At 37.0% G+C, this 144,179-nt stretch overlaps 4 protein-coding genes across 6 annotated transcripts; 2 read left to right on the top strand and 2 right to left on the bottom strand.

The window, feature by feature from the left end:
- Nucleotides 1-626: 626 nt before the first annotated feature.
- LOC129922986 (uncharacterized) lies at nucleotides 627-9,605 on the bottom strand. The gene is made up of 5 exons (XM_056011547.1): nucleotides 9,422-9,605; nucleotides 6,575-6,833; nucleotides 4,850-4,915; nucleotides 3,317-3,355; nucleotides 627-1,042 (listed from the first exon to the last, which is right to left on the bottom strand). Exons 1-5 carry the CDS (start codon nucleotides 9,539-9,541, stop codon nucleotides 990-992), a joined length of 537 nt encoding a protein of 178 aa, XP_055867522.1. The 5' UTR covers nucleotides 9,542-9,605; the 3' UTR covers nucleotides 627-989.
- A 196-nt stretch (nucleotides 9,606-9,801) lies between these two features.
- Nucleotides 9,802-34,605, bottom strand: LOC106055137 (uncharacterized). The gene is made up of 12 exons (XM_056009668.1): nucleotides 34,509-34,605; nucleotides 32,203-32,313; nucleotides 31,187-31,380; nucleotides 29,443-29,695; nucleotides 27,465-27,518; nucleotides 24,652-24,887; nucleotides 22,834-23,065; nucleotides 21,456-21,506; nucleotides 15,414-15,604; nucleotides 12,892-13,132; nucleotides 10,195-10,251; nucleotides 9,802-9,830 (listed from the first exon to the last, which is right to left on the bottom strand). Exons 2-12 carry the CDS (start codon nucleotides 32,270-32,272, stop codon nucleotides 9,802-9,804), a joined length of 1,608 nt encoding a protein of 535 aa, XP_055865643.1. The 5' UTR covers nucleotides 32,273-32,313; nucleotides 34,509-34,605.
- A 2,399-nt stretch (nucleotides 34,606-37,004) lies between these two features.
- LOC106055148 (uncharacterized) lies at nucleotides 37,005-117,598 on the top strand. Of its 2 annotated transcripts, XM_056011057.1 has the most exons (27): nucleotides 37,005-37,146; nucleotides 39,845-39,901; nucleotides 41,403-41,596; nucleotides 43,980-44,247; nucleotides 45,551-45,607; nucleotides 46,221-46,435; nucleotides 48,508-48,739; nucleotides 51,768-51,821; nucleotides 53,034-53,224; nucleotides 56,100-56,346; nucleotides 58,960-59,016; nucleotides 60,407-60,597; nucleotides 62,562-62,817; nucleotides 67,152-67,205; nucleotides 72,165-72,203; nucleotides 83,193-83,249; nucleotides 84,101-84,315; nucleotides 89,438-89,669; nucleotides 94,819-94,872; nucleotides 96,959-97,149; nucleotides 99,937-100,183; nucleotides 104,524-104,580; nucleotides 106,094-106,284; nucleotides 108,216-108,471; nucleotides 113,229-113,282; nucleotides 115,418-115,456; nucleotides 117,462-117,598. In XM_056011057.1, the coding sequence occupies exons 2-27, from the start codon at nucleotides 39,853-39,855 to the stop codon at nucleotides 117,524-117,526; spliced, it is 3,762 nt and encodes a 1,253-aa protein (XP_055867032.1). In that variant the 5' UTR covers nucleotides 37,005-37,146; nucleotides 39,845-39,852; the 3' UTR covers nucleotides 117,527-117,598. The 2 variants fall into 2 exon arrangements, with proteins under 2 accessions (XP_055867032.1, XP_055867033.1); XM_056011058.1 differs by lacking the exon at nucleotides 39,845-39,901 and having other exon boundaries at nucleotides 37,008-37,146.
- A 4,591-nt stretch (nucleotides 117,599-122,189) lies between these two features.
- Nucleotides 122,190-142,526, top strand: LOC106069527 (ultra-long-chain fatty acid omega-hydroxylase-like). 2 transcript variants are annotated; one of them, XM_056010811.1, is made up of 13 exons: nucleotides 122,190-122,343; nucleotides 126,772-126,975; nucleotides 129,070-129,214; nucleotides 130,441-130,613; nucleotides 131,346-131,470; nucleotides 133,241-133,303; nucleotides 134,181-134,304; nucleotides 135,502-135,646; nucleotides 136,111-136,240; nucleotides 138,209-138,404; nucleotides 138,916-138,998; nucleotides 139,771-139,836; nucleotides 142,007-142,526. In XM_056010811.1, the coding sequence occupies exons 2-13, from the start codon at nucleotides 126,814-126,816 to the stop codon at nucleotides 142,101-142,103; spliced, it is 1,509 nt and encodes a 502-aa protein (XP_055866786.1). In that variant the 5' UTR covers nucleotides 122,190-122,343; nucleotides 126,772-126,813; the 3' UTR covers nucleotides 142,104-142,526. The 2 variants fall into 2 exon arrangements, with proteins under 2 accessions (XP_055866786.1, XP_055866787.1); XM_056010812.1 differs by lacking the exon at nucleotides 122,190-122,343 and adding an exon at nucleotides 125,792-125,944.
- Nucleotides 142,527-144,179: the final 1,653 nt, after the last annotated feature.

The following is a 144,179-nucleotide window of genomic DNA, read 5'->3' on the forward strand; positions in this document are numbered from 1 at the left end:
ACATCGAGCCAGTTGTCTATAGTAAGAACTACCCGCTACACTCTGCCGAAATAAACAACAAATAGTTTAAAAAAATATATGGTACAGACAGAAATAAACGTTTAGCGTAATACATGGGCGAAGAGCGAACACAAGACGTTCGTAATGGACCTCATTCACCAATCGTAAACAGACAACATTTAGTCACGTGATTCTATATATCTTCTATACAAATGGACCTCATTCACCAATCGTAAACAAACAACATTTAGTCACGTGATCTTATTGATAAGACAACGAAAAAAAACTGTCACGTGACAACCATCATGAATTAAACATGAGATTGTAAATTATATTGAAGATATAGAGCAACGCGTGCTAAATGTTGTTTGTTTACGATTGGTGAATGCATGAGGTCCATTATGGAATCCATAGTGGCTGTCACGTGATACGTATTTTTCATTGTTTTATCAATATTACGACGTGGTTAAAATGTGTTTATTTACAATTGGTGAATGAGGTCCATTCAACTCCTCTTGATAGCATGATTAAATGAGCCAATAGGTAGTCCAAAACACTCACTCTCCTTCCACACCATAAATCATAGTAGGAACAGTACATAGACATATATGTATTTTTTGTTGGAAGTAAACAACAATGGATGCACTAACGAAGTGGTGAAAAACTGGATTCTTTAATTGTCTACATCCTTTTCAATGTGCTAACTAAACATTTCTTTCATATCAAGCAAAGTTGGGTAGATGCATTGATATTAAAAAAAATAATTTTAAAAATTATATTTACAAACATAATATCAAGGTAAATTGACATTTTAAAGAATATAAAATATGACCAATCAGAGAACACTTTCCTTTATAGTTCTTGGAGTTCTTTAGGCAGTAGGCTAATTTCTTTGGATAATGATATGCATTTCTGGAAGTCGTCAGAAGAGTCTTTCGGGAGAATGCTCTTGAAAATGTAATTCCTCTTGCCTGGATCTGGCTTGTGTCTCACAAGACTCCTGCTATTGTCACAAGTAATGTGCACGTCTGAAGTAGCAGACCTGAGAAAGAGATCGTTTGATTGTATCTAAGGAAATTTCAATGTTGCTTGAAGTATGGACTTCGATCAAATTGAAAACGTTTTTTTTTTAGATGGAAATATTTTAACGTAGGAAATGAAACAAACTTAAACGATAAAAATAATAATATTCTTCCTCTCTTTCCGTCTTTTATTTTTCTCTCTTTCTCTCTCTCTCTCTGCCTCCAGTCGCCTCATTATGCCTCTCTATTTCTCCTTTTAATCTCCCCTCCCCCTCACTCTCTATCTTGTTCTTTCTAGCGCTATATATAAAGGAAAAAAATATCAGCTAACAAGTAAATATGTCTGTCTGAAATCTGGATAGATGGATAATAATAATTAAATAATAACAAAAATAATAACATTCTCGTTGCCTGGCAGAGGGCGGTACTGCTGCAGACCTGCCACATCACCAGTAAATTCCTCAGTGGATACTGATACTACACTGAATTTTGTTTCTCTTTAACGAAACTCAACCTTGGAAGCGCACCAAACTGTCTGGCAGTAATCTCATCACTGCAATAAACAGCTGGGCCGTACCAGTGCTCCTTTACACGTTCGGTGTGATCAAATGGACTGACACCGACCTACATGACATTGACAGACTCACTAGAAAATTACTAACCAAGTTTCGATGCCTAAACCCCAAGTCCTCCACCATAAGGTTATACCTGCCCAGGATGGATGGGGGTCGTGGATTGCAGAACATCTTCAAATTGTGTAAGATGCAAGTTTTAAAAATACGATCAAAACTGCTCGCCTCCAGCAACAAATTAGTTTCCTTCCTACGGAAATACGACTCCGATGCAACCCCTCTGAACCTACACAATGCTGATGTCAATGTCGGTTTGGGCGACGTAGGGCATGAGATTCGCCAATGGGAAGAAAAAACACTCCACGGAAAATTTCCGGCTTCATTACATGGGGACAACATGGACAAGGCTGCTTTCTTAACATGGCTCAAAGCAGGTCATCTCTACCCTGAAACAGAAGGCTTTGTTACAGCAATACAGGACAGAGTAATCAGGACAAAAAATTACGAGTAGCATATCCTGAAATGTTGTCGACAAATGCCGAAAATGTGGAAATGTGGGCGAGTCGATTGAACACATTATGGCAGGATGTCCAGCCCTATCAGAATCAGCCTACCTAGGTCGCCATAACCAAGTTGCAAAGTTAATACACCAACACCTGGCTTTGACGTACAAATTGATCGGTAAGGACACTCCCCCTTATTATAAATACTCCCCGCAAGAGGTTCTCGAGTCTACTGAACATCTGCTATACTGGGATAGGCCTATTCTGACCGACAAAACGGTAGATTTCAATCGCCCGGATCTGCTGTTCATCGATAAAAAAAGAAAAAAAACGCTACCATTATCGATATCGCCGTACCACTGTCTCATAATTTAAGAAAAACTGAGATAGAAAAACAAAGAAAATATGGGAACCTAGGCTTGGAGATTAAGCGTCTATGGAAATTGTCCAAAATAACAATATACCCCATTGTTATATCAACCGAGGGGATAATTACAACTGACCTCACAGACACCTTCAAGGCCCTTAACATTCCTAGGAACATCTTCGTTGCCTGTCAGAGGGCGGTACTGCTGCAGACCTGCCACATCACCAGAAAATTCCTCAGTGGAAACTGTTAAAGGGACTACGATGAATTTTGTTTCTCTTTAGCGAAACTCGACCCTGGCAGCGCCAGAGAATGAATACTCGTTCATTTCTAACATAATAATAATAATGATAATTTAATTTATTAAGCGCTGTTAAAAACGTAATGTAATCCGAAGGCGTTATAACATAACAGATAGACAGATAGATAGATCGACAGACAGACAGATAGATAGATATATAGATAGTTAGATAGATAGATAGATAGATAGATAGATAGATAGATAGATAGATAGATAGATAGATAGATACATACATACATACATACATACATACATACATACATACATACATACATACATACATACATACATACATACATACATTCATACATAGATACTAAGATAGATACATAGACATAACAAAGTAGAAATCTATCAATGATCCTAAAACAATAATACTATATTAGATAGACCAATATTAAAATAAAGACAGTAAAATAAACTTCTCAAAGTCAAAAAGTATACATGACAACTGTCTTATCAATTTGAAACAATCAGTAGCTAGACCCTACTTGAAGACAGCTTGATGACATACAACTTTCTTACTGACATCTCTAAGACACACAGCCTACCTAATGGTAATCTCTGGTGTGGAGACACTAGGGTAGCACCTATGTGAAAGAGATTAAAGTGAATGAAAGTTAAAAGCGACGCGTCACAGAGGTATGAAAGAAATTGCTTACAACACAAGACACTGTAGTGACTGTTCCTCATTGTTTGTTTATTGTGTTTCTCTCTACAGAGTTTGTGTTTCTATTCCACAGTAAATCTTCTGATCATATGTCTAAAAACGTGTAAATGTGGAAACCCCCCCCCCACCCCACACCATTTTGTGTGTGTGTGTGTGTGTGTGTTTCCATGGTGAATGTGGGAAGAGATTAGCGATCAGATAATGGATAAAGATGGAGAGAGAGAGAAAGAGAGAAGAAAAGAGAGAACGGAAAGAGGTGGGGAGCGGAGGCGTAGCTAGGGTGGGGGGGGGGAAGGGGCAGGTGCATATTGCGCACCCCGGGATCCAAATGATGGCAAATTCCTAGCTACTCCACTGTTGGGGAGAGAGAGAGAGAGAGAGAGAGAGAGAGGGGGGGGGGAAAGGAGATATCGGAAAGAGTCCATGGTCAGGATCAAGTTAGGTCCTCTTCCTTTCAAGCGAGAATACTTTTAGCGAGTTTTAGGAAATTCGACCATTCTGATGCATGTCAAGTAGAGTCGCGCTAATGGGAAGTAAGGAAATGCCTGTAAAAAAATGATTGGAGTCGATCTTTTACAGACGCTCTCCCGAAACCATTATAGGCCTACACGGTCCTACTAACAGGACGAAAAGATTTTTTTTTCTTGAAGTATTTATATTAAAAAAATAAATATTTTTTTTACTTGATTTATATTGAAACATGGATTTATAAGAGTTTGTCTCCCTTGAAAAAAAAATTGCTTAAAGGTGGATGCCGTAACAGAGGTGCCCCCCCCCCCCCCCCGGAAGAACTATAGCGATCAACTTAGGCGCCGTTTTGTCCTCACTGGTTTAAAAAGGAAAGTAGCTAGGCGCCATTATGTCCTCACTGACGTAACTCTTTCTCTCCTATTTGACGATTCCATCGTTGATTTGACCCCATTAAATTTTTTTTTTTTGCCTTTTTATAAACATTAATTTGTGTCATATAAACAGAGCATGCACTCCACCTTCACTTCTATACCAAACAAAATAGTTTCTGATGACAAAGTTCTAGAAGTTTAATTATAAAAGAGAAGTGAACTACACATGAACAAAATGAATAATTCCGCAGGATCAAGGAAAAAAATTACGGAGAGAAAGAGTTAAAGTATCGCAGAAGACGAAAAGAAAACTTAAATAGAAAACAAGCGGACAACGGCTTTGTCTGCACTAGATGCGACAAAATTAGTAGGTCACAAATAGGTTTGCGTAGTCACCTGAAACACTGCACTCATCCTTAATCTTCGGAAATAATTAAGATATGTTCGATGTCGAGAAGGGGAAATAACTCTTATAGTATTGAGCTATATGGCTGTAAATGTGGAGGTCTTTCACCTACAGCTAGTTATTTCAAAAAAGTGTTTTATGTACTATCGCTATAATGTGGTCCTACCTGATTTAGATTGATATCTAATCAAATTGCGAGGGTTGCTACTTCTTCGACATTTCTCCACTGATTCTGAAATGAATATTTGAATAACAGCAATGGGACATTGCAATGTATAGGCATTGGGTCAATATCAAGATGGGTACCTGAGAACTCCGGACTTTCAACACGATGTCCCGGCATGGAACAAGACCAATCGTCATTCATAGCAGGCCTGACCACTGGCCTGTGACGTGGCAACGAGCTGTGGGTCTCCACGGACCACACGTTGAAACTTCACAGGTCAGTGTCCAGGTCTACTATGACCATTGGTCTCGTTTGGAATCCTTCACGCTGTCCTGTAATTCACCCCCCCCCCACCTCCCGCACCGTTCTGAGTGTGCTTTGGGCTGCGAGGCAATAATTAGGTTTAAGTTTAATAAGAGTTTGTGGATTTTACATACCTACATGTGAATCACAGGTATAGCACAACGTTTCACAGCATGAAGACAGATTGTGCGTGCTGATACGAATCTCAATGAGAGCGAAAGAAACGAAGCTGCCTTAGTCAAGAGAAAAAGAAAGCGCCCTATCAGTTAGTCCTAAAACAGATGCATTCCCATGCACAAACTGTGGCGAACTTAGCCGCTCCAGAATCGGCTTGATTAATCATACAAGATCCTGCCAGTGGCTGCCAGACTCAAGAAGAAACTAAAACCAGAGACACTTTTGGACAAATACATTGTCTTCTATTTCCGGAAATGGTAATGGATATAAGCATTCCATTACCTATAAAATGCTTCCAAATGGCATGCATCTCAAATAGCCTCTGACAATCAGTCCAACTTCTAGCTTTCAAGTGTGGCTCAGACATTGAGTCCGGCGGAACTGTTTTTACTAACAGAAGAAGGGGCGACGGCGAGTAAATGGCGCCTAACACAGTAAGCATCGAGCAGTTTGGGCAGTTTGCAGCACTTAGCGCTACACCCTGAAAGAGCCTGTGACGCCGCTGACCCCAAAACGTGCACGTGCCGCTTCTTTGGATACATCCGCTGTTTGGAGAGGGGGGAGACTGATGTGTGGGCGACATCAAGCTCCGACAGCAGCTAATGCCCAGACATGCATCTCATTTCAATTATAGGATCCAATATAATTTAGCGACTGACGGAAGCAACACATTTATATATATAAGAGAAATGGAGAGAGAGCGCGTATGAGGACGATGAAAGAGCGAGAAGAAAAAGGGAAGAGAGGGAGAAAAAGAGAGGAGAGAGAGAAGAGAGGAGAAAAGGAGAAAGAAAAAAGAGAGACGGGGAGGGGAAAATGAATGAAGAGATAACAGGAGGAGAGTAAATATACAAAGAGAAGAACATTAGCAAAGAAAGAAAAGAGTTATTATTATTATTATAGCTTTTATATAGCGCTACTTTCATGCTTATAGCATGCTCAGAGCGCTATGGTCCAATCTCATTTGTGGACCGGTGGGGTTGAGGGGGTATCTAGGAGTTGGTTTTCCGTGCTGCCTTTAGGCGCTCAGTAAACACAACTCTGCCCGAGTCGGGTGTCGAACCTCGAGCCCCCTTCTAGGTAGCCAAGACAAACCAAGTTCAAGCGCACTTAGCCTCTCGACCACGAGAGAGACAGAGAGAAAGATAGCAAAGAAAGGAAGAATGGAGATTTAAAAACAAAAGAGAGACAGATGGAGATAAGATACGAAAGAGAAGCAAAGCAGACGATTTCACAAGCTATTACGGTATATGAGGCCTTTGACTTTCCAGGGCGAGCTCCATACTGGCTTTGACCCTATTAGTTTTTCACTCTGTTCAGCGTCGTACCAGACAATGTGGTAGAGATTAAACATATCCATGGCATCCACAGGTTTGGTCATGTTGACATGAACGCTCCTATAATAGCCAACTTTGGTCACCACACAGTCACAATATGTATTCTCGGCATAGTCAATGAGTCTACACACTTTGAGGTTCGACCCTTCCACGCGCAATCTGCACAACTAGAAGTAAGAGAGAAGCATTTTGGGAAAATGGGATTTAGGCAAGGAAATGAGATTTAGGCAAGGAAATGGTATTTAGGCAAGGAAATAATATATGATGACATATTACATGCCAATACAAGACATGAGTACACTATGCCAAACAAATTCTGATGTCTATATGTCTTATCAATTTGTACTTAGTTATTAAGAAGTTGCGCGATAGACTAAACAATGTCAAACAAATTCTGGTAACGGAAAAAAAATCTGTGACAACATTAAACTATGAATTTAGAATTTATTACATTCGTTTTGTTTTGATCGTGTCCCAAACTGAGTAACAAGTCTATTTTACAAGTCTCTATATTTAACAAGTAATTGTCCGTTCTCTGGCGCCACACCTGTTATGTGTAAAAAAAAAAAAAAACTCATTGAATTATCAAATAAAGCTCGTTTTTAATTACAAAGCTTCTATCAACGCACTCTGTCTGTTTATCTGTCTGTCTGAGTTACAATTCTATTTTACAATTGTTTATATTTAATGAGTAATTGTCCATTCTCTGGCGTCATAAATGTTATGTGTGATAAAAAAAGGCTCATTGAATTATCAAATACAGCTTGTTTTTAATTGCAAAGCTTCTTTCAACTCACTCTGTCTGTTTATCTGTCTGTCTGAGTAACAAGTCTATTTTACTAGTGTCTATATTTAATGAGTAATTGTCCATTCTCTGGCATCATAAATGTTATGTGTGATAAAAAAAGGCTCATTGAATTATCAAATACAGCTTGTTTTTAATTGCAAAGCTTCTTTCAACTCACTCTGTATGTTTATATGTCTGTCTGAGTAACAAGTCTATTTTACTAGTGTCTATATTTAATGAGTAATTGTCCATTCTCTGGCGTCACACCTGTTATGTGTGATAAAAAAAGGCTCATTGAATTATCAAATACAGCTTGTTTTTAATTGCAAAGCTTCTTTCAACTCACTCTGTCTGTTTATCTGTCTATTTATTCCACACCCAATTTCGGATCAAGTTGAAACTCTAAACAATTACCTATTTATCTAACAAAACATGAACCAATTATTTAATTATTTCTTGGTGATTAATTGAGTTGTTTGGTATAGAATAAGGGAAAGAACTTCTAAATTATTGAGAGATATAGCTTCAAGTGAGCAGTTCATTCCCTTACATAAACAATTTTTATTTTTTTTAAAGAATTTTTTTTTATTTACCTTGTTTTTATCTGCGTTTTTCACTTGGAGGAATATTACGCAGTACACGTCAGAAGAACGCCTTTTTTTTCGTACTTGGAATTTAGAAAAAACATGTCACACTCAGGGCCGGGTGTAGACTTCATAAAGCCCAAAGCTATTTGAAATAAGGGGCCCCAATGTGTTTTTTTTTACTACAAAGTTTACGCAAGTCATTTCAAGTTAACACATGTACCGGAAGCTCAAAATTGGAACCAGTGAAATCTGCCCATGTGGAGTATCACCAGAGAATGCCGACCACGTCCTCCAAAACTGCTCTCTCTACCAAGAGGCCCGTATAAGACATTGGCCCCAAATCACCCCGATAGAAAGAAAACTATATGGAGAGCTCCCTGATTTGGAAACCACTGCGCAGTTCATCTCATGTATTGGTCTAGTCATCTGAACACTCCAAGATAACAATGAGAACGAGGAAGAAAGAAGAAGAAAGAATTTCAAGTGGATTATTTACGCCTAGTTTAGTTATCTACCAGCCAGTTTGGCGCTACAAGTCAAGATGTATTTATGTGTAAGTAAATACAGTCACATGGTAGGTTACGTTTTCATCTTTTGCATATTGTGTATCTATCTGCTAAGTTCAAACAACGAATAGATGTCTATATGTCTTATCAATTTGTACTTAGTTATTAAGAAGTTGCGCGATAGACTAAACAATGTCAAGGCCGCTATATTGAATGTCACTATTGGCAACTAAAAGCTGCACAAAAGTTTTATTGAAGCGCTTAGAAAATTTCATTCTGCAGTGCTAAAAAGAACAAACAAATATTATGAAAGTAAAAAACAAGGTTACAAAGAAAGTTTGTGTGGAAACACAAACTCAAAATCGGCCCCCGAAGTGGTCCACCCAGGCAGGTAAAAAGGTAGAATATTTTCAGAAAGAATATCAGAAATTCTATCAAAGACAAATGACAGAGAAGAATGGAGAAAGAAGGTTGACAGATCCTGTGTGGTGCCCCAGCGGTCCAGCAGACCAAAGGATAGTTGAAAGTGAATGTGAAGTTAGATGTGAACCTGGCCTAACTGATGTCTTATAATGAATATCTAATTGATCTAATTGCTTTGTAAAGGGTCAACCTCATATTCAAGTGTAATGCTAGTGTCATTGGCCTTAGAGCGAGTGGCCTTGCTTTTCTTTCTCTGGCGCTTTTCTTCTGCGCTGTTCTCTTGTCCTCTGCAATTTGTGCGTCAGTTTTCACAGCATGACGCCATGATGCTCTGTCATGTGCATCCGTCTTCCAGTTGGCAGGGTCAATGCTGAAGGCTTTCAGAGAAGCTTTGACGGTGTCCCTGAAGTGATAAACTACACTTTTTTTTAAGCTAACGACAATGGACTTACTGTTTTTTCTGAACTGTTCCGATCGACCTTCACAACAGTGATTACTTTATACAGAAACCAGTCAAACTGACGAAGGATAAGCTTGGCCCTCATAAAGATGTAGTCAACAAGTTCTACCATACCGAACTCACAATACACAGATCTCTCTTTATCGGGCTCAAAAACGATCTCTGGAAAAGCCTCGTCTGGTAGTTTGGAAGAAAATGGATAAGCACAATTTAAGACTCTAGTGTCACACAGAGGAGGGGGGCAGCCGAAGCGAAGGGGGGTCAAGTTATAATAAATAACAAAACTCTATACAAAACATTGCTCGTTTGTTATATGTACGTTTTATATTCTTAACTGATTAAGAAGCAAATATATATTACATTTATCACTCGCTACTTCGATACTGATTTCTCGAGGCACCCTACATTGTTGATTGTTCACAAATTTAAAATTGAGGAATTATGGCACGAAACTTGCCCGCACGTAGGCAGAAGGTGGGGAGTGCCCACACATACTTCGATGGTACTAGGGAAGAAGGAGCCCTTATAAAGAATTACCCTAGCACATGGAATATGTCTTTTTCTTTGTGTCTCTTTTGAGTATTTTTTACGCTAAGTATTTTTTTATTATGAATTGTGGTTCAGTGTTTTATGTATTATTACAAAGCTTACATCAACTCTGTCTGTCTGTTTGGTAAAAAGTTTGTGCACGTTATTTCTCCCACACACAATCTCGGTTCATGATGAAATAGAATAGAATAGAACTTAAAATAAAACAGTTCTTACCTAGTGGCCTCTGCTTGGTCCTCTTTACAGTTGTTGACATACACTCATTCAGACTTTCTAAGGATGTTATTGAAGATAAGGTTAGTAATGAAGTATACAGGAAGATTAAAAAAGAATGAGCCAAAATCATTATCTTATCTTATCTTATCTTATAAAGACGTTACTTCAAAAACGAAGATGATTACGTACTACGCGTCATGCATCTAGTCATGCATGTTAACCAATGACTTAAATTCTGCCAAGTCATTGGTTTTCCTGGCTAGCTCAGGCAACCCATTCCATGCTCTAATAGCACTAGGGAAGAAGGAGTATTTGTATAAATTTGTCCTAGAATATGAAACGAGGAATGTGCCTTTATCTTTTTGTCTTTCTGAGTATTTTATTAGATATTGTTTTTGTATTTGAAGATTATGGTTCAGTGTTTTATGTATAATTGCTACTTTACTTTTAAGTCTTCTATCCTGAAGGCTTTCTAAATTTAGTAATTTTACTAAAGGTCTTACTCTAGTCAAATGTCAATATTCGTTTGTCACACGAAACTCACTGCTCTATTTTGTGTCTGCTTCATTGCGCTATATTTCAAAATTGGACACAAATGTTGTATAAAACTTCAAGTTTTTATTTCATGCTTTACAAGTGCTCAATGTGACAAGGGGCGGGTGGTAGTAAGGGTGTTCTTTCGCCCCCCCCTCCCCATTTGTGTACGTAATTTATTTTTCTTAATATATATATTTACTAATTATTAAAATTTTAAACCGATTTTTATATTACGTCTCCCTCCACACTTCTGGTGAGGTAAGGTGGGCGAATGGATCTACCGCCCCGCCCCCCCCCCCCGATCCCGGGTTTTGAAGCCAAGCGCTTTACCGCTCGGCCACCGCGCCTCTTAAATGTGTTAGGTTAGTATTGCACTTGTAAAAGTTGAAACCACGACGTCTAGAGGACCCCCTTTTAAAAAGAATATTATAATTTTTTGAATAGTTTGATACAAGCATTACCAACATTCATGCGGCCTTTTCGGTGACCCTACCGGCCCAATCCGGACGTTTGCCCGAATTCCCATATAGCCAGTCCGCACATGGGTAGCGTTGTACGGTAAAGCTTAGTATAAAACTGTCTGGCTTTCACGTACTAGTGCATTTGACCTAACACTCAAATAAAATCTTTGATTAATTCTGGTTAAAAACATAAAAACACCGAAACACGTAAACAACCGAAGTGCACGTTTAAAGACATCTTCCATCATGAGTGGTTAAGCTCTTGGCTTCCGAACCTGAGGTCCTGGGTTCGAATCTTCGTGAAGTCTAGGATTTTTGAATTTCGGGAATTTTTAAGGCGCCCCTAAGTCAACCCAACTCTAGTGTTACCTGACTTTAGTTGGAGAAAGTTAAGGCGGTTGGTCGTTGTGCTGACCACATGACACCCTGCTCGTTAAGCTTTGGCCATGGAAAAAAAGATGAACTTAACATTATCTCTCCTATAGATCGCAAGGTCTGAAACTTTTAACTTTAATTCACGGGCAGATGTTTGGATATCTAAGATTGCTAAAAAAAAACAACTACAAAAAACTCTGTCCTAAAGATCAATTGATTTTATTACAAAGCTTATATAAACTCTGTCTGTCTGTCTGGTAAATAATCTTGTAAACGTTATTTCCCCACTTCCCTTTCTTGGATCAAGCTGAAACTCTGAACAATTATTCATTGTCGGAGACAACCCATCAATTATTTAAAAAGATTAGCCAATTAGCTAATTAAGTAGTCGTAATTAATTCTGTTATATATTGAAAATGTGTTACGGCGGCGGTTGGCGACCCGTGACAATAAACCCGCACAGTCGAACCCCGAAAAGCAAGCAGAGAATTAGGTCGTTCTTGACAGATGTTTAAATAACAAGATTTCTACTAAATGTTACAAATTATTTTGTGTTACAAAAACGAAAGCGCTGAGAAATTAGACCCTATCACCTATCCCTTAAAGACTTAGTCTGTTGAACCGTTGGGGCAATACACGTGATCTGTTGACCGTCCTTCTCCATTCCTCTCTACCTTTGCCTTGGATAGAATCTCTTTCAACGACAGGCCCTTCCATTCTTTTATGTTGTTTTCCCATCGTTTTCTCTGTCTGCTTCTTCTTTTTTCCTGGTACTGTTCCCCGAAGGAAGGTCTTTAGGAGCTAATAGGACCTTGTGATATGGCCATAAAGTTTTAGTTTGCGTTTTTTCTTGAGTAGTTAGCAGGCCATCGTGGGGACCAATGGCCGTTGTAGAAGCCTGTTTCTCATCTCTTCTTTTGCGATGCAAAGTCTTTGTTTGTGATACCTAGGATCTCCCTGTAGCATCTCACTTTCATTTCTAGGATCCTCCGTTCTAGTTCTTCAGTCAGCGCTCCATGATTCGCAAGCATACATAAATGTGGCCATGACAGTCTGCTGAGAGCTATGCCTTTGACTTTCCAGATTGTTCTGAATTTTGCAAGCGCTGATGTGGACAGTACAAATTAGAACAAATAAGTATAAAATAAATACTTCTTTTATAAACTCTTCGTTTTCTATAATGTCTAGTAAATGAGCTTCTAATACCATGTACTTTAAACCCTCAAATGTCAATAACAGTCTTCTTATAACGAGCATTAGATTTTTACCAGACAGACAGAATGACAGACAGGTAAACAGTCGACTTGTTTGTGTTATTACTTACTGTAAATGTCGTCTTTGATGAAGAATTTCTTGGTCTCTATTTTTTTGTAGATGCCCTGAGCACCGAGTACGGGTAGGTTGTAGAAAAATGAGTAAGGAATATACCAGAATAGGCGTGGGACTGTTGTCCGAAAAATAAAGACTACGTGGCCCTCATTATAAATGATAAACGCTTCGCAAGAGTACATCCCTGGGCTATTGCTTTCATATGTCTCCTTTGAAGTGAACTTAATAAGGCAATCCTGCAACATAGGGCAAAATGGTTAACATTCAATAATACCGATTGGCAAATCATAAACAACATCAGCAAAAAACAGTCAAGAAAAAAAAAGTTTGTGTTCTCACACAAACTCAGAGGCGGCCTCTGTATGTCTCGAAATGAAAATCGAGTTGTTATGTAAATATTTGTCAGTTTCTTTTTTTTTTTTCAATATTTGTGTAGAAGTTAAGTACTATGCCTACATGTCTGTATAAGCTGTCCGGAACTACAAACCAACAGAACTATTTAAAAAAAAAGTTTTTACGCAGACGGTGTGTCCAAATGAAAGGTGCCGATACATTTTGAAATCAGTGTCGTCATAGGTTCTTCCCGGGTGTAGCGCTGTGTGCTGCATGCAAGCTGCCTAAGGGGTCATAGGCTGTGACAACCAAAGCGTTTCTCATGCACGTGTTAGTGTGCAGAGACTAAATTAGTGGGTCGTTGGCTGTTTAACTGAAGGATAAAAAAACCGACACACACACACACAAAGAAGGAGGCGGGCTTATACAGTTCAAGGGTCAAAATAGAAGTTGTGGGAGGTGGGGGATGGGAGAATATAGCAATGCGGCTTACCGTTGAAGGATGGTAGGTAGGGGGTAGCCGTTTGTGCGATCAGGAGACACCTGTGACACAACCAGCACGCTGCGAGGAGTCAACTAAGTTCAAGGAACGAAGAATGGACCTACAGAAAAGTGCGGATATGAGCACCACGTGAATATCACCAATGTTATGGACACGTGATAATTTCAATCGTTTTCTAGAAGACCTTAATGGACGCCATATCAAAAACACCACGTGAATATCACCAGTGATTGGGTAATGTAATAATTTCAACCGTTTTCGAGAAGGCCCTTGTGGACCCTATATCAAGAACACCACTTGAATATCACCAGTGATTGGGTAATGTAATAATTTCAACCGTTTTCGAGAAGGCCCTTGTGGACCCTATATAAAGAGAGTGTGAGTCTAGACGATTCGGTCCTGTACAGTTCAACACAGCAAGACAGTCCAGTACAGTGAGTCAAGAGACGAGAAAGTGAGACAGTAGCGTTATAGTACAGCAGTACGACTTGCTACATTGAAGTGCTTATACAGTTATTTCGTATTGCCTATTGCACAGGATTGGCTGTTGACTTATAGGGAAAGAAGGAATCACGCAATTTGGAGCCCAAGTTGTCAAGTTGTTGAGTTGGTTGTGCCTTGTTTGCAGAGACGACGGCTTTGCCTGCGTAAGGTTTGGGAAAATATGCAGGTCACAACTGGGTTTGCTTAGTCATGTGAAACACAGCACTCATGGGAATCGATTGAAGGCATTGCCATTATATAGATAGATGTCTAGATAGGTACATAAAAAGATAGATAAATAGATAGAAAGATAGATAGATATTTAGAAAGATATTTAAATAGATTGATAGATAGATTGATAGATAGATTGATAGATAGATAGTATAGATAGATAGATAGATAGATAGATAGATAGATACATACATAGATAGATAGATAGATAGAAAGACAGACAAATAGACGGATAGACGGAAAGAATATATATATATATATATATATATATATATATATATATATATATATATATATATATAATATGATAATAATAATAATAATAATAATACACCAAACAAAAAACATTATAACTATAAGAAACCAAAGTGTACATTCACACCAGACTCACTCATAATTTACATGTGACAAAGTTTATACCAGATTGTTCTTATTTAATGATTTGATTGCCAGGGGAACAAAAGAGTGTTTTTGTCTGTTTGTCTTTGCTATCGATGTCTTGTATCTCTTTTATGATGGTAAAATCACAAAATCCTGACACAAAGGTTGATTCTTTATTTCGAGGATCTTGTTAGCTTTTTTTATAGATGTTTGTATATATATATATATATATATATATATATATATATATATATATATATATATATATATATATATATATATATATATATATATATATATATAAAGATGGATAGATAGATAGATAGATGTATAAATAGATATTTTGATAGATGTATAAATAGATAGATACACAGATAGATAGATAGATAGATAGATAGATAGATAGATAGATAGATAGATAGATAGATAGATAGATAAATACATGGACAGTTAAATAAATAGATATTTAGATAGATGGATAAATAGATAGATACACAGTTAGATAGATAGATAAATAAATACATAGACGGTTAAATAGATAGATAGATAGATAAACAGCTATATATCTAATAAAATGAACAAATTACTATTCTAGTTGGTATGTATTGCCAATGACGTTGAAAACCAAACTGTTTCTCAACCAACCAGGACGTATACGCCCCTATATTGACATACGCTCTCAGGGTGATTATATCCTTGAATTCTACAATGCCGTAGTCACATAAGTTCTCTGGGGATTGGTACTGTCGTATTCTTATTTTCCTTATTTTTTCTTTGTCTGTAGAAAAGAGAAAAAACTGTCAATGATTATTTACAAACTGATTCCGATGTCTACGCAGTGGCGTCACTAGGGCGAGTGCCACCCGGTGCTGTCAGCTCACCGTATCACCGCCACCCCCCTTCCCGGCTTAAAAAAAAACAAAATTTATCGTTGGTTGATGCTTTTGATTAAACATAATAAATTGAATTCACTGCAGTCATTGATTGTTGGACAACTATAAAATGATTGCCGGTTTTATTTTAAAAGTTATTTGTTTATGACAATTTATAAATATATACTTGAATTAAAATGCAAGATTATGGAAATTACAAACAGTTTAACTACATCAACAATGTGCTCTTTATTAGACCTTAAACAGGATATTATCGAGAGTGATACATGCGCTACAGTTATGTCTGTGACTACGTCTAAAAAACTTCCAACCTTCTCGATACAATCTAGTTATAAACTGAACATCTGGATCTTACAAGGACTAATCCAATGCTCTTCCTGCGCTTACAAGGAATAATATAATGCTCTTCCTGCGCTTACAAGGACTAATCCAATGCTCCTCCTGCGCTTACAAGGACTAATCTAATGCTCTTCCTGCGCTTACAAGGACTAATCTAATGCTCTTCCTGCGCTTACAAGGACTAATCTAATGCTCTTCCTGCGCTTACAAGGACTAATCCAATGCTCTTCCTGCGCTTACAAGGACTAATCTAATGCTCTTCCTGCGCTTACAAGGACTAATCCAATGCTCTTCCTGCGCTTACAAGGAATAATATAATGCTCTTCCTGCGCTTACAAGGACTAATCCAATGCTCCTCCTGCGCTTACAAGGACTAATCTAATGCTCTTCCTGCGCTTACAAGGACTAATCTAATGCTCTTCCTGCGCTTACAAGGACTAATCTAATGCTCTTCCTGCGCTTACAAGGACTAATCTAATGCTCTTCCTGCGCTTACAAGGACTAATCTAATGCTCTTCCTGCGCTTACAAGGACTAATCTAATGCTCTTCCTGCGCTTACAAGGACTAATCTAATGCTCTTCCTGCGCTTACAAGGACTAATCCAATGCTCTTGCAAATAAAGTTTCCTTTTCTGGATTTCAAACTTTCAAAGCCAATACCCTCTACTATTTCGCCCTCTATAAACCTAACTGCTGACTATCAATGCCGTGTTTGTTCCTTTGTTAATCTGAAATAGTAACATAATTAACTTCAACTTTTAAAAAAGCATCTTTCAGACGACGTCGATGACGATAGTAAGAAACTCAGATGGTAGGAAATGAAGGCTTAGATTGGTAATACTGTCTAGTTTTTTTTAATTACACCAAACAAAAAACATTATAACTATAAGAAACCAAAGTGTACATTTACACCAGACTCACTCATAATTTACATGTGACAAAGTTTATACCAGATTGTTCTTATTTAATGATTTGATTGCCAGGGGAACAAAAGAGTGTTTGTGTCTGTTTGTCTTTGCTATCGGTGTCTTGTATCTCTTTTGTGATGGTAAAATCACAAAATCCTGACACAAAGGGTGATTCTTTTATTTCGAGGATCTTGTTAGCTTTTTTATAGATGTTTGTCTCAAACAACTGCCCAAATGGGGTTTGTTTTTTTGCCAATGATTTTGCCAGCAGCATTTAGGATTCTATTAAGTTTATTTTTATTTTTAATGCTCAGATTGCCATACCAGGCAGTGATATTGAAACTTAAAATATTGCAGATGTGAGCGTGATAAAACATAGCCAAGGCCTTTTCGCTAACATTAAACGAGGACAGTTTTCTTAGTAGTCGTAATCTTTGCTGCCCTTTTTTGCTGATATAATCAGTATTTGCAGCAAAATTTAGTTTATTGTCTAGGATAGTACCAAGGTATTTAAAGGTTTGCACAATTTCAATAGTCTCTCCAGCTACAGAAACAATATCATTTTCCTTCTTGTCCCTACGAAAATCGATTATCATTTCTTTGGTTTTTTTTACATTTAATAATAAAAAATTATCTTTACAGTATTCCTCAATGTGTTCTAATTCTTTGAAATATTCATTTACGTCTGAGCTCTCTGAGAGCAGGGCAAGAAGAGCCGCATCATCAGCGAATTTTGTGAAGGAGCAACAAGAACTATCGGATTGAAAATCATTGGTGTACAAAATGAACCACAATGGCGATGTTATAGCCCCCTGGGGCGCCCCTGTGTTAACTATGCGTTCATTAGATATAACATTGTTTACCCTAACCCTCTGAGCTCTCTGGGTCAAAAATTCATTAGCCCATAGTATTATGTATAAACTAATCTGCAACGCTTTCATCTTTTCAATGAGTAAATGAAGTTGCATAGTGTTAAAAGCTGATGAGAAATCCATAAAGAGCAATCTTACATAAGTGTTCGGTAAGTCCAGATGTTTGTAGACACAGTTTAAAATATTTAGGATGGCATCGTCTACACCAGTGATTCCCAAAGTGGTCTATATAGACCCCCAGGGGTCTACGAAGACTTCCAAGGGGTCTACGAAAGTTTAAAAGGGATTTGGGGGTCTATGAGATGTGCACAGGGGTCTACGATAAAGAATCTCAAATCAGCATGTCGTGACTTGAATTTTGACAATTGGAATCTTTTCATACACACATTTATGATTTGTACCTTAGGAAATCCTTAAAATTTTTATCATGCTGATTGAATGAAAAATTGTTTTATTTAATTTAATAACTAGATTTAAATAGTGTAGTTTTGTCTAGTTATAACTTGAACCAAAATAAATGTAGACTGTACAGCGTTACGTATTTGAAATTGAACTTCATTACTTCCTAATCAAACAAGGGGGTGTTAATGGGCCATTTTTTTATGATGCTATGAAATTAATTAAGCTGGAGGATCATTTGAGATGAAGCCACCCTGATAAAAAGATAAAGGTTTGCAAAACTTTCAAACACTCAAAGATTAAGTTCATAAAACACCCACCAAATCTCTCTTTGACCTGACATTGAGAAGATGATGATTAGTGAACGTTTTACTATATCTCTTTACTTATAGAGAAATACTGAAAACCTCACACGATTGGTAAATTATTTATTTTAACAGCCGTTGAAGAAATTGTAAAAACTCTTACACAAACTTATATCATTAAAAGAATTTCATGTTTGGGTTTTGTGGCCGGTTTCTTGTTTTGGGCTTCTTGATGAAGAGTGCAATTTTGAAGACATGGTTGGCATTCTCTGGTGACACTCCAAAAGGGCAAAAGTCAATGGTCCCAATTTTGAGCTTCTGGAACATATGTTTTTTCATTATGATGTGAACGGTTCTGATGTGAAAAATTATAGGTGGTCCTATCGGAATAGTTTATAAAATGTGTCATCGAATGAGACGTGTCCATTTCTCGTTTGTACAATTGACTATTAGTTTCCTTATTTCTTTCGGATAGAGTGCGATGTTGAAGTGTGTATTTGTTTTCTCACATTTGGCAAGTGTGTCAGCCTTCTATTTCCTTCTATTTCAAAATTGGAGAACAGCATTCTTGCTGTTGTTGTTGAGCTTTACAATGTGACACAATATGTTTTGTACAAAATCTTTTGGATGTTCCTTCAGATTATGTGGATAATTACACCCTAGCCCAAACCTCCCGACTGGAGATGCGAGCAGGCAAGGTGACTACCGAACGTCATTTCAGGCATCATGAGGTGTTTTATTCAGTAGGAATCAGAGTTTGTCAAGCTTTGAAGGACTATTTTTATATCGGCCATGAAAAAAAAAACTGTTTGGTGAACTTCGCTGATTCTCTAACATGGTAGCTGTTAGCTCCAGTGCTCCTATTTCTTCTCTGTGGTTGTCATAGAGCTCATTAGTTACAATGAACTTAATTTTTAAATTGTTTTTTCTCCATTGGGCCATTAAATGAGTATTCCAGCTCCGTTTGTGGTGGATTTCTGAGAACCATCCATGCAAACTCTGACCCATTGGTTGTTAGGGCAATGGATTTATAGAAGAGCTCAATAAATTCTTGAGCTCTGTTGGAATATAGTATAGTCAAATATTTCTTTCTTCTTATGTACGTCTTTGCAAACAACAAATTTCTGCAAACAACATAGTTCTGCAAACAACATATTTCTGAAAACAACATATTTCTGAAAACAACATATTTCTGAAAACAACATATTTCTCTATACAGCTGGCTGAGTCAACCATGTCTGGTAATGATGTATTATTTCTATTCAAATTATTATGGCTCAAGAAATCCATGAAAAACTGCTCCAAGTGAAAACTTTACTGTGATACTTAAGGCACATTAATATTTAATGTTTTACAGAACTACTTCATAAAACAGCAAATCCCTATATGAAAAATTATCTCCGTAGCAACGGATGGTGAGCTTGCAAACCTTTAAAAACAAAAAGTTTCCAATGTGTTTAGTGATTGTATGCTATACGTATTAACTGTTCTATAATGGGTTTTAATTTGTGTCAGGATTTTGTGATTTTACCATCCAAAAGAGATACAAGACACCGATAGCAAAGACAAACAGACACAAACACTCTTTTGTTCCCCTGGCAATCAAATCATTAAATAAGAACAATCTGGTATAAACTTTGTCACATGTAAATTATGAGTGAGTCTGGTATGAATGTACACTTTGGTTTCTTATAGTTATAATGTTTTTTGTTTGGTGTAATGCACAAATTGTAAGACAAATTTCCTTACGGATAATAAAGATTATTATTATTATTATTTTAAAAAAAAGTTCAACTTAAAATGTAGTTTTAAATTATGTGTAATTTGAAATTGATGAATTTTCAAAAATTCAATATAACTTAAGCAGGGGGTCTACGGAAAACCAGAAAACATGGCAAGGGGTCTACGAGACAAAAAAGTTTGGGAACCACTGGTCTACACCTTTACCCTTTTGGTAAGCAAATTGTAAAGGGTCTAACTTATTACAAAGATCATTCAGAAGAAACATTTTAACCAATTTTTCTAAACATTTAGACACAATGGAAGTAAGTGAAACAGGTCTATAGTCATTCATTTCCTTCATTCCTTTTGATAAGGAAAAAGAAATTGATGCACCTCTTGCACGGTCACCACTTTAATAGCTAACATATTAGTTTCAATAAACTCTTGTGTATCACTGTCTTTCCAACTCATGTGCCCAAATGTAAGTTAAGCAAAGATTGGTGACATTAAAGACATCTGGCAATAGTTATTGAGATGTATAACTGTTGGCTTTATTTTCAGAGGAAAAAATATTGCCATAGTACCAACAAATCTAACATCAAGTCATTTTCAAGAATGTTGACCACATAGACTTGAGTGAATGGTCTACACATCCAATCAAAATAACTGGTATGATGGTTCACACTATTGCTTGCACTCTTCCAGGTGCTAAAATTTCATTGTCCTATCCCTGAGGTCGGCACACATCATAAAGTCAAGCTCTTCATGTTCTAGGCATTTTAACTCTTTCTCTCCTGACGATACCAATGTTGATTTGACCCCATTAAATGAAATAAATTTTTGGTTTTACAAACTTTAGTTTGTGTTGTATAAAAAAAAAAAGCATGAACTACAATCAGCTTATTTATAATTCAGATATCTGACATTCTTGTTGTAGTAACCAAAGTGATAATACAAATCTTGTAATATATGTATTTATACTTTTCCCCCCAAAATAAATTCATTTAGGCTTTAGCACTCCGCCGACTTCTCACTCGGTATTATGTCTATCCTTACGCGGCGCTCTATTTGTAATTCGGCTGCAAATAGCCGAAAATATCATCACGCATTGGGGACAAACGAACTGATGTAGTGCGTCTGTCTGGCACAGGTTTCTAAAGTGTCAACAAAGCTTGTTCTCAGAGTACTTACCAACTCCAGCAGTTAAATTATTTCCTTCTCTCTCGCACTCTTCTTTGTTACCTGAAAACAGACTTGGACAAATGACGATGAATGAGAAAGTGTTTTCCTACATAATATTGATAATAATAATAATAAGAAGAAGATAATTAGGACAAAAAATTACGAGAAACATATCCTAAAACTCAATATTGTTGACAAATGCCGAAAATGTGGAAATGTGGGTGAGTCGATTGAAAACATAATGGCAGGATGTTCAGCCCTATCGGAATCTGCCTATCTAGGTCGCTATAACCAAGTTGCAAAGCTAATACATCACCATATTACAAATACTCACTACAAGAGGTTCTCGAGTCTACGGATCATCTACTGTACTGGGATAGGCCAATTTTGACTGACAAAACGGTAGATTTTAATCGCCCTGATTTGCTGCTCATCGATAAAAAAGAAAAGGCCTCTACCATTATTGACATCGCCGTATCACTATCTCACAATTTAAGAAAAACTAAGCTGGAAAAACAACGAAAATATGGGAACCTAGGCTTGGAGATTAAGCCTTTATGGAAGTTATCTAAAATAACAATATACCCCATTGTTATCTCAAGGGGATAATAATAACTGACCTCACAGATACCTTCTAGGCCCTTGGCATTCCTAGGAACATTCTAGTCAGAGGGCGGTAATGCTGCAGACCTGCCACGTCACCAGAAAATTCCTCGTTGGAAACTGATAATGGGACTACGATGAATTTTGTTTCCCGAAACTCGACCCTGGCTGCGCCAGAGAATGAATACTCATTCTTTTCTAACATAATAATAATAAAGCTTGTCCGAAGTCCGAAGATTAATGAGGAATTAATGAAAAATGTAGTATTATCCCTGGCAGCACAACCCCAGCTTTGACCTACTTATTTAGTCACAGCCAGGGCAAGCATATCCATTGTCCGCCGGTGGTCGATTAAGATTTTCTTTTCGCGTCTGTCCTCGGCAGCGGATTTTCTTCTGGTCTCTAATGTATAGCCTTTGTGAGTGACCTCCAGCTGTCTCGTTCTGAAGCCTCATGCAACCAGGTGTTCTCTTATATGTAAGCTAAGTTGGCGCATAAGCTGGTCTTTAACTCTTTCTCTCCTAACAGACGATACCAACGTTGATTCCACCAGAATGTGGTAAAAAATTACGGAGAGAAAGAGTTAAAACGTTTCCGTGGAGCACCTCTGTTACGAAAATTCCCCCCGGGTCCCCACTTAAAGGGGGCCCCCAATTGAGTGTTTTTATATTAAATATAAAATATTAGGCAAACTACAGTGGCCCCATAAGAGGTCAAGCTCCCGGCCTCTAAATGATGGCCAATTCCTAGTTACGCCCCTGATTATGGGCAGAAATGGACTTACGGTATATAGTTTCTTCAATGTAATACTTTGGGCTGTACATCCTCTCCACCTTGCCCCCATCGCTGCTCGCCCAGAAGAAAGTGACAGGCCATAACTGATAATACATATTCACTGTCATTGCCATGGATACCATCATCCCGCCCATGGCGTTCCTCACGGAGCAGGTGCAGCAATCAGAAGGGTTCCATTCATAACGCGCATTTGTAACAGTTTTAAACTTCATAGTGCAGAGCTAGGGGAAAAAACAAACAAACAAACAAAAAAACCCGTTAAAAATACTTTGTAAAAAAGACACTACCCCCTTTATACAATTTATAGAGCGATTTTTTTTTAAATTTAAAAAACAATGCAACATTTTCCCCCCCCCCCATTTTCCCCCCCCCCCCCCCCGAGAAAGACTCCTGGTTAAACGCGTTTATAGATCTACTACCCTTTATAATAAAATGTTTGTAAAATGTTTTACTTATTTCGGATGTTCCTTCAGAGTTGAAGATAATTACTTCCTAGTCCAAACCTCCCGCAGGACGACGGGGGATGGGAGCGGGCAGGGCAGGTGCCTAACCCGGCACCATCGATAAGTCCGAACGACAGTCCAGCGCGCAAAACCGCACGACCAGGCAGCCCTAATACTCCTTTCGATCTAGACGTAGTGAACGAGGCGCATAATTTTCCTGACCATTAATTTATGAAACTATGGAGTCAATAAAGCCTTACATTCGCTAATTCACGAACGCGATAGTCCTTTCAAACCCGATGCTGGATCTAAACCTAGACCACTCTAGACTTATTTATTTAGCTAAGCTGAAATTTCTTTTTTTTTTTTTTTTGTTGAAAAAGTATAAGGGTCACTGTGGCCAACGAGCTAGACATTCTTTTCCCAGCGATATATATCAACTGTTACATTTCCAAAGAAAATTCGTTAGAGCCGTATCTTTTGAGATCCGTATACATGTTCCCTGCTCCACACTCCAGGTTCCACGAAGTTCTGACTTGAATAGAGGAATTGAAAACCCAGCAGACATTTCGATTTGTTTTGAAAAAAAAAATCTTCAGAAGTAAAATATTTCATATTTTTTAACGTAGAAGTCAATGGGAATAGCGTACTTTTTTTTTTCAAAGCTTATAATAACTCTCTGTCTGTCTCAAAAACAAATTGTACACGTTATTTCTCCCGCACTCAAGCTCGGATTAAGCTGAAACTTAGCACAATAATTTCTTTTACAAGACAATTCAAGAATCAATTAAAAAAAAAATACCAATCAGCTAATTAACTATTGGTAATTATTTATTTTGTTTGGTATCAACAAGATGAAGTAATTTTACTTAACAGATGAGGTGATCTATGTTGAATTAGCCCACTTTATACATTGTTGGTCGCCGCTTTAAAGTTTGAAGCTAACTCTAAAACATTATATTTTCATAAACGATTCTCTGGCAGAGTGGCTAGTGTAATAGCTTAAGGAAGGTGAGGAGGCTTTAGCCTTCGAGTTCGAATTTAGGTCATTCACTTTTTTTTTAAAAATGCATTTAAAAAGCGATCACCCAGATACCCCCTTCTCTCTCTCCTACCACTTACCAACTGGTCCAGACAACTGATAGGATCATAGCGCATTAAGAAAGCTAAAATCATGAAATTGCGCTAAACAAAAACAATTGGTAAAAAAAATATTTGTAATCGCGCAGATTTTATTATTGTTAGCAAGACCTACTACAAATTGAAATAGATGACTGATCAAAACCAATCGATAAAACTACGGTTAATATAACCTTTGCTTTTTAAAAAGTATCTTTTATTTACGTTTCTCTTGTTAGACCTGCCTCATCCATTGCAGTTAAGTTGAAATCGTAGTATATGTTGCTCCTGACAAAGCCCAGAGTCTTGTTGATACGCCAACTATTGGAGGCATTCACAAAAACCCGGACGAACAGTTCCCCCTCTTTGTCTAGCAAGCCAAATTTGCACCTGCGTTCTGAAGGATGTATTGTCTCATACGGCTGTAAAATTAATATTGGCGGGGGCTGTATTATTAAATTTGGCGGCAGACGTTTCAAATCTGAAAGAGAAAGAAAGAAAAATCTGGGTAAATTGGTCATGGGCGTTTGTTCCCAAATCGACTTGTACGAAATTTCCATTCAAAAGACACTACACTAACTTTGACATATCAAAAGACTACAAATAAATTTAGATGCTTTTTTTTTAGCCAGTAATTTTCTAACTAGCTCCATATGTGGTCTACGCGACGCACAATTTCCATTTGAGATTTTCGTAAATGAAGCTCTGGTGCATCCCGTCGTGGTCGAGAGGCTAAGTGCGCTTGGCTTTTCTTCGCTACCTAGAAGGGGGCTCGAGGTTCGAAACCCGACTCGGGCAGACTTGTGTTTACTGAGCGCCTAAAGGCAGCAACCAGCTCCTAGATACACCCCCCACCCCACACACACACACTGGTCCACAAATGAGATTGGACCAAAGCGCTCTGAGCATGCTATGAGCATGAAAGTAGCGCTATATGAAAGCTATAAATATATCCCGTATACAGAATACTTAGTGTTAGTTTATCAACTGTTTGAGTCATATAAAATGTGTGTATATGCTCATACAGTTTCTGCGTTTTATGGTTAGTGTTATCGTGAGGACCAATTACCATTGTGGTCCTGTTTTGATTTGCGCTGCGGTCTCTGTAAGTAATAACTAGACTCCTTCAAAGACACCTTCACTACTAGGATCTTCCTCTCTAGCGCTGCGAATATAGATCCACGAGAACTCTCTCTCGCTTCCTTTTTCACTAAACTCTTTCATTTTGGTTGTAAGTCGTTTTGTTCAAAATAGAAGGGGTTTTCGACAGTCGTTAAGCCTCTCACATTGTGGCAGCGGCGTAGCTATGGTGGGGGGGGGGGGGGAGGGAGGGTCCCCACTTGAGAGGGGGGCCCCCCAAAAGAGTGTCCGAAATTTGTTTTTACATTCAATATTACGCCGTTATCTCATGTCATGATGTCAAATGTCAAAATGCTGGTGTCCCTTAAGGAGTGAATCCCTCCCGGGCCCTCAAATCCCTAACTACGTCACTGCATTGTGGTATATTAAAAACTTGTGTGGCGGCTCGCGTTTTTCTTTAAATTATACCTCTATTCAACTCGTATCTTCATGGAACCTGGACACGGATCTCGACAACGGCTCTAACGATTTTCCTAGAAATTTAACAGTTGATGTATATCGCTGAGACAAAAATTACTAACTTGTTGGCCACTCTGGGAAAAACTCTAGTTAGACGGCTTAAATGAAATTCCAATGAAATTTAACAGTTGATATATATCGCTGAGACAAGAATTACCAAGTCGTTGGCCACACGGGGAAAACTCTGGTTTGACCGTCATTTTTTTTCAATGTAAATAAATAAATAAATTTAAATTTTGCTAAGGAACGAGGAAATCTTTATCTTAAACGGAATCTATGTCTTCTGGTATTTATTAATTTATTGCGCATCGTCTTCTAAATGCATGTCATTGGAGTATTATAAGGTTTAGTAGATCTATACATTCGCTTAACCAGCTTTCTTTCTCGGTGGGAAAGGGTAAATATAGTAAAGTTTCCTTTTCAGACCTTGTGGTCTACAGGGCAGACGATGTAAAGGTCATCTGTTTCTACGGCCTACGGTTAATGAGGGTGTCATGTGGCCAGCACAACTTTTTAACCAGGTATCCATTAAAACTGGGTGGATTCAGAGACGCCCAAGGATCCTAAAGTAAGAAAAATATCCAGTCTTCACCAAGATTCGAACCCGGACCCCCGGTTTCGGAAGCCAAGCGCTTTACCGCTCAGCCTCCTGGTGTTGCATTGTTCTTTAATAAAAATTGTAGATTAGTTATTACGAGGAAAACAATCTCGCTGTAAGTTGTATAAAGTGTGTAAATAATGTTTGATCAACTAGATCGATGGCATAGAGCTGGCTGAATAAATCACTGCCAACTGCACTATTTTAAAGACTTTTATTGTAGATCAATGACTGAAGTTTCAATTATAAGAAGAAGGAAAAGAAAAAGGGTTTAATTTTTTCCTCTTCGGCACAATTTAGGCTACGATGAATTTTGTTTCTCTTTAGCGAAACTCGACCCTGGCAGCGCCAGAGAATGACTACTCGTTCATTTCTAACATAATAATAATAATAATAGCTTTTATATAGCGCTACTTTCATGCTTTTAGCTCAGAGCGCTCTCGTCTAATCTTATTTGTGGACCAGTGGGGGGAGGGTGGTATCTGGGAGAAGGTTTTCCGTGCTGCTTGTAGGTCTCCGTAAACACAACTGTCGAACCTCGAGCTCCCTTCATAGGTAGCCAAGACAAGCTAAGTTTAAGTGTACGTAGCCTCTCGACCACGCTTCCCACTAGAGGTCAAGTGCTACGAGTTACACAACTGGGGTATTAAAAATAAGGTCCACTCACATTTCAAATAGTACAAATTTTAATCATCTAATAAAATCATGTTGTATATATATATATTTATAAGTATTTTGCCCGATCTCAACTCAAATTTCAGCAGTCAACCCAAACTCCCGCATAAAGCCCAATACTTTCCCCAGGATCAATATTAAAATATTGCCCTCTAATATCCTGATGTGGTAGATTGATGATATTACCTTCAACGCGTCTGACTATACGTCTGTGATCTGATCGGCAATACGTCACATTATCTGAAACAAATACGTAATCTATTTATAGGTCATAGAAAACGTGTTTAAATGAAATTTGAGTGTTTTAGTGACCCAACACAAAGATTGCATTTCATGAGCTAAAGCAGTGTTTCCCAAACTGTGTTCCGCGGAATCCTAGTGTTTGAGGCCTGGATATGTGTTCTACATAATACTGAAATAATTAACTAGTAGGCCACCACGTGAATTAAACTCTCTAAAAAAAATAAGCAAAAAGTGTTCCGCTAAATACTCAAAATGTGCGACGTGTTCCGTTAAGAAAAAAGTTTGGGAACCACTGAGCTAAAGCAACAAAGAATGAACTATTTGTTTACAAGTTGTTTCGTAATTAAGACTAAAAGACTAAGACTAACACTTCTTTATTGATCCTTATGATTCGGTGGTTCGCGGTCTCTAAATATGTAGGCCTAATAATACAGTATTATATAATTAAATAGGTGCGCGGTGGCTGAGTGGTAAGCACTTGGCTTCCAAACCCGGGGTCCTGCGTTCAAATCTCGGTGATGACTGGGATTTTTGAACTCCTAGATTTTTTAAGGGCGCCCCTGAGTCCACCCAACTCTAATGGGCACCTGACTTTAGTTGGGGAAAGTAAATGCGGTCGGTCGTTGTGCTGGCCACACGACACCGTGCTCGCTAACCGTTGGCCAAACAAACAGATGACCTTAACGTCATCCTGCCCTATAGATCGCAAGGTCTGAAAGGGGAACTTTATTTTTTGTTTATGTGATTAGATAAAACGCAATGACAATAATATGTATTTTATTAAAACTACATTTATATCTAACCTAAACCATTTGAAACAGTCTTGCAAAGTTGAGCCAAAGGCTTCCGGAACTCCAAACTCGTTCTCTCCGTAATTATTTACCACATCAACGCTGGTATCGTCAGTTAGGAGAGAAAGAGTTAACCAGCGAAAAAAAAACAGTAGAAGTTTTTTTTTCTAACTTCTTTATTAAACTTCTTCAACTTAAACACATACTTAGACTTTCCATTCAATGCTGACTTGACTTTAATCTCTTGATACTATTCAACTTTTTACTAGCATAACTTTAACTGATCTAACTTGTCATTTAAACAACTTAAAGATACAACAACAACTTCAATTAGTATTGAAGCGTGGTCGAGAGGCCAAGTGCGCTTGAACTTGGCTACCTAGAAGGGGGCTCGAGGTTCTACACCCGACTCGGGTGTTTACTGAGCGCCTAAAGGTAGCACGGAAAACCAACTCCTAGATACCCCCTCCCCCCACTGGTCCACAAATGAGATTGGACCAAAGCGCTCTGAGCATGCTATAAGCATGAAAGTAGCGCTATATAAAAGCTATAATAATAATAATAGTATAACTTCAACTAAATGACCCGCAAATGTTTAAACTCATTATAACACAAGACCGTTACAATGCGAGGACCCCGACTAACTAGCTTTCCCCTAATTTATACTTTTTTAAACCGTACTTTTCAGAATCATAGAAACTTCTATCCTAAATATTTTATTAACTGTGGCCTTCTAAAAACTGACGTATGCTATTATTTCCCTGACCTCTTTCCCTAATTCGATGATTATAATTTACGTGTTTGCTCTGGTCTTCTAGGAACTGACCCGGCTTCTAGAAATAGATCGAATTAGGTCACAGTATCGTCTCGTTACAACTAGCAAAGTAACAGATTAAAAATAATGCAAGTCAAGATCATATCATTCTTGAAACATTTGTTGATACAGTGTAATAGATTTCAAGGAATAGGATAGGTATCGAAATAGCTATATGAGATTTACAATCCGACAAAAATTCAGGGACAGCCCTGACAGAGTAAATCAACATGCTGTGAGAACCGACAATGTGGTTCGATGTTGTACAACACTGATTCGTCGGACGTCGTGCGGCAGCACAGACCTGAGCCATTACCTACAATCTGTACAGGTAGAGTCCACATGGTACTGGAGTAAGTGTCGGAGCTTTCTGTGGGTTCGCTGGTGTTGGTGGCATTCCAGAAAAAGACGTAGCCATTCTTCTGGTCCGACATTTGAACAGACAACTCAGCGGTAAAGATCAGAATACTTTGGGTACTGAGGTGGTCGGAGCAGTTGCAGCTATGAACCTCCTGGATCTGTTTGATCCCTTTGCATTGAGTCGCGGAGAGGTAGGCAAAGAAACACACCTGAAATGATATAAAGATCAAGTACAGAGTTTCAGAAGTACATTTTAGATTAAAAGATTTTAATAGAACACCTGAGATTGAAGGATTTTAGAAGTACACTTAAGATTGAAAAATTTCAGAAGTGCACTTTAAATTGAAATAATTCAGAGGAGAAGTACACATTAGATTGAAAGATTTCAGATGTGCACTTTAAATTGAAAAATTCAAATTTCAGATGTGCACTCATATTGAAAAAGTTTAGAAGAAAATTGTTCAGAATGACACTTTAGGCTGATGGATTTCCGAGGTTTACTTAATATCGAAAGAGTTTAGAACTACACTTCAAGTTGAAAGATTACAGAAAAACACTTTAGATCGAAATATTTCAGAAGTAGGCTACACTTATGATTCGAAGATTTCAGAATTACACTTAAGTTTAAATGATTTTTAAAAGTACACTTGATATGAAAAGATTTCAGAAGTATACTTTAGGTGAAACATTTTAAAAAGTTCTCTTTAGATTGAAGAATTCCGGATGTTCATTTAAGATTGAAACATTTCAGAAGTACACTTTTGATTTAAAGATTATAAAAGAAATAACGTGTACACACATTTGACCAGACAGACAGAAGAGACAGTTGATATAAGCTTTGTAATAAACACAACTCTCCTGCTTTAGTGTGCGTATAATCATTTAAAATTATAATTGAATGCACGTTTGAAATAGGATTACTTTTTTCCCCTTTAAAATGCTGATGCTCTAATTAGCATACATAAAGCTTATTGGAATTAGCATAAATAACAAAAGACTTTAAAATTAATCTTTTTTTTTGTTTAAAGATAATACCTCCGTTATACAACTTATAGCAGCGATTAATTTTCTTTTAACAGCCAATGAATATTCGATTTAAAGAATAGAACATTTCTTACCCTGTCCTCTCCCCCCTCCCCGAGAAACAATCACTAACTGTATACTATTCCAATAATGTACCTTTAGAGCTAGACTTAGAAGACGATGCGCAAAATGTTCCTGAACATTCATGTATTCAAGTCTTGAATGAATGCGGAAATACCGAAGACGTCCATTCCATTAAAGATAAATAGTTTCTAGTTCAGTAGCCAAATTCAAACTTATTTCGTTGTATACATAAAATTATTATAACGGTCAAACTAGACTTTTCTCAGTGTGTACAACGAGCTACTAATTCTTTTCCATGCGATATACAGCAACTGTGAATTTCTAGGTAAATCGTTAGAGCCGTTTTCGAGAACCGTGTGCAGGTCCCACCCTGAAAGGTTTTCCACGCAGGTACGATATGAATAGAGGTATTGTAAAAAGGAAATAAAACTCTTACAAGACCTAAACGATAATGTATTGAAAATGCCCTTATAAAGGGTAGAGCCGGATCACCCGAGACAACTGGGCTAATTGAAAGGTTTTTCCAAGGCAAAGAATGATAGTTGCATTCTTTAATGACCTCACTGACCCCAGTCAACAATGTTGGTGCTTACCAATTCTTCTGAACCATTTTGGTGAGAATGCCGAACAAGACCGAAGTGTCTGCCCACGTGCCAGTCCGCTTGTGCTGCTGAATGCACCGAGACATGCAGATTTAACCTGTCCACGCCAGCGACTAGTCCGTCATCACAGCCAGATACGGTCGCAGGCTTGTGAGTTATGTTTATCGACGGTAGCCAAGGTGACCCTGAAAAATAAGTTAAGTTGCGACAAGCAAAAAAAAAAAATAAGGTAAACAAATCATTAGCTCAAAAAACGCTTTGGATTCGTTATCATTTCTGGAAAAACAAAATAATCTTTTTTTTTCGGTTTACCATGAAACCTTGATAGGCCGAAAACACTCAACCAAAGGAAAGGTTGTCTAACAGTGGCCAGAATTGCAGGATCATGGCCGCTTGAGTTCCCCATGCTGCAGTGAGGCCGGAAGTCATCATCATCATCAAACTCCATTTGAGTGAAGGCTTGAGAGGCTCAAATCCTCTCTTGCAAAAGCCCTGGACAGAAACCCTGCTGTTTTGTGTAGTACATACATGTCACCATATAGGTCGAGAATTTTGGGTTTCCCAGACCTGCCAAGACGGAAATCAGCAAGTTTGGGGCAGTCAAACAGAATATGAGACAGTTTCCTCTTCTTCCCCGCAGAGGTCGGAGGTCGAGCCCGACGAAAAAAAAGTATATACCAGAACACAACGTCTCAATGTCACCTACTGATTTTATTTTTCTATCTTGGCATTGTGGCCCCCCAGATGGTGCACTATAAGATGGTTTTTGATATAGTGTTGTGATCTTGTCATCTTCTAAGCTTATCTTCTAAGCTTCTAAGCTATCTTGGCAATGGTGAACATAGATTTCCATGAGTGCTTGCAGATTATTTAACTCTTTCTCTCCGTAATTATTTACCACATTCTGGTGGAATCAACGCTGGTATCGTCAGTTAGGAGAGAAAGAGTTAAGAACCAATACTGACAGACAACCAAAAAAAACAAAACAATAGAGTTTTGAAGTTTACCTGTAACAATAAAGAGATGTCGTAGGAAAAAGATCACGTACGAGACATCCATCCCAGTCTCTTCACACATCAGGCAGACAAATCAAACAGAGTCAAATTTTAATCGGCATCCTGTAACATTTATATTTATATAGATATTAGCTGATCCTCTGGCTTCAAAGGGTTGATTAATTAGTCGGAACACGTTTTAAAAAAAAAATCCTTTAATGTGTTAGCAATGCGTGAGAAGGGAGGTTTCATCCCCCCCCCCCCCGATTTCTAAATGTAAAATTCTCAGACCTTGCAATCTATGGGGCAGAGGATGTAAAGGTCATCTGTTTTTTTGTGGCCCTCGGTCATCCAGGGTGTCATGTGGTCAACACAACGACCAACCGCCTTTACTATTCCCAAGGTAATGTCAGGTACCCATTGGCGCCCTAAAGATTCCGAAACAAAAAATTCCAGTCTTCAACAGGATTCGAATCCGGGACATCCCTTTCGGAAGCCAATCGCTTTTCCACTCAGCCACCGCGCTATCTAATGTGACTAAACTTTTTTTTTTCTTTCTTTGTTTTTTTCTTTTAGATGGGAGTGGCACTTAGTACATTAATTTGGTTTTAGTGTTAGGCGGATGCGCTCCCTTGTCATGGCCACATTTTGTTATGCTTGCGGAATCTTGGACACTGCAGACCTAGAGAGGAGGATCCTAGCAATGGAACTAAGATGCAACAGAAATATCCTAGGTATCACTTACAAAGACCACATCACAACTGAAGAGATTAGAGTCAGGATTAGTTCAGCGATCGGAACAGCAATGATCTGCCAACTAATGTAAAAAACATCAACTTTACACTGTATGACCATATCACAAGGTCCTCGGGACTAACGAAAATTTTTTTTTTTGAAAAAGAGGCAGATTTTAATTTAAGATTTCAGTTATTTACGATTCGAAACAAATAGGTATTGATAAGTATTATAGAGAGAGACTTTTGTGTGACATCTGTCAAGAAAGAAAAACAACACCTAATCTAGTCTAGTTCCAAGAAGCAAAGGACGGCAGAAAGAACATAGACCCCACTGTGAAGAAACAAGTCCCTTTACGTTTAAAGTGCCTTTTAATTGTGAAGCATTTCAACATAACATATATACACAGCAAACGTTATATACAGATACCCAACTCCACTAGATGACTTCCTCTCTTCTTGTTTACACACTCGTCACTTCCCTCGAGTCCCCTAACTCTCCGATACCCAACACTTGACCGTGTGTCACGGTTGACCACACACAGCAAGGGGAGTTGCAAGAGTCCGATGATGAAGTGCTATTGTGCCCTATGCTGCACTGGGAGTCAAGTCTAGTTCCAGTCTAGTTAGTAGATCTAGACTATTCTAGAATCTATTTAGTAGATCTAGAGTCTAGTTAGTAGATCTAGACTGTTCTAGAATCTATTTAGTAGATCTAGAGTCTAGTTAGTAGATCTAGACTATTCTAGAATCTATTTAGTAGATCTAGAGTCTAGTTAGTAGATCTAGACTGTTCTAGAATCTATTTAGTAGATCTAGAGTCTAGTTAGTAGATCTAGACTGTTCTAGACTCTATTTAGTAGATCTAGAGTCTAGTTAGTAGATCTAGACTGTTCTAGACTCTATTTAGTAGATCTAGAGTCTAGTTAGTAGATCTAGACTGTTCTAGACTCTATTTAATAATAATAATAATAATAATAATCTTTATTATCCGTAAGGAAATTTGTCTTACAATTTGTGCATTACACCAAACAAAAAACATTATAACTATAAGAAACCAAAGTGTACATTCACACCAGACTCACTCATAATTTACATGTGACAAAGTTTATACCAGATTGTTCTTATTTAATGATTTGATTGCCAGGGGATAGTAGATCTATAGTCTAGTTAGTCGATCTAGAGTGTAATTAGTAGATCTAGACTAGAGTCTAGTTAGTCGATCTAGGCTATTCTAGAGTCTAATAGTAAGGTATGTGAATTTACACTGTATAGTTTCACAGAACATTTCTAATCTGAAATATAGAAAACAAAACATCGAGACTAGACATCTATAGTGTGGTACACGCGCTGAACTTTTTTGACGATAGTTCCGGGTTCGAACCTTGCCTGCCGTCATTCCCTACAATCATTGAATGTCGTCATGCAGTAGAATTGGGCTAAGACGTAATATTGTTCATTTCTGAAGAAGCCTTTGAGACCATCCAAGCTACTCTAGAGTTTTACACCATTAAGTTTAATAAATAAATAGATCTACTTAAGATCTAGATTAATAGATCTTGTACTAGATGATGATTAGCCTACTTGGTCAATACTTCGAAGTGTCGCTTATAATTAAAATAGATCGAAATTTAATCTAGATCGAAAGAAGAATAAACTTAAACATTGTGTTGTTGTTGACTGCCATCTATATCCCGTGTTCAGTTTCTTAGAGTTTTGCGCATCGTGTGTTTGGAATGGTGCAATGTGTTTCATTATTTATAATGAATTTATTCCTCTTTAAAAATGCGTTTCGTTTTGTATTTTTGGGCAAAATATATAGGTCACTGGTGGTTCTACTTAACAATGTGCAAAATGCCAATCTTCCTCGATCAAGATGACAGTTTACATTTTATGTTGTTGTTTGTTTTTTTTTAGCAGAACATACGTTTTGTATCAATTGTATGACTCTGGATGTAGCAAAATATGTAGGTCAAAGATGGGGCTGTGTAGCGACGGGAAATACTGCATTCCTCAATAATCTTCGGACTCAAAGACAAGCCTTATTATTATTATGGTTTTATCACGAGGCTGTCACAGCTGGCAAAGACCTTCCTGCAGGGGAGAAAAAAAAAGACAGAGAAAACGATGGGAAGACAACATGAAAGAATGGCAGGGCCTGTCATCAAAAGAGTCTCTAGTCAAGGTAATGGATAGAGAGGAATGGAGAAAGATAGTCGAAAGATCATGTGTGTTGCCCCAACAGACTATGGGATAGGTGAAGGTGAACTGGTGTAGGTGATTCTCTGCTTGAACGTTCATAATTTTTAATTTAACACCGACTTCAAGTCAAACTTTGAGAAAAGAGAACTCCTTGCATGATCCCATTGGATCAGTTTTTCCATATCCTACCATACACATTTGCACAAATGCTCCTTCTTCCCTAGTGCTATTAGAGCGTGGAATCGAAGCAGGACGTTTTGGCGCCGCCGTTTTGGCCCCGCCGTTTTGGCGCGAAGGACGTTTTGGCGAGAGCCGTTTTGGCGACGGGACGTTTTGGCGCGAAATACATTGTGTACGTTTATTGTATTATTTCTTTTAAAAGAGTTATTCATATCTATGTTTTGCATGAGTGTTTGTGTTAAGACATATTTTTCACGAACTAAATGTAAATGTGTGTTTGTTTTTCACATCATTTTCTTTAATACACATTTTGGCTTGTGTATGTGTGTTTATTAAGAGGCACACTTTTATTTTCAAAAAAGTTTTTTAAGATATTACTTTAAAATTAAAAACAAAATGAAACGATGATAGACTAAAAATTGATGCAATTATTTGTTTACATTAACATTGGTTTATTTAATGACTGTATGTTATCTCCAGCTATACATACCAAACACTTGCTAATAATAAGTAAAAATATAATATATGTACCATGTTTCTCAGAATACTTCAAGTTAAGTATACATAGACACCATGGTTATTTGCCTAAGTCGCTGGCATTCAAGGTTCATTAAAAAAAAAGCTACGTGCTTATTAAATTATCGTCAAATGATATCTCGCGCCAAAACGTCCCGTCGCCAAAACGGCTCGCGCCAAAACGTCCCGTCGCCAAAACGGCGGCGCCAAAACGTCACGTACCGCGTGGAATGGGTTGCCTGAGCTATCAGTGACTTGGCAGAATTTAGGTCATTGGTTAATATGCATGACTAAATGCATGACGCGTAGGACGTAATCATCTTCTTTTTTTTTTTTGAAGTAACGTCTGTATTAAATAAGATAAGAGTAGTATTTCCATTTCGCCATCAAATCCAATCTTCCATTTGAAAGCCAATGACATCAACTCTTTCTCTCCGTAATTATTTGCCACACTCTGGTGGAATCAACGCTGGTATCGTCAGTTAGGAGAGAAAGAGTTAAGGGTGTGCACTTACTGAAACCCTATTCTTCTGACATTGACATTGTATGTGCAGGATGAACAAAATGTCGAAGCCGGCCCTGGCCTTACCATTGGTCGTTGTGCTGGCCACGTGACAACCTCGTTAACGTCCATAGAAACAGATTATCTTTACATCATCTGTCAAAGATCTAAACATAACTAATTAGCATTCTTATTTATCTTATCTTATATATTACAGACGTTACTTCAAAACAAGAAGATAATTACGTCCTACGCCTTTCACGTGTCAATCTAGTCAAGCATGTTAATCAATGACCTAACTCTACAAGTTGCTGGTTTTCTTGGCTGATTAAGGCAACCCATTTCATTCTTTAATGGCACTAGGGGAGATGGAGCATTTGTACGAATTTGTTTTAGCGTATGGAATAAGAAATGTGCCTCTATCTTTGTGTCTTTCTAATTATTTTATTAAGTTGTGTTTGTATTTAAAGATGACTTTTTTTCTGTCATTTCTATATAGCCAGTTCTGCAGCAGTCAAACAAGGCCCATTTCATACCGGCCCATCGGATATTGGCCAGAAAGGCCCGTATAACCCAGTCCTCCCCCTGCCCAACTCTGACATATTCACGCCAAGAGCGCAGAACTGAAGCTTACATTCAGAGCCATTAGTCGAGCACTAGTATTGAACGTAAACGCACAGGCTGCTAATTGAAAGACACAAATAAACAAGAAAACACGGAGCCACAAGACCTGGTCGCGAGAAGACGTCTGGAATGAAAACCACAAACGCCATACAATCGACCCCCAAACAATCTATTTAACATTCTATTTGGTTCGAATAGGTCTGTTTGCTTAAGTTGCATTATTAACATATCTATTCGAATGATACAAGTCTTTTTTGAAAAAGAAATACATGTTTTGACAGTCTCGTAGATCTAGATCTAATTGCAAACTTTCATTTCTCCTTTATATAATACAGATGTTACTTCAAAAAAGAAGATTACTTCCTACGCGTCATGCTACTAGCCATGCATGTTAACCAATGACTTAAATTCTGCTAAGCCACTGGTTTTCCTGGCTAGCTCAGGCAACCCATTCCATGCTCTAATAGCACTAGGGAAGAAGGAGCATTTCAACATTTGTAAAAATTTGTCCTAGCATATGGAACGAGGAATGTGCCTTTATTTTTGTGTCTTTCAGAGTATTTATTATATTTTTTTTTTATTTGAAGATTATGGTTCAGTGTTTGGTACATGTGATGGGTAATAATAATAATAATAATAATAATAATCTTTATTGTCCGTATGGAAATTTGTCTTACAATTTGTGCATTACACCAAACAAAGAACATAACTATAAGAAACCAAAGTGTACATTCACACCAGACTCATTCATAATTTACATGTGACAAAGTTTATATCAGATTGTTCTTATTTAATGATTTGATTGCCAGGGGAACAAAAGAGTGTTTGTGTCTGTTTGTCTTTGCCATGGGTGTCTTGTATCTCTTTTGTGATGGTAAAATCACAAAATCCTGTCACAAAGGGTGATTCTTTATTTCGAGGATCTTGTTAGCTTTTTTTTATAGATGTTTGTCTCAAACAACTGTCCAAATGGGGTTTGTTTTTTGCCAATGATTTTGCCAGCAGCATTTAGGATTCTATTAAGTTTATTTTTATTTTTAATGCTCAGATTGCCATACCAGGCAGCGATATTGAAACTTAAAATATTGCAGATGTGAGCGTGATAAAACATAGGCAAGGCCTTTTTGCTAACATAAAAACGAGGACAGTTTTCTTAGTAATCGTAATCTTTGCTGCCCTTTTTTGCTTAATATAATCTAGTGCCATTAGAGCATGGAATGGGTTGCCTGAATCAGCCTCGAGCACCAAATACTTAGTAGAGTTTAAGTCACCGATTTATATGCATGACTAGGACTAGAAAGATACACGAGAAGCATAGGACGTAATTATCTTCACATTTGAAGTAGGCCTAACGTCTGTAATTTATAAGATAAGAAACAAGGAAGGAAGTAGACCTACCCCTAAATCTATCTAGAATGAGAATCTTTTGATTATCCTAGTTCCTTATAGATATAACACTATATTATTACCCAGATCTAGATATAGTAATGGGGGCGAGGTGGCTGTGCTGTTAAGCGCTTGGCTTCCAAACATGGGGTCGTGGGTTTGAAATTCTGGACTTTTGGGACGCCCCTGAGTTCACCTAAATCCACTTTTTCTTTTTACAAAGCTTATATCAACTCACTCGGACTGTCCGTCTGTCTGTCTGTCTGATAAAAAGTTTGTACACGTTATTTCTCCATACTCATCTCGGGTCAAGCTGAAATTTTGCACAAGTATTTCTTTTACCTGAGAAGAATCAATACAAAAAACAAAAACAAAAAAAACAACAATTAGTTAATTAACTATTGGTAATAAATTATTTATTTGGTATTTCGAACAAGGGGGAAAGAAATTGTAATTGACTGAAGGGTTGGTATAAGTTGAATTAGTCCCCTTTATAGGTCTGAGTCTTAGTGAACACAAACCTGAAAAATAGGACAAGACTATAGAAACAATACATAAGTATACAATCTTCCATGTTCATAAGCTTCCACTAGCAGAGTGGTTACCGTGTTCACATGAGAAGCCTGAGAAGGTCTCCCCACCCCCCTTTTTTAAAATATATTTATGCTTTTTTTTAGTCGAGATCTATTACAAATTTAACTACATGACTGATCCAAACTAACTGATAAAAGTATGCTTAATATAAGCTTTGTTTTTTTTTTTAAAGTATTTTTACAAAATATTTTTCTTGTTTCAACATAAATACGTACAGGAGTAAATTATCTTTTCTTTTGAAGGAACGTCTGTAATTTATAAGATAAGATATTTGCCAGTCCTGATAATGTTTGAGACTCTTAAGGCCTCAGTCACATAGAGTTTGATGATGAGGATGATTACGAATTAATCAACAAAATGTTGTTTTTTTGGTGTTTTTTTTTCAAATCTTATATTAACTCAAACTGTCTGTCTTTCTGTCTGTCTTATACATTTTTATTTTAAATACTATTTTTTTCGACACCCATTCTCGGATCAAGTTGAAACTTTTACAAATTTATTGTACCTAACAAAACATGATTCAATCAATAAAATAAATCATTAATTATAAGTAAATAATTATTTTTTTTTTGGTATCGCATAAGGAAAATAAATGCTAATTAGATATGTGGCTGTATATATGGAATTATTCCCCTAATTAAGTTTTGCACATATTTCCCCCTTCTTTCAATTCTCGGATTAAGTTGAATTTATCATTATTCAAAGTTGCTGACAATACATGAATCAATGCAAAATATTAACCAGTTAGTTAATTAATAAGTCGAAATTAATTAATTAATTAAAGTTTTATAATAGAAAACGGAGCATATAACTACAGTATTGAGATATATGACAGTGATTTTGAGTTTCTTCCCTAAAATAAACTTTTAACAAAATTTTTCTTGTTTTTTAATCTACATGCACATTGCTGGAACAGAGTTGACCATGCTTCTGGTAATTTTACTGATGCATGTCATAGTGACACTGGTGAGAGGTCAGTCACAATGTTAAGTTAATTATGACAAAGTGAAACTGTCAGTATGATGTCAGTTGTCAGTATGGTGTCAGTTGTGATGGAAAGTTAGTTAGGACAAAGCTATCATGTCAATAAAGTTACTAAGCGAAGTTAATTTGGTGGCCACAAATATAAAATCGATGGACACCGAAAATATTAAATTAGGAAAAAAAACAACAACAACACGCAATTTATAAAAAAACCTACCTGTATGATCATAGGAGGTGCGGTGGCTGGGGGTCCTGTGATCGAATCCTGGTGAAGACTGGGACTTTTTAATTTCGGGATCTTTGGGGGCCTCTGAGTTTACCCAGATATAATGGGTACCTGACATTAGTTGGGGAAAAGTAAAGTCAGTTGATCGTTGTGCTGGCTACATGACACCATTGTCAACCGTAGGCAACAGAAACAGATGACATTAACATCATCTGTTAGATCTAGACTCTGGAGCTTAGAACTAGACTAGTAGGCTACCTATGAAGAGGGCCCGAGAATCAGCGAGACAAAGAGTTTCAAGCTTTTACTTTTGTGAATTTATTCTTGAAATTTTATTGTGTGCAAACGATTTATTTGTGTTTTGATATTTGAATGACTTCTATGGATGGTCGAGAGGCTAGGTATTCTTGAACTTGGCTCGGCTTGGCTACCTATAAAGCGGACTCGAGGTTCGACATCCGACGCGATCTGAGTGCCTAAAGGCAGCACTGAAAACCTCCCAGATATCCCCCCTCCCCCCACTGGTCCACAAATGAGATTGGACCAAAGCGCTCTTACGCTATAAACATGAAAGTAGCGCTATAGAAAAACTATAATTTATTTTTTATTTAGTTCTGAGATTTTTTTGTTTTACCGAAACAATATTCTTCCGCCATACAATAAACTTATGGTCATCTACTTTAACTTCTGAGGTCAAGATACAATCTGACCGCCATTGTAACAATTATCATTACCACGATTGATAATTATTAACTGATTATTACTATTATTTTTACATAATATAACTTACGGGCATATAGATTCTTTTAGTATTTCAAGGGGTTGAGACTTGTAAACAGAGAAGTATTATAATTGCTGTTATGAGTATTATTATTCTCTTAAGGTGTCACATTTAGCAAATGTTGAAAGTCAAAATCTACAAACCATTTATTAACTCCCTTTGTCTGTCTGTCTGTCTGTCTGCCTGTCTGATACAAATCTTAAGCACGTTATTTCTTTATCGTCTTATTCTCCAATTGAAACTGTATAGTTATTTATTGTCGATGACAACACAGGCATCAATAAAAAAAATTTGTAAATTAATTAGAGTTAATTTATTAATTTTTGTCTTACCTATAAAAAGGGAGATGAATCTTGCAATAGTGAGACGCATGGTTGTAATTGTGCGTTTTTCCCATTTATAAGCTTTGTTTTTTTTGTTAAAGTATTTTTTATAATTTTCTTTTTTTTTTCTCTATCTAACCCATTTTTCCTTTGTGTACAGGATCACCATGGCAACCAAGTGTCACCATGTGGCATTTTCTAGCCTCTAAGTCAGGCTGCCCTAACGGACTTGTTGCTGGCGTGGACCGTTTGAACATCAGAATCACGGTGAACTCTTCAGAAAATGATAGTTGGCACGTGAACAGAGACTTCGGCCTCATTCGAACCTCGCCCGATAAGAGTGCTGTGGAGTTGGTAAACACATTTATTTTTTTTCCCTCACGGCTTTTGTGATAACACAATAAGTCATAGAAAAATACTATAGAGGTATCATGTGACCTTCTTGTGACGATCTTTTCCCCTTGCAAACTTATTATCTGACTAATGGAGATTTACACGATAAATGAAACACTGTGGCACTAAATTAAGCCTCAATGTTACCAACTAAAATTCTTGACATAAATATGGGTATCTCCGGGGGGGGGGGGGGGGAGATTTGGGTTGCCTCTTAGAGTGAGCAGTGATGACAGCCCTGTGCCTTTATTTTGCTTATATTTTCGATAAACAGATTATATATCCGTGAATAGTTATTCTAAATCTTCATTCTGTATTTATACTTGTCATCACGGTCCATGACTTTGCTACATTTGTGGTAGTCAGAAGTACACGTACGTATAGCATGAAGTTTATGTAGGTTTAGACACTAGAACAGACACACAATAGAGCAGTTAGATTTATAACAAACGAATATTTACATTTGATTACAGTAAAACATTTAGAAAAAATCACAAAACTTAGAAACCCTTCAGGATAGAAGACTTAATAGTAAAGTAGCAATTATACATAAAGCATTAAACCATAATCATCAAATACAAAAACAAAACCTAATAAAATATTTAGAAAGGCTCAACAATAAAGGCACATTCCTTATTCCATGTGCTAGAACAAATTTCTACAAATTCTCCTTCGTCTCTAGTGCTATTGGAGTATGAAGTGGGTTGCCTGAGTCAGCCAGAAAAACCAGTAACTTGGCAGAATTTACGTCATTGATTAACATGCATGACTAGATTGACCAAGGAACACGCGTAGGACGTAATCATCTTTTTTAAAAAAAAGTAACGTCTATATTTCATAAGATAAGATAAGATAAGATAAGAAAAGAACCTTGACACTATCTCACAAACTCAGCTTATCAAAAACCTACTACTTGAAAGTTCGACAATTTATCGTAATAAAAGAAGAATTGATTATCTATGTCCCTGTGCCAAGGGCCGGTCTTAGATGATTCAAATATGCTCCGCTATATTTGAGATTCGATACAAGTTTCGCAATGTTTTAGTCCTGTGCGAGGCCCCCACCAATCGGAGGTCCTAGGCGGCTGCCTAGTTTGCCTATTCCTATGGCCGGCCCTTCAGTGTGCTTAATATCTCGTCTTGCTGTGCCGCGTTATTGCTCTCAAGACTTAAGGACTGAGTGGCTTTGCAAAAAATGGATTAAAATTTAAAAAAAAAATAAGGCTTGTCCGAAGATTAATGAAGAATGCAGTATTCCAGTGACTTCGCAAGAGGCGCGGTGGCTGAGTGGTAAAGCGCTTTGCCACATGACACCCTCGTTAACCGTGGGCCACAGAAACAGATGACCCTTACATCATCTGCCATATAGACCACAAGGTCTGAAAGGGGAACTTCACTTACGCAGCTCTAGCTGTGACCTACATATTTTGCCTCATTCAACGCATCGTTCTTCAACTTCTGTGGCTTCTTATTGATCTAAGATTGATTAAAAGAGACATACAAGTGAGATTGATTAAAAGAGACTTAAAAGTGAGATTAAAAGAGATATAAAAGTGGCATAGTCTCTCCTTTAGAGTCTCCTTTAACAAGTTCTAAAGAAATGAACTATTCATTCTTAAACACTGCCAGGGTCGAAATTCATTGTATTCTTTTTATTATCATTATTATTATTATTTCCTTATTTTAATAATTTGTGCTCCTATTAGCCCTAAAAAGAACCCATTACCAAAGGGTATCAATAATATCTCTCAAAATGAGACAATTAGGTGATAATGTATTAATCTTTATTGGGATAATAAATCTATTTCACGAGTGACAATCTATTAATCTCAGGAGTAAAAATCATTTTTTCTCATGTACCATAATCTATCAAACTCATGTATGATAATGTATCAGTATAAGGTATGATAATCTATCAATCTCACTCATGACAATCTATTGATCTCAGGTATGATAGTCTATTAATCAGGTATGACAATGTATCAATCTCAGGTAAAATAATATATCAATCTCATGTGTGCTAATCTATCAATCTCAGGTATAATAATTTATCAATCTCAGGTATGATAATCTATCAAACTCAGGTATAATAATCTATCAATCTCAGGTATGATAATCTATTAATCTCAGGTATGACAATCTATCGATCTGTCAATCTATCGATCTCAGGTAAGATAATATTTCAATATCAGGTATAACAATCTCAAGTATGACAATGTATCAATCTCAGGTATGATAATTTATCAATCTCAGGCATGGCAATCTATCAATCTTACTTTCTCAGGTAGGATAATCTATCTCTTGTGTCTTCATCTCAGCCGCTACAAATAATCTATCTATTCTAGGTGTGCCTTTACACCCTTAACGAAGCCAATCGATGCAAGGTGAGTAAAGGTGTCTTCGCAGTACACAGCTGCCAATGCTTCAATCATCTCAGATTCCATGGGCAGCTGCTCTTCCTTGCAGAGCTCTCTGTTCAGAAGAAGGACCAGAAGGACGCCTACGCCTTCTTCTGGAAGTTCGCCAACGCCACTACAAGTTCGCCCGTAGAATACGCCAATGCAACCAATACATATGCTGGCAAAAGATGGAAACTGCCGGAGTGGATTTTCGGTAATAAGAGGCGCGGTGGCTGCGTGGTTAAGCGCTTGGCTTCCAAACCAGGGGTCCTGTTTTCGAATCTCGGTGGAGTTTGATTTTCGGGATCTTTAGGGCGTCTCTGAGTCCACTCAGTTCTAATGGGTGTCTGTCATTAGTTGGGGGGAAAGCAAAGGCGGTTGGTCGTTGTGCTGCCCACAGGACACCTTTGTTAATCGTGGTCAAAAGAAAAAAAGATTACTTTTACACCATTTGCCCTATAGATACAAGGTCTGAAAGGGGAACCTTACTTTTTACTTTCTTTTACGTAATAATGGAAAGTGAATGCGAATAGTTATTAGTTTGGAATAGAGTTGACCATTTTCATGTATACTGTAGTCTAGGATAGTGTTTTTAAAAACAGTGATTTGAGTACAGTTTATGGTACGCCAAGTCATGCAAAGCGATACTTTTGTGGTGCCTTTAATTTCCACACTTTGATGTCTCAACCATTTCGTTTTTTTTTTTTGCAAAGCTGATATCAACTCACTTTGTCTGTCTGTTTGTCTGTCTGTCTAGTACAAAGATTGTAAACGTTTTTTCTCCCACATCCATTCTCAGATTAAGTTGAACCTTATACAATTATTCATGCATAGACAAGACCTGAATCAATAAAAAAAAAATAAACCAATAAGTCAATTAATTATTGGTAATTTATTATCTTGTTTGATACTAACAAGAGATATTAATCCTTCAGTATTCACAGATATCACTAAATATGTAGTGTTTGGTCCCCTTAGATAATTGTTATTTATCCCACACTCCTTTACAGATCAAGTAGAAACTTTTTAAAAATGTGTACCTAACAAAGCATGAATCAATTAAAAAATTTAACTTATTTATTTCATTTTTTTTTATAACGAAGAGAAACAACATCTACATAAATATAGTTGTAAGTGCAAAGTTCTTCCCCTTAGATTAGAATTTTAAAAAAATCTACTTAATAATATTTATGTGAATGGAATGGGTTGCCTGAGCCAGCCAGGAAAACCAATGGCTTGGCAGAATTTAAGTCATTGGTTAACATGCATGACGTAAGATGTAGTCATCTTTTTTTTTTAAGTAACGTCTGTATTATATAAGATAAGATAAGAAGATAAGGGTTGACGCACTGCTTGAATCCGGAGCTGCATTTATATAAATATAAATTACACATTACTGAAAATGTTTATTACAACAATTGGTTATCATTTAGTTTGAAAGTTATTTAAAATGTGGTTTTATTTATTTACATGTTAATTAATTAACAAGAAGAAACAAATAGAATTTCTTTTTCCAGATACAGTCAACGAATGTAAAGTAGCAAAAAGGCGGATAAAAAGACAAGTCAGTGAAAGTAAGTTTGGAAACTCTTCTGACTGTCTTCTATGGCCAGTCTCTATTTTGTCTTCTATGGCCAGTCTCTATTTTGTCTTCTATGGCCAGTCTCTATTTTGTCTTCTATGGCCAGTCTCTATTTTGTCTTCTATGGCCAGTCTCTATTTTGTCTTCTATGGCCAGTCTATATTCTGTCATCTATGACCAGTCTCTATTTTGTCTTTCAGATAGTTTTCTATGACCAGCTTCGTCTTCTATGACCAGTATCTAATCTGTTTTCTATGACAAGCTTTCTGTTGTCTATGACCTATGAATATCTAGATCTAGTTCTAGATGTACATATAATGAAAGTACCAATAAATAATTATACAAATTACCAATTCTACAATGTAGCTCTGGCACAGTGCATATCAACGATAGCAGCGCTGGTACGTCGAACTGGCGGTACCAAAGTACGAGTTCGCTACTAGGCTTGAGCAAAATTTTATTCTATATTTATTCTATACGGAGGTATTGTTTTTTTTTAAAAGAATGTATTTTTAATTTTCCCCTTGTTTTGTTTGTAATGTATTTTATCTGCAAATAAATAAAATATATATTAGCGAAAAAAAAAATTACAATCTCTTTTTCAGTGTCTATCGCTTTCAGGCCTAGATTAGTTATGATGCCATACACGAGCTCCGAAATCCGCCCTCAGTATAAGTGTATCTATGGACTGACCAACGGTATGGGTAAACTTTTCGTCAGGGTGATGATCGAGGCTTCCAACGATTGGCGCATCTACGCGGAGTATGGCTTCGTCAGACACAATATACAGTATGTTAATGATCTGTCAAAAGCCACTTTGGTGAGTCTAGATCGCTGGTTGAACACCATATAAACTCCAGGTTCATGTTGTAGTATTCTTTCTTTTTCATAAAATTTTTAAAAGTTAATTTTTTCAATCGTGCTTTTTTTTTAAAAAATTAATGTTTCAAATTTTATGCATACTTACAATCTTAAGATCTGACATCAAGACTCTTTAACAAAGTGATGATTTACTATCATTCTCAGCCTCACTGTGGCGCTCTGGTGTTTTTGTTTTCTTTTATATATTATCTATCTATCTATATATATATATATAGTGCTTTTTTGTAAAAAAAAAAAAAATAAGTAGGTGCCGGTACTCAGTAGTTGATTGCCTAACATTTAACTACTAAAAATTAATAATATAGCCTATGTTTGTACAAAATAAAAATAAAAAAAAAAAAAGGTGACGATACCGTCACTAAAAAGCCATGTATATATAAAAATAAATAAATAAATAAATAAATATATATATATATATATATATATATATATATATATATATATATATATATATATATATAAACCAAAATCTTGACACTGACTGAATCACTAATTCTCCCACTAATGGTTAACAAAATTACGTAAATGTACACTGTTACTACCTACCGTTTCTTGGCAAAATTAAGCTAAAAGAAGAAATGATCGAACTTTTGAGGTCCCCCCCCCCGACCAGTGCAAGTTCTGATAACAAAAATTAGAGACACAAGAAACGGATGGTGATATAGTTTAACCAGAATATTAACCACTTTACCATACTAGTTGCTTATTCTATGCTTAGACTAGATGAACTAGATAATAGCCCAGTACTCTGTAGTCAGCACTCTAGATCTAAAGAAAACGTATCACCGAATTCCCATTAGAGGGGAAGAAAGACTTTCATAAACTTCGAGGCAAGAAGGAAACTCTATCACATGGGTTCTCAACCTGTGGAACGCGACCCTCTTGGGGGTCGATTGACGATTTGCCAGGGGTCGCCTAAGACCATCGAAAATATGGATTGTTATTGCCAATTCTTCTATTGCTGTATGTGTGTGTGTGTGTGGGGGGGGGGGGTCGCGGCAGAGTGAGGGATTGTAATAAGGGGTCGCCGAGCTTAAAAGGTTGAGAACCGCTGCCCTATCAGTTCGAGACCAATCGTTATAGTAGGGCCTTAACACTGACCTGCAACGTCACAACCTGTGGGCTGTGGAAACCAATAGCTCGTTGCCACGTCGTACAGGCCTGTACGATCAAACAATATGGTCGGCCAGTGGTCCTCCTTTCTCGAAAAGCGAAACAAGGCATATGCTTATGGGATGGTGGAATCTTAACGACGTGTACCTACAGTTACACAGAACGTAGCAGCCGACACTTTCAGCAGAAATCAGCCCAGTCACTGCAATGACTTAAATCTACTGCTGACTAGTTTGTGTGTCTCCCATGGTGTACCTTGGGTCTTACATTTCGTGAGAGGAAAGAATCGATCTTTCTCTTTGCTATGACGTTAGAACAGTGATTGACCAATTCAGGACGTGGTGCTAAACCAACATGGGAATTAATTAAAGCCACGCAACCATTCGAAAGAATATGCATGGACTTTAAGGGGCCTCTTCCTTCTAATTCACGAAATAGATATGTATCTGGCTATAATCAAGTAACTTTCTCGGTTCCATTTCACTTTCCCCTGTCCTGATATATCATCCGCAAGGTTATTAAGTGTCTCTGGCTACCCTCACACGTCCATACCGACAGAAGTACTTATTTTATGTCCACAGACGTGCAGAAGTATCTTGCATTAACTCACTTTGTCTGTCTGCCTGTCTGGACTCTTTTGCATGCTTATTCTCCCACTATCCATGCTTTGGGTTAAGCTACAATTTAGCATATATATTCATCGTCGAAGACAATGCATGAAGCGATCAAAATAATTCAACCAATTAGTAAATAAATTAGTGTTAAATTAACTAATTTTTGTTTTAGATAGAAAAAAGGGGAGGTAAACGTTGCAGCATTGTGAGTTATGGAAGCGATATCGGAGTGCTTTCTCTTGTATCCTATTTCATAACGTCATGTATTTTTTTTTAAATTCAGCTGTGTAGTGTAAAGTTTACATCGCCGACATCGACGGTGAAAACAGAAGACCGCTCTGGGTGCTGCAGCTGTAGCATGACAAACGTCGAAGACGGCACCATGGCAACGCTAGCGATAAATGTGATGAGGTCGTATCAGCTGTATCCCATGTCTTTCTACTGGCAGAAGAACATCGGTGGCAAAACGTACAAAGTCTTCAGCCCCAAGTATTTCATCAGAGAGACAATCTTTAGTAAGTCCTCTTATTAACGGCCCTAAGAGAGAAAGGTCCTAGAGCAGCGGTTCTCAACCTTTAAAGCTCGGCGACCCCTTTTTTACAATTCCTCACTTTGCCGCGACCCCCCCCCCACACCTTCACACACACAGCAGTAGAAGAGTAGACAAAAACAATCCATATTTTCGATGGTCTTAGGCGACCCCTGGCAAATCGTCAATCGACCCCCAAAGGGGTCGCGATCCACAGGTTGAGAACCCCTGGTCTAGAGATTGGAAAACGAAACGAACCGAGCTCGAACTTCAATTATGACCGAACCGAACCTGAAATGATCGGTACGAACAGAACCGAACGTACTGTCCTTACCTTAACCCAGTGTTTCCCAAACTTTTCACATATATGTACCCCTTATATATATATTTTGTGTGTGTGTGCTCAGATGACATTTACAAATAATATGGTCCCCTGGTTGTTAATTTTAAATCTGAGATGCTGTTTCAAATCTAACAGTCTTTTTTTTTTGTTTTGTTTCTTCATCTTAATGTCCACAAGTGCTGAAAAAAACAAATTTCACATAAATATGAGAAAGAAAGAGGCAAGGTCTATTTCATAACCTTTTCAGTTAAAACCAGCTACTGATGTTTCATTTGTAACCAGAAAAGTACAAGCATTTTGTTTACTTTTTAAGACTCGTCTAAAGCTAATTACAACAAATGCTCTTCTTCTGCATGCGGCCAACCTTCTGGCATGAATGTTGGGTTAATGTGAAATGTATTCCATTCAATATTATTTGTTTGTAAATTAGGTAAATAGTTTTTTAAGCTCATTTACGAACTATCGTGCTGTCTTACGCATTTCAGACTATCAGCATTTATCTTAGTAGCCGACTATTTAAAAAAAAATTTTAAAGTCTTTTTCTCTGTTACCAACTCTCTTTTACAATGAATTTAGTTTTGAGTTGGCCGCATTCACTTTATCTTGACCGTAAAACAAATCATTTTTCTTCTCCTTGTAGCGATAAGCGGAGGCAGCTTAAAAAGAAAAAAACAGAGAATATATCTGCTAAATATGCTAGTTTACAAAGCCATTTCCAGCCATGCAAACCAATCTCAACTCAAATCTGTCATTAAGGAAATATCGAAGTTCATATTGTATGTTATAATGATTGATTGGCTGCCTCGACCTTCGCTAAGGCCAAGAGTTTGGGAAAACCATAAGCTAACTATGGTGACTAAAATGGAAGTCTACAAGGCATGCGTTATGAGTACACTGCTGTATGGCAGTGAATCATGGACCACCTACGCAAAGCAAGAGAGAAAACTGAACTCATTCCATTTGAGATGTCTCCGTAGGATCTTGTAAATCACATGGAAAGTCTCAATACTGAGATCCTTGCGCGATCAGGTATTCCCAGCATCTTTACAGCCTTCAGACAACGCCGTTTGCGCTGGCTTGGACATGTTCGCCGGATGGAGGACAAGCGCATCCCGAAAGTCATCCTCTACTGACAACTCGCGACTGGCAGAAAAAAAAATGGTCGCCCCCAACTCCGTTACATAGATGTAATAAAACGTGACCTCAAATCAGTGAACATCAATGCTGACTATTGGCAAGTCATAACTCTAGACCGCACCAGATGGAGAGAGACAGTGACCAAGAAAGCTATGGACAGTGAAAGTACATGGGTCTCAGCTCAGGAAGAAAAACGTACAATGCGAAAAATGGCCAGCTCCTCTACCACCGAAGCAAAAGACGACTTAACCTGCGCTATCTGTGGACGGGAGTGTCTCTCCAAAATAGGGCTCCACAGCCACATGAGGAAGTGTGCTCTGAGATGAACCATAGTCGTTCTACGACTGAAGGAGGCCAATGAATTCTATGTTCAAATGATTGATTTAGAATTTCTCCACAATAAACACCGTAATATGAAGCTGTGTATGACTTTTTCATTTCTTCACAGACTTGCAGTGGTGCATTCAAAGGACGGTTTTAAATGTAATTAACTATTATCACGCTTTCATCCAGAACTTTCTTATGCTAAGTGGGCATCTTACATGTTGCCTCTCTATGTATGCCGCAATATGTGGATATGACTATTGGGGCTACATTCCCGATTCAACCTCCACTTGAACCCACGGTAACTTTGCCCCCCCTCCCTAAAATGCTGTGCAATACTAGGAGTTACAAGACGTGGCAGTCCTGTTCTTTTTAAACCTCACATATGGAAATGAAGCGTAACATTTCTTCTGAGTGACGTGACATTGTTGTGGTTGTTTTAGTAATAATTATAAAGTAGATCTAGGTCTAAATGAAGTCTTCTTAATAAACCATGGAGTTCGCTTTCAACCAAAAACAACTTAAAATAACTTGTATAAATGACTTGATAAAACGGTATATAACTTGATAAATAATATTTAATCCAAAACGAAGGGGCACAGTCCAAATGTCAACAGTTCTACTAAAGTTGATGTCTCGCCATTAAAGAGGAGTGAGTCGTTCTTCAGTCTGTAACCGTCAAAATTATCCCATCATTCCTTATTCAGTTAATATCCCATAATTCCCTAGTTCCGTCTAAAAAGGTCTATTTATAGTCTCGTCAAATTCCAAATTAAACTAAACCTATAACAACATCATTCTATTTACACTTCTCTCGTTAACAAAACTAGCAAGCCACTAGACATCTGTCTGAACACGCAGACGACCTTACGAAGATCTCAACACACTCTACTGCCTGGAATATTGTTTTCAACACTTCAGTACAGGCTCCTTCACACCATTTAATTTAACTTTATTTTTTTTCTGTGCTTCGCTTACTAAGAAAAATAGTGCGTTGTAGACCCAAAGTAGAAAATTTATCCCTGAAGCGTAGAATGCAGGTAAACGCTTGTCACCAGGGACGGAGTCATGGAAAGAGCTTGCAGCTATTTCTCAGAACCCTTTAGCTATATATGACGGCGCGAAAATAATTATTTTTGTGTGCCCAAGTAAAAATTCGAGAGACCTTGCTGTAGATATATCCTCAAATGATTTGACGATTTCTTTACAGATTCAAAAGATGAATGCACGCGTTTTGGTGATTCGCAAAAAGTAAAATTAGCAGGTGAGTGTTATGTGTGTGTAAGACACAGCGCAAGTAGGTTACAGTGTAGGGCACAATCTCTAAAACAATTCCTTGTTTATTAATTTAGAGTAAAATTTACAGTATATATATATATATATATATATATATATATATATATATATATATATATATATATAATTCCTGGCAGATGACTTACCTATCCCTAGATTTCACATTAGAGTTTGACGAAAAATACAAACATGTAACCTGTTAGGCCTATTACTTTACTTGCGCCTAGAACTAATAGCCGTGTTAAGACCGCAGTGGTTTCATTTAACAATTTTTTTTTCACAATTTTAACCCAATATGTTTTTTTAAAGCCACATTCAAATGTCTACAGTAAAAAAAAAATATACGCACTTCCGCTTTAAGCACTTATTTATTAACACATTGTTTTTGACAATTCTGAAAAAATTGAAACCTGCCTTTTTAACTGCCTCAGCGGACCTTTTCGGGGGCCGATTTTGAGATTGTGTTTCCACACAAACTGTCTTTGTAACCTTGTTTATATTTATCTTGTTTGCCGTTTTAAATGGAATGGTCCACATCGTCAATTAAACATTTAAAACTGAAATTGAAATAAAGCGAATAAGAATAGTCGCATAAAGATCTCGAGGAGATGTACATGTGACAGGATCGGATTTCAATAATTGGAGGCCCGGCGGCGAAGACGTAGCTATGGTATTTGATGCCCGGTAATGCAGATTCTCTTGATACCCGCTAAAAACAAAAAAACAGAAGAAAAAAAGAAATAAATCGGTGAAGAGCCTTTTTTCCCCAAAGTAATATGTATTCATTGTTAAAGTGGAGGCGCGTAGGTGTAGTGGTAAAGGCTTGACTTCCTAACCTGAGGTCCCGGGTTCGAATTCTGGTGAGGACTAGGATTGTTAATTTCTGGATCTTAAGGGCGCCTCTGAGTCGACCCAGCTTTAATGGGGTTCCTGACAGTAGGTAAGGAAAAGTAAAGACGGCTGGTCGTTATGCTGGCCACATAACACCCTAGTTAACCGTGGGCCACAGAAACAGATGCCCTATAGAACGCAAGATCTGTAATAGGAACTTTACTTTTTTTTTTTTTTGGGTCAGATTAATAAAGTAGGAATGGATTAAAAAAAAATACAAAATCTTATTTTTTTAAATATAAATTCTGGTGACTCTACTTTAACCATCTCTATCTTTTACCATGAACAGCGTATGAACCTAAGAAGACCCTGGAAATGGCTCCCTACATCAGCCCTCAGACGACCTGTCCTTACGGACTTCTGGCCTTTATGGACATCTTATTAATACGCGCCTACCTCAACGTTGGGAGCGATAAAAGCTGGCTGTTGGGCAAATATGTCGGATTTCAACGTCACATGCCGGACAACACACTGGAAACTGTTAAGTTTTTTCTGTGTTTTTTTTTTCTGTTTACAAATTATAATATTGATCAGTTCCCACATCCTTTCATCAATAAAGCGATCTGTGTGTGTACTTTGTTGTTTTAAACTATTTCGCTTTTGCAGCTTGCAAAATGTTTTCATCCTGTTAAAAATCAACACAAAATTTAAAAAAAAAAAGAACATCGAAAACACGGGTTGATGGATTCATTTCTCGAAAACGGCTCTAACGATTTTCGTAGAAATTTGACAACTTATGTAAAAAAATCATGGCGAAATCGGCCGAAGTGTACCGAAATTATACGATAACTGAGTAAATTGAAAGTAGCTTCAGCTTATTGAAACATTATCGAAGCTTTGCTTATATTTCAACGTAAATCTAATATACTGTTTTAAACCTGGTGGTGGCACAGATGGGGGTAGTGGTATGTGTGTAGTCAGCCGACGCAAATCGCCCCAGGCCAGCGCTAGACGAGCGGTCAACCGTGACGAGTTACGACGGTCAGCCGAGACGAGTGTCAACATGACGGTTCGGGAAGGATCGTCGTTGTGAACAGAGCTCAGGAGCGTCTCGAGGGATGTAGTCATCTGACCACCCAGAATGGTCGAGCGACGTTCTGTCCGGTTTTAAAAGGCCAGCAGGGACCCTATATAAAGAACGAAGGTATCAGAGACGAGTCAGTAACAACGTCCCGATCTACGGTTCGTTACGACGGCTCAGAGCCGCTCAGTACAAGTCCGAGACGAGACAGAGAGACCAGTGCAAGAGTTGATACGGCGGAGAGATATTTGTACAGTCTTGTGTTACGTGCTGCCAATTGTACAGGATTGGCTGTTATTTATTGACATTAAACTATTACGTTATTTTGAAGCCCAGAGTTGTCAAGTTCTTTCAGTTGGTGGTGTCGTGTGGTACAGACAGCCTGGATAGTGAGATTCGTAACAATACATTGGATCTAGATTCTTCTAGATCAAGTTCTTAAAGAGTTCCAAATCACAATCCTAGGTCTAGTGTTAGATGTATACGTCAATATAATGAAAATACCAATAAAAAAATCGCAGAAGTATGCATTGCCCGCTGGCCGAATCGCTAGCATAGTGTCAAAATCGTTGGGTTCGGTACCCGATTTGAACCTGTTATTTTTTTAAATTATTTTTTTGAAATATATTTTATTATCTAAGAAGTACTATAATGGAGGTATTGTCTTTTTAGAAAAAGTGTAAAATCTAAATAAGTCTCCTGACACTAATAAAACATTAAATTAGATCAGTAGGCCACCACCAGATTCATAAATAGGTTGTATTATAATTTTTTTAAATACTTTTTTTTTTTTTTTACCTCAGTGCTGTCTTTTCACGGGATATCACAATACTAACTTAATGGTTTTATTAGCGTCCCCCGAAAGGGGAAAAGCTGCTATTGGATTTGTGTGGTCTGTCTGTCCATCCGTGCGTCTGACGTCCCGTTTTAGGTCTCATAAACTAGAAAATATATTAAAAATCGGACATCATGATATTTTGGATTATTACACAGTTCTGATGCAACGGCTTGTTTGTTGTTTTTTTTTTCTTTTCTGAAAGCGAAAAATTTAATTTTTAAAAGCAACCATGAAAGCATTTAAAAGTACACCAAATTTACAACTATTCACTATTAATAGTTAAAGGAAACAAAAAGCGGGAACTATTTCATATAGAAAGAAATTATATAACACATTTTTAACACAAGTATGCAAACGGTTTTAGATTTTTTCTAAAAAAATATTTTTAAAAAATTTTCATAACCAAATTAAGTACTTGCTGTCGTACAGCTACTTACCCAACAAAATGTTTAATTTTGTAAAAAAAAAAATCTATTTAGACTATGCATATAGGTCGAATATAATTTAAAACAACAATTCATTAGTATTGTTTCATATTATACACGTTACGTGCATGGAGATACTATCCTAACAGTTACTAGACTATAAGAAAATTAAGTTCCCTTTCAGACCTTGCGATCTATGGGGCAGATGATGTTAAGGCCATCTGTTTCTATGGCCAACGGTTAACAAGCAGGGTGCTATGTGGCCAGCACAACGACCAATCGCCTTTACTTTCCCCAACTAAAGTAAGGTATCCATTACAGTTGGGTGGATTCAGGGGCGCCCTAAAAATCCTGAAATTTAAAATCCCTGTCTTCACCGAGATTCGAACCCAGGACCCCAGGTGGGGAAGCCGAACGCTAAACCACTCGCCCCCTTACTAGACTATAGGGGGAAAAATTTCCTAAAATAAAAAAAAGGGCAAAGTTTCTTTGTTGCGGCTTTATATGAGAGATTGGTCCTTTACAAAACAATTAACAATTAGATAATCATTCAATATCATCATTTATGTCAGGTTCACATTTAACTATATATTAATTGAACTGATTAGTTCAATGAATACATATGAATATTAACAATGTAATAACAATAACATTAATAAATCTCCGTACCCTGTGGTATCAAGTCGTTAGTCAGACAAACAATACAACAGTGACAGCAACACTTTGCACACTGGCACGTCTCTTCTTTTCGTATCGACAGAGATAAGGTTGTAGTTGTTGATAGTTTGTAGTTCGTAGCTTCTGATTGTCTTTTAAAAAATATTGTAACCTGCATTTTTACCTGCCTGAGCGGACCACTTCGAAGGGGCTAATTTTCAGTTTTTTTTCCCCTGACAAACTGGCTTTATAGCCTTGTTTGTAGTTTTTATTTTCAGTTCGATATGCTAATTTAATGATGTTTCCTTTACTTATACAGGAATGCACCTGACAAACTGGCTTTATAGCCTATTGTTTGTAGTTCTATTTTCAGCTCGATATACTAATTTAATGATGTTTCCTTTACTTGTACAGGAATGCACCTTGCGATTCACGTCAAGCAATTCCTACAGCATCATCGCCTTCGGTCCGATGGTGCGTACGTGTGAAGCGTTCGTCTTCCCCAACGAAAACAGGGTCGCATTTTATCTCAGGACCACGTTAGAAACAGAATATTGGCATGCATCCTACTCCCTCTACTATTTCTTACTGGGGCGTACCGAACTAGCGTCAACGGACCGTGTCTACAGTGAGAAACTCTTCGTTCTGGATGACGTCTTCGGTAAATAGACAGAAATGTAGACATTTAACTCTTTCTCTCCTAACCGACGATACAGAAAGTTTTTTATCTCCTGCGCTTGTATGAAGTGTTTGCACACGGTTAGGAATTTGGCTTGAAAAGTTGTTTAAAGTAAACGTGTTAAGGTTTTGGCTTGGCGACATTGACGTGGCTATTGAAAAACATGATGCGTATTTCAGGTGTGACGAAAATAGACAAAGAATACTTTTTCGCTGCATGGCCGGCCCCAACAATTGCGGGGCCCTATGCGAAACGGATTGCGTGGGGCCCAATCTGGGTAGGGATAAGGATATTAAGTGAAAATTACGATTTGTATTAGAAAATAAAAACTCATTTGAGTCTTTGCATTATATTTTTATTAAAGAAATCTAACAATGCCGTTTTTTTTTTAAGCGCGTAGGATTGGCGTTTTCCGCATTGAATGAGACCCAAAAAAACAGTTTTGTCTCTTTTTTAAAAGATTTTTATGAGTTTTCATGACTTTTTGTTAATTTAAGAGATTTCCAGGACTTTTCCAAATGTTTTGCAATTCCAGGTGATTTCCAAGATCTCCTGGAAAATCAGCAGTCCGCTGGAGACCTAGGGCGGGGCGGTCTATGAAAGTGCGGGGCTCACAGCGGCCGCGTTGGCTGCAGTGGCCCTAAGGCCAGCCCTGTTTTGGAAAATCAGGAGTCCGCGTGCTATGACACGTTTAGGAATTAATGATTTGTTTCGGAAATAGGGGGAAGTTTTGACTTAGTGACAATGACGTGACTAGTAAAAACAAGGACGGGGTTTTAGAGACAGAACGAAACGGAAGTCGAGATACTGTCAAGGCAACGTCAAAATAAGTGGCAATGATAACATTAGCTAACATTACACTGTTCCCTTCGTTGTTACGATACTCGATATCAGCGTTGACTTAACTCTTTATCTCCGTAATTATTTTTTCACGTTCTGAGAGAATTGTTCAATTTTACACATTTGTACATTCTACCCTGTTATGATTAAAATTTAATAACATTTTTGTTTGTAATCAGAAAACGTTACTTTTGGGCTTTTGGTATAGAATTATACGAGAATGCATGCTCTTTTTATATAACACAGGTCGTCACAAGTTATACTTTCTAAAACCAAAAATATTTTTTTTTTAATGGGGTCAAATCAACGATAGTATCGTTAATTAGGAGAGAAAGAGTTAACTTCTATTGATTGTTGTGATGATGCCTATTTGTCTTGTAGTTAGTTGATGCCTGTTCGATTCCGACAGATTACTCTGCAGATGTCTGGGTTTCTTGTGCGGGTGTATTTCAATGCGATTAGCCAACAAGCAAACAGACAACATCTAGTTCTAGCAAGTGGAGAGATCAATCCAAACACCATTGAACAGTTTATACTAAGTTTAACTCTTTCTCTCCTAACCGACGATACAAACGTTGATTCCATCAGAATGTGGTAAATAATTACGGAGACAAAGAGTTAATCTCACAAAAGGCCACAGTCTGTCAAGAAATACGTCCTACCCTTATGAAATCATATCACCAACTGATTTTCTATCTCTACGTAGCCTCCAACCCAACTAAGTCCTAGCGTCACTAGTCGCGTTCAAAATCCGTCAATTATGGTGGGTCTCTACATAAACTAAAAATACTAAGTGTCCAACATTGTTCGGCCTTTTGCCGGTCTTAGTGGATTGCTTTGAGTGTTACCCCCTTTTGCTTTATTTACATTAGACACCGCGGAAGCACCTAAGAGCGGGAAACCTAGAATTAGCGCGGGGCCTATGAAAGTGCGGGGCCGACTGCGGCCGCATACGCTGCAGTAGCCTAAGGCCGGCCCTGTTTTGTGGATTTAAGGAAAGGGAGGTTTTAGTTCTCCGATGATATTTAGCTGAACAATACACGATGGTTCCCTTCTCGTTATGTGTTAAATGTATTATTCGACAGTGCTCGTCAGAGTCGAGTATCTTTGTATTGTTGGACTTTTTGCATGTGTTATTTCTGTAGTTGAGGGTTATCTCCGTTTGGGCTTCTCTACAAAAAGCAACACAGCTCCGGGGAATCTAAGACCAATCACTCCGCCTGTCCAGCTGGTTGGAATCTCCTACTTCCCATTCTTGGATCAAGTTGAAACTTTGCACAATTATTCATAATCAATGACAACACACAATCAACACAGAACCTTACTTTACTGTGTGATAGGTGATCTAATTAATTGGGATTGTGATAGGTGACCTAATTAATTGGGATTGTGATAGGTGACCTAATTAATTGTGATTGTGATAGGTGACTAATTAATTGAGATTGTGATAGGTGACCTAATTAATTGGGATTGTGATAGGTGACTAATTAATTGGGATTGTGATAGGTGACCTAATTAATTGGGATTGTATTGATGTAACCTAATTAATTGGGATTGTGATAGACCTAATTAATTTGAATTATGATAGGTGATCTAATTAATGGTCAATTGTGATAGGTGACCTAATTAATGGTAATTGTGATACGGTACATAGATATTGGGTATTTTGATTGGTCTTATTTTTTGTTTCTCTCTCTCTCTCTCTCTCTCTCTCCCCACTCAATGCTAAGTATTTTTGTCCACTTGTTTTGCCAGATGAAGAATCTAAATGTGCTAATCCAGACATCAAGAGAGATAGGTGTCTAGAGCCAGGTAATGTCTATGTAGTTTTATTACCAAGACTGAAGAGGAAACCAATTATTGTAAAAATAATTGACGCTCTGGGCTGTTTCCATTGAGTTTTTATTCATATCAAATACAACCAAAAGAAATAAGTAGTAATATATATTAATATGGTTAAGTGTAAAGAAAATCAAATCTTTAGGTAGGCCTGTGACGTGGCAACGAGCTAGTGGTCTAAACTGCCCACAGCTTGTGACGTCGCTGGACAGTGTTCAGGTCTTCTGTAACGATTGGTATCGATTGGAGTCATCCGGACAAAAAGTACTATTAGTGAATAGAATAACAAGAACAACATTGAAAATACCCAGTGGCGTAGCTAGGAATTTGACATCATTTGGGGGCCCGGGGGGGGGATTCACCTTTTGGTGGCCCTGCATTTAGCGTAATATTTAATATTTAATGTAAAAAACAATTTCGAACACTCATTTGGGGCCCCCCTCTGGGGGGATTTAAAAATTTCCTCCATCCTCCCCCCCCCCACACCCACCCTAGCTACGCCACTGAAAATGCCAATTTAAAAAAGACAATACATTCTTTACGCAACTTTTTTAGCGATAGATTTTCTCTTAAAAAAATGATGACTGTTTGATTCAAAAACAAATTTTATTCCCGCCCCCTTCCTATTTCTCCCCGATCCTGATGAAGCGAATGCATAGATCTAAAAAACAACTTTTAATATTCTAATGATAAATATTTAGATCTAGACTTAGAAGACAATGCGCAAAAAGTTCCTGAGCATTCATTTATTAAACCCTTCAATCAATAATGCCTTAAGTTTGGACACAACAGAATGAAAAATACACATTTTTATGGTCCGAAAATACCAATATATATAAATGTATATATAAAACAACAACAAAAATTACACTAATAAGATCAAAAGAACTATTCGGAAAGCGGAAAATAAAAGCGCATATTGATATTTGATATTGGATTAGTCATTTTAACCCTCCAACATAATAAAAGAAACACCCAAGTAGAAGAAAGAAAATAAAAAAACAAGAAAAAACAAGGCCACAATAAGGTCCCGAAAAGTGTCAGAGTTTATAAGGCTATCTCACTAGGGTGTATTGTTATTTTATTTATGGAAGATTTGACTGAAACCTACAAATAGCAAGCCTTTTTTTTTGGTGTACCGCTGTACAAAATAAAGGAAGTGACGTTGAAATATGAAGTTAAAAACTTAAATGATGTTTCTTGTGCACTTTTTAAACACTGCAGAATTACATGTAATTTATTATAGGCTCTTGTGTTTGCAACGTTTACTTTAGCGTCCTTGACATCTTGTTTATCTTGAACACCCAAAACTGTCGCTTTTTTTTTTGACATTATTTGATACCATTTGTGCTTGTTCTTTCAGAGACCGAATTGCCATATGTAAATTTTCAATCGGGAGTACCCGCTGGCACAATCAAATCTTGTCTATTCGGCTTAGTATCAGGCGTTGATAGTTTTCAACTGGTGACCACGTTTCAACTGAAGAGATTTGATTGGCTCCTATACAAGGAGATCAGGGTCACGCGAGCAACAAATACCAGCAGGCCTGTTACTGTAAGTCAACTCTTTCACAATAGTACTATCACTAACAAGAAAATTAAAAAAATACTTATGTCAAGAGGAGTTGTATGAAATAGTTTAGACTACTCTAGACTTTTAGAAAGAATAAACTACCTGGCTATATTGAGATTTTAAAAATATAGTCATATCTCAATAGATAAAAGTTAAATTAAATCATGAAAATATTAATAATACTTTAACAAGAAAAAACAAAACTTACAGCGTAGCTGTATCAATTAGTTTGGATCAGCCATGCAATTAAATTTGTCATCGATCTGTGGGATTAGAAATATTTGTACCAATTGTTTTGCTTAGCTCTATTTCATGCTTTTAGCTTTCTCTATACGCTATAATCCTATCAATATCAATGAGATGAATTATAGAAATGGGAATCAAATTGGAGCATGTCTTTCCACCCAAAAAATGTTATCCAGAATGTCAAGACCTCCTTGACAGTCACATAGCGACAAAAGATCTATTTGTCATAGGCGATGTGGTTTTGCATTTTGACAGTGAAGATGAGACATACGCGGTGTCGCTGAAAAATGCGCTAAAGGATCGCAACTTGATGCAATAAAAAAAAAGAAATTCACCCATTAGTCAATTTATTCCTGGCAATTCATTATTTTGTTTGATAACAACAAGGGAAGTTGAAATATAGGAATTAAATAATTTCTCCAAAACATATTCGCAGATCAAGTTAAAATTGTAGAGAATTATTTATTGTACTTAACAAAAAGATGCATCAATAAAAAAAAAAAAAATTAAACCAGTTAGTCAAGTAATTATTGGTCATTAATTATTTTGATGGATATCGATCAAATGGAAATAACTTTTACATTATTGAAAAGTAGTTGTAATTTTGGAGTTCTTTCCCTTAGATATTTTTATGTGTATTTTTTTTCTTTAATCTTAGCCTTTTTTTTTATATCTTTAAACTTAACATTTTGAAATGTATTTCCTCTACGTTATTTTTCTTTTTTTATTTCCCTTTTATTTGACATTAATGTTATATAGGGTCGTAGCTAGGAATCTTCCATCATTTGGGGGCCCTGGGGGCTTGAACTCTTTGGGGCCCCTGCATGTTGCGTAATATTTAATATTTAATGTAAAAAAAACACTCATTGAAGGGCCCCTCCTCCCCCACGCCTAGCTACGCCACTGCAGTTATCTCACGTTTTAGAGTACAAAAAAAAAAAAAAAAGAGCTTTTTCTCTACTTGATATATTTTTATTTTTTTTAAATTTCTTAGTACTAACCACACTGCACTTATAATTCCCAACATTTTGACGTCTCTTTTGTCTGACTACTTTATGGCTCAATATTTTAACGGCCCTACTCTGTATGGCTGATGTCCACCATTTTTTTGGCGTTTGTTTTTGTCTGACTACTTTATGGCTCAATATTTTAACGGCCCTACTCTGTATGGCTGATGTCCACCATTTTTTGGCGTTTGCTTTTGTCTGACTACTTTATGGCTCAATATTTTAACGGCCCTACTCTGTATGGCTGATGTCCACCATTTTTTTTTTGGCGTTTGTTTTTGTCTGACTATTTTATGGCTCAATATTTTAACGGCCCTACTCTGTATGGCTGATGTCCGCCATTTTTTTGGCGTTTGTTTTTGTCTGACTACTTTATGGCTCAATATTTTAACGGCCCTACTCTGTATGGCTGATGTCCACTATTTTTTTTTGGCGTTTGTTTTTGTCTGACTACTTTATGGCTCAATATTTTAACGGCCCTACTCTGTATGGCTGATGTCCACCATTTTTTTGGCGTTTGTTTTGTCTGACTATTTTATGGCTCAATATTTTAACGGCCCTACTCTGTATGGCTGATGTCCACCATTTTTTTGGCGTTTGTTTTGTCTGACTACTTTATGGCTCAATATTTTAACGGCCCTATTCTGTATGGCTGATGTCCACCATTTTGGGCGTTTCTCTTTTCTGATCCAGGTATGCACCGTTACCGTCAACACAGACAACCCCGATAATTGCAAGACCGCCAAACTCATCGTCTCCGATTGCGTCTGCGGTGTAGAGTTTCAGAACAGCGTTAAAATCTTAAGGGTCAGCATAGTCAAGGTCGTAGACATCACCGACAGGTTTTACATGTACACCGTCTCTTACTATAATATGGAGTTCGATATGGACGTCCTAACGCCCATACAGAAGAAGGTTGGGACATGGAACCTCCCGGATAATATCTTCGGTAACAGTGTTAATTCAACTCTTTATCTCCGTAATTATTTTTTCCACATTCTGACAGAATTATTCATTATTCACATGTTGTACATTCTATCCTGTTATGATTAAACTTCAATAACATTACTTTCGGTATAGAATTATAGGAGAATGCACGGCAATGCAAGCTCTTTATATATAACACAAATTATAGTTTATAAAACCAGAGATTAATTTAATTTAACAAGGTCAAATCAACGATGGTATCGTTAATCAGGAGAGAATGAGTTAACTTTGGCTTTATTGACTTTATCCATTGTTCTCCCAGTGGAGCATAGGGCCGCAAAAGTACTTCGCTATTGGACTCTGTTCTGATGTAACGAACTTTGGTTAGTTCTTGCTATAGACAAATAGCTCGATATACTAAGGGTATGAGTCTCCAATGCTGATCCTTAAACGTACAAGTATTATACAACACACTCATCGAAGGAGTATAGGTTACACATATAATTTTGAATACATAATCTTCAATAACTAAAAGTACTAAATTTACTTAAATTGAATACTACAGGGCGCTTAGACTAGATTCAATTAACATGTGCCATCATTGCCACGACATAGTATTACCCCAGAATATCAGTTTACACAATGCCGAAATAATATCTCTCAATACAACATACAACAATCAACAACACCCTACTCAGACCAGGTCAGCTCTCCTACAGCTAGACTGACCACAGGAAACATTATTGTCCCCCCTTGAAAACCCCGTGCTAAAACACTTCACCATTCACAACTAATAAAATAAACAAACACTCACACAATCTCACATCTTACACGACCCCCGCTCTTGACACTGGATAATCCTCCTCAGTTGGGTCTATGTCCACCCTGACGTCTTGGCTTCTGTGTCGGCACACCTGCTTCCCATGGGATCTCACTGGCTTCATTGGTAGCCAAGCCAAGTTCAAGCGTACTTAGCCTCTCGACCACGCAGCCCGCATAGGGCGCAACAGTGCTTCGCTATCGGCCTCTGTTCTGGGCAATCCTCCTCAGTTGGGTCCATGTCCATCCTGCCGTCTTGGCTTCTGTGTCGGCACACCTGCTTCCCATGGGCTCTCACTGGCTTCATTGGTAACCAAGCCAAGTTCAAGCGTTTCTTGGATTAAATCTAGAATTAGTCATTCTGAACAAAAATACGGGGAGTTTGGATCAAACCCGATAGAGGTTATAAAAAGAAAAGACCTGAAACAAGCGTTTGAAACTACACATTTACAGTCTTTTACCCAAGATCTGCGTATTGTTTTTTTAGGACTAGCTCATTTGAAGTACCCGCATTTTCCGATACACAACGTCACACACCAAAATAATTGTAGAAAGACAAATTTTAGTGATTTTAAAACTTTTAATGATTTTTTAAAAAGTGTTTTCAAAAATGTTTCTGTAATAAATTGCGAATATTCGTTTGTCATGCCTCTCACTCTCTATTTGTGCCTCTCACTCTCTATTTGTGCCTCTCACTCTCTATTTGTGCCTCTCACTCTCTATTTGTGCCTCTCACTCTCTATTTGCGCCTCTCACTCTCTATTTATGCCTCTCACTCTCTATTTGTGACTCTCACTCTCTATTTGTGCCTCTCACTCTCTATTTGTGCCTCTCACTCTCTATTTGTGCCTCTCACTCTCTATTTGTGCCTCTCACTCTCTATTTGATGTCTGTTCTTAATGTCTTCTTGAGGTAAGGCGACGTGTGTTCTCCTAATGTTTATACAGCCCTTGTGAGACATTGGTCAAAAATAATGCTAAGCTTAGAAAATATCAAAATAAGGTTACAAAGTGAGTTTGTGTTTGGAAACACAAACTCAAAATCGGCCCCCCGAAGTGGTCCACCCAGCAGGTAAAAAGGCAGGTCTCTATATTTTCAGAAAGAACATCAGAACGAAATTCTATCAAAGACAAATGACAGAAAAGAATGGAGAAAGATGCCGATGCAACTTTCTTTCTTTTCTGAAAACGAAAAATTTAATTTTATAAATCAACTATGCTTGCAGTTTTTTAAAATAAAAATACACCATTTTACAACTATTCACTACTAATAGTAACAAACACGGGAGGCTATTTAGTAAGAGAGATAATTATTTACCATATTTTCAACACATTTATGTTAGCTGTTTTAGCTTTTTGGTTAAATATTTTTTTTTTACAATTGTATTGCTAAGTTAAACACATTCTGTCATACTAACAAACATTTACAAAAAAAAATTTTCCTTTTTTTTTAAAGAGAAAAAATCTATTTAGCATGCATATAAGTGAAACATAATTTAATACATTTATTAATACGTAGTTTTTTATATTGTCGCATTAACTGCAGCGGTCGCCATGAGCATATTATCAAAGTAATTTTTTTATGGAATTTTTTTTTCTTGAGGCTTTGAATAAGAGATTAACCCTTTTTACAAAACAATTACATCAATTACATAATCAATATTTTACTTAACTTAGGCCTCTTTCACATCCGACTATACTTCCACTTTCACCTATTCCTTAGTCTGCTGGACTGTTGGGACACCACACAAGATCTGTAACAAGATCTGTCAACCTTCTTTCTCCATTCTTCTCTGTCATTTACCTATTCTTTCTGAAAATATTGAAATCTGCCTTTTTACCTGCCTGGGTGGACCACTGTGGGGGCCGATTTTGAGTTTGTGTTTCCACACAAACTCTCTTTGTAACCTTGTTTTTTTTTTTTTTGTTTTTGTTTTTGAGAGGAGGGATTATATGTGTGTGTTGTTTGATATTGCTGGGGATTAAGACTTAACAGGATTAGCGTTGTGGGGTTTGGTATTGGGATTAAGACTTATGATAAGCGTTGTCGGGTTTGGTATTGGGATTAAGACTTAACAGGATTAGCGTTGTGGGGGGTTTGGTATTGGGATTAAGACTTATGATAAGCGTTGTCGGGTTTGGTATTGGGATTAAGACTTATGACAAGCGTTGTCGGGTTTGGTATTGGGATTAAGACTTATGATAAGCGTTGTCGGGTTTGGTATTGGGATTACGACTTATGATAAGCGTTGTCGGGTTTGGTATTGGGATTAATTTTTGATGAGCGTTGCGGGGATATGGTAAGGGTTATTTTTGTTTTAATTATTTTGTAATTTGGTAGAATGGAATTGCAACACGAGGTCGAATTTATTGCATTGGAAACGGAACAATGACTAACTCTCAAAGGCGTCCTCCACAAACAAAACTATTGAAAACTTTAAAAAATAACCATGCGTACTATTTTTTCTTTGAAATTTCTTTTGTAAAGAGCAGCTTTCGTGTTCAGTGCACTGTTATTAAAATTATTTTGTGAATGAGTTGGGCGGTAGAGGAATTTACCAGAAGGTTTCCATGCTGCCCTTAGTCGCAAAGAGAACTTCACATTCGATCCAAATGTTTACTCGAGACACCCTTGACTGATTAACTTTGAGGTCTACAAGTGATCAAATTTTTAAAGAATATAGCATTTACTCAAGTTTTTGGGGTGTGGTCATCCTGAAAAATACTGTCTATAGCCTCTGCAAAAGTACTGCTCAGAGACTCAACAAAAATACTGTCTATAGCCTCTGCAAAAGTACTGCTCAGAGACTCAACAAAAATACTGTCTATAGCCTCTGCAAAAGTACTGCTCAGAGACTCAACAAAAATACTGTCTATAGCTTCTGCAAAAGTACTGCTCAGAGACTCAACAAAAATACTGTCTATAGCCTCTGCAAAAGTACTGCTCAGAGACTCAACAAAAATACTGTCTATAGCCTCTGCAAAAGTACTGCTCAGAGACTCAACAAAAATACTGTCTATAGCCTCTGCAAAAGTACTGCTCAGAGACTCAACAAAAATACTGTCTATAGCCTCTGCAAAAGTACTGCCCAGAAACTCAACAAAAAATACTGTCTATAGCCTCTGCAAAAGTACTGCCCAGAGACTCAACAAAAAATACTGTCTATAGCCTCTGCAAAAGTACTGCCCAGAGACTCAACAAAAAATACTGTCTATAGCCTCTGCAAAAGTACTGCCCAGAGACTCAACAAAAAATACTGCTCTTGGTCCCTTACACAAATATTACCCATGGCCTACACAAATATTACCCATGGCCTACACAAATATTACCCATGGCCCTACACAAATATTACCCATAGCCTACACAAATATTACCCATGGCCCACACAAAAATTACCCATGGCCTACACAAAATTACTGCCCAGGCCATCTACAAAAGTACTGAAAAGAGCCTCGATATATACCTATAGATATAGAAGTTTATTTAACTTTGTTTCATAAAGTTTCTACTTCTAAAGAATCATTTTTTTTCTCTCAGATAGTAAAGCTCAATGTTTGGCCTTTGGAGAAAAAAGTAAATCCACATGGTCAGGTATGTCTTCTCTTTTCTATGGCGCTTCGATCATCAACATCATCGTCGTCATTCGCGTCGTCATCATCTTCGTCATTCACATCATCATCATTTTTGTCATTCACTTGGTCATGATTATCATTATCATCCCTATCAGTGGCGTCACTAGAAGAGGTGTCACCCGGTGCGGTCAGCTCAGGGTGTCACCCCCCCATCCCAAATTAGAATTTTTCGTTAAGCCATAATACATATACTTTATTATTACCAACATTAACTAATTGTTAAATACCTATAAAAGGAGTGTCGATTCTATTTTAGTAATCCCTTTATTTCAATGTAGCCAATCAATAGTTCAATTTCGCAACAATGCGAGCTTAACTAAATTACATTTTTTTTTCAAACTAGAAAACTTTTCAATAAAAGTTATAATCAATCTCAAATATCACACATAACTTTTATCTATTTTTTTTAAATATTTCACATCACGTCACATCTACGCAGATGGTAAGAAATAGTTAAACGATTCAGAGATATTCTTTAAGGTCTTAGTGACATATGAATCGTGCACTGTCAATTTTTAGTTTCTTCAAGAAAAATTTCGCTGCCTTTAGAGCTCTTCACAATCATGGTATGTCATTTGGAGAATCATGCAATACACTAATACTTTTGAAAAACTAAATCTACAAAACTTCGTCAGTTGTTGAAATAAAGACTTTTTGGTTTATCTGCTACATCAGTGATTGCTTCTAGTTTGACTAGAAGGTAGAATATCAGCATTAACAAACGATCAGAGTCTGATTGGTAAAGCGCTTGGCTTCCAAACCGGGGGTCCCGGGTTCGAATCCTTGTGAAAGTTGGATTTTTATTTTTGGGATCTTTAGGCGCCACTGAGTACCTGACATTAGTTGAGGAAAAGTAAACGCGCTTGGTCGTTGTGCTGGCCACATGACAACCTTGTTAACCGTAAGTCACAGAATCAGATCATCTTTACATCATCTGCCCCATAGACCGCAAAGTTTGAAAGGGGAGCTTGCTACTAAACAGTGAGTCCGGCCCTTAATGATGGTCTTGCGTGACATTTTCTTCTTGTTTTTATTTTTTTTTCTATTGAATCGCAAGTTGTTGTTTTTTTAAGGAGCCTATTCAATAACATTTTGAGCTAATGTCTTATGCTTTTAGTAAAGAAAATGTATTTGTCAAAAGTTTAGAGGTACTTCGGCTTTCTAGTACATCTTCTCAAAAAAATAAAATAAAAATAAAGCAAAGATGATCAAATAAAAGACATCTTTCAACAGATTTTAAGCTGCGCACCTAGTGGCTATAATCTCAAAACGAAAATATTCTTTCAATAGTACAACAAAAATTTTAGGCAAGAAGAATTTTTAATAAGAATGTTGACCACTTAAATTAAGTGATACACATCTATTGAATAGCTTTTCTGATGCTTCTTAAAATGTTCTGTACTCCTCCGTAGTTCCAGACATAGAATCTTCATTTTCATATCCCTGAGCTGGACATATACATTGAAGTTCGCCTTTTTCTAAACATTTTAAGATATTAAGCTCATCTCAGCAGCTTTATACTCCCATAAAATATTATAGCTTCTGAATCTGATCAGTGTGTGCTATGTCAGGTGTGCTGTCAAACAAAATACAAAGGTTCTTACAGTCATTCTGACCTAAACGTTGTTTGCTAATACGTCCATAAACGTTTCAACAAAATAGATGCACTTTCATTTATGGTTTACATGTCCATCTTATCAAGGAAATTCTTTATTCTATTAAGACACGTCGTTAGTATGGTCACAAATCACAAAATGAAAATTATTCCGCTTTTGTTAAGGCTATCTGTGCACTCTATCCTTCCATTTTCTTTCAGTCAAGCATAGCAACGAGTTCGTTGTTATTTGTATTTGTAGCCGGATGCCTTTATTTTCAATCCAAATGTCTTTAAATATTTAAATTTTAGACTTTATTTCCACCACCTATTAAATTAATTAAACCATCTCTATTTCATTTCTATAGAATTGAATTACGATAGTTGAAAGAAAATAATACAATTTTTACTATTAATTGACTAATTCATTCCATTTATTAAGCCTTTTATAGAAGCATTCTTTCGACAACTGGTGTTTTTTTTTTTCTTAAGCTCTGGATCCTTCATAAATCATGCGAATTAGACACATGCCCTAAAATATTATTGAACCATTTCCTTCATCTTGGCTAGAGCTTCTTATACGGTCTGAAATTATATCATCGTCTTTAGACATTTCAATTGCCACTTAGTTACTTTCCAATTTTGTGGAATTCACATTAATGGCATGCGAGATTTTTTGTAATATTTTATGCCTAAAGAATGTCGCCATTTGATAAACAGTGATTATTGGTTGGCATGTTGTATTAGTAGCAACTACTTTATTAATTTCTATAAAATTGTGCCGATGTGCCTAAACTCAAAACTCAAACTCAAACTCTATAAAATAAATTCGATCAAAATATTAAAAAAAAAATCAAAGCAGTGTTAATGCAGCTGGTATACAGCTGAAAGTAAGCCTTCATCTTTTGTTTGTGATATATTGTATGATGTAATGTTTTGGCATTTTGATAGAATTTAATAAAAAAAAATGTTTAGCCGAAACTTAAAAAATAAAATGTACATAGATATATTTATTAATATTTATTAATTGTGAATAACATGTTCCAACATTTAGCCATTATTTGTTAGTTATTTAAACTGCATTTTTTCACTTGGGTGTCACCCCCCCCTAACGGGTGTCATCCCCCCCCCCCAACGGGTGTCACCCGGTGCGGTCCGCACCCCCTGCCTCCCCTTAGTGACGCCACTGATCCCTATGTTTAGCAATATCACCACCACCACTATCATCTCCATTATTTTCACCATCGTCATCATAATCATAATAAACACCATCACCATCCTACGCCTCTTCTTTAAATCACCGTCGGCATCACCATCGTTATCCAACTCCTCCTGCTTCTCATCACCTTCCTCCTCATCTTCCCCTCATCATCATCATCATTATCATCAGCATCATCATCATCATCATCCTCACTATACTTATCCCAATGATCATTTTCATAATAATTCTCCTCTTCATCATGCACCTCAGCACCCATCATCAACATCATCACAATTATCATTATATCCACCATCACCATCCGTATCATCCTCCTCATTATCATTGCCCTTGTCATCACCATTACCAATAACCCTCTCCTCATCCTCCAAAGTGATCATCGCCATCAGCGCTACCATTCTTTATGGCCATTCTCTTCATTATCATTTATATCATCATCTGAGTCATCCTATTCATCCTTATCATCATCTGAGTCATCCTATTCATCCTTATCATCATCCTCATCATCAACATCATCAGCGTTACAATCACGGTCATTCTCCTTCTATAATAGCTTAAGAAGGCTTGAATATCGGCTACTTCATTGTTTAAACCCCACTGTAACGGCGTCATACTAACAAATAAGAAAGTGGGAGACGAAGCTGGTGAGCCCATTGAGCACTAGTCGGTCACGAGAAGGCCGCGGTGATGATGAATCTTGCACTTGTAAAAGTGTACTACATTAAATATCTCACTACATCAAAAATCTCACTACATCAAACATCTCACTATATCAAACATCTCAATACATCAAACATCTCACTACATTAAACAACTCACTACATCAACCATCTCGCTACATCAAACTTCTGGCTATATTAAACATCTCACTACATCAACCATCTCACTACATTAAACATATCAATACATTAACCATCTCGGCTACATCAATCATCTCACTACATCAAGCATCTCACTACATCAATCATCTCACTAGATCAATAATCTCACTACATCAATCATCTCACTACATCAATCATCTCACTACATTAAACATCTCACTACATCAATCATCATACTACATCAAACATCTCACTACATTAAACATCTCACTACATTAAACATCTCACTACATCAATCATCTCACTACAATCATCTCACTACATAAAACATCTCACTACATCAATCATCTCACTACATCAATCATCTCACTAGATAAATCATCTTGCTACATCAAACTTCTCGCTACATGAAACTTCTCGCTACATTAAACCTCTCAATACATGAAACATCTGGCTATATTAAACATCTCACTACATCAACCATCTCACTACATTAAACATATCAATACATTAACCATCTCGGCTACATCAATCATCTCACTACATCAAGCATCTCACTACATCAATCATCTCACTAGATCAATAATCTCACTACATCAATCATCTCACTACATCAATCATCTCACTACATTAAACATCTCACTACATCAATCATCATACTACATCAAACATCTCACTACATTAAACATCTCACTACATCAATCATCTCACTACAATCATCTCACTACATAAAACATCTCACTACATCAATCATCTCACTACATCAATCATCTCACTAGATAAATCATCTTGCTACATCAAACTTCTCGCTACATCAAACTTCTCGCTACATCAAACTTCTCGCTACATTAAACATCTTGCAATTACATCAAACATCTGGCTATATTAAACATCTCACTACATCAAACTACATTAAACATCTTGCATTTATCCCGCTACATAAAACATCTCACTACTTCAAACATCTCACTACATCAAACATCTCACTACATCAAACTACATTAAACATCTTGCATTGATCCCGCTACATAAAACATCTCACTATTTCAAACATCTCACTACATCAAACATCTCACTACATCAAACTACATTAAACATCTTGCATTTATCTCGCTACATAAAACATCTAACTACATCAAACATCTCACTACATCAAACTACATTAAACATCTTGCATTTATCCCGCTACATAAAACATCTCACTACTTCAAACATCTCACTACTTAATCAAACAGAGACAATTTTTCTTTTACTGAAATGTTTTGCTTTATATTCATTTCTCAGGTTCTACGACAGTATCCCCTTTTATCATTCAACATATAGGTATGGCCTTTCTACATTATAATATAATATAAATTAGTCTTTACATTTAGGTTCAGGGGCGGCCTTGTGTATTGGGAGGCTCCAGACGAAGCCAATATGAAAATAGAAAAAAAAACAAAAACTTAAGACCGCTTATACGCAATGAATTAGAGGCCGTTCTTGTATGTATATCAATACCAACAAATAAGAAAAATATCATTTAGGGCCAATAACGCTGATGTGCTACATTGCGTATTAATACCCCCCCCCCCCACTTTACAGAGAGTTTTGAGGTTAAAAATTAAAAACCCCATGTTCAAGATTGTATTAAAGCAAACTATAGTCACACATTTCTAAGAGCGTAAATAAGGGAGTTTTGAGTTTCTTTAAAAAAAAATTACAGACATTGTTTTAGTTTAAAAATCCACCAACAGATGGTTGTGACGATAAAACTTCCTTTTCCGATAGAAAATCTAAAGCAAACTAGTCACCCAATTCCATGAGCGTAGCCAAGAGGAGGTTACATATTTCGACCAATCGCTGGGCTCCATTAATAAAATGCAGTAAATAGCAGATTTGGATTTTAAACTAAAATGTTTGAATAGCAGGATAATGCAGTGTAGATACCTCAGACAATTTCCTTTCTTTTGTTGTAAACATTGGGAAAAAGTGCTTGGCGGACACCCCTGTGGAGATTTCAACTAACTCTAAGAATAACTAATCTCGTATACAATAAACGTCTTCCAAAAAAATAAAGGGTTGAAATGTAATTAAGATTAATTATGTGTGTCTACACACACACACAGACACACACACACAGACACACACACATACATACATACATACATACATACATACATACATACGTACGTACGTACGTACATTTATATATATATATATATATGGCGGTGACGGGGAATCCACCCAAACCCCCTCTTTTTGAAAAAAATCCTGCCGCCCATTATTTGACAGGTTAAACCTTTCAGTTAGAAAGTTAGAGTCAAGAGGCCAAGTGCGCTTGAACTTGGCTTGGCTTGGCTACCTAGAAGGGGGCTCGAGGTTCGACACTCGACTCAGGCAGAGTTGTGTTTACTGGGCGCCTAAAGGCAGCACGGAAAACCAACTCCTAGATACCCCCCTCCCCAACTGGTCAACAAATGAGATTGGACCAAAAAGAGCTCTGAGCATACTAAAAGCATGAAAGTAGCGCTATATAAAAGCTATAATAATAATAATAATAATAATAATAATAATAATGAAAGATGTTCTATCACGGAAAACGTTTCAGAAAGTCTGCAATCATTTAAAATTATTGTGTGTACATTGTGTGTGTGTGTGTATGTGTGTGTGCATTCTGTGTGTATGTGTGTGTGCACATTGTGTGTGTGTGTGTGTGTGCATTCTCTGTGTGTGTGTACATTCTGTGTGTGTGTGTGTACATTCTGTGTGTGTGTGTACATTGTGTGTGTGTGTGTGTACATTCTGTGTGTGTGTGTGTGTGTGTACATTATGATGTATGCTAATGAAATCTAAGTCGTTGAAAAAGTGCATGAAAATATCTGGTACGTACTTTCATCGAGTTGTGTCCCTTTTGCGCTTCCCAAATAGCACTTTAGTTTTGTGATTATTTAGCCTAGTGAATAGTTTTTAGACTAAATACATCCTGTAGACCAGGGTGGGCAAAGCAATGCCCGCGGGCCACATATGTTTTATGATGCCCACGGACACCAACAGATATCAGGTGTACCCACAGGTTATGCGTATAACAAATGCAAATATATTTAAAATAAAGAATATTAAATATCTATATAAATGAAAGAGACTTCAATTCTTAGCACTTATGGTGAAGATGCTAAAGAAACATTATTTCAACATGTCATTCTAAAAAAATTTAAAGTAAACGAAGATTATTCATATTGGCAATATTTCGAAACATTCAGTCGAAGGTACAAACTTAGGCCAGTATTTATTCAATGCTACGAAGAACTGTGTTGAAAGAAGAGTATTGGATTGGCTTGGAACACGATGGCAAGGGTAACAACTGATGGATCAATTGCTTTGACTGAGAACAGCAGATTTTTTTAAATAAATGAAAGAACAATATCCTAACTATAAACTCTGAGCGGTAAAGTTTGCGCAAAGCTGCATTGAATATTAAACTTGTAATTGTACTAAATATACCAGAGATCAAACGTATCAGAGCTAAGGGGACTTAACCACGTGCAGTTCCAAGAAGTACTCCACTATTTGGAAACAAAACATTCCGATTTTCTGGTACCACAGTAGTGTCCGCTGGCTTACCATGGGCATGGTATTGAGAAGTATGTGGGAGCTCAAGGAAGACATTGTTCCTTGAAGAACATTGACTGTGAAGAACATTGACTGTGAATTTTCTAACGAAGAGTGGGAGACAATATTTCATGTTTTTACCCCATATACCACGATGGCTCGCTTGCACACGAAATCAATGTGCATGTTTTCAAAGTTTTCCAATTTCTCCAGGCAAGTGTCATTTTCCTTTGTTGAAAGGTGAAACTGTTTCTAATGAAATGGTTGGATAGCTTGATTGTGGAATTTTAAAGCAAATTTTAAGACACCATTTAGTGCAGAAACTGATTCAACTCTAGAGGATATATCTTCAAGCAAATTATTACCTGAAAGAGAAGTTCCATTCAGTTCTTCCGCTGGAGTTTTATGTGTGTCCGAAGCTGCATTTCCACACTTAAAAAAAACTTTGCTGCTAAACTTTCACATTATTTGGATTCACATATACCCTGGGTCGGATTTACGTATATGAAGGCAATACTTTTGTGAAAGCACTTACCATCGTTCGAAATAATAAAGAACAACTTATGAAAAATAAAATACGTTTATCTAAACGCATGCCATATTTTATTAGAAAGAAATCTATTCCTCTCCATTGTAATCTCACTTTCCTTTTCTAAAATATATAATATGCCTATTTTAGTTTAAAATAAAGTGTATATGTTTGAGGTTGTGGAGGGTAAGGCCCTAGGTAGACGCATTGCCGTAAATCCGGTATTCACATATTCCGAGCATGCTACAACTTCAAGCAGACACTTCATACTCACCATATAGTTGCCACACGGCGTAAGATTTAAAGTGTTAACTTTAAAAAATAAAAAAAAAATACTTTAAAGTATCTGACCTGTCGAAATTCCGATATATTTTTCTTTTTTTGAGGCCCCTTTCTTGTGGATTCCCCCTGCCTGCTCTTAAATTTGGCCCTGCATACATCTGTAAACAAGCATTTTTTTTTATTGTCTGAATATAAACAAATGTAAGAACAGGTCGATACTAACTGACTGTAATATTTGAAAGCAGTTAACTAGTTTTCCCACAGTTCTGGAATATTATGCACGAGTGTAAACAGTTCAATACTTCACATTAAGTACAAATGTACTATTGAAATGTTATGACGTAAATAAACGTATACAGTAGTCACAAAATTTCGTAAAATTAGTTCAGAAATTTCTAACTCTTGTTGTTATTCCTCAATTGGGAGTGTAAGCAATAGAATAATATAGTATATATGTAAATTAAGAGAGTGAGCTAGTGTATTTTCTAAGTTGTAAGTATATACTTTATATAGCCTATATAAATATATATTCGACACCTCATTCTTTAAGTTTTTTTTCCAATGCGGGCCTCATAAGAAAATTGTTGCCCCCCCTTCCCCCCGCTCTACACATTTGTAAAAAAGTAAAGTTCCCCTTTCAGACCTTGTGGTCTGTAGGGCAGATTATGTAAAGGTCATCTGTTTCTGTGGCCCCCGGTTAACGAGGGTGTCATGTGGCCAGCACAACGACTAACCTTCTTTACTTTTCCCCAACTAATGTCATGTGCCTATTAGAGGCATTTGTATTATTTGATAACACGTTCTTATTTCAACACTAAAAAAATACAGTTGTTCCAGCAATTAATTATTATAACTTAAAATCATTTAAAAAATCTATCAAAATATTTTTTTTGGTCAATTCATCAATCATAAAGATCAATTATAAAATAAATCAATCTTTCAACCATTCAATCAATTAATCTATCTATCTGTCCGTCTGCTCTGTCTGTCTGGTTTATTGTTTCACTTCAAGATGGACATGAAGAACATCTTTTTTAAACGCAGTGCCTAGGCCCTAGATTGACATTTTATTAGGCCTATTTTGTTGTTTTGTTTACAAAGCTTATATCAACTCACTCTGTCTGTCTGTCTGTTTGTCTGTCTGACACACATTTGGAATACGTTCTTTCTTAGATCAAGTTGAAGCTTTGCACAATTATTCATTGTTCCGTACGAAATAGGAATCTGTAAAAAAAAAAATACTTAGCCAATCAATCGTTGAAGTGGTAGTAATTAATGTATTTATTTTGGTATCGAAAAGGGCAAAAAATCGTACAGTATTGAGATGCATGGCTGCAAAACGGTTTCTTGCCCTTAGATACTAAAGAAAGAGTTAAAGTTTCCCTTTTAGACATTGCGATCTATGGGACAGATGATGAGTGTCATGTGTTTCTTTGGCCAACGGTTAACGAGCAGGGTGTCATGTGGCCAGCACAACGACGAACTGCCTTTACTTTTCGCTAACTAATGTCAGGTATCCATTAGAATTACAGACCCAATCTTTTCTAATATTAGGGCTGGGTGGAATCAGAGGCGCCCTAAAGATCCCGAAAGTAAAAAATCCCTGTCTTCACCAGGATTCGAACACGGGACCCCCGGTTAGGAAGCCAAGCGCTTGATCCCACCGCGCCCCCGCCCTTAGATAAGCTTCTTTTTTTTTTAAAGTATTTTTTTTTTATTTTTACTCTTTTTTTAATCTATACTCTTTACTTATCAGATCCGTTACTTCTCCTGTGTCTTCACACTTTTGTGACTATGGTGGTAGCGTCAGGAGTCTTGTAGGAAGCTATTCATTCTGAGTGGAGAGAAACACGGCATACTTTGTTTAGACCATAACATGTTATGCAGTCAAATGTAAATCTGTCCTATCTCCGTCATGTTGAGAACTGTGCTGGAATTCAGTGTGAGGCAATGGCTTCAATATTTTGTGATTTTCTGCCCAATGTTTTAGTTTTAACTGTTTCCAAGAGTTTCTTTTTTTTTTTGGCCCTAGTAAAATTCGTTTGTTAAATTCTCTATGAAGCTGGAACAAACAGATTTCTTTCGTGAAGGAATGTTTATTGCATAATATTAATGATTTTTTTTAGAATCATGATTTATAAATTTAATAAATGAAGTGTTTATACAGATTTTAAATTACCGGAATAAAAAAATATTTGAATATGGTAATAGAATACATTTTTTTTTAAATATAACATAGTTTTATCATTATTTAGCTTTTGTAACGCCTACCTAAATTGTTTTTTTTTTATACTTAAGATTAAAAATAAAACAAACGAAAATTGATGTACAGAAATAAGATACCAACAACAAACACGGAGTGTTAATATTATAATGCTATATGTTTAATATTAGAAAAGATTGGGTCTGTAATTCTACCTAATATTTAAATCTCTGTAACATTTGAATTAATTTTCGCCTTATTTGAAGCCCATAAGATGCTTCTAAAATGTTTTAGATTCTATTTTTTAAAATCCGATTTTTCCTGAAACATGTTTGAATAAAAAGAATTCTTTGAGCAAATATTGAAATTCGTCATTTATTATAGTTACTGCTATTTTGAAGTGTGCCTCTTTTTTGTTCTCTTCCCACCATTACCTTCCTCTCTTTTCATGGGAAGAGGTTAAAAGTTGGTTAGGCAGGAGTATAGAAATTTCCTAAGCTGCAGCGAAGTGTCGAGCTAATAGTGCGAAAGTCGTAGGTTCGATCCCAATACTAATCATTTCTTTAGACAATCCGAAAGCAGATTCGATTCTATTTGGTTTAGACCCTATCCTATCCTATTGAATCTGATTAAATCCTATCCGTTCCGTTTACTAGCCGGATTATGAGCCAATTAGATCAAATCCATATCCTGTTTGGATCAAATCCGGCCCCATTGGGATCCGACCATTGCCCATCACAATTTATTTGAACATAAAGTAGGGTCTAAAAAGCATAGACCTATATTAGGAGGCGAACTGACTGAGTGAAAAAGCGCTTGGCTTCCGAACCGTGGGTCCCGGGCTCGAATCCTGGTGAAGACTGGGATTTTTAATTTAGGGATCTTTAAGGCACCCAGCTCTGGCAGCAGTTGATAAAAAGTAAAGGCGATTATTCGTTATACTGACCATATAACACCCTCGTTAACCGTGGGCCAAAGAAACAGATCACTTTACACCATCTGTCCTATAGAATCTAGATCGCAACGTCTGTAAGGGGAACTTTACTATTTTCTTTCTTTTAGGCAGAGGCGTACCTAGGGTGGGGGATAGAGGGGGGGCCCAAATGAGTGTTTTTTAAATTAAATACTAAATGTTACGCAAAATTCAGGGGCCCCAAAGAGGCCAAGCCCCCCACGGACCCCCTAATGATGGCGAATTCCTAGCCATGTCACTGCTTTTCTGTAATAATGGGAAGCGAAAAATTTTTCATAGTAGAATAGTGTGAACCTTTTACGTGTATACTGTAGTCTTAAGGATAGTGTTGGTTAAACTGTGATTCAAGTACTATTTACGACACGTCAAGCCTTGCAAAGTGATACTATTTTGGTGCATTTATTTTCCAAGATTTGGTGTCTCAAACATTCTTGTTTTTTTCTTTACAAAGCTTATTTCAACTCTGTCTGTTTATCTGTCTGTCTGGTAAAAAAAATTTTGTACACGTTATTTCTCCCCCATCCATTCTCGGATTAAGTTGAAACCTTAAACAATTATTTATACATAGAAAAGACATAACCAATTAGTCAATTAATTACAGGTAATTAATTATTTTATTTGATACTAACAAGGGAAATTAACCCTTCAGTATTCAAAAATATGGCTAAATATGTAGGGTTGTGTCCCCTTAAATAATAGTGCTCGTTATTTATCCCATACCCATTCGCGGAGCAAGTTTTTTTTTTTACATTGTACCTAACAAAACATGAATCAATTCAAAAATTAACAATTGAATTCATTATTTGTGTTGTATATCAAATAAGGGAAATAACATCTACATGATTTAGAGATATAGTTGTAGATGCAGAGTTCTTCCTCTTAGATAAGCTTTGTTTTTTTTTAAAATCACGTTTTAATAATGAATTTTGAGTTTGTAAAAAGTATTTATATCTGTATTTATATATTCTACAAGGACGTTACACGCGGACACTTCTTAATCACGACATTTTTGCCAACCCTAAAATTTAAACTATTGTCATAAAAAAAATAAATACAAAATTGAAAATAACAAGTGAACATATACCGTCAAAATTAATATAATTGTGAAAAAAATATTTATATTGTGGGGTCCCCTTTCTTGTGCATTACCCAGAGCACTAGCCCCAACTGCCTCCAACCCTCCTCAGGCCCTGTCGATATATAAGCTAAAAACATTAAAAAAAGAAAGAGCGCGTGTGGAAAAGTGGACTTGAGACTAAATTGTGGAAATGATTGTCGCTGTCAGGGTGGTTTCACTGGAGAAGAAAATCAAATGTACTTCTTCTTTAGAGACTACTAGAATATTTGGAATGAAAAGTTTGTGTTTTGTGTTGCGGTATGAAATTAATGTTTCTTTTTGGAAGGGGTTGTTGTAGTACGAAGCGAATATTTTTTTTTTGGTGGGGGGGTGTTGTAGTGCGAAGCGAATTTGTTTTTTTTTTGGTGGGGGGTGTTGTAGTACGAAGCGAATTTGTTTTTTTTTTCTTTAAGGTTTCTATGCAAACTGTGTGTAAGTGTGTGTGAGGAGCGTTATAAGGTGTTCCGTTCCATTGAAGATAAAAAAAGAGGGGGGGGGGGGCTCTTTGTGTTGTCGTTGGTGTGGGGGGTGGGGGTGGCTGTGGTTACAAAGTTTCTTGGTTTCTATGTGTTGCTTGGAAAATTATGAATTCAGCTGAAGGCTGAAAAAGGTTCGGACAAATTAATCCATGAAGTAAAAACACACATACACACACACACAAACACTCTCTTTCGCTCTCTTTCTCTCTCTCTCTCTCTCTTTCTCTCTCTCTCTCTCTCATATATACATATACACATATATCTGTGTCATTTTACGTCTCAAGAGACAGTCTCCTCCCTAAGCAACGTGCTGCGCTACTAAAACAGAATGTCTTGTGAACGTGACCTAGCCAGCCAAGGCGGAGGTCCTGGCACCCTGCTCTTTGCAGCACTTCCTTATAGGCTCTTTTATTTTGCCACTTGATTTTGAAGATCCGCCTTAGGCATCGGAGACGGAAGCTATTTCTTTTTTTTTTCCTGCCATAGGTAGGTTGACCAATGTTTCACTTCCGTAAAGCAGAGTAGGTCCGGTAGACTTAAGCTTCGATATTGTTAGTCAGCAAGGTATTGTCCAAAACTCTTTTCTGAAGCCGTGAAATAGTACCCGTTTCTTTTATAATGTCTTCAACCAGTAGAACATCTTTATCTTTGGATATGATGGAATCATTAATGGTTTCGTGAATTGCAGTATTAGTATTCTAAAGTAGTATTTTAGTTTCGCTTTGACTAATATTTAAGCTTAACTTTTTGTAAGCAAAGCAGCAGATAGATGAATATCAGAGTCACAATAGCTACATTATCAGTATACTAGTCGACCCACGGCGTAGCATACGCCTCTATTTTGCAGGGCCAGCCTTAGGTCACTGCAACCTATGTGACCCGAGTGGGCCCCGCACTTTTATTGGACCCGCGCAAAATTCTAGGTGTAAATTATTATATTAAACCATTTTATAACTTATAACAGATTTCCTTATTTATCAGGAGCTCCTGGAAATCTCCTGAAATTGCAAAATAAAAGAAAAAGTCCTGGAATTCTCCGAAATTATTAAAATCTTTTGAAAGCTCATACAAATCTCCTGAAAAATAGAGACAAAATTTGTCATTTTGGTGTGTCATTCAATATGGAAACGCCAATCATTCGCGCGATAAAGAAACGCCATTATGCAATACCCGTAATTGTGGAATCTGGTGAAAGAAGCTTCATGCGCCTCAAACTAATGAAGAATTACTTGAGGTCAACCATTCTCGTAGATAGATTGAAATATTTGGTAATTCTTGCTGTTGAGCGTGATCTATATAGAAATAGAATTTTTATGATATACTGTATGACTTCGCTTACGCAAGGCTCGTAAAGTAATTCTGTACGTAGTAAAGAATGAATAAAGTGCAAAGACGAACTTATTTTCTAATACAAACTCTTAATTTTCACCAATTATCCGTATCCCTACCCAAACTTGGCCCCGCGAAATCCATTTCGCACAGGGACCCACAGTGGTTAAGTCCAGCCCTGCTATTTAGTGACGAGTGAATACAGAGTAGTTACCTGTTCCCCCCCCCCCCCCCCCCCCGCCATATATATATGTATAGGCCCCTACACTTTTTCGAAAATTTAAATAAAGGTCCATTTATGAAAAATAAAAATAATAATAATAACAAAAATAGTATTAATAAGGCTTGTCTTCGAGTACGAAGATAAGTGAGAAGTTCAGTATTTCCCGTGCCCCAGCTGTGACCTACATATTTTGCCACATCCAGGGCAAGCATGACGATTGTCCGCAGGTGGTCGATTTAGATTTTCTTTTCGCCGTCTGCGTTTGTCCTCGGCAGCAGATTTTCTTTTGGTCTCAAATGTGTATCCCGCGGAGAGCAAGCATCTTTTGTGGAAGCGCTTAAAGAAGTCTTAGTAGCTTTCTGTATAGTGTCCATGTCTCAGAGCCATATAGAAGTGTTGAAAGAACCACCGCCTGGTAGACATTGATTTTTGTAGGCAGGCGGAGCGATTTGTTCCGCCAATTTCTCGCCTAAATGCTTGGAAAAGAAAAAAAATACTCTACAGATTTAGATTAAGGCATTAAGAGTCGCCGCCGAATAAAAAATATCTTCGAAAAATAATATTTAAAAAATTGTTATTTACGAGAAATTAATTTTAATCAGTAGATGTAATCACCCCCCCCCCCACACACACACACACCACCACCACCACCTCCGTCGAATCGGCCAAAATACCAGAGAGGAACGACAAAGTATAAAAATAATATAGATAAATTTAACTGATTTTCACAGCAAACTATGATTTCAACATAAATATTGGACCACCTCCCTAATCAAAGGGTTTGGGTACGGGAAGGCAGTAGATCATATCGCCCCCCCCCCCCCCCCTTTCTCTCACATCACCGAATCGGCCAACAAACCTGAAGGAGAACGACATAATATAAAGATTGGTTAGAATACCAAAAAGTAGCTTTTCTCATATAGATATGTAACTAAGTATGTAAAGAAACATATTTCTAAAAAAAAAAATTGGACCCCCCCCTAACTTGAGAGCTTAGGGTCGGGGGAGTGGGTGGGATTGATGCAAAAAAAAAATTAACCATGTGTCAAGTGTGCTTTATTTTCAATTAAGTTTTTATATTTTATGCATACCTATCTATATATATAATTCTCTTGTTCCCTCAAGAGTTTGGACGAGAAGAAGAAGTAAAGGAAAGATCCCTCTCTTATTTCTGCAATTAAGTTTTTGAGCTTTTAAAAGATTTTAATAATTTCAAGATATTTCCATGACTTTTTCTTATTTTTTGTTATAAAATGGTTTAATTTATTAATTTACAACTAGAATTAGCGCGGGTCCTTTGAAAGTGTGGGGCACACTGCGGTCACATAGTGGCCTAAGTCCGGCCCTGCAAAATAACGGCGTATGCTACGCCGTGGGTCGATTACTTTAAACTAATCAAGATTTTGCACCAAGAAGCTTTAACAAATAACTGACTTACTAGACGGACTTAAAGTACTACATTAGCAGCCACAGAGGCCGCCCATGAGTTTGTGCTTCACACATCTTCTTTATTATATTTTTTTTCTAAACCCAAACGAAAATGTTTGTTACATTAATTGGTTATCGTTTAGAAACTTTTGTTTCAGATCCAGTCAAAGAATGTAATAAAGTAGTAAGGCGAATAAAAAGACAAATTACTGAAAGTAAGTTTAGAAATTCGCCTGTCTGTTTTCTTTGACCAAACTTACTCTTTCTTGTACGAGCAACCTCTATTCTGTTTTTTTTTATGACAAGTCTCTAGTCTTCTCTCTATTATTATTTTTTTATAACTAGCCTCTATTCTGTCTTATATGTCCAGTATCTATTCTGTCTTTTATGACCAGCTTTCTTTATACGATTTTCTATGACCAGCCTTCATTCTGAATTCTATGAGCAGCCTCTTTTCTGTCTTCTTTGATCAGTCTCTAATCTTTTTCTATGACCAGCTTTCTGTGCTACATGACCAGTCTCTAATCTTTTTCTATGACCAGCTTTCTGTGCTACATGACCAGTCTCTAATCTTTTTCTATGACCATCTTCCTGTGCTTATATGACCAGTCTCTAATCTGTTTTCTATGACCATCTTCCTGTGCTTATATGATCAGTCTCTAATCTGTCTTCTATGACCTGTCAAGATCTAGATCCAGCTCTAGATGTCAATATAATGAAATTACCAATAAATAATTGTGCACATTCCACAATGCAGCTCTGGCACAATGGATAGCAGCGTTGACACATCGAGTTTGCGGTACCAAAGAACGAGTTTAACTCTTTCTCTCCATAATTATTTACCACATTCTGGTGGAATCAACGTTGGTATCGTCAGTTAGGAGAGAAAGAGTTAATACTAGGCTAGAGCAAAATTTATGATATTTTTTAATATCTTATCTTTTTTTGTATAATGGAGGTATTGTCTTTAAAAAATGTATTTTAAAATATTTTCTTGTTTTGTTTGTAACGTATTTGGCTCCAAATAAATAAAATAAGTATTGGCGAATCTTTTTTTTTTTTGCAGCGTCCAACGCTTTCAGACCTACAATAGTGATTATGCCATGCACAACCTTCGACATCCGCCCTCAGTATAAGTGTGACTATGGAGTAATCCATGGTGTGGGTCGATATTCGATCAGGGTGCTCATCGAGGCTTCCAACGACTGGCGCATCAACGCGGAGTATGGCTTCGTCAGACACAATATCAAGTATGTTAATGATCTGTCAAAAGTCAATTTGGTGAGTCTAGATCTCTGGTTGAGCACCATATAAACTCCAGATACATAATGTGATATTTATCATATTAATTTTAAAAAGCTAACTATATTTCAAGCTTTTTTTTTTTTCAGAATAAGAGGATCCGACATGGATCCGACGGGGCCGCCTCTGAGTTTGTGTGATAACACAAACTCTCTTTGTAATCTTGTTTTTTTTTTTTCAACTAAGGTTTCATATTTTATGCATATTTACATAAATCAAGGTCTTATATCAAGAATATTTAGCATAGCATTGTCATTCTCAGCCTCACCGTGGCGCTATGTTATTTTTTTATTTGTTAATATATTGTAGCTCCAGTGGCGGACTGATAAGGTTAATGTGTGTGCGACCTACTGATTCGCGTGACTCAGGCAAATCACACAGGTCAACGGCTGTCGTTGTACATGGGAGAGTATTACCAGTACACGCAAATATGACCCGTGTCCTGGTCATGTGATCGAAAATCTTCACGGACGACAGACAGTGTGTAAGAAGATAGTTGAGTCCAGGACAGCAAGGATGTAAGAACAGTGCGGTACAATGTGAGTCTAGGACAGCAAGGCAGTAAGAACAGTGCGGTACAATGTGAGTCTAGGACAGCAAGCCAGTAAGAACAGTGCGGTACGATGTGAGTCTAGGACAGCAAGCCAGTAAGAACAGTGAGGTACGATGTGAGTCTAGGACAGCAAGCCAGTAAGAACAGTGCGGTACGATGTGAGTCTAGGACAGCAAGGCAGTAAGAACAGTGCGGTACGATGTGAGTCTAGGACAGCAAGCCAGTAAGAACAGTGCGGTACGATGTGAGTCTAGGACAGCAAGCCAGTAAGAACAGTGCGGTACGATGTGAGTCTAGGACAGCAAGGATGTAAGAACAGTGCGGTACGATGTGAGTCTAGGACAGCAAGGCAGTAAGAACAGTGCGATACGATGTGAGTCTAGGACAGCAAGGCAGTAAGAACAGTGCGGTACGATGTGAGTCTAGGACAGCAAGCCAGTAAGAACAGTGCGGTACAATGTGAGTCTAGGACAGCAAGTCAGTAAGAACAGTGCGGTACGATGTGAGTCTAGGACAGCAAGGATGTAAGAACAGTGCGGTACGATGTGAGTCTAGGACAGCAAGGCAGTAAGAACAGTGCGGTACGATGTGAGTCTAGGACAGCAAGCCAGTAAGAACAGTGCGGTACGATGTGAGTCTAGGACAGCAAGCCAGTAAGAACAGTGCGGTACGATGTGAGTCTAGGACAGCAAGGCAGTAAGAACAGTGCGGTACGATGTGAGTCTAGGACAGCAAGCCAGTAAGAACAGTGCGGTACGATGTGAGTCTAGGACAGCAAGCCAGTAAGAACAGTGCGGTACGATGTGAGTCTAGGACAGCAAGCCAGTAAGAACAGTGCGGTACGATGTGAGTCTAGGACAGCAAGCCAGTAAGAACAGTGCGGTACGATGTGAGTCTAGGACAGCAAGGCAGTAAGAACAGTGCGGTACGATGTGAGTCTAGGACAGCAAGGCAGTAAGAACAGTGCGGTACGATGTGAGTCTAGGACAGCAAGGCAGTAAGAACAGTGCGGTACGATGTGAGTCTAGGACAGCAAGCCAGTAAGAACAGTGCGGTACGATGTGAGTCTAGGACAGCAAGCCAGTAAGAACAGTGCGGTACAATGTGAGTCTAGGACAGCAAGGCAGTAAGAACAGTGCGGTACGATGTGAGTCTAGGACAGCAAGGCAGTAAGAACAGTGCGGTACGATGTGAGTCTAGGACAGCAAGCCAGTAAGAACAGTGCGGTACGATGTGAGTCTAGGACAGCAAGCCAGTAAGAACAGTGCGGTACAATGTGAGTCTAGGACAGCAAGCCAGTAAGAACAGTGCGGTACAATGTGAGTCTTCGGAAATGTAGCTGTACGAGTCCAGAGAGACTAATAGTGTTTAGTTTATCAGTTCTGTTAAGGGGGTCATCTACCTTGAAAACATTTTATTTTTTGTTTTTAACATTTTAGGCTTTTTAATGTATTCAAATGATATATTTGACCATAGGAACAAATAATATGCCTTTAAAAAATATTTTAAAAATGAAATTCAACTTTTTTTCATCATAAAGGGGGGGGGGGAGTGGGGTAGAGGGGTCTAATCATCTCATTTCAAAGAATGTGTTTCTGAAATAATCATTAAAGCTACAGGTCTGAAATCTGGTATATTGATAGGCCCCAAAACAACAAAAAATCAAGATAAAGTATCTTTAAATTATAAATACATGCAAATAATAAGTAAATAAATTGTTAAAATATAATTAATACATGAATGTGGCTTGCACAAAATGTTTTTCAAAGTAAAAAAAAAATTACCTACTCCAGTTAAAATAATTTGGAATCTAGTCTTTCTCAGGTTTCAGGCCTGCATTTTTTTTCATAAGCACCTAATGTTATTTGTACTCATACTAGAGGTTTGATAGAGTACACACAATAATAAATCCAGTGAATAGAATGGCACCAGTATTTGAAAATAAATGCAAAAAATTTAAACTGTTATTACTTACCGTCTACTTAAAACAATGAAGCTAAAAGAAGAAATTATCGAACCTTTAACTCTTTCTCTTCGTAATTATTTACCACATTCTGGTGGAATCAACGCTGAACTCGAAGAGAAAATAGCCCAGTAATCTGTATTCAGCACTCTAGATCTAAAGAATACGTATCACCAGATTTCCCTTAGAGGGGAAGAAAGACTTTCATAAACTTCGAGGCAAGAAGGAAACTGTATTAGTTCGAGACCAGTCGTTATAGTAGGGCCTGAACACTGACCCGCAACGTCACAACCTGTGGGCTGTGGAAACCAATAGCTCGTTTCCACGTCGTACAGGCCTGTACAATCAAACAATTTGGCCGGCCAGTGGCCTTCCTTTCTCGGACATTATCGAAAAACTTTTTGTATCAGTTTCGAAGGATAACATTTGGTGTCACAAGTGGAGCGACATATTTTTCAGCGATCTATAGATAAAATTATTGAAGACGATCAACTGGAAAATATATTCGCGTATGTGAACAGTGTGACTGTGGAGATGAAGCCAAACCACGTGATAGAAACCTGCAGAGATTTTCATTTAGTAGCTCAGAAGTACTGAGTTCAATGAAGCGAAAAATGAGATGCTGGCCTATAGTTCGCAATGGATCCCCAATTTCAGTAACAAAATCAGCCTGTTTGCAAGGAATTATAAGTTCCCAGTCCCTTATGAGGTTAAACATTTCAAGATTTAAAAGTCAAACTACAAAAAAAAAAAAAAGACGCTGTTTATACCAAAGATTACAGCCGCCCGCTGACAGTTGTGACGAAAGCTTCTGAGATAGTTATAGCAGCTACACTGAAACAAGATGGCCGGCTGAGGCCTTCCTTACTGGGACACTATCGAAAAGTGAAACAAGGCGCATATTTTTGGCATGGTGGAATCTTCGAGAGAGTGGAAACATTTACTGATTGGTAAACCATTTACCCATGTCTGTTATCAACGATCCGTTTCCTTTGTGTATTTTAGTCGAAATAAAGTAAAGATTAAGAATGAAATTAATTCAAAGGTGGAGATTGAAGCTATCTTGCTATCATTAACGACGTGTACCTACAGCTACACAGAACGTAGCAGCCGACACTTTCAGCAGAAATCAGCCCAGTCACGCAATGACTTAAATCTACTGCTCACTAGTTTGTGTGTCTCCCATGGTGTACCTTGGGTCTTACATTTCGTGAGAGGAAAGAATCGATCTTTTTCTTGCGATGACGTTAGAACAGTGATTGACCAATTCAAGACGTGTGCTAAACCAACATGGGAATTAATTAAAGCCACGCAACCATTCGAAAGAATAAACATGGACTTTAATGGGCCTCTTACTTCTATTTCACGAAATGGATATCTTCCGTCTATGGTCAAAGAAGTTTCTAGCTCCCCTTTCTGGTTTGCCTGTCCTGATATGTCATCCACAAAGTTATTAAGTGCTTCTGGCTACCCTCACATGTCCATAGCTACAGAAGTACTTATTTTATATCCACAGACGTGGAGTATTTTACCTTAACTCACTAGTCTTCTGGGAAAATTCTTGATCACGTTTGCTCTCCCTTTTACCATACTCGGATTAAGTTAAAATTGTGCATAATTATTCATAGTCGAAGACAATGTGTTATGACCATAGACATCAATAAATATAGACTGGCCGATTAAAGAGTTATATGAAACGAAAATGTGTGACTTGCAATTTTGTGTACTTTATTATACAGCATTTATGAGCAGTATAAAAGTTAAGTATTCATATCTATTTCAGCCATAACCTATATATATATATTGTAAATAAGGAGGCAGTGTAGTTTTTTTTAATCTCTAAGAATGAAGATCATGCAATTTTTCATAATTCGGAAATCCGAATACAATAGATATACATGTTTTCAAGTTACATGAAGTTACTTCCTTCGGTCAGTCTATATTTATTTATGTCTATGGTTACGACATGATTAGGAATTAGGTGTTAGTTTCGGGGAAAAGGGGAAAGTTTTACTTAGTGACGTTTTTCATTAGAGAAGTGAAAATAAGAAGTTATATCCAGACGGCTAGAAACAGAGGACATTAGACGGGTCCCTTCTTGGGGATTAAAAGTGTTTCCTATTTTAACACTAGTGTCGACTACCTATCTTGAATTTTTTGGCATGGCTGCCTGGTCGTGCGGTTTGCGCGCTGGACTGTCGTTGGGATTTATCGACGGTCGAGGGTTCAAACCCTGCCCGCTCCCATCCCCCGTCGTCCTGCGGGAGGTTTGGACTATGAAGTAGATCATCTTCAACTCTGAAGGAACATCCGAATTATGTAAAACATTTTACAAACATTTCGCCGTTATTTGAAGGTTACCTCCTGTTTATTTCATTCTTTATATTTGACACGGCGGAAGAGCCACAAAAATGCTACGAAAAAAAATTAATGCATCAATTAATATATTAGTGTTAATTAATTAATGTTGTTTTAGATATAATAAGGATAGATAAACTTGGCAGTATTGAGCTTTATGACAGCAATTATGGAGTGATTTCCCCTGAATACGTTTTTAAAAAATATTTCTATTTTTATTTATTCAGTTATGTAGTGTCAAATTTGAATCACCGACATCTGAGTTGAAAACAGAAGACCCATCTGCATGCTGCAGTTGTACAATGACAAAAGTCACTGGGGGCATCATGGCAACACTATCGATAAGCGTGATGAAAATTTATCAGTTGTATCCTCTGTCTTTCTTCTGGCAGAAAAAAATCGGTGGCAGAATGTACACAGTCCTAAGTCCTAAGTACTTCTTCCAGGAAACTATTTACAGTAAGTCTTCATAATGGACCTCATTCACCAAAAAAAAAAAAAAAAAAAAAAACGGTCACGTGATAATTTTTGATAAAACGACGAAAACAAAACTAACTATCACGTGATAACCATTGTTGATTTCGTGAGAGGAAAGAATCGATCTTTTTCTTGCTATGACGTTAGAACAGTGGTTGACCAATTCAAGACCTGTGCTAAACCACCAGGGGGATTAATGAAAGCCACGCAACCATTCGAAAAAATATGCATGGACTTTAAAGGGGCCTCTTCCTTCTAATTCACGAAGGATATCTTACGTCAATGGTCAAAGACTTTTCTAGCTTTGTAATAGAAGAGGCAGTGAACCATGTGACTCAAAGCTGTTCGTTTTCGATTGGTGAATGAGGTCCATTGTCCTAAGAGTTAAGTCTAGAGATGGGAAACAAACCGAACCCGGAACCGAACGAACCAAGCTCGAACCTGACTTACGACCGAACCGAACGTGAACTTTCAAACTGATCGGTACGAACCGGATGAACTGTTCTTACCTAACCTAACTGAACCAAGATGAACCGGTTGAACTCTTCTTACCTAACCTAACTGAACCAAGATGAACCGGTTGAACTCTTCTTACCTAACCTAACTGAACCAAGATGAACCGGATGAACGGTTCTTACCTAACCTAACTGAACCAAGATGAATGCAATATTCATGTCAGAAACAAAAAAAAAAAAGAATACCTAGTTCTCAATGCGATGATTGAACCGTTATCTTTAATTTAGGAAAATTCTCCTGCTGTCTTGACATCTAGTGTGAGCATCCTTCCTGCATCATTTTGGGTTGTCTTTTTTTTTATATCCGCACTAAGGGTCACGTAACATTTTAATGTGTGTGCTTTAACTCTTTCTCTCCTAACTAACGGTACCAGCGTTGATTCCACCAGAATGTGGTAAATAATTACGGAGAGAAAGAGTTAATGAAATTGGAGTTTCTGAATGTTGAAACTATCAGGAAAAGTGGACAGGTCATAACTTTTTTGTGCATCATGAAAATAAGCCAATATGTTTGATTCGTATCGAGCTGTTCGCGGCTGTTTTTGTTGCACGTAATGTTAGGTAGATATTTTGAAATCAAAAACACAAACAAATATGGCGGAATTTTTAGTTTGAGTCTCGAAGAAAAGATTGCTAAGTAACGCCTAGAGATTAGAGTATTAACGACAATATTTACTAAGACGGGACAGTGATAATGATTTGGCCGTCATTGTTTTTTTTACATGTCATTAATAGTTATTGCGTGTGTCTAATTGTAAGATTATAAACATTAGAAATAGTTTAACATCAACTAAACATATTAGACTTCAAAGGATGTTTTCTTGAATTGGTTTTACATTATACCAGAGCTTCTAAAATTCTTAACTATGCCAAAAATGTTGGCAGTAAGGCTATCCTATTAGTCAGCTAGTGGGTCTGGTGAAGCGCTGAAACGTCCTCCAGGCGGGGACTTGATCGGAGCCTCGGCCTCCTAAAGTTTTTTCCGAATTTCTAATTTTTTACATGATTAATAGGCTACTAAAATAAAGAACTGTGTTTGCGTAGTGTTGTGAAATATATAGATCTAGATCTAAACGCAATATGTAATACGTGTATAGACATGTTTTATAGTTGGTAGATATAGTCCAAGTAATACGTGTATAGACATGGTTTATAGTTGGTAGTTATAGTCCCTATAATACGTGTATAGACATGGTTTATAGTTGGTAGTTATAGTCCCTATAATACGTGTATAGACATGTTTTATAGTTGGTAGATATAGTCCCTATAATACGTGTATAGACATGTTTTATAGTTGGTAGATATAGTCCAAGTAATACGAGTATAGACATGTTTTATAGTTGGTAGATATAGTCCAAGTAATACGAGTATAGACATGTTTTATAGTTGGTAGATATAGTCCAAGTAATACGAGTATAGACATGTTTTATAGTTGGTAGATATAGTCCCTATAATACGTGTATAGACATGTTTTATACTTGGTAGATATAGTCCCTATAATACGTGTATAGACATGTTTTATAGTTGGTAGATATAGTCCCTATAATACGTGTATAGACATGTTTTATAGTTGGTAGATATAGTCCCTATAATACGTGTATAGACATGTTTTATAGTTGGTAGATATAGTCCCTATAATACGTGTATAGACATGTTTTATAGTTGGTAGATATAGTCCCTATAATACGTGTATAGACATGTTTTATAGTTGGTAGATATAGTCCCTATAATACGTGTATAGACATGTTTTATAGTTGGTAGATATAGTCCCTATAATACGTGTATAGACATGTTTTATAGTTGGTAGATATAGTCCCTATAATACGTGTATAGACATGTTTTATAGTTGGTAGATATAGTCCCTATAATACGTGTATAGACATGTTTTATAGTTGGTAGATATAGTCCCTATAATACGTGTATAGACATGTTTTATAGTTGGTAGATATAGTCCCTATAATACGTGTATAGACATGTTTTATAGTTGGTAGATATAGTCCCTATAATACGTGTATAGACATGTTTTATAGTTGGTAGATATAGTCCCAGTAATACGTGTATAGACATGTTTAATAGTTGGTAGATATAGTCCCAGTTTAAAAAAAATTTGCTTTAGCAAAAGTGCATTTTTTCCACAAAGCTAGCACTTCCCTGGTAGGTGTCACGCGGTGCGGGCCGCACCCTTCGCACTATCCTAGTGGCGCCACTGGTAGGACTCATCATTTCTTTATACCACGCTTGAATAAACCTTATGTAAACTTTTTTTTATTGTGGGGGGGGGGGGGGGTGGATGATGGCTGAGTAGTTAAGCGCTTGGCTTCCAAACCTTGGGTCCTTGGTTCGAATGTCGGTGAAGACTGGGATTTTGAATTTCGGGATTTTTTGATGGGGCGCCACTGATTTCACTAAAATCCTAATCCTAAACTTGACCTTAGTTTGGGATAGTAAAGGCAGTTGCTCATAATGCTAGCTACATGACACCCTGCTGGTTAACCGTTGGCAAAAAAAAAACAAAAAAACAATTCACCTGTTGCATCCATTGTGATAGTCTTACTCGTGATTAAATCAGAATCTATTCAGCTAATGCAAATTTTCTAATTTTATTCATGGTTACATCAGAAACGCGCAAACAATGACACACATACACACATTAACAGTGAGTGAGAAATCAAGTTTTTTGTTTTTCAAAGATACGAAACAAAACTTTTGCATTTACGTTCTAGTTATAAATCCATATTTTTTAAAGTCAAGTGAAATTGATATTATTCCTAATTTTGTAAACATTAAAGAATATAGGTATGTTGTAAAGATCGATGTCATCTTGTGAATAGGACACTTCATATTTTTATTGTGAGAATCATCTTCGACAGGGTCGATTTGTAAAGCATCTTTATGGAAGATATTTTAATAAATCTTAGTTAATGTTAGCATACGTTGGCAAGACTGCATTAGACATAACTATGTTCTGCTAGGGGCCGGTGTGGACAGTATAGAAGCACTAGTTGCCAGTCGACAGCTGCGCTGGGTCGGGCACTTATCCCGCTTGGAGGACGACCGCATACCAAAGGCGATCATCTTTGGCGACCTTACAGAAGCACGGCATAATAGGGTTGCCCCTCCCCCGGCTCGGTAAGCGTTATAAAGATCATCTCACGCCATATTTTGCCCACACTTGAGTAGAGAAAAGGAGCTGGCAATAAATGGCCTCTGAAAGAGGCAGTTGAAGAGCTGCCATAAAGGCCGTGGGACTCAAATTTGAGACCAAAAGAAAAACCCTTGTTGAAGACAGGTGCATTAAACGAAAAGCAAACTTAAACAGACTTCCAGAGGACAACGGCTTTCCCTGAATCAGTTTAGGAAAAAATATTGTTGTAGCCCTGTTCCTGCCTGACTAACCATTTTTTTTCCATGTGCAAAGTAGGGTGATTTTTGTTTATGCTGTTGGGAGTAAATGACCTTGACTAGTGTCTAAATGTGTTAAGAAACATGAGTTATGAGTTTTGGATTTCTTGACTGAGGATTGAGGATTGTTTTCTATTGTGTTAGTGAATCGGGATATGTAAATTTGATTCGGAGATTGTGACATTATTTCGTTTTATTGGGGATATTGATTGATATGGATTGTGCTTCTGCAATCAAAGAGATACCAGCGATCTGAGACTCGGTGAGTTATTTTCTTTAGTTCAATCCCACGTCTTAACAATATGCAGGCCGCAAATGGGTTTACATACTCCTGTGAAACTGCACGCATCATGAATCTTCGGAATGGAAGACAAAGACCAGAGGATTAACTCATACGATTCTATTGTTGATGTCGTGTTTTGTTGAAACTGTAGATCTAGATATTTTATGTGAATTACTTGAAGTTTTACTAAGTGGCGTTCGATTCAAACCACACAACACCTATTAAAGTCTATGAATAACTTCATAAGACTTTATAAACTTGAGAAAATATTATTTAATACACAATCATAAGGCACAGTCCTAATGTCACAGTTCTAGAACACAACTACCATCTTGCTTGCTAAAAGAGTGAGTCCGACACTAACTGTCATCTTCCCATAATTCCTTATTTTGTTAATATCCCATCATTCCCTAGTTCCGTCTAAAATAGTCTATTTATAGTCTCGTCACTTTCCCGATCACCTTACCCTTATTCTAAACTCTAAACCTATAACACTATCCGTCTTCATAGCGTCATAAGGTTCAAATTTCTTCTGACATAAAATCATTCTATTTACCTTTCTAGCGTTAACAAAACTACTAGAAATCAGTCTGAACACGAAGACGACCTTACGACGCTCTACTGCCTGGAGTATTGTGTTCAACACTTTAGTATCAGCTCGTTCAAAGCCCTACATTTAACTGTGTCCTTTGCATCGCTTACTAAGAAAAAATAGTGTTTAGTAGAACCAAGTAGAGAATGTATCTATGAAGCGTAGAATGCAGGAAAACGCTTATCACCAGGGGCGGAGTCATCGGAAAGAGTATACAACACTTTCTTTTTGCAAAATATAGCGTCGCGAAAATAATTATTTTGGTGTTCACAAGTGAAAATTCGAGAAACATTGCTGTAGATCCATATAAGCTCAAGGGATTTGACGATTTCTTTGCAGATTCAAAAGAAGAATGCATGCGTATTGGAAACGCACAAAAAGCAAAATTAGCAGGTGAGTGTTATGTGTGTATAGGACACAGCGCAAGTGTATTTAGGGAACAAGGTAAGAAGGTCACAGTGTATGTAGGGAACATACATATGACACATGTTATATCTACATGTGATATAATGCACACAATCTCGACAACCTTGTCTATTACTACAAAGCTTCGAAGCAGGACGTTTTGGCGCCGACGTTTTGGCGCCGCCGTTTTGGCCCCGCCGTTTTGGCGCGAAGGTCGTTTTGGTGCGAGCCGTTTTGGCGACGGGACGTTTTGGCGCGAAATACATTATGTACGTTTATTGTATTATTTCTTTTAAAAGAATTATTCATATCTATGTTTTGCATGAGTGTTTGTGTTAAGACATATTTTTCACGTACTAAATGTAAATGTGTTTGTTTTTCACATCATTTTCTTTAATAAACATTTTGGCTTGTGTATGTGTGTTTATTAAGAGGCACACTTTTATTTTCAAAATTTTTTTTAAAGATATTACTTTTAAATTAAAAACAAAAATCGCGTGGAGAGGAGAGGGGTGGAGGAAAGAGTATATACAAGGAGTGAAATGTGAGCAGAAGAGAGGGGGCGGGATAAGTGTCACATGTAATGACCCTTCCCAAGAAGATGATCGCCAGACGCATGACGCCAACGACCAGTGCTCGGTGCTGGTCTTGTCTTCATTTGTTTAACTCTACCTGTGTCAATGCGAGATGTGTCACCCAAATCACCCCTACCCAATTTCTCAAAATATATATTTTCACGTTAGAGTTTGTACTGACCACATTCCGTGTCTTTACTATGTGTGGAGTTATTGTCGTCATTCAGCGTAATAGAGCTTTAGATGTTAACATGGTTTTTGTTATATTAAAGTGTGACACTTAGCTAGTTCGTATATTACACTAATGGCAAATAAAAAAAAAATCTTTTGGAAAGAAATCCTAAAATGTCATCCAGTGCGATTAACAGAACTCACATATAGCATGTCATTACCATTCAGGAATCTGACTTATTATAGGCCTATATTCATGAAATAAGCAAAACCTTTATAATTAAAAAAATAATAAATTCGCTGAACGGTGTTAGAATTCATACTATACATACAATATTATGGTAGAATGAAATAAACATTGTTATAAAAGCTACGCGCTTATTAAATTATCGTCAAATGATAACTCGCGCCAAAACGTCCCGTCGCCAAAACGGCGGGGCCATAACGGCATCGCCAAAACGGCGGAGCCAAAACGTCACGTACCGACAAAGCTTATATCGGCTCACTTTGTCGGTCTGGACAAAAGTTTGTACACAGTTATTTCTCCGACTTCCTATCAATTATTTTTATTTTTATATTATTTTTTTTTACCGGACAACTGTTATGACACTATTAGGGTTAAGTTATTTGTTTCGGGAATAAGAGGAAAGTTTTACTTAGCGACAAGTGACGTGACAGATCTTGAAAAAAAAAAAACAAGAACTCTCTAGGCGACGCTTTAGAATCAAGACGTTTTCTTATTTACAGTAAGAAGAATTATAGAGACGGCTAGTAATAGAGGACATCGGACGGTGCCCGTATTAAGTATTAAAAGTGTTTGTTGTTTCAACACCAGCGTCGACTCTATCGACTGTTGGCCTTTCGTCGGTGTTCTATGTTCCAGTATTGAGTTCAGTGTTACCTCCCTCCAGTTGGACTTAGTTACATTTTCAAGTACTCAACACCGCGGAAGAGCATAACAAACACTATAACCTATTTAAAAATCAACCAATTAGTTAATAAACTATTGGTAATATTTTTTTTTGTTTTGGTATATAAAACAAGGGAAAGAAATTGTCCTTGACTGAAGTGGCGCTATAAACTGAATTGGTCCCCTTTATTGATTGTCGTGAGTCCATCCAGCTTTGATCGGTACCTGACAATTGTTGAGGAAAAGTAAAGGCGGTCGGTCGTTATGCTGGCCACATGACACCCTAGTTAACTGTGGGCCACAGAAACAGATGACCATTACATCCTCTGCCCTATAGAACGCATGATCTGAATGAAGGACTTACTTTTTTTTTTGGTGACTTCTCTGCTTTAACCTTTTAACCTTTTACCATGAACAGCATATGAACCTAGGAAGACCCTGGAAATGGGTCCCTACATCAGCCCTCAGACGTCTTGTCGTTACGGACTTCTTTCCTTTATGGACCTCTTATTAATACGCGGCTACATCAACGTTGGGAGTAATAAAAACTGGCTGCTGGACAAATATGTCGGATTTCAACGACACATGCCGGACAACACACTGGAAATTGTTAAGTTTGGTTTTGTTTTTCTTTTAACAAATTATGGTATTGTTGATGGATTCTCACGCTTTCGTCATTATAGCGATATGTATGTTCATGTTTATATGTATGTTTATATATATATATATATATAAATCATTGGCGTAGACCCCCTCCCCCCAAAATGAAATCCCTCCCTGCAGGGGGGGGGGTGGAGTTTATTGACTGATCTTTTGCTTTAATTTTGTTTATTTTAGGTGAAATTTTAATACTAAACCAACACTTGCCCTACCACAGCCAAGCGGGTTTTGAGTTGGAAACCCCCTACCAGGGGGTTTTGAGGGGTGAGGGCGAGGAGTCTACAATTTTTTCACTAACTCCAGGAAGAACCTATTCTAGGGCACAATAAACGTCTTACAAAAGAATGAAGGGTTAGAATGTAATAGAGATTAATTATGTACACACACACACATTCATCCATACAAACATATATATATTTTTCGGTGGGGGGGGGGGGGAAATCCCCTCCAAACCTTCCCCACAAAAAAAATCCTGGCTACGCCCATATTATATATATATATATATATATATATATATATATATATATTTACCGATTTCTGTTTTCAGCTTGCTTATTTTTCATCAGGTTTTATATCAAAATATAAAAAAATCGAAAACCAGGGTGGGTGGACATAGTTCTCGAAAACGGCTCCTTTGATTTTTCTAGAAATTTGAAAGCTTTATGTAAAAAAAAGGCGAAGTCTTTACTGAGTACATTTAAAGGTGCTTCAAGTTTATTGAAATATTATCTAAGCATATTTTTACGTAACTCTAGTATATATTACATCAAAATTGTAGATCTAGAAGCAGAAGTAGGTCTAGACAAGGTCTAATGCTAGATCTAGACGTCCATATAACTAAAATACCAATTAAATAACAGCACTAGTGTGCATAGCCCGCTGGCCGAATCACTAACATTGTGCAGCTGACGGTGACAAATACATGTATTCGTTACCCGGTTTAAACCAGTTTTGTAATATTTTTCTTTTATATTTTATTATATTTTACGTTTTATAATGGAGACATTGTGTCTTGTTAAAACAATGCATTTTTTAAATGTTCCCCTTGTTATTTTGTGTATTTAGAAGAAATTGATAGTGTAAAATCTAAATAAGTCTCCTGTCACTAATTTTTTTTTTACCTTTACCTATCCCTTAGTCTATACTATTGGACCATTGGGGCACCATGCAAGACTCGTCGACTGTCTTTCACCATTCATATCTGTCTTTCGCCTTAATTAGAACTCTTTCAGTGACAGGCCCGTCCATTCTTTTATGTTGTCCTCCCATAGCTTTCTCTGTCTGCCTCTTCTTCTTTTCTTGGTCCTGTTCCCTGGAGGAAGGTCTTTGCGAGCCCCGAAGATCTTGTTATATGGCCATAGATTTTAAGCTTGCGTTATTTTACGATAGTTAGCAGGTCATCATGAGGTCCAATCGCTGCAGTAACCCTGTCTCTAATCTCTTGGTTTGTGATGGGGTCTTTGACTGTGATACCTGGGATCCTTCTGTAGCATATCAATTCCATTGCTAGGATCCTCCGCTTTAGCTCTGCAGTCCGCGTCCAAGACTCACAAAAATATAAAAATGTACCCATTACCAGGGAGCGCATCAGTCTGATTTTGGTGCCGAGGGCTAAGCCTTTGTCTTTCCATATTATTTTAAGTTTTGAAAGGGCTGCTGTGGACTGTGCTATTTGGGCCAGTACTTCGGGTTTCGTTTCCTCATCTGAGACAATAGCTTCGAGGTATTTGAAGCTGCTAACACTAGTCAGCTTTTTCCCTCCAATACTGATGCCCCTTTTAAAGCCCTGTTGTCTATTGGTCGTAATTTGTTTTGTTTTTCGGCATGTATTTGCATACCGTATGCTGCGGAAGTCTTGTCAATGCGCATCACCAAGTAGACTAGTTCTTCTTCTGTCCCTGCTAGGCCATCAATGTCATCTGCGAAGCCCCCGAGAGCATCTTCCAATATCCTTTCAAGGAAGAAATTGAAAAGTGTTGGTGAAAGTAGGCAACCTTGTCGTACTCCAACTGTGGTTTTGAGCCAGTCCCCAATATTATTGTTGAAGTACACCGCACTGGTGGCATCCTTGTAGAAATTCTGGATTACTTTAAAATGTTTTGTTCTTTTTTTGTACTTTTCCATTGTCGCCCAGAGTGCCCCGTGCCATACTCGATCGAAAGCTTGCTTGAAATCAATAAAGACATGGAAACGATTCTTTTGGTGTTGGAGATATTTCTCACAGAGTATTCTGAGGTTTAGAAATTGTTCTGTTGTGCTGCGACCTTGTCTAAAACCCGCTTGTTCTTCTGTCACTAATAAAACATTAAATTAGATCTGAAACAGTAGACCACCACCAGCTACATAAAGTAGGCTGCATTAATACTGTCTTTTCATAAGCTTTTCATTACTAACTTATTGTTGTTTTTTTTAGCAGCCCTGGAAATGGGAATAGCTGGTATTAGTTTTGTATGATCTGTCTGTTCATCCGTCCGTCTGTCCATCCCATTTAGATCTTATAACCTAGAAAAAATACTGAAAAACACTTTTGACACGCGCAGGTCTCTTTTTTGTGTATCGACAGTTCATAGTTTCTGATTTTCTGAAAATATTGAAACCGTCCTTTTTACCTGCCTGAGGGGACCTCCTTTGGGGCCGATATTGAGTTTGTGTTTTCACATAGACTTTCTTTATTTGTAGATTTATTTCCAGCTCTTTCAATTGGCTAATTTAATGTTGCTCCTTTTACATTGACAGGAATGCATGTTGCGATTTACGTCCAACAGAACTTACATCTTAATTAGCGTTGGTCCGTTGGTGCGTACGTGTGAAGCGTACATCTTTTCAAAGGAAAACAAGGTTGCATTTTATCTCAGGACCACGCTAGAATCAGAATATTATCATGCACCGTACTCATTGTACTATTTCTTGCTGGGGCGTCCTGAACTAGCGGCAACGGACCGTGTTTACAGTCAGAAACTCTTCATACTGGATGACATCTTCGGTAAATATACAGAAAGTTTTTATCTCCTGCGCTTGTATCAAGTGTTTGTCAATGAACGTTGAATGGTGTAATACTGGGTTCTTGCTTCCTGAAGTACTCTAGACACGGGACAAGACAAATAGTACAAACTGACCTAAGTCCGTTTCAGCAGACAACATGAAGTTTATTTTACTACAATAATAATACACTGCACTCCTTGTTAGTGCTACAAGTCAAGAAATAATAATCCTATCCGCATAGCAGCGGTATCAAATGTATCAATCACGTCCGCATCTCAGCGGGTAACAATAAGAACAATTACTACTAGTGACACTGGAGCTTCAACTATAGATATCCATTGAAATACGAATAATACCTTAATATTCAATATGCACATAATGAAATCAACTCTCAAATATTATTAATCAACAATCATTAGTCCATCGACTTTCATGCTATATACATATATACACCAGTCCAGGAAGCAACGTCCAACCTGGACCGGGAGCAAGACCTTACTGACTTGACTTGACTGACCTCTAAGTCAACTTTATTCATTCTACTTCCTGTTTTCTACATCAGGAATTCCACGTGTCTTTTAAACTCTTAACATGACGTGAACTTTAGATCATGCAATGTCAACTAAGACTGTGACAGTGTTTGCACACGCTTATGAAATCGGCGCGAAAAGTTGTATAAGTAAAGTGTTAAGGTTTTGTTTGACGGATTATTATTATTATTATTATTATTATAGCTTTTATATAGTGCTACTTTTATGCTTATAGCATGCTCAGAGCGCTTTTGGTCCAGTCTCATTTGTGGACCAGTGGGGGGGAGGGGGTATCTAGGAGTTGGTTTTCCGTGCTGCCTTTAGGCGCTCAGTAACAACATTAAAAACATAGCAAACACAGTTCTGCCCGAGTCGGGTGTCGAACCTCGAGCCCCCTTCTAGGTAGCCAAGCCAAGCCAAGTTCAAGCGCACTTGGCCTCTCGACCACGCTTCCCACGGATATGACGTGACTATTGAAAAACAGGGAGGAGAATTTGAGGTGAAACGAAAGTAAACAAAGAATACTTTTGGCTGCTTCTAGGAGAGGGGAGCTTTTACTTCTCTAATGCTTAACAATGTAGACATTTAACTCTTTCTCTCCTAACCGACGATACAAACGTTGATTCCATCAGAAGGTGGTAAATAATTACGGAGAGAAGGAGTTAAATATAAAGATATTTAGAGATAGACGACGGTTCCCTTCGCTGCGTGCTCAATGACCAGGGGCGGACTGGGTGTCAAAATCGGCCCAGGCATATCTATACAGTCCGGCCCATAAATTGTATATCATACGATAGGCCTACATGTCATCAAAATAGTTGTTGAGTTTAATATTGTATCGATAACTCTACAATGCTCTACATCTTTTTAAGAAATACAGGCATTTGGTTACTTTTTTTTTTATCACTTAGTGTGTAGGCCCTGAAAGGATGAAGCCTACGAGTAGCACGGTCTACGGACGTCAGGTTTTTACATTATTTCGGAGAATGTATTCAATTAAACTAGAATAATGACTATTTAGGACCTACAATGTTGAGTCAGTTAACGATTAAAAAAAAACAAAACACGACATTCAGAGAGCCACTTTTATAAGAGAATGTTTTTTTTTTTTTTTTTTTTTTCAATTTAATATGTATCATCGTAGAGTTCATGACGCCCTTTAGGTTACCCTACAGGCCCATTTGGATACTGGCCCACCGGGCATTTGCCCGAATGCCCATATAGCCAGTCCGCCCCTGTCAATGACAGTGCTCAGTCGAGTATCTTTGTATTGTTGTTTCTTCATTTGGGGTTATCTATGTTTGGGTTTATCTATGTTTGGGCTTATCTATGTTTGGGCTTGACTATGTTTGGGCTTATCTATGTTTGGGCTTATCTATTTTTGGGCTTATCTATGCTTGGGCTTATGTAGTAAAAAACAGCGCGGAGGAATCGAACACAAGTCACTTCGTCTGTCCTTCTGGTTGGAATCTCGTACTTACCATTCTTGGATCAAGCTTTGCTGAACTATTCGTTGTCAATGACAATACACGAATCAATTAAAAAAAAAAAAATTAGTTAATTTTAAAAATCGTAATAAAATAATGCTTTATAAAAAAAATTAACTAGCCAGATATTACCTGCTGTCCGAGGTTTTAATTTGCGTATCATTGACAGCTAAACCACCTAATTGAGACTTGTACGTTTTCTGTTCGGCGCATGCGTGAAATTTCTATTGTAATAGGCGCGCGACATCGAGCTTTTGGGCTAATTCACAGCTGTAGCGTACGAATGTATGTAAAATGCTTGAGAAAAACATATTTGAAGGTTAATTTAATTAAATTTTGAAATAAATAGTCTATATTTAGTATGTTCATGTGTTACAGTATAAAACTATGTTTGAGAAGAGTAGGTCTATCATCTTAGACTTGAATTAGATGTAGTAGATCTAGGGTTCGAGAGATTTTTAGTAACCTTTCGGTTGCATAGGATATATAGTACGTCAGACGTCGAAATCCACAGATATGTAAAAAAAAAATGCTTTTGAAACACAAATTTGAAGTTTAATTTGATTAAATAATGAAATGAATGGACTATATTTTGTATTTTCATGTGTCAAAGTAAAAGACTATCTTTGCAAAGTGTGGTTCTTAAAATTAGATCTAGATCCTTTCGATATTGTCTCATGTAAACATGGAAATATGACCTAGATCCATGAAATAGTAATACTTTCATTGGATTGAGCAAATTTTTTTTGAGGGTCTTAAGCTTGTTTTAGGGCTACTTTACATACGCTACGGTTCCAGTTAGTACCCAAGGAACATTTATACCAAGTTTTATCAAGATTGGTCAAACGGTTTTGATTTCTATGAGGGACATACACCCATACATACATACGCCTTACTGCTTTATCGTATAGAGGTATTAACTTTAGGGGAGATAAGCGTTGTGCAGAGAAACTAACATTATATTTTATTTGAATAGGTCATCGGCTAGCACCTCGGCCTTTCATGGTGGAGGCCCGAGTTCGAATTCAAACTCGAGCAAATATTTTTTAAAAATTGTTTTTTAAAAAGTAGCACTAAAGCCATCTCCCAGATACCCCAACAGGTCCATTCATAAGAGATTGGACCATAGCACGCTGTGAAAGTAGAGCTTTATAATAAAAAAAGGAGAATTATGTATTTCCAGTGCCACAAATTGTTTTTACAAAAGCTTTTCATAACTTTCTGTCTGGTAAATAGTTTAATGAATCAAATTTTTTTTACCCCCCCCCCTCTTTTTTTAAAATTGTTGACCAGGACCTCACCTCCTCGTGCTACGCAGGGTCAATCTCTCACTAACCGGGGTAAAGTAAAACACCCAAAAAAATTTTATAATAATCAAACAAGGTTTGTGACAGCTGTAGTTCATAACATTCTATCTAGCGGCTTAGTCTTTCGCAAAAACAGTTCTTTGAGCAGAGATGTTGTGGTCAACCTGAGTCCTTGTGAGTCCTTGTGACGATACGTCTGATGTCATTTCTGACGTGGAGCAGCAGAACTCTTCCGATGATTTGATATGTAGAGAGAAATACGTTAGCAAACATGTAAATAAATAGGCTCTAATATCCATCGACAAGTTATACCTCATTATTAGAGATAAATTTAGTTGTTTTTTTTTAAACTAAGGGCGGGCCCTCCGGGTGTGGGAGGGACATTAAACGTACGCAACTGTCTCAACACATTTGTACCAAGTTTTATCAAAATTAGTCAAACGGTTTTGATTTCTATGCGAGAAATACATACATACATACATATATATATATATACACCTTACATTAAAGTATGGATATTGTAATACTTTTGGAATAGATGGCCTAATTATTGGGCATTAGGATACGTGACCTATTAAAGGGTATTGCGATGTGCCACCTAATTATTGAGTTTTGTTATATGTGATCTGATTAATGGTGATTGTTATAGCTGAACTAACTAATGCATAACTTTATAGGTGATATAATTATTAGGAAATATGCTAAGTACGATAACATTATTAAAGAGTATGATGATAGGTGACCTAATTAAGTGGAATTGTGATAGGTGAGATAATTAATAAGAATTGTGATAAGTGACCTAATTAACCGGAATTGTGATATGGGACCTAATTAATTGGAATTGTGATAGGTGACCCAATTAATGTCAATTGTGATAGGTGACTTAATTAATGGTAATTATGTTACGGTAAATAGATATTGGGTATTTTGCTTGGTCTTATTTTATGTTTTTCTCTCTCTCTTTCTTTCTCCCTCCCCCCTTTAATGCTAAGTAATTTCGTCCACTTATTTCGCCAGATGAAGAAGACCAGTGTTGGAATCCAGCCGTCAAGAGAGAGAGGAGCCTCGAGCCAGGTAATATTTTTACCAAGACCGAAGAGGAACATAGAAACCGATTATTGTAATAATAATTGACGCTCTGGGCTGTTTCCATGAGCATAATATACAGTGATACAACAAACAAAATTGTAATAAATATTAGTATGGTAAAGTGTAATGATAATCAATTATTATTGTAATAATAATTGACGCCTAAGACTGTTTCCATGAACATAACATAGAGTGTTTATCAAATAATATACAACACAAAAATAGTAATAAGTAAAGTGTAATGGTAATCATTTTTATAGATATGCCTAATTACTAATAATTAGCAATATTCCAACAAAATATATACTTGAATACATGAGCTACTGTTAAACACGACTTCAAGCTTTCCTCATAGGTTACAACCGAAACCTTGTCGTTACTGATGAAGGAACTCTTGAGTCTTCTATCAGCATGCCACCCGGTCTCGCTGCCCTGCCTCATCGTGGCGCCCGGTTGGAAACGGTCGTGAGAGGGGACGGCTGAATCAAAGGGTAGCACAAAAAGGCTCCCGCGGGAGTGCCTAAGATGGTGCGAGAGCGTCCTCATTGCATAGTGCGGGGATGAAAAAGAGCTCCCGCAGTGATCTGTCAACGTTCGGGCGCTGTCCCGCAAGGGGCTGTTACATAAATGGCGTGTCCCGGACGGTGAGCCTGGTAGAACAAAGGAAAATGACGGGGGGACCCGGTGGTGCAGGCTTCGGCCGCGTCTCTAGTCCGCGAGTCCGGAGTGTCCGTGTCCACCGGAAGTGAACGCAAAATCAAACTCTAAGTTTAACCCCGATCCTCCCCCCCCCTCCTCGCCAGACAGAGTGTTGTGAAGGAGGAACACACCGCTCACTTCAGGCCGGTAGAAGGAAGCTCTTGTTCGCTTTTGCCGGCTTTAGGGTTCCAAGTGCTTTGCGCAACTCTACATGACACTTTCAAATAATCAGCATACCTCTAAACAAATATCAACCCATCCACTTCTCCTTGTTCTTCAAGCCTTGGACCGTACAAAAGTCTATCGTTTTCTCCCAAGACAGTCCCAGTTAACACCTCGCCAACTCCCAGACACTGGCCATCTAGAAGTATAACTCTACAGAGTCTAATTCTGAACAATTAATCAATATCATCTACAAAATATAACATAAACCAAGATCAGACAAGCCAGAAAATGACACTAATATTGTCAGTGAGTTTAATTGGCTCGGTCTCTCTCATTAAGGTGTATTGTTATTTTATCTTAATTCTATGCGGGATTTTCATACTTGACGGAAAACCTATAACCAGCAACCTTTTTGGTGTATCCGGCGTACAGAATAAAGGAAGAGATGTTAAACTATGAAGTTAAAAAGTTAAATGCTGGTTCGTGTGCACTTTTTAAACACTGCAGAATGAATTTGTTGGCAACTTGAAGTTCACTTTAGCGTCCTTGACAATGTTAAGTTTATCTTGAACATCACAAACTGTCGCTTTTTTTTTGTGACATTATTTGATACTATTTTTGTTTCCTCTTTTAGATTCCGATTTGCCAGATGTAACATTTGAAAAAGTAAAACCCCTTGGCACAATCTGGTCTTGTTTATTCGGCTTAGTATCAGGCGCTGATAGTTATCAATTGGTGATCACGTTTCAACTGAAGAGATTTGATTGGTTCGTTTACAAGGAAATTAGGGTCACGCGAGCAACAAATACCAGCGTACCTGTTACTGTAAGTCAACTCCTTCAGAATTGTACTATCACTCACAAGAAATGTTTTTTAAACTTATTTTAGGCATAGTTGTATAAAATAGTTTAGACTTTCAGAAAGAATAAACTACCTGGCTATACTGAGATTTAAAAAAAAAATTCTAGTCATATCTCAATAGATAAAATTTTTAATAAAACATGCTATGATCCTATCACGTGTCTCAATACGCTATGTCAACACACTATGATCCTATCACGTGACTTAACACACTATGATTCTATCTCGTGTCTCAACTCTCAACACACTGATCCTATCACGTGACTCAACACGCTATGATCCTATCACGTGACTCAACACGCTATGATCTTATCACGTTTCTCAATACGCTATGTCAACACACTATGATCCTATCACGTGACTCAACACGCTATGATTCTATCTTGTGTCTCAACACACTATGATCCTATCACGTGTCTGGACCAGTTGGGAAGGGGCTGGAGGGGGAGAAAAAAGGTCAAGGTTTCTTTGATATTTTTTAAAACGCAATAGTTAGGACCGGCCCTGGGTGCACCTTTATTATCTGTATCGTATCACATTGAACCTTTTTTTTGGTCTACTTTTATCTTTCACACATTATCTTTTTTTTTTAAAATCAACTCTGTCTGGTAAAAAGTTTTTTTTTTCTATTTCACCCATTCTTGGGTCAAATTGAAACTTTGCACATCTATTCATTATAAAAAAAAATACCAATTAGTGGATTAATTAATTTTGTTTGTTAACAACAAGGGAAATCAATCATTCAGTACTCACTGATTTCCCCTAGTTCTTGTGGTCTTCCTCTTCGTCCTGTTCCCTGCGGATTCCACTCTAACGGCTGCCTATATAGTAGCTCTGTTGTTGGTATCTTTTCTCAGTGTGTGACCAATCCATCTCCACTTTCTCTCTAAGATCTGCACCTCCATATTTGTCTGTCCACTCATCTCCCACAGTTTGGTGTTTTCTACTTTGTCGTACCAGTGTATTTTTAGGATATTTCTCAGGCATCTGTTGATGAAGGTCTGTACTTTTTTTGTTGTGGCTTCAGTTGTTCTCCATGTCTCAGAACCATACAGCAGGACAGCCCTGACACTAGAGTTAAAGATTCTTAGTTTAGTCTTGTTTGAGATGTGAGGAGATTCCCATGTTGGTTTTAGCTGTGTAAATGTCTGACGCGCTAGACAGAGGAAGCCGAGAGGACCGGAAAGAGCTGGGAAGCGATAAAAAAAAAAAGAAGCAAGAGACCGTGGAGAGGGGTGTGTTTTTACGGAGGCCCTATGTTCCATGAGGAATGATGATGACTTTCTGATTTGGCTAAATATTTTGGGTTTTATCCCCTTAAATAATTGTTACACGTTATTTCTCCCTCGCCCATTCTCGGATTAAGTTAGAGCATTACATAGTTATTTGTTTTATTTTAAAAAGATAAATCATTAAAAAAATGTAGTACCACTTAGTTAATTCATAATATGTAATACATTTATTGAAATATAGTTCTAATTGTGGAGTTCTTTCTGTTACATTTTTTGAAAATTATTTTTGTTATCATAATCTTTATTATCATTTAGCTTACCACCTTTATCTTTACTTTCGTCTACCTATATCTTTAAACTTCTTCCCTTTCTATGTCCTCACTATTATTATCTGTTATCACTTTAAATTTCATTTTAATTATTTTGTTATCTTATTTAAGTTTCAGATTTTAAAAAGTATATTTAAGAGCTTTTTTTTTTCCTCTTCTTTCTTTTATTTTATAGTCTGACTGCTTTGTTTAATAGTACTAACCACACTGTACTGATAATTCCCAACATTTTGACGTCTGTTTTGTCTGACTACTTTATGGCTCAATTATTTTAAAGGCCCTGTTCTGTATGGCTGATGTCCACCATTTTTGGCGTTTCTCTTTTCTAATCCAGGTCTGCACCGCGTCCATCAGCAGTCAGGAACCCGATAGATGTAAAGCCGCCAAATTCATCGTCTCCGATTGCTTCTGTGGTTTTGAGTTTCAGAACAACGTAACGCTCTTAAAGATCAACATAATCAGGGCCGTAGACATCACCGACCAGTTTTACATGTACACCGTCTCCTATTATCATATGGAGTTTGATATGGACTTTCTACAGCCTAAACAAAAAATTATTGGGGCGTGGCGTCTCCAGTCATTGATCTTCGGTAGCAGTTTTAATTTAACTTTGACTTTATTGACTTAATCTATTTATTATTTATAGCTTTTATATAGTGCTACTTTCATGCTTATAGCATGCTCAGAGCGCTTTGGTCCAATCTCATTTGTGGACCAGTGCGGGGGAGGGGGTATCTAGGAGTTGGTTTTCCGTGCTGCCTTTAGGCGCTCAGTAAACACAACTCTGCCCGAGTCGGGTGTCGAACCTCGAGCCCCCTTCTAGGTAGCGAAGCCAGACCAAGTTCTCTCGACCACGCTTCCCACTATTTGTCTCCCAGTGGGGCATAAAATAAAAATAAATTATATCTTTTATATAGCGCTACTTTCATGCTAAGACTAAGACTAAGACTGCTTTATTGATCCTTACGGAAATTTGTTGTGATTACAAGGACTCGTTTCTCATATAAAGACAACACAACAGAAAAATACACATAAATACAACAGACAACATAAAGAGTTCATTCAGCGACTACACACAGGTATCTTGGTGCATTTCATGTTCCCTGATCAATGAGTGGCGGTGATAGAGTCTTACCGAGTGAGGTACGAACGAGTTTTTTGTACCGCTCCGTTCTTGTTTTGATTGACAGCAGTTGCCCACTTCGCGACGACCTGGCGTAGTTCTGATGGAGCGGGTGGCCGTTATCTTCCAAGATTTTTTCGATTTTTCTTAGGCACGTTTGTTCAAAAAGTTCCTTTAAATATGGTAATGTTGTGAGTGTAATTTTAGATGCTTTTTTAAATGATGTTTTCTAGACGTCTCAACAGTTTAGATGAGGCGTAGCCTTGCCAACAACTTATTCCGTATGTTAGCAGATTTTGTACAGTCGCGCCGTAAAATGTCTCAAGGATCTTCTTGTTTAATTTAAAACTGTTGAGTTTGTATAGAAAAAAGAGTCGCTGGGCTGTTTTCTTTGTCAGAGTTCCAAGGTGGTCTTCCCCTGAAAGCTTGTTGTTGATGATAACGCCTAGATATTTATATGCCTTTACTTGTTCTATAGATGTAGTGTTTATTTGCAGTTCACGTATAGTTTGTTTTTTCTTTCTAAAATCTATTATAAGTTCTTTAGTTTTTATTACATTCAGTTCTAGAAAGTTGTCGGTGCACCAGTTTGTAAACTCTTCTATCGAGCTTCGATACTGAGTTTCGTCTCCCGAAATAAGACCGACTATGGCAGTATCATCAGCGAATTTAATGAGTTTAACTGAGTCATAGATGCTTCTTATGTCATTAGTGTAAAAAGTGTATAGTACAGGAGAAAGTACACAACCTTGTGGAGCACCCGTACATAGTACTCGAGTTGACGATTTGGTGTTGTTGACTTTAACATACTGGGGCCGTTGGGTTAAAAAGTTTAGAACCCATGCTTGTAAGTAAGGGCTTACATTTAAGTTACTCAGTTTGTTTATCATTAGATGTGGCTGTATGGTATTGAAAGCCGAGGAGAAATCTACGAAGAGGACTCGTGCATATGTTTTGTGTATATCGAAATGCTTATAAAGCTGGTCCAAAAGCAATAGAATGGCATCCTCAGTTCCTCTAGCTGCTTTGTAAGCAAATTGGTGAGGGTCTAGGCTGTTATTGACTTTTGCTACAAGTTGTTTAAGCATATATTTTTCAAAACATTTCATAACAATAGGTGTTAGTGCTACTGGGCGGAAATCATTTAAGCAATCTATTTTTGGTTTCTTAGGCACTGGTATGATTTCTGAAGTTTTCCAGATGTGTGGAATTACGCACGTTTGCAATGACTGGTTAAAGATATGACAGAAGATAGAAGAAATTTGCTTGATCAGCTTGCCACTAATTTTGTCTGGTCCAGAAGCTTTTGTTACGTCTACTCTTTTAAATAACAAGGTCACTTCATCCTCAGTTACAAAATTGACGTAGGGCTCTTGTTTTCCTTTGGACAGAGTGTTGAAAAGTTCTTTGTGTAGATCAACAAAATCTTCTTTGTCAAAACGAGAATAAAAATAATTTAGTTCGTTGTCGAATTTCTCATCATCAGCCACTAAAATTTGTTCTCGTTTTGAGTCGCAGCCTGTTATTTTCTTTAATCCCTCCCAGCATTGTTTTGAGTTGTTCTTGGCAAAGAAATTATAAATTTTTTCTTTGTATGTTTTTTTCCCTTCAATTATTGCTTTTCTCAGCATGCTGAGAGCTCTACGGTCCAATTTCTTTTGTGGACCAGTGGAGGGAGGGTATGTTTCTTCTTTCAGGTGCTCAGTAAACACAACTCTGCTCGAGTCGGGTTTCGAACCTCGAGCCCCCTTCATTGGTAGCCAAGCGAAGCCAAGTTGAAGCCTACTTAGCCTCTCGACCACGCACCCCGCATAGGGCGCAACAGTGCTTCGCTATCGGCCTCTGTTCTGGGCAATCCTCTTCCGTTGAGTCCATGTCCATCCTGACGTCTTGGCTTCTGTGTCGGCACACCTGCTTCCCATGGGCTCTCCCTGGCTTGCGTTATGAGCTCTTCTTGAAAAGAATCACCCTGACCAAGGTCTTTAAGATTTTGTGCTGTTGTGGTTTTTGTAGCAGTATATTTTTTTTTTTACATCAACTCACTGTGTCTGTCTGTCTGTCCGGTAATAACTTTGAACATGTTTTTCTTCTCCTGTTTCCCATTCTTGGATCAAGTTAAAAACTTAGCACAGCTATTTGTTGCCCCTGACAAACATCAATCAATAAAATAAAATAAACAAATAGTTAATTAAATAGTGATGATGAATTATTTTGTTTTATAACGAAATAAGGGTAATATATGCTACTTAATGAGAGATTGGATGTATATATGGATTTATTAAATGTTGACACGTTTTCTACTGGTTTTCCATTTTTGGATCAAGTTGAAATTTCGCATACTTATTTATAGTTAATAACAGTACACGAATCTATCGAAAAATAAACTAATTAAATAATCAATTAGAACTAATTATTTAATTTAGTTTTATATAGCAGAAAGGAGTTAAGCCCCGCTATTTTCAGATAAATGACAGTAATTAGTGGTTCTTTCCCTTAGATAAGCTTTGTTCTTAAAAAGGTATCATATTTTCTATTGCTTGTTTACAGGCTAAGGTTGATTAGCCTTATGTCCAATCCTTCTACGTTACCCGGGACCATGAGGATTCTGCCCTAAAGAGTGTTTCTTGGCGGAGTTAACATAACAATATTAAATTGTTTATGACACTATTGCAGGTGGAGGGCGGATGCTGATCTAAAAATAGGCTACTAATGATGTATGTCGCTGAGAAAATAGTCGTTGGCCACATGGGGGAAAACTCTAGTGTGACCGTTATAATTTTAAAAAGTAAAAAAAGAAAGAAATGTAAATTTGGCTAGAAGAAGATCTAGTTCTGAATCTGAACTTTAGGTTTAGTGTTACACCTAGATGTTCATATATTTAAAAAAAAAAAAATTCCCCTTTCAGGCCTTGTGGTCTACAGGGTAGATAATGTAAAGGTCAACTGTTTCTGTTCCATATAATAAACATACCAATAAATAATTGTATTATTATGCTGGCCTCTTCAGAAAATGCGGACGTTCAATTTTAGGCAGTCTATCAGCTGACGGTGTCACTGGCTCGACACCCGAATTATTAATCAAATAATTGTTAAATTATTTTATCCTATTATAATTGAAGTTTTAAGGATGCAGGTTTTGTCTTTTTTTTTTTCAAAACATATTTTTAAAAATGCTTTTCGTGTTCTGTGTAAAATCCTATTTCTAAATGACATACCTTTATACATAGGGTGAGGCTTTATTGGGCGTTAGGGTTAGAGTTTGGGAAAAAAGATCACATACAAATTTCTGGATCCACTAGTGACCTCCAGAATCGTACTGCACAGAGCCGCCACGAAAATACTATTCTAGGCCCACTTACAAAATACTATTTTGAGCCCCCTACAAAAATACTATTCTAGATCCCCTTACAAAAATAGTATTCTGGGCCCTCCACAAAAATACTAATCTGGGTCCCCTGACAATAATACTATTCTGGTTCACCTTACAAAAATACTATTCTGTGCCTCCTATAAAAATACTATTCTGGGTAACCTTGCAAAAAATACTATTCTGGGCCCCCTTACAAAATACTATTCTGGAACCCCTTACAAAAATACTAATCTGGGCCCCCTACAAAAATACTATTCTGGGCCCCCATCAGATATAAAATTCTGGCCCCCCTATAAAAATACTATTCTGGGCCCCCTTCAGAAATAAAATTCTGGCCCCCCCTATAAAAATACTATTCTGGGCCCCCTACCAAAATAGTTCCAAGAGCCTCGACTTCCTTACACCCGTCGCTGCCTTATTTAAAACGTGCACATATTTATTGTAACATATTTGGATCTTTTACTGGCGTGTATATCTTATCTTATCTTATCTTATCTTATAAAATACAGACGTTAATCCAAAAAAAAAAAAAAAAGAAGTCATAAATGTTACCCAACGACTTAAATTCTGCCAAGTCACTGGTTTTCCTGGCTAGCTCAGGCAACCCATTCCATGCTCTAATAGCACTTGGAAGAAGGAACATTTGTACAAATTTGCCCTAGCATATGGAACGAGGAATGTACCTTTATTATTTATTATTCACTAATGAATATTTATAGAAGTATATTTATTGACGAATAAAATCTTACGAAAATATATAGCGAGCCTGCTTTGTGACCTATATGTAAAGATATGCTTGTTTAACTTTGTTTTGATATATTTTCTACTTCTTAAGAATCTATTTTCTTCTCTCAGATACTAAAAGCGCATGTTTAGGATACGGTTTAGCTCATCAGTCTATATGGTCAGGTAGGTCTTTTCTTTTCTATGGAGCTTCGATCATCAACATTATCGTCGTCTTTCACATCATCATCATCATCATCATCATCATCATCACTATACTTATCCCAATGATCATTTACATAATAATTCTCCTCTTCATCATCAACCTCAGCACCCATCATCAACATCATCACAATTATCATTATATCCACCATCACCATCCGTATCATCCTCCTCATTATCATTGTCCTTGTCATCACCATCACCAATATCCCTCTCCTCGTCCTCCAAAGTGATCATCGCCATCAGCGCTACCATTATTTATTGCCATTCTCTTCATTGTCATTCACATCATCATCATCGTCATCCACATCATCATCATTCACATCATCAATATCATCATTCACATCATCATCATTGTCATCCACATCATCATCATTCACATAATCAATATCATCATTCACATCATCATCATTCACATCATCAATATCATCATTCACATCATCATCGTCGTTGTCTTTTACATCATCATCATTGTCGTCATTCACATCATCATCATTGTCGTCATTCACATCATCGTGATCATCATTATCATCATTTGCCAATTTCACCACCACTATCATAACCATCATTTTCACCATCGTCATCATAATCATAATAAACACCATCTTACGCCTCATCTTTTCGTCTCCGTCGTCATAACCATCGTCGTCCAACTCCTCATCTTCCCCTCCTCCTCATCATCATCACTACATTTATCCCAATGATCAATTTCATTATAATTCTCATCTTCTTCATCACCGTCAGCAACACGATCAACATCTTCACAATTATCCTCATCTGCCTCATCACCATCAGTATCCTCCTCATCATTATCATCACTTTTGTCATTGCCATCACCAATCTCCCCCCCCCCTCCTCACCCCCCTCTTCAATATGATCATCGCCGTAAGCACCAACATCATTATCATCATAATCTCCACCATCTTCATGATCATCATATTCATTGCCATCCTCGTCATTATCATTTTCATCATCCTTATCATCTTCCTCATCATCCACATCATCAGCGTTACAATCATCATCATTCTCTTCCTATAATAGCTCAAGAAGGCTTGAATACCCCCCCCCCCTTACCACTACGAGTATCTCGTTTTTACGCGTAGAATATTATGTTTGTTTATTCATTTAGTGAGTCTCATTTATGATCATAAAGGACTCAATTTCTTATAGAGGAATTTTAAAATTCATTACCATTTCCGGCCACTACACCTGGTTGTTATGTCATCTGCGCTTACGTCTGAAGCATTGCTAGCTTCCTTGTGTCAACCCCACACTGTAACGGTGTCACACTAGTAAATGGGAAACTGGGAGGGGGGAGAGTTGGTGATTACACCTTCACATTCTTGAATCTGGGTCCACGGGTGCATAGCTAGATCAATGCACACTTTATAACAAAATGTGTAACAGCTAACAAGCAATATCCAAATACGTCAAACACCTCACTTTATCAAACAACGCACTACATCAAACATCTCACTTCATCAAACATCTCACTTCATCAAACACCTCACTTCATCAAACACCTCACTTCATCAAACACCTCACTTCATCAAACAACGCACTACATCAAACATCTCACTTCATCAAACAACGCACTACATCAAACATCTCACTTCATCAAACACCTCACTTCATCAAACACCTCACTACATCAAACATCTCACTTCATCAAACACCTCACTTCATCAAACACCTCACTTCATCAAACACCTCACTTCATCAAACACCTCACTTCATCAAACACCTCACTTCATCAAACACCTCACTTCATCAAACACCTCACTTCATCAAACACCTCACTTTATCAAACAACGCACTACATCAAACATCTCACTTCATCAAACACCTCACTTCATCAAATACCTCACTTCATCAAACAACGCACTACATCAAACATCTCACTTCATCAAACACCTCACTTCATCAAACACCTCACTTCATCAAATACCTCACTTCATCAAACAACGCACTACATCAAACATCTCACTTCATCAAACATCTCACTTCATCAAACAACCAACTACATAAAACATCTCACTACATCAAACAGAGCTAATAAATCTTTCACTGAATTATTTTGTTTCATATTAATTTCTTAGGTGCTGCGAAAGAAAACCTTTTTAACGTACGACATAAAGGTATGGTCTCGCTACATTAATTTTTAATTAATCAAGCAATCATAGAAATCAATAAATCAACCAATCTATCTCTTCTATCTATCTATCTATCTATCTATCTATCTTTCTATCTATCTATCTATCTATCTATCTATCTATCTATCTGTCTGTCTGTCTGTCTGTCTGTCTGTCTCTGTCTGTCTGTTTGTCTGTCTATCTGCCTGTCTGTCTGATTTATAGAATTGAATGCCCTATTTCAACAGGCCATAAAGAAAATGCCACTTCAACATTTGATTCATTAGGAAGGACATAAACATCTTTCTTATAACGCAATGCATATATTGACATTTCATTAGGTTTATGTTTTTTTTTAACAAAGCTTACTTTGTCTGTCTCCTCTGTCTGTCTCCTCTGCCTGTCTCCTCTGCCTGTCTCCTCTGCCTGTCTGGTACTAATCTTGAACACGCTATTTCTCCCACTTTTCAATCTGGGTTCAAGTTGAAGCTTCGCACAATAATGTATTGTTTCTAACAAAACACGAATCCATCAAAAAAAATAAGCCAATTTATTAATTAAATTGGGGTAATTAATAATTTTAATTTGATATCGAAAAGGGAAATAAATCTTACAGCATTGAGATGTATGGCTGTAAATGGGGAGTTTTTCTTCCTTAGATAAGCTTCTTTATTTTTTTAATTTAAGTATTTTTACAGAGGTTATATAAGATCACTTTGTCTGTCTGTCTGGTAAAAAGTTTAACGTTATTTCTCCCACACTCAATTTAGGATCAAGCTGAAATTTCGCACAATTATTTCCTTTACCTGACAAAAATAATTTTACAAAATCAATTAATTTATTAACAATTGGTTATTAATTATTTTGTTTTGTATCTTGAACAAGAGAAATAAATCGTACTTCACAGATGTGGTGGTATAAGTTGAATTAGTCCCCTTGAGGACTCTTGGGCCCTGAGTGAACATTTTTATGCATTTAAAAAAAAAGATCATGCAAACCTTCACAAGATACTCCCTTCTTCATTACCCATTTCCCAACTGGTACAGTCACGTGATAGGATCATAGCGCATTCAGAAAGTTAAAAGCTAAACAAAAACAATTAGTAAATATATTTCTACTCATCCAGATCTATTATGTGTAGGCCCATGTGGGCTGCATACGGCCTGAAATATATGTGTGGTCGAAACTACTTGGTACTTTCTTATCGAAAATGTCTAAGAGAGGAAGGGGTGGAACTGATAGTGAAAAATTTAGCATTGCCCTGGTTCTTCCAGTGGAAGCAGCTGCCAAATAATTGAGCTGAAAAACTAGAGGCCTTCGATCGGAAGCCTTACCGCATTTAACTGTGCCGCCAATACAGGAACCAAGAACCTATACGTTATTGCCGTGAGTGGCATTAATAATAAGTTACTGAATTGCCTCCAGTATTAGCCAAATTGCTGATTTAGGTTGGATGCTTCTCCAAATTTGAGCCAATTATTAGCTAGATCTGGGTCAAGACTCCAAACGTGACTCAGAAGGTAAATGGCAAACATGGCGCCGATACATGTAAATAGCGTTTAGTTAAAGACATTAAAGGTCGTCCTAACAGACCTCTGGCTGCAGGTTCAGGAGATATGCTTGTAGCAACAGTTAAGAACGGCAAACCTGAATTAAGGAAAAACGTGGTTGCCTGCCCTTGTCATTCGCCTGAGGAAACCCTTACGTAAAAACGATGGTGTTTTTATCTACTTTAAAGACAATGCTGGTGTTATTGTTAAACCAAAAGAAGAAATGAAAGGATCTCCTATCACAGGACCTGTAGCTAAAGAGTGCGCTGACCACTGGCCTCAAACGCTAGCCCAGTAGCTTAAATTGTTAACATAATAAATACAGGTTACTATTAAAAATAAAAATAAAAGAAGACTACTTGATACAATTATACTTAATATAAGCTTTTTTAAAAAGTATTTTTAATGACTTTCTTGTTTATATTTGGCTTTTTACAAATTCTTTGCTCTTTACTTATCAGAATCGTTACTTGTCCTGTGTCTTCATACTTTCGTGACTATGGTGATAGCGTCAGGAGTCTTGTAGCAACCTATTTTCAATGTAACAAAAGAAGATGCTTTGGTTACGTGTTTTCAAATAAAGTGTAATCAAAAAATATCTCTGTCTTGAGAACTGTTTTTGTAAAATGTTTTACATGTTTCGGATGTTCCTTAAGAGTTGAAGATAGTTTACTTCCTAGTCCAAACCTCCCGCAGGACGACGGGGGATGGGAGCGGGCAGGGTTTGAACCCTCGACCGTCGATAAATCCGAACGACAGTCCAGCGCACAAACCGTACTACCAGGCAGCCATCCTGTGTTGGAACTTAGTGTAATCAAAAATATCTCTGTCTTGAGAACTGTGCTGGAATTCAGTGTGAAGCAATGGCTTCAATATTTTGTGATTTTCTGCCAAATGTTTTAGTTGTTAGTGTTTCCAAGAATTTCTTTTTTTTTTTTGGCCCTAGTAAAATTCGTTTGTTAAATTCTCTACGAAGCTGGAAAAACAAAATTCTTTCATGAAGTAATGTTTATTGTAAGACCAGTGGCGTCACTAGGGTCGGTGTCAACCGATTCGGTTAGTTCTGGGTGTCACCCCCACCCCCATCTCCGTTATCAACTTTTCCCTGTAGAAATTCATGTTTCCTTTGTTAGGATTTTAGATGAAACAATAAAATATTTTGCTTTTTATTCAAACTTTTACTACCATCTGAAGGTGATAATTGTAAGTTCGCCGCTGCCTTAGTCATCTATTTGTCTCGGTGAGCGCTTAAAGATCACATATCGAGGTCCGGGGCGAAGCCCCGGGCACCAAACATTTTACAGCATTTCTGTGCTTTAGAAACTCCTTTTCCTTAAGTCTATCATGTACAATTTCTACTAGAACTAGAAAGAAGTTTGCAGGTCAAATAAAATTCAATCAAGAAGAGGTCAACGGGCCGTATGTGAAGTGTGAGTGACATTCGAGGTAGTGTTTTTCAAACTTTTACCGTTGGCGTCCCCGCCCACTAAACTTTTTGTTTTCAGAAATAGTGCTATGTACATAATTATATAAACGAAAACGTTCTTTCTGGAGATAGTATTAGAGAGGCATCAGGTTCCTTATCCATCCAGCAATGTGTCTCTGTTGAAGCACAGTTAGCTCCTCCAAGCGTTTTCCTTCGTTCTAGGTTTGTGTCGTCTTCTAAAGTATTTTTCTTCCGTAGAGCCCTTGTGAATGTTAAATGATTGCGGAGTGGGACGTTCCGATAAAGAAATATTTTCTTGGAATCTGAGCACATTATTATTAATACTAGTTTTTAAAACGTTGCTAAAATTAAGTCTATTAAAGAAGGGGGCAGCATTGGCCAATACTATTATACGGGCGATGTTCGAGGTACATATAACGCACGTATGTCTTAAGATCATCTTCAAGTTCAGTAAGAAGCCTTACCGTCAACTTTTTAGTTTATGTCGCGCGATGGTCGTCAACATAATGATGTTAAACACTTGAGAGAATTGTGACCATTCTGATAAGAGAATTGTGACCATTCTGACCATTTAAAAAGCATCTCGTCAAAAAGTTTTTAATCGATATTTTTGTAGACACCTCACACAAAAACGGTAAGCATTTTAAAACATTATTATTAGTAGAAGATACGAAGTCTTTATCTTGCAATATTTTAACTTTTTATAACTTTGATAATGCCATTTCACTGGGTTTATATTCAAAATTTGAATGATAACTACAATGAATAGACAACTTTTTAATATTATGCGTGTAAAATAAATTCAATTGCATGACCCTCTCTCTATTGGTCAAGGCGTCGCACCCTCATGAGAAAACGTCGTCCCCCTTCCCAAGGAGTGCCCTTCAGTATCACAGCTTGAAAAAAGCTGCAGTAGTTCATGCGAGTTTGTAATGGGCTTGTTGTCCTCTAATCATCTTCATCTTTAGAAAGGCGTCTTGTAGTGGGCTTGTTCTGTTCACGCAAAAAAAAAACAGTCAATATTACGATGTTAGTCGAGAGACATTGGTTTGTACTGCCGTAAAAAACGGGATAGTCTCTAGAATCACGTTGTTGAAGAGGCATTAATATGTTTTCTTTAAAAGAACCTTTTGAATCGATCTTGCTGCTAACGTAGTAAAGTTCTACTTGACGATAAAACGACGTCACATAATTAATAATTTAATGTGTCTTAAAATTGAGTAATATAGTTTTTTTTCCATTCGGCCGTTTCTAGTTCTTGGCAATATTAATTTTTTTCCATTCAGGTGTAACCCCACTAACGGGTGTCACCCGGTGCGACCGCACCCCCCAGTGACGCCACTGTGTAAGACCTTTGCGATGTTTTTTAGAATCACAAGATTAGAACAAATCCATTAGTTAATAAATAAAGTGTTTACAAAGATTTAAACAAAAACGACACTAGCTCCAGCTGGAATAACCTGCCCAGTGAGCAGCCGAACATTCCGGGCTATACATAAGTCTCACCAGCCACATTGGGAGACATAAAACCCCAGCGCAAAGCACTCAGCCCCCCTGGATGACAAAGTGGTCATCATCGAACCACGATGGACGAACTATATATATATATTAAACTAATGTAAATCTCTCAAAGGTAAAGGGAAATCTGAGTTGTATAGTGTAAATCTCTCAAATGTAAAGTACAATAAGGGTTGTATAGTGGGTAGATGCATGTATTCTCGTATTTCACACCATCAACCGGTCATCAAACTTGTTTTTTAAATGTTACCTCGGACCGTCTCTGGTCCTGGCTTCTAGGGCTTGTTAGTGGCTGTTTGCTTACAGTTAAAACCTGAAGTGTAGTAGGTCAATATTTAGTGGTTTACATTTATTCATTTGCGGCAAACGATATTTTATTAGCAGCGGGAATATCAAGTACACCTATTTATAGCTTCAACCTTAGATGATGCCGAAGCATAGATTTAATTGTAGTCTGTAGGCAGATTATTGAAATATAGGTCTAGAGTTATATAGATCTAAGAGCATTAGGAAAACAAACTCTAGAAGAAACAAAAACATTAACATTCTCCCTAAAACGTAAATAGACTGTGTCCCACTGTTTTAACAGGCTGGTCAGATAGATGTAGTGGGCCTAAACATGTAGTTTCCTTGTACGGTGTGACTTCTAGAAAGTGTCAATATGCTGGCATTAAGCCCACGTCCATCGCATTTAATTTGTGGTCACCTGTCTATCAATGAACTCAATGTGATGGACTAAACAAATAAAAGGGGGTGGGAGTTGTTCACCTCTACATCTGGAGATATATCCACAAGCTAGATAGACGTCTGGTCAGCCTGACTTAGTCAAGGAATATAACATGTTAACTAACCTATTCAAAGGTCAAGACAAAGTTTTAAAAAAAATGTGCCGCAATAGCTGCTCTGTATGTAAAGCGCATTTATATTGTAAAGTTTCATTTCTATTTATATCAACACGCCTTGTCTTTGTAATAATAGATGTTTGGTGCATAGACATGTACTTTTATTGGTGCATATTTAATATTTCAAGCACATTATTAAGTTTTAAATATAAAAGGCTAATAAATTCCATAAGATAAATTAGTGGAACGAGGTCAAATTTATACATAGGCCTATTAATAGAAATGTCGGTAGGCCTACAGTTTGAGAAACGCTGAAATACCTGTTTAATAGACTTTTGTATGGAGAACTGTATAGTATAGAGGTGCTACTTATTGCTTGACCACTGCGCTGAATGGACCTCATTCACCAATCGTAAACAAACAACATTTAGTCACGTGATCTTATTGATAAAACAACGAAATAAACTGTCACGTGACAACCATCATGAATTAAACATGAGATCGTAAATTATATAGAAGAGATAGAGCAGCACGTGGCTAAATGTTGTTTGTTTACGATTGGTGAATGAGGTCCATTGGACACCTTTCCGAGGGATAACAGCATCATTTTATACAGAACGGCCTAACGGAGACCCACCCCCTCTTATCCGCAAGCGCTGTCTGTAAAGATCAATTCATACGGCATACGGGAAAGCAGCTGACAGAAGACGTCCTCTAAACGAGACACCTGAAGAGCTTTCACTTTGGTCTCAGGACACACTTTCAAGATTCAAAGAAAGACTCAGACAAAGAAATGATTAAATAAAACCCTGGCAGACAAGGGATTTGTCTGCATACCTTGCGGCACAATATGCAGGTCGAATCTGGTCACGTAAAATAGCCTACTACACTCTATCTTAATTCAAATCAAAGACAACGGGTTAGAATGGAGAGTTGCGCAGGGTGACACGGGGATGAAATGGGCAAAGTTCGAACTTGGGACTCTTGGTAAGAAAGTCCAGAGCCCATCCCACACCACAAGTAGCCACGTTATGACCTCTTAATTAATCGATTGAACAGTTAAAACAATATTCAGGTTAAGACACTGAATGCAGAGGCGGCCTTAAGGTAAGTGGGGCCCTGGGCGAGTGTCATATCAGGGACACGATGGGCTGACAGTGACAATTAAAGACGCTCTTTATCGCTGGGCCCCCCTAGAAAGCGTGGCCTTGGGCTGTCGCCTCACTCGCCACCCCTAAGGCCGCCTCTCCTCTGCTGTTGATAAAAGCATATGAGAATGTGGCCTTAAAATCTCCATTATTTCTTTAACTAGCGTGTGTTGACAATGTTATTGTTCACAAATCTTGCCCTATCAAAAGGGGTGGATGCACATATATTTTACCACTAGTTAGCCCACTGCTATCTAATCTGTAAATGGACCAAAGTCTCCAAAGTGTAACATAACAGCTTCTAGAGCTTCAAATTAAAACAATCTATTCATACGTAGGATACCGTAACACACCCTGACACTAAAGGAAATAAAAAACACCGCAGCAGGTTAGTGTTTCAATTAGAGATCTAGCAAGTGTTTCAATTAGAGATCTAGCAAGTGTTTCAATTAGAGATCTAACAAGTGTTTCAATTAGAGATCTAGCAAGTGTTTCAATTAGAGATCTAGCAAGTGTTTCAATTATGGATCTAGCAAGTGTTTCAATTATAGATCTAGCAAGTGTTTCAATTATGGATCTAGCAAGTGTTTCAATTAGAGATCTAGCAAGTGTTTTAATTAGAGATCTAGCAAGTGTTTCAATTATGGATCTAGCAAGTGTTTCAATTATAGATCTAGCAAGTGTTTCAATTATGGATCTAGCAAGTGTTTCAATTATAGATCTAGCAAGTGTTTCAATTATAGATTTAGCGTTGAAATTAAATAAACGAATGTCTGAAATGCCTATTTAAATACGATTTTTTAAAAGGCTATCTCAGTGCATCTAAGAGTCGTGTATAGATCTATATAATTTAACCTATTCTAATTATATACACTTGAAATAAAGTGTATCAAAACTGTATCTACGTTTCTGGATTTACCTACAGGCAACAAATAGGCTATATCTTAGCCCCCCCCCCCCACAATTGCTTGTCCCCCCCCCCCATAGTTCCAAGGATAGTTTCAATTATTTTGAAAAGAGAACTGATTATACTGGGGCCCATATCTCAGATAGCTTAGGGCCTTATCAAGTCTAAACCCAGCCCTACGTATTATGCCTAGCAATATTGTGGGCAATGCAGGTCCACTGGGAATCAGGTGGTTAGGGGCCTCAAACCTTTTCGCGAAGTATATATGAAATTTTTAAACTGGATATGTTTATAGTAATTCCTTATGGCTATTCATCAGCCCAGTCTTCAGCCTCTAGGCTTATATACCCTACGTAATATACCTAGCATATTGTGGGCAATGCAGGTCCACTTGGAATCAGGTGGTGAGGGGCCTCAAACCTTTTCGCGAAGTATGTATGACATTTTTAAACTGGATATGAGTTTTGTGGTTATCATTCATCAGCCCAGTCTCCAGCCTCTTAGCTTAGGAAATCCTTGATTCAAAAGAGATGGTGTAAATCTCCATAAAACATCGTTTGTTTGTTACCGCCAGTCACAAAAAAAAATACGATTTCTTTCTAGTATCTATACATTTTTTTCTAAAATTGATTTCTAGTAGGCCTACTGCTTAACAATAAACAAACAAGGAAACTTTGGGGCGCGCGCCACTGCAAAGGAGGGATCTGCAAAGAAGGTCACACTTAAAGGGACAACAAATGTATTTGCATCCCTATTAGAATATTGACCTAGTTAAATTAGACTTGAATAGACTTTTTTTTGAGGGCATCAAAAATGAGCTTCCAAACTAGGCATCATTTATCTTAGGTAGGCCTCTAGCGTGAAGGCTCTAAGTATTTTAAAAATTAAATGCGTTTGCTTTTTAGAATCCTGGGTTCAATTAGAGTAACAGCAATGGTAAAATCACTCAATTTAAAGACACTCCAGGTCCAGAAAAATGCTGTTCTAGAGAAATGAGCTAGCAGGTCACCATTGTATGCCTTCCTGATAGGTTCTTTTTGAGCCTCGAGCTGTTGTATAAGAAGAGTGATAACTCTTGGAGGGCCGAGATCAAATCCACAAGTCATCAAGACTCACTGTGTCAAAAGCTTAGTTGAGATCGATGAAGGCAGTGTAAAAACCAAAACAACAAAAAAAAAAAAAACAAAAAAAAAATAACAACAGACTCTGTCCCCTGTACGTATTATTTTCTACTATGTAGGCCTCTAAAACAAAAATAACTTCCAAATTAATTCTATCAACCAGCAAAACCAGATTGACTTTTTGAGAGCACACATTGCCTACTATGGAGCTGGTCAGTCGGTCAAGGAGCATTCTAGCAAGGATTTTTCTGTCAGTAAAGTAATGTCACGATGATTAGAGCAGTATGATAGGACCTTGTGTGTGTGTGTGTGTGTTTGTGCGTGTGTGTACAGGGATTGATGGATGGTAGCAGTGTCGTGGCATCCATGGCGCGAAAGGGATCAATGAACCTGGGCTCATGTCTCATGAGCAATAGGGACCCACAATGGCTCTTGAAATCTATCAAATTCTTATATAATTTACTTAGTGTTATTAAATATCTAACATGGATATTGAAAAAAAAAGCAATTAAACAAAGGAATGTAGGCTAAAAACGCGTTGATAAACATTGAGACCGATTTCTGCCAAACCACGCTGACTAATAAGTAAATGGAATGAAATAACTCCATTACTTCTAAAAGGTAGTACCGACATAAGAATGCCTTCCGAGTAATGTGCTGATGCATACTTGATAGCTAGGCCTACATATGTTTTTATTATACTCAATGTAGGGCCTTAGGGGAGGGAGCCTACCATCATATTTTTTAACCCGGGCCCATATGTTGCCTACATTGCTACGCCACTGGATGGTGTCCGTTTCTCTATTATTCTAATTGAAACTGTAGCCTTTATACTCTCTCTTTATACTCTATAGTAGCATTATGTTTTATCCATTTGATCAGTGATGGCTTATTCCCCTTCTTTCCTTTTAAAGCCCTTTATGGAAACTATACAATATATGCTATAGCAGTGATGCCCAACCTAATTCGACCCGCGGGCCGTTTTAATTTCCGATACACGTCTCGCGGGCCACATGACCGAAAAGTTTCAAAAAAAACGAAATGAAATTGTTCTGAAACTATTTTGGTACAAATTGTGAATTTAATACTTAATTAAAAGGTAATTTGACATATTTTTTTTTACGCGTTAGAAAACAGCTTCGTTTCTCTACTTCAAATGTGAGCAACAGTGAAGATAGCGTTACAACCGACTAAATATGTTGGTCTCTTTTTGGTCAATATTCACATGGATCCTCCAATCTCTAGACGTAGTTAAACAATCTTTTATTTGCGACTCAAACCAATACTGCCGCCAAATATATTTTATTATTGTGTCGTTTTTATGTTGTCGTTTTATTAAGCAGCCAGACACTTTCTTTATACAATATATATATATATCGGCTTATTATCATGTTCAACAAAAAAAAAACTTAAGATAGGTTCACTTTTCCTGGTAGATTCTACATTCAGAGTTCCAATGCAAAAATACACAAATGTTAAAGATCAAAATACCATCGGAGAAAAAGTGAGGGCCTAATCGTAGGTAAAGATACATTTTTTCAACCTTTTTTTTTTGGAAGGGAGATTTCTACACTTTGTGCCGACGTTTCGCCGGGCCTGATGGAACCTTGTCGCGGGCCGGATCTGGCCCGCGGGCCGTATTTTGGGCATCACTGTGCTATAGCTTTGTCCTCACCATTGCCAGTTGAGTTTATCTTGTTTTTTTTTTTTTTTTTTTCATTCTTCCATCCATGTAATTGTAAACAGTTGAAAAAAAAAAAGATTTCCCAGTAGCTTCCCTTGATTGAAACCAAAATAAACATTTTCCAAAAAGTTGGTATCTGTAACCGAGTGTACATCTAGTCCTATGTTAGTAGATCTAATATGTTAGAATAGATCTGTCGATACCTAGAATAATATTGATCTAGGTCTATATATAAAAATACAATTAACATGTTTCTGATGTTCCTTCAGAGTTGAAGGTAATCTAGACTATAGATTTCTAGATAGTATTACGGAGTATTAGTAAGTATAGGCCTACTTCCTAGATTAGTAGATAGATTAGATTTATGATATGATCATTTAGTCTTTAGATCTAGATCTAGTCCAAGTTCCAACCTCTTAATCTTAACTGACTTATGATTATCGACTTAACTTACAGTGACTTACTTGAGATGGGGATGACACTCGCTATACTCAGAATAACAGCAATAGGGTATGAACCAGGGACCATTGAGAGTGATTGACTGATTGAAACGACCGAACGACAATCATTCCAGCATGCATCATCATCATGTAATATGTAAGACTCAGTCAGTAGTCTAGTACATGATACATCATCAAGACTAGAAATTTAGAAGTAGAATCACTAGAATGTATTTAGATCTATTATTATATATTATGATAATATAATTATTATAAACTCTTCAGCCTGAATGTGGCTCTCCTGTGTAAACGGTGGTAGAGGTGATTAGGCCAAAGCTACAATTTCAAACCTAATCATGACCTAAATAGCGGCTGAACTTACTAATTATTCATGTAGTCTAATATTTTTGACTATATCTGTATTTTTGTTTTTAAAATAATATCTTTCGACCTAAGACCTGTGACACAGTACTATCTGACCTCTTAAAAGTACTGCTGCTGCATGTAATTAATTGAATTGTAGTATCTCTGTTCCATTGTACTTGATGATTTTATTTTAGTGACGCACTCATGACGGGTGGTAAATTTAAATGGCCTCAAGCCAAAAAAAATGTTGGTCACCACTGCCATTGTTTTAAAATGTTTTTTGTTTCATTTTAACTAGTATCACATCAAAGTTCTGGTAAACCAGGTGATTATACTCAGAATGGCTGCATCAGTTTATTTAGTTGGAGTGGTGTTCCTGGGGGCTCTTACCTATCTTACTATAAAATTGGTGATTGCATTCAAGAGTCTTATTAAAAGAAACAGTTACTTCAAGCAGTTTCCACAAAACCCTTCCAATTTTTTTGTTGGTCACCTGTTTGAGGTAAGTGTCTTTTGGTTTATGCAAATATCTGATGCAACATGCATTTTATGTTAGACTATTATTCAGGGGCAAACTGGGTGTCAAAATCGGCCCCGGCATTTTTATACCATTCCGCCCATACCTTGTATATAATATGATGGGCATCCATTTCTAGTTCAACCTGTCCTGAAAATCATTTTGTTAAGTTTTATAATGTATCGATGACTTTACGCATATATACAGTGTATAAGAAATATAGGCCTTATGCTGCTTTTTAATAACTTTGTGTGTAGGCCCTTTAAGGATGAAAGCTAGGGCAATTATTTTATTTCTGAAAATTTAGATTAAATTAGCATTACATTGTAGAGTCTGTTAAAGATTTTTTTTTTAAACACTATGCTTAGAGGACCCCTAACAGTTTAATACTTTCTATAGTGGCATTCATGAGGCCCTTTAGGTGGCCCTACCTGCCCAATTGAGTACCGGCCCTATTGGCCTTGGCCCTTAAAGCCAGTCTGCCCTTGCTATTATTATAATTACATGTACTGGTAATATTCATCGCAGTGTTGTCACAGCTTTTTGAATTCTATTCCAGAAGCATTCAACAAACTAATTAATTAATGGTCGACCTAGTAGCTTTTTAAAGCTAATAGCTTAAATAGAAAAAAGGGAGTGTCATATCCACAATTATCACTGCAGCTATCTGTTGTGTTTTAGAGTGTTATTTAGATGTTAGACAGAGATCTAGTTGTGGACTGAACAAATCTTCACATATCTCAAATAACTTAACTGTGGTCAAGTTGATATGCTTAAGATAGGATTAATTTTAGAATGGAATAAATATTATATTCTACTCTATCTTCAGGTTCTATACTTAGAAAAAAATATTTAGGGGTTACTGTTATAATTATGTTTATTTCTAGTTTTAATGCAGTCTATAGTTTGTCTCAATTTTATTTAAGGTTGGTGTGTTGTTGTTGTTTTCATTCTCAGTTATTGTGTTTATGTTGCTTTTTTTTCTCAACCATTGTGTTTATGTTATTTATGTTTTGTTGTTTGTTTTGTTGGTTCATTAGGTTCATTCAACATTTCACTTTGGCAACATTTTTGGCAATCAGGGACACAAGAACTGCATTATTGTCTTGACATAGGTGGCTTATGACACCTATTTGCACTCTAATTTTTGTTTTGTAGTATGTAAAGACAGATGTGGTGGCTGAGCGGTAAAGCCTCTGGGTTTCCAAATTCAAATCCTGGAGATGAGTGGGATTTTTTAATTTTGGGATCTTTAGGGCACCTCTGAGTCCACACAGCCCTAATAGGTACCTGACATTGGATGGCTAAGCGTAAAGGTGTTCAGTCATTGTGACATCCTCACTAACAGACTGCCACAGAAACAGATGACCTTTACATCAACTGCCTTATAGATCACAAGGTCTGTGAAGGCAACTGAATCACATTCTTTTTTTTATGTCTTATGTACTTAGTGATTTAGTCTTTATCCATCATATACTTAAAGCAATTCTGTATACTGGGACAAATTCATACCAGAACTTTTTCTTTCATTGTGACTAGGAAGATAAAGTACAATGCTAAGAGAAAAACAAACATTGTACAAAGTATGGTATAAAAAGAATGAACCAATGGCAATGTTCATCCACCACATTTGAATTAATTTCTCTTATTCATAATAAAAAGAAAAAAAAGTTAAATGTAATACATTACAGATAATAAAGGTTCACCTTTCAGGCCTTGTAATCTTTAGGGGAGATGATGTAAAGGTCATCTGCTTCTGTGGCTCACAGTTAATACGTTGTCATGTGACCAGCACAACATCCAATTGGCTTTACTTTTCCCCAACTAATGTCAGGTACCCATTAGATCTGGGAGGACTCAAAGACACCCAAAGATCCTGAAGTTAAATATCCCAGTCTTCACCAGGATTCGAACCCGGTACCCTCACTTCGTGCCTCCTTATTCATAATGGGAAAAATTTCATTGTCTTTGTAATAATAGTCGCTTCAGTATCCAGGACTTTGAGAATGATAATGTGAAATCCCTCGTAAAGAATTTAAAGTTTAGGAAGTCAATGAACACAAGTGACAATTTCCTCAGTATCCAGGCCCAGATGAACGAGGTTTGGCCTTTCAAAGGGACATGACAGGCAGACATCCAAGATGCTCTGTTGTATGGATGCTTCAAACTCCCATGCTTATTGTTAGTCATCCAGACACAGTCAAGGTGATTCTCAAGTCTTCAGGTAAATCTAAGCTTTTCTCTAATTCTTGACATTTATTGAAGTTTATTTTTTTTAAATACATCTAATAAAAAGATTTTAAAAGAAATTATAGAATGGATTAAGCAGTAATCTGTTATTTAAACTTTTTTTTATAGTCAGTTTTTTTTCCATTACTTTTTATTAATAAGACAAAAGGGTGTTTAATTTGTTAGAAATATTTTTATGAGAAAATATATAGTTCATCCATCGTGGTTCAATGATGATCACTTTTGTCATCAAGGGGGTTGAGGGCTTACAAAAGAGTCTTGTGGCTCATGGCTATGAAGAGTCACAGCTTGTAACACCAGGGAAAGTGGATTGTGTGTCTGCAGGAGGCAGAATGACCACTGGGCCACTGTATGGAATGTTTCAAATTTGAATTTTGGTAATTAAGACTTCTCTGAGTCCAACCAGCTTTTCAGTGATCATGTCACATACGCAATTGAACTACTATAAAGAGTCTCTTTTAAATAAATTACTTTATTTATAAAATAAAGTCTCCAACAAAACCACTTTCCAACATCACATTCACAGCTTGCACCTAACATTTTTTTTTACAACTTGTTGTTGTAAGCTTGTAAGAAATGGATTGCTTTTCAGTGTTTCTCTTTTTAAGTGGATTCGCTTAATTTTACTCTCTGAACTCATGACTTGTTTTGTGACTTGTTTTGTGACTGTTCTCAATGACCTGACTGTTATTGAGGCCTTTGGAAATGAAGATTGTTATCTACCGTGTCTTGCAGGACAGCATGGGATAACTTCAGGAAAGATTTGAACTTGAAAGCATCAGGACAACAGTCCAAATCACATACTTATACATACATATTGGCAATCATCCTGTGATCAACTGTGCTTCTTTATTCTGTACAATCTTAAAGTAAAGATTAACTTATCAGCAGATAAATCAGATCTCTTTCTTACCCAAATTCATTTTTCCCTCTGTATTTTTCCAGGGTTTTAATCTATGGATTAACAAAAAGAAAACTTGTTTCTGTGAGAGGTCTTAAATGAAAAAAAAACAAAAACTCTTATTGACTTTGTGACATGCTGAATAAATCTTTATTTTTTGGTCTCGTTCTTTGTTTTAATCAGAAGCATTAAAAGACAAACCTTTATAAAAATGTATTGCATTTTTTACGGTTGTTATCGTCTTTGAATCATTCAACTGCTATCTTACACTATATCTATTTGTTAGTATTTTTTTCCAGAACCTAAAAGCACACGTGTGTATAATTTTATTCGGCCTTGGATTGGGGATGGGCTTCTGACCAGTAGAGGAGAGAAATGGGCAAGAAACAGGCGACTTCTGACTCCTGCATTTCATTTTGAGATTCTCAAAAACTATGTGGAGTTGAAAAATAGGAGTGCTGATCAGTTGCTGGTAATTGTCACTTGTGCATTGAGTTACAGTGTTTATGTTATTCTCTCTTTTAACTGTATGTGTAACTTATATTTGAGAAGATGCTAGTTTGTGGTAGGGTTAAAGGACAGTGTCTTTAATGTTTCAAAAATGTATTCACAAGTTTCAAGTGTTACATTTCTTGGCAGACAGGTAATGGATGTCTGTCTGGCCATATAGTTTGTGTATCTGACTGTCATTGTGATGGTCCCAGGCTTGAATCCCATCTGCTGTCATTTGCTGCCCTCCTGTAAGAGTTTAGGGCTAGGATGTATTCATGTAACTATTTCTGAAAGAGCGTCTGAAGCTTACAAGTCAAGTCATTTGAGAAAGGGCAGATAAAGAAGTGATTTCCCTATTTTTGAAACTAACGCGCAGCAGTGGTGTTGTAATCATGGGAATGGCTAACCATCTTAAAGCTTGAGAAGCCAAATTAGAAATCATATCTTAAACTCCTACTGCTTTGTCTTCCACTCCCACTCTTTATTCAGGATGTGACAGTTTCCCAGTTGATTCTGCCATATTTGTGTTTGATGTTATATCAGATTATTACATTTAATATTTAAAAATTATGCTATTTACTTATTTAACAATCTTATTTTTGCCTTTCTAATTTTTTTTTCTAAGAATAAAATATCTATATATATTTTTGTATCTTTTTTTTTTAATGATAATTTATTTTTGTTTTTCATATTCACCTGATCATGAAATCAGCTGAAGTTTCAACAGTGCGCAGATACTGGGCAACCTCTTCAAGTCTTCGCCAACATCACAATGTTTACACTTGATGTGATTTTAAAGTGTGCCATGTCTTATGAAACAAATTGCCAGTCCCAAGGGTTTGTACACTTTTCTTTGACATTCAAGTTTCCTCAAAATTGAGATTGTTGGTCTTTTTTAGTTGGCATAGGCAGAAGCTAGAGTGAAAAAAACTTAAGTTCTATTTCAATAAACACATTCTCAAAGAGGCTGTTAAAGTAAAGCTCAAGTAATGCACAGTTTACAGTGACTAATATTTTAGTTAACTGCCTTTTATTTATAATAATATCTGGCTGGACAAGTGATCTTAACAAAGCTTATATCAACTCATTCTGTCTGGTAAAAACTTTTTACGTTATTCTCCGTCTCCCAATCTCAGATCAAGCTGAAATTTTTTGCACAATTATTTCTTTTACCTGACAACACAAATATAATACAAAAAAATTAACAAATTAGCTAATTAGCTTTTGGTAATAAATTAATTTTGTTTGGTATCTCGAACAATGGAAAGAAATTGTAATTGATTTTATAGGTTGTTCTCTGAGTCTTAGTGAACACCAAACTGAAAAAAGGACAAGAGTATAGAAACAATAAATAACTATACAATCTTCCATGTTCTTAAGCTGTTCAAGAAGGCTTGAGCTGCCGAGTATGAATTCAGGTCGTTCACTCCCCACATCCCTATCCAACTGGTCCAGACAAGTGATAGGATCACAGCATAAAAGCATGAAATTGCACTAAACAAAACCAATTGGTAAAAATATTTCAATTCGCACAGTTCAAATGCAGGTCGTTCCCACCCCCCCCCCCTTTTTTTTTTAAATTTTATTTTCATAAATGCTTTTTTATTGTTTGTTTAGATTTATTAAAAATCAAATTACATGACTGATCCAAATTTATTGATACAATAAAAGCTTTGTTTTTTTAAAGTATATAAAAAAAATGTTTTCTTGTTTTAACTTCCGAGCACAAACGTTAACTCTTGTATAAATATATACTTATTCCCTTTCCTTCCAGCATCATAAAAGGAAAGAGAATGTTTTTAACTTTTTTGGGCTATTTTTTCTACTATGGGAAATTTATTTTTGTTTCTCAAAACTAATGTGTAAATAAACATTTTAACAACTCATGAGACCTTGGTGCTTACATTTATAAAGGGAACATGACAAATCATTCTCAGGCATATTGTTCACTGACAAATCATTCAGAACAATAGGTCCACCCTACTATTCATTCAACTGACAAAACATTCAGCAGATACAGTGTTCACCTGTCTTTTATTTTTTAGAATTTATTTAATTAACTAATTCACTTAATCAAAGAGCATTTAGACAATGGAGCCCATTATTATTTAAACAGGCTTTAAACTTATTCCTGCAAACTAGTTTAACATATAAGCATAACAGGCTCAGTTTTATCTAAGACCCACAGTCACATAGTTTACATCACAACCATTATATGATTCAGAAGTATAGCAAGTTTTTAAGTCTTATCAGCTTCTTTCTGAAAAAAATCTTGTTGCTTTCTGTCATATAAATCTCCTGCTGATGGGAAGGGTTTAAATCTCATGTTATTGTACTAATATGAAACTGATGCTAATCCAGCCAGTATATTTTTAATTCAACGAAGAAAGCAAATTATCCAAGGGAGATAAATATTTTACAAGTAAACTCCTAATTACTCTACTGTTAGCCTAAAAAAAAAAATTGATGTGTTTTTTATGTCCTTAACTTATTGTAATAATTCCTGTCCTTTTTAAGTTTGGGTAAAACTCTTAATAAAAAAGTTCAATGGTATACATTCATGTTGAATGTTCAGATTTGAAATAATACTTTGGTTGTTGATTGCAGAGAGAAACATCCATATGTCCAAGCAGTAAATCAGTTGTCAGAATTGATGGTAGCCAGATTTTTGTAAGTGATCTTGTCATTTTTTAAAGATTTTATAGTTTTAATTCTGACTTGGTTCAAAAATTTGATATTATCATGATCATTATCATCTGTCCCTTGACATTCTCATAGAGGTGCTGCAACAGTTTGTGTAACCAAATCCTGGACAGCAGTTTTTCTTTATGCAATTTAAGAGGGTTTCATTGTCATTTGTTTTAGAATCTTGAACATTGATTTTGTTGCGCTTTCTAAAGAAATTAATATTTTTATTAATCCTCAGTAAACATTTTCGTTCTGGATTCAGTAACCCAAAAAATATCAATCTTGTATTAGCTTTTGTCTCTGGTGTAGCAGATATTGTGGTACATTCAATAATGATGACTGCTCCCTCAGAAGTCTTTGTCACTTTGTTTTGTTGTCCTTTGTGCTGTGTACAAGATATTGATGTGACTAGAAAAATACTGAATAAAAAAAAATAGGAACATGGCATTTCTTATATACCCAACATATTTTCATCAATAGTATTAAGGACATGTCTTTAATTCTGAAGATAAAGGATGAGTGCAGTATGACCATGCAAACCCAGTTGCAACCTGTTTATTTAGCCACATCTATTGTAGACAAAGCCGTGGTCTGCCAGTGGTCTTATTTTCACCAATAATGTCACAAAATTTGTCTCTACAAATTCAGCTTCACATTCACTTTTGTTTTACTAAAATAGTCTTTGGCAAGATATTATTACAATTTTAAAAAACCCAACTAATTGTAACTTGTATGTAGGCTAGTGCCTTCTTTATAAAAAAGATTTATAAAAACATACCAAACAATAGTCACTACTTAATGTGACTGCGCAATTGTATTTCAAAATTTCATAAGCTATCTGTCAAAACTTCTGTTTCAGTCAGCCATGGTTGCACTCTGATTGGTTGTATTTTCTGACCCCCTCTGGCAGGAAGTTCAAAAAACATTGTGACTTTGTGCACAGAGTAGCAGAAGACATAATTAACAAAAGGAAGGAATCCATTGTAAGTTGTAGAAATGTTAACATTACACTTAATTTTTTTTCAACAGGATGTTTCATAATTTTGTTTGCCTTGTACACACTCCAACTATTAGTCTGTACTGCTGCATGTTGAGGAATTACTTTTTTTTGTTGTTGTGACAAAAATTAGTATTGGTTGGCCTCCTTCAGTCGTAGAGCGACTATGGTTAATCTCGAACAAGTGAGATGAAAGCCTTGGCATTGTTTATGGTCGGAACTATGTCGCCCACACAGCAGTTCCCCCCTCTCCGCGCAGCTGAAGAGACCAAAGGAACGGATTTTCCGATACAGTTTGGGATCAGTAGCACTGCAGGCTCTGCCAGGCTGTAGCACGGTGGGCCACAATCTGCCTGAGGGTCACCAGCTCCTGATTTTTTCTCAGGGTTGTCTCCCGAAGCCTTTCCCGCATTTGGGTATAGCCGCAGTGGAGGATTAGATTCAGAGTTTTCCTTCTCCTAGATGTGTAGCCAACCAAGGCTAGTGAGCCCCTCCTGCCCGAAGCTTACTGGTTTAGGCGCCAGTTGCTCACCTTTGCCCCTTCTCCTGTTGGTGGTAACAGTTCCGCCAGGCTCAGTATCTGAACCACACGTGAAGGCCATGAGTTGGACTGGTTGTCAGAGGTTATTTGAGACGCATGCCATAGGAAGTTAGGTAATGGTAATGGTAGGTATAGGTAATGATGGGCTTAAGACCATTACCACTTCTGGCGTTAACAACCTTGCGGAACCAAACATTAGTATTAATTATTGTCTTTTCATGATTCAGGCTAAGATCACTTTTTCAAGGTATTCAGTTCTCTAAAGCAATATGCAAGCTCTGCATTTCTAAACTGGCAATATAACATGGTTAAGGCATACCAGAGCATTTCAATTGCAACAGCATATAACTGTGTTCTGCCCTAAATCTGAAATGTAGTTCTATGTGCTTCTTATCTTTTGGAATGAATGTTTTTAATTAGCAGATTGTGTTTACTATTCCCAATAGAACTTATAGATGTCTGGTTTGTCTATAAATTTTTTATTTTTTTTTACTTTGAAAAAAATGTTACAACATTGGCTTGTTTTTAATTATATATATATTTATTTTTAACTTAATAGGTCGAGCATTTCTCTTGTTACACTTAATTCAAAACCAAAGCATACCTCTATGCCCTAAAGAAATGATATCTATATTCTATCAGAAAAGTGAAGGCTTGCCAAATACCAATAGAAGCAACCGTAAGTGTCTTGACTTTTTGGACATTTTGCTAACAGCTAGAGATGAAAATGGTCAAGGATTGTCAGATGCTGAAATACGAGATGAAGTTGACACCTTCTTATTTGAAGGTTACTCCTTTTTTTTTTTTTTTTTTTTTTTTTTTTTACAGATATTAATTATAATGGGGTGTGGTGGAAGATTAGTGGTAAATTGCTAGTCTTCCTAACTTTGGGGTTTCGTGTAGAATCCTTGTGAAGCTGGGATTTTGAACTTCATGATTTTTAGGATGACGCTGGGTCCACTTAAATCAATGGGGTCCCAGACGTATGTTGGGAAAATAAAGGCAGTTGGTCGTTGTGACACCTTGTTAACTGTCAGCTCTAGAAACAGATGAGCTTAACATCATCTGCCCCATAGATCGCAAGGTTTGAAAGGGGAACTAATAGTGATAATATATTTAAAATTTGTTAGAGGTGCATACGCTTTATTTCCAAAGGATACATCATTCTAAATTAAACTTTGCAATAAATTAAAAATAGTCTATTTCTATTCTTGAATTTTTATTCATCATTGTTTTAAAAAAAATATTTAGGTCATGACACTACTGCCAGCGCCATCTCTTGGGCGTTGTACTCCATTGCCGAGCATGAAGATGTACAAAGACGTATCAAAGAGGAACTTGAAGAACTGATGGCAACCAAAGACTCTACAGATATCTTGTGGTAGATATCAAATTGTTTTATCTATCATTAAGTATATCTTCAGTTGCAATGACAGATTTTAGTACATTTGGGTATGATTTGTCCTTATTCAAAGAGAACAAAACTCCAAAATGAATAAAGCACACAGTAAAAAATCCAAGAAAGAAATTCCAAATAATTTCATTAATTTATTGCTTGTACTTTTAGTTAGTATTTTTACTACTTTCAAATTATTAAAACCATAAAATGCAAACATTTTGTGTCTATTACTAGAAAATCTCTGAAGGTAAAGCCTCTTTCTTAGGTTTCAAACGTTAATGTGATGAAACATGATTACTTTCATGGTATCAACCATTGCTTAAAGTATGCACTACATTACACATGGCTTTACAGACTTTCTGTTTTCTGATGATAACATTTTCTATAATAAAATAGACATTTTTAAAATCTAGACTAAGATTATTGCTGCTGGACCCTAGGCTCTTTTGAAGTCTGTGCCGTGGTTAAGTAGCTTGCTGTACATCTCAGTTGCCTAGTCCTTTCATACAGGATGTCTGATGACTTCCTGTTTGTTTTACAATGTTTTGTATTATTTCATCATCTCATCTCTGCCTGTGGTCCTTCTGGGGCATAGGCCACCAACCAGCTTCCTCCAGGCATCTTGGTTCTGGGCGAGTCTCTCCAACTATCACCACCTCTTGCCCATCTGCATGGCATCTGCTTCCAGATTGCGGCGCCATGTACGCTTCTTCATAATTAAAGATTATTACATCTTCCCACAGGTAGAAGGGGGCAGGTGGTGGGCAGGGACTGTTACAACACATTCTGCATACCACATGACAAGGTAGTCATCCTAAGCGTGGGATCAAGGTCTGCATTTGGGTTAGGTGTGTGTAGAGAATGCAGGCTTCTGTTGCAATTAGAGTCCATTTTTCATTTAGTAGAGCGTTTCAGTCTTGCATTGGTGTCAGTAGCTTACATACTCTACTAGATAACATGTATAAAATCTTCACCATCAGACCTTAAAGTCAACACCATTTAATAAGTCACTTATTATCTAGAACTGTAGCAGCAATTTATTAGGAACTATTTATTATATATGTCATAATGATAGGTATGTCAAAAGTAAAGTAAAGTTCCCCTTTCAGACCTTGAGATTTATAGGGCAGATGATGTTAAGATCATCAGTTTCTGTATGTAAAAAGATTCTTTATTATTTGGAAGCCAAAAATAGTTTTGTTGTTAGCCATAAAATATCAATAAAGCCTTTGAACATTTCCAAATATTGTTTCCAATAGTTGTTTCTTTTTTATATATATGTGCATATAACTTATATTACATTAACTTAGCCAAACAATATACAAGTGCATATTAATATTCCTGTATCAAGTAATTTTTTATTTTTTTTACCTTACTAATAAATATCATTTGAAATGTTTACTGAATGTTTCTGTGGTCTGAAAATCTATAGAGGGCAAGCTTTCCATTGATAAAAACTTGAACAAACCTAGACTTACCATTATTATATAATGTAGACTGCATGCAAGAGATTCCAACATCCCCTTTATTAATGCCATATACATTTAGAAGCTTGGGTAAATTAAGATTGTCTTGAATTCTAGAATTGAAGTTCTGGCTTAATCAGAATTAGGGCGCATGTTTGGCTTCCAAACTGAGGAGTCTTAAGTTTGAACTGTGATGAAGATCTGGGATTTAGATCTTTAGGACTCTCCTGAGTCCACCCAACCATAATAAGTTCCTGGTATAAGTTTGGGAATTAAAGGGTTAGTCATTGTACTCACCACATGACACCCTCATTAACAATGGGCCATAGAAACAGATGAGCTTCACATCACTTGCCCTCATAAATCACAAGGTCTAAATTAGAATTAGTATTCTTATAAGGGTGCTTACCTTGGTTGCTAATTCTATGACACTCAGCCACCAGATACTTACCATCATGTCACTTATTTCCTTGTATGTCTCCAGGGATGATCTTCCGAGGCTTCCATACCTGACAATGGTCATCAAGGAGGCAATGCGTCTCCACTCACCTGTCCCATTTATACAGCGGGAACTCACAGTGGACACAGAAATAGACGGAAGGATAGCCCCTGCTGGGACAATGGTCAGCATAGTATTATACAATTGTCACCACAACCCGACAGTGTGGGAAGATTCTCTGGTGAGTAGCACAACACTGATAAGTTGATAATAAATATTAGCATTGTCTTGTATTGTGAACATTACGGATGAGTGCAGTGTTTCACATGGCTATGCAGACCCAGTTTCAACCTGCTTATTTTGATAAGTAATGATTATAATTGAATTGATATAGCCAAGTGTTGTTAACATATATACAGCAAGACTAACAAATCTGACATGCATTAATTACTCTTGAGTTTAAATTAAAATAGTTAAGAAGAATTGAGCTTATGTAACCTTAATACTTAAATCCGGCACCTGACTTTTGTGGCTTAGACTCTAAGCCAGGTCAAACTGCTCTTTATGACAGGTAAAAAGGATAAAAACATATAATACATGACGCCCTGAGCTCACAAATGTCATGTAAATTGGGAAACAATATTACTCCCCAAAGAAAATTGTGACAGTAACAAAGCACATAGTAGAATGTCATTAATTATAAAGTTCATTCAAAACATAAAGTATCTTTACATGACAAACTCATTCCCCAGAGGTTTGACCCTGATAGATTCCTCCCTGAGAACTCAAAGGATAGAAATTCGTATGCCTTTGTGCCTTTCTCAGCAGGTCCAAGGTAAGAACACAGTATTTTTTTTGCAAGGTGCATATCATTATGAGAAATGTATTTTAAAACACTTTCGTTTCATATTTATTCAGGCTTGGTTAGTGTGGGTGACTTAGTCTGTAATTATGATACTTCTTTCAAGTTCTGACTGTAAATACTTCCATAAAAACACTTTTGAAATGTTATTCGATTCTGAAAAAAAAAAACCTGATGTTTTTGTTTTTTAAGTTAGCACTCAATGTTTTTTTTTCATTGAAACCTTTCCTCATTTCCTCAGTGTTCGTTTCATATGAACAATAGAATGCATCTTCTTCTTAGGACTTTTCTAAATGGAAGCTATCCATTGCCCTTTTGTCCATTCAAAACTAAATGGTTCTTTTCCCTCTTCATTTTTAACCAGCATAACTTTCATCATTTTTCTGAATAAATTAACATAGATCTAGACTTAAAGGGACTTAAATAAAAAAAAACCATAAAAAAACAAAACAATAATGACATCTTTTCCTCACATTTCTCTCGCGTCTTCCGTCATCCTGAAACCTCTGAATTTGATTCCGTTGTAGGGTAGTTTTAAAACAAAATCACAAGAACCTGTCTTAGTACACAAACTCTGCAAGGGTAGAATACCATCTTCTACTCTATGCTAAAACTCTAGTTGTTCTCTGGTATATGTTAGAAACAAGGGCAATCATTTAGGAAGCTAATAATTATAGATTAAAAGTTGGCATTGAAAAGAAATATTATTCTCTTTAATAGTCTAGAACATGATTTCTTCCCACAGAAATTGCATTGGTCAGAATTTTGCCATGGATGAAATAAAAATTGTGCTAGCTCGGATTTTATCAAAGTAAGTTGAAATCATTTCTCAACTTTTTGGCCTCTCAGCCGTACCATGTTATTCATTTAGAGGAGGGCTATTGCCATAATGTAATAAGCACTCAACTAGCTTTAAAAAAAATACTGCCAACTGTATGCACATCAAACAATCTGTGACAACCTGGCCAACTTCTGCCCTTGGGTCAGGTGTAACTGTTATCACTAACTGTCACGGCCTAGTTCTTGTTGTAGGCGTGATGACGCGAATGTCTCTGAGTGTTATAGATACCTCTTCTGGTATTACTATAATGTTCTTAACTAAATACTTTCTCACACGCACTAGATTTGCAGGTGCATGAGAACACTAACATATTGAACTCTCCAACCACAAACATTTAGAATTATTAATAGACTCCAGGTCAGCGGACACGATTTTATTACATATAAAATATGCATGAAATAATTCACAAAAGATATTGGCGACTTCAGCCATCACACAAATTACATCCAAGGAAATAAATCCTGAATTCAAATCAATTATAATATCTTCAATACTTATACATAACTCTGCTGTCAAAAAATATCCATAGCACTCTTCTCTCTCTGAGGTGTTCACCTCGTGGTCAGTTACTTGACCAAGCAAAATCTCGTGCTGACCGCACGGAATAGTTAAGTGACTACTAGTCACCAAATGTTGCAAGGGTTCTAAAACTGGTATATGACACTAACACAGGAAGGGAAAAGGCAATTAAACACTTGAACCAGTAAGCTTTGGGCAGGTGAAGAAGGAAAACTCAGACCTCTAAAAGAAGGAAAATTCAGACCTCTAGAAGAAGGAAAACTCAGACCTCTAGAAGAAGGAAAACTCAGACCTCTAGAAGAAGGAAAACTCAGACCTCTAGAAGAAGGAAAACTCAGACCTCTAGAAGAAGGAAAACTCAGACCTCTAGAAGAAGGAAAACTCAGACCTCTAGAAGAAGGAAAACTCAGACCTCTAGAAGAAGGAAAACTCAGACCTCTAGAAGAAGGAAAACTCAGACCTCTAGAAGAAGGAAAACTCAGACCTCTAGAAGAAGGAAAACTCAGACCTCTAGAAGAAGGAAAACTCAGACCTCTAGAAGAAGGAAAACTCAGACCTCTAGAAGAAGGAAAACTCAGACCTCTAGAAGAAGGAAAACTCAGACCTCTAGAAGAAGGAAAACTCAGACCTCTAGAAGAAGGAAAACTCAGACCTCTAGAAGAAGGAAAACTCAGACCTCTAGAAGAAGGAAAACTCAGACCTCTAGAAGAAGGAAAACTCAGACCTCTAGAAGAAGGAAAACTCAGACCTCTAGAAGAAGGAAAACTCAGACCTCTAGAAGAAGGAAAACTCAGACCTCTAGAAGAAGGAAAACTCAGACCTCTAGAAGAAGGAAAACTCAGACCTCTAGAAGAAGGAAAACTCAGACCTCTAGAAGAAGGAAAACTCAGACCTCAAGAGGAAAGGCTTTGTGAGTTAACCCTGAGAAAATCAGGAGTCAGTGTCCTATGGGCAGCTTGTAGCACACAGCGCTTCACCCTGGTAGAGCCTGCGATGCCCCTGATCCCAAACATGCTGGAGAGAGGGGAACTGCTGTGTGGGTGACATTGTTCCCACCAAAGATAATACCCAGGCATTCTTCTCATTTCTATGAGATGATTGTCACTTTGCAACTGTAGGCTGCTATAGAGTTAAGAGGTACTTGAACTTATGGACTTCAAAACCCTGAGTGAGAACTCAAATTCATTACTTCCATATGCTCAACCACTTGACCGCCCCAGGCCTTTGAAACATTAGTATTAAGGTATTATACTTCTTCTTTATCTCTTATTAGTCTCCCCTGTTTATGATTGGTTGTTAAGAATAAGAAAATAAGAAAATCAGCATAGCACATAGGTACTACTTGGAGATCTGTAGTAGATATTGGATGGGTGCCTGACTGTATGCTACACTTTTTTTAGACTGTCATCTAGATGGTTCTGAATCCAAACCCTGCCAACTGACATGTCCTGCTGTCCTGGTTAAGGTTTGGGCCAGGACATCTTCATTGCTGAAGGAAAGTCAGTAGTTTATAAAAGAAAAGAAACAATGAATGCATCTTGAAAACATTTGGTACACATCAAACAGTGGTCTTAGCAATAGCTCTCTTCTATTGTTATTTGTATTTTTTTTTGTCTTTCAGATTCAACATTCGTCTTGATCCAAATCACAAGGTGGCAAAGTCAGAGAGTATAGTCATGAGAGCAGAAAATGACATTCAACTATTGGTGTCAGATTGAGGCTACACCACTGAGCACAAAACTTTATGCTGGAGACCTTTGCAATCTTCAATTAGATTTATCATGGAATATAAAACCTGATCATCACACATCAGTAATAGTTTGATAACTGTATATTGAAAACTTGTATAATTCACAGATCTAGTTTGTTTGCACTAAAATATTTGACCTGGGAAATATATAAATTTTTGACGCGTAGGACGTAATCATCTTATTTTTTTAAAGTAAGGTCTGTATTTTATAAGATAAGAAGAAGATAATATTCTTGTGAAAATATTTCTCTATTTCAGCATTGATTTTTAATAGATGTATGAAAAAATTATACATTTCTTCAAGGTTTATAATACAAAATACTTGTATATGTCATTTTTCAGAAATGTTTTGTATCAATATGTTTAAACATTTGTTGATGAACAGCATTGTACATTTTCAATTTATTTGTATTTTTTTTTCCCAAATTGGGTTATACTGTTTTTTTTTAAGGTTCATAAAATATTATATTTGAAAATATCCTTTAAAGTAATTGAGTTATACATTTTATTTTATTTTTACTGTAATATTTGTGCATGATTTTTATGCATTTTTAATAAAAGTCATCTAAATTCATTTTTATTAGGGTATAATACTGTCATTTAAGAATATCAATTGATTTCAGACAAAAACAAAAGTGTATTATAACTTGAAGGTCAAACAATAAGAGACTTTGACTTTTACAAAGTACTTTAATTATATTTAATGTTATACTTCATTAGAGATTTTTAGAGATTATTTATTTTGGATATTTTATCATTTTATTGTAGCATTGAGTTGCATCTCCTTGTGTTTTACATGCTGTACGCTGCCTGATTGTGTTTTACATGCTGTACGCTGCCTGATTGTGTTTTACATGCTGTACCCTGCCTGATTGTGTTTTACATGCTGTACCCTGCCTGATTGTGTTTTACATGCTGTACCCTGCCTGATTGTGTTTTACATGCTGTACCCTGCCTGATTGTGTTTTACATGCTGTACCCTGCCTGATTGTGTTTTACATGCTGTACCCTGCCTGATTGTGTTTTACATGCTGTACCCTGCCTGATTGTGTTTTACATGCTGTACGCTGCCTGATTGTGTTTTACATGCTGTACCCTGCCTGATTGTGTTTTACATGCTGTACGCTGCCTGATTGTGTTTTACATGCTGTACGCTGCCTGATTATGTGGTATGCACTCCAGACAATGGTTCTGTGTTCAAACCCTACTCACCTCCAACCTCTGTTGTCCTGCGGGAGGTTTTTTGCTAGGATTTAAAAATCTTCATTCCTGAAGGAATGTTTTCAACTTAACAATACAATTTAAAGTCAAGCATTGCAATGAAAATGTAAATTTTTTTTTCATAACTTGTTTTATATGAAACAAATTTAATTTATTTCTCTAGCTGATTTTCAAGACTTGACCAAAGAACTGATAGGTTGAAATAAATATTTTGTTAAAAGACAGTGTATGTGGTATGCCTAAAAATTTGTTTAAAGCTATGAAATTTGTCTGCTACACCTATTGTCTGGAAGGTAATCCCTAATGTGTTTAAAAGAAATATTACTCAACCCTTCATATTGGTCAGTCGACAGGGCTGAAAGAGAATTTCTGTGGGTGAAGTATGATAAATAGGAAATGAAAAAGACTTTGAATGGAAATGGAAGTCTGGTAAGCAAAATGTCGACAAACACTTGCTCAAAGATTTGTACTCAAGTCTATTACATTAACAATCATTTGATAACCCTGTGATAAGATATGCATAGGTACAAGATGTGTATTCTTACATTTTGTTGTAAAAGATTTTTTTTTTTTTTAATATGTATTTGAAATAAGTTAATCTTTAGCTTTCGTTAAAAAGTTATCTTTACATATACTAACAGTAACAGTATTTAGTAACAGTAAACTTTTCAGTATATACAGTCCATTGTAATAATTTTTACATTATTTATTTATGGGGGTGGGGGGTGTGGTGGCAGAGAGGTAAATCCCTTGCCTTCTGAGCCGAGGTTCCCGGGTTCAAATTTCAGTGGCGACTGGGAATTTTTATTTCAGAATTTTAAAG

Source organism: Biomphalaria glabrata, chromosome 14 (assembly GCF_947242115.1).
Source record: "Biomphalaria glabrata chromosome 14, xgBioGlab47.1, whole genome shotgun sequence".
NCBI lineage: Eukaryota > Metazoa > Mollusca > Gastropoda > Planorbidae > Biomphalaria > Biomphalaria glabrata.

Bases quoted from the DNA above. Each gene is read 5' to 3' on its own strand.
- LOC129922986 (XM_056011547.1), bottom strand. From the start codon at position 9,541: ATGGTAGAACTTGTTGACTACATCTTTATGAGGGCCAAGCTTATCCTT. The intron at 6,834-9,421 runs GTAAGTCCATTG...TCTTACTTCTAG, and splicing joins GGAACAGTTCAGAAAAAACA to TTGTGCAGATTGCGCGTGGA. The intron at 3,356-4,849 runs GTAGGACCACAT...TCTTTCACATAG, and splicing joins TAGATATCAATCTAAATCAG to GTGCTACCCTAGTGTCTCCA.
- LOC106055137 (XM_056009668.1), bottom strand. From the start codon at position 32,272: ATGTGTGAAGAGACTGGGATGGATGTCTCGTACGTGATCTTTTTCCTA. The intron at 23,066-24,651 runs GCAGGTCTAACA...TTTTTCCCCTAG, and splicing joins ACTTAACTGCAATGGATGAG to CTCTGCACTATGAAGTTTAA. The intron at 21,507-22,833 runs GTAAGTCCATTT...GTCTGTTTTCAG, and splicing joins CATTGAAGAAACTATATACC to GTAACAAAGAAGAGTGCGAG.
- LOC106055148 (XM_056011057.1), top strand. From the start codon at position 39,853: ATGCTTCTGGTAATTTTACTGATGCATGTCATAGTGACACTGGTGAGA. The intron at 67,206-72,164 runs GTATGTCTTCTC...TTCATTTCTCAG, and splicing joins AAGTAAATCCACATGGTCAG to GTTCTACGACAGTATCCCCT. The intron at 89,670-94,818 runs GTAAGTCTTCAT...ATTTCTTTGCAG, and splicing joins CTTCCAGGAAACTATTTACA to ATTCAAAAGAAGAATGCATG.
- LOC106069527 (XM_056010811.1), top strand. From the start codon at position 126,814: ATGGCTGCATCAGTTTATTTAGTTGGAGTGGTGTTCCTGGGGGCTCTT. The intron at 129,215-130,440 runs GTAAATCTAAGC...ATTTTTTTCCAG, and splicing joins GGTGATTCTCAAGTCTTCAG to AACCTAAAAGCACACGTGTG. The intron at 138,999-139,770 runs GTAAGAACACAG...TTCTTCCCACAG, and splicing joins CCTTTCTCAGCAGGTCCAAG to AAATTGCATTGGTCAGAATT.